Source organism: Sturnus vulgaris, chromosome W (genome assembly GCF_052056855.1).
Source record: "Sturnus vulgaris isolate bStuVul1 chromosome W, bStuVul1.hap1, whole genome shotgun sequence".
Taxonomy (NCBI): Eukaryota; Metazoa; Chordata; class Aves; order Passeriformes; family Sturnidae; genus Sturnus; species Sturnus vulgaris.
Genome location: NC_142282.1, coordinates 31946555 through 32090733, shown reverse-complemented (window position 1 = coordinate 32090733; position 144179 = coordinate 31946555).

Here is a 144179-nt window from a genome sequence, read left to right as displayed (position 1 = left end):
GTTTGATCAGAGGTATTTACAAATAACTGAAATGGTCTCTCCAAGTCTGGGACACTGAGTACAGGGGCTTGAATTAAAGCATGTTTGACCTTTTCAAAACTTTTATCATCTTCTTCTGTCCATTTTAGGCGATTAGTGGTAAGTTTTTCATATAGAAATTTTACTTTTTCACTAAATCCCTCTATCCATTGGCGACAATATCCCAGCAATCCCAAAATTTTCCTCACTTCTTTTTTGGTTTTTGGAGGATCCAGACTTAATATTCCAGAGATTCTATTAGGATCCAATTTCTTTTTCCCTTTACTTAGCCAATGTCCCAAATATTTTACTTCTGGTTCTGTGAACTGTAATTTGGCTTTGGATACCTTCAATCCCTGTTGTCCCAAAAAGTTTAAAAGTTTTATAGTCCCATTTCTAGGAGATTTCTCGTCCTTTCCTGCTATTAATAGATCATCTACATATTGTAACAATTTCACCCCGTCTGGTGACTCAAAAGACTGCATGAATTCTTCTAGGGCTTGTCCAAAGAGATTAGGGGATTCTGTAAAGCCCTGAGGCAATACTGTCCAAAGCAGTTGTTGTTTCCTGCCCTTATCAGGATCTTCCCATTCAAAGGCAAAGTAATCTCTACTACTTTCTTCTAATGGGCATGCCCAGAAGGCATCTTTTAGATCTATTACACTATACCAAGTGTAGTCAGGGGACAAATGGCTGAAGAGTGTGTAAGGGTTTGCTACTATGGGAAATTTGGTAACAGTTTGCTGATTTATAGCTCTCAAATCCTGTACCAATCTGTAATTCCCGTCTGTCTTTTTGACAGGCAGAATAGGAATATTATGTGGGGACATACATGGTTCCAAAGCCCCCTGTTGCAAAAGGTTTTCTATGAGAGGCTTAAGGCCCCGTCTCCCTTCCAGAGATATTGGATATTGACGAACTCGGATAGGCAAATCGGGATCAGTGATTTTCACTTTGATAGGTTTCATTTTTAACTTCCCTATTTCTCCAGGGGTGTACCACACCTCAGGACATATTTGCTCCTCGTCCTTTTGAGTTAAAGCAAAAATATTAAGCTGACCTTGGGATAATTCAATTTTCAAATCCAATGCTATTATTAAATCCCTCCCCAATAAATTATTTCCTGCCTCTGGCAGTAACAGCAGATCTTTTAATTCAATTTTGGTTTGGGTCTCAATTTGCACATTTTTAATAATAGGGACCCGAAATGGTTCACCTTTTGCTCCAACTACGAGTGCTGTTTCTCTACTAGGTTTACACCCTTTTGGTAGGTGTTTAATTGTGGATTTTTCGGCTCCTGTATCTACTAAAAATTCCACCTCCTCCCCCTGGGGACCAATCTTTAAATTTATCAAGGGCTCTTTGGATGGTATGGTCCCTAATACATACAGCCCCTGACACCCCTATTCATCTTCCTGGAACATTTTTTCATCCCGTATCCGTTCTTTACAATTTTTCTTTATATGACCTTTCTTGTTACAGTAAAAGCAGGTTCGCCTTGGTGAATTATTTCCTGCTTCATTTCCTTGTTTTGGTGGGGGTTTTCGTGGTTTCCCTCCCCCTTTCTACTGGGTTTCTTTCTGTGTTTCACGAACTGCAGCTATAAAGATTTTTGCTTTTGCTTTCTGCTTCTCTTAATCCCTCCTTACATAAACTTTTTGTGTTTCTCTTAGCAATTCTTGTAACCCCCGTTCTTGCCAATCATCTAACTTGTCTAATTTCTTTCTAATATCTCCCCATGATCGAGCAACAAATTGGGTTCTGAGGAGTGCCTGACCCACTTGTGTATCAGGGTCTATCCCGGAGTACATTTGAAGATCTTTCCTCAGCCACTCCAACCAGTCAGTCGGGGATTCATCCTTTTTTTGTTGTTCACTGAAGGCTTTATTAATATTTTGTCCTTTAGGAACTGATTCTCAGATACCTTTAACGAGTATCCATCTTAAGTCCATCATATTCTGGCGATGGACATCATTCTGATTATCCCAGTTAGGACTATTTAATGGCCATTTCTGGTCTCCCCTAGGTCCAATCTGATGCTCCCGGTCCCATACCCTCATTCCAGCCTGTCTGATCATTTCCCCTTCTTCCGTGGTGAATAGGATACTTAATATAGATTGTAATTCCATCCAAGTATACATACTTGGTCAGAGGAATTGATCTAGTCTCTCTGATACCCCTATAGGATCTTTTAATAGTTTTCCCATTTCTTTTTTAAAGTTTCTCACTTCCCCTGTGTTCAAGGGAACATTTACAAATCCAATTAAGCCAGCCTGTTGTCCTGCTGATGGAGCTTCCCTCAGGGGGTAAAGGCGAGCCTTTGTATTGTTATCTCCCTCCTCTCTGGTGATACTATCTCTCCTGGTATTCCTTTGACTGGAGCGAGTTCTTAGAGCTATGGGAGTACCAGGAGAAGTGGGTGCATGGGGGGGGGTCTCCTATATTTTCTGTATTATACGGAGGTGGGAGATTATCGAGGGGTTCCCAGGTAACCTTTTTTTTATCTTCATCCTCTTTTTCTTTTAAAGTATATATCAAGGATGGCTTGGACTGTTTTGCCCACAGGGCAGCATACTCACATTCCTCTCTGTTAAATGGTTCTTTATGAGCCACATATGTGTTTAATGCCCGACAAATCCAACCCTCAAATGATCCGAACATGGGCCAGTATAGGTTATCTTTAGGGATCATTTCTCTGGTCCACTCCACCATGCAATATTGAATCAATTTTTCTTTACTTTTTCCTCTGTATACCACCCCTGTGTCCCAACATTTTAATATTACTCCCAAAGGGCTGCCTGGTGGTATTTCTGGCAACCTACTTGTCTTGTCTTTATTTTCCCAGTCTCCTTGTGGACCAAATGAACTTGAACCTCTTCGTGGGTCCCTGGGACTCAGAATCTTACTCCCTCTTTTTCCCATTTTTACCTCAAGGGACTGTCTTGAGGTGTTTGTACTCCCCGATGTGTTCCGCCCGAACCCCTGCCTCTCCTTGGGTCAGGATGGACTGGAACCCACCTCTACCTGGGCTGGGATGGGAAAAGCAGCTTTTCCCTTCTCCCTCCGTGACTGGTGTGTTGCAATCTGCTTTTCTTTTCCTCCCCCTTCCCCACCCCCCCCCCCCCCCCCCGCCGCCTTCCCGGGTCCTGCCTTTGCCTGGACTAGGATGGGAAGGACCTAGCCTCTACCTAGACTAGGATGGAATGGACCTAGCCTCTACCTGGGCTAGGACAAGAAAATCAGTCTCTCCCTTTGTGCTCACTCGCTTCGTCCGGTCACCGGCCAGGTCCCTCACGGGATGCTGGAAACGCAGATAGAAGGACTCCACTCTCGCTTCGCAGCAAAGGCCACGTCTCATTCAGACAAACACACAGTCATCCCCACCAAACCAGACAGATATTCACAGTCCGATGCTCCTGTCTGGGTCTTTGTGCACAAGAATTACAGGTGATTTTGCCGCGGTCTTCCGGGGAGATTTTCCTTGCTCAGTCTATATGGTGTGGTACGTCGATGGGTCCTGAGAATCACTGACGAACCGGGGCCAGAGCAGTGGGGCGCCTCCCCGAAATCGCAGTGCCTCTCAGGGCTCCAAGGACGTCCTGGGTTTCGGCACCAAATTGTTATAAATGAGAGACAGAAGTATTGATATTCCTCAAAATTTTGGATTGCTTTATTTGATCTAGAAAGAGCAAGCAGCGCGCTGGGGAGCACGAGGGGTCACCGCCCACTCCACGCTCCACCGAACCTTGGTTTGCAGCCTCTTCTTATACTGTGGTTCCTCGTTGTAATCAATAATTTTTGGGTTTCTTTTGCTGTCATAATTTTGCCAGGTAAGCAGTGGTGGTCGAATAAACATCCTTACACAAATTCACAAAGCCTCCGGGCGATAATCAGTCACAGATAGCCATCTGGTCCTTGTAGATAACCAGCAGAGAAGTTCTGGAAGTCTGGTCCTTGAGATAAGCAGTATTGATCAAAGACAGGAAGGGCTTTTTGGGTAGTCCGATTTCGAAAGCTGGTAGCCAATACAACTTCTTTGATAAACATAGCATAATATAATTAATGTAATGTAACATAATTGTTGGGGGTTGAATTGTTCCCCTTTTCTTTCTGTGGAATTTCTCCCACTGTTATGCTAAGTAATTGTGGCTACACCTTAAAACGACAGATAATGTTCTCTCCTAGGGGGGTGGGTGGAGGGGGAGGGGGGGGAACTGGAAAAGAAAAGGTGGGATGGGGGGTCTGGAGCGAAGGACTCTCTCTCGCTTGGCTCGTGGTGTGGGAGGACAGCCCGGGGCTCCGGTCTTGCATCTCCCCTGCCATCCCAGCACAGTAAAAGCAGGTGCGTCACGGTGAATTATTTCCTGCTTCATTTCCTAGTTTTGGTGGGGGTTTTCGTGGTTTCCCTCCCCCTTTCTGCTGGGTTTCTTTCTGTGTTTCACGAACTGCAGCTATAAAGATTTTTGCTTTTGCTTTCTGCTTCTCTTCATCCCTCCTTACAACTTATTTGAAAAGCATAACATAATATAACATAATGCAATGTAACATAATACAACAGAATATAACATAAAAAGGTGATTTTAAACAGAATTATTCAATCATATAATTTCCTTTATAAAGTGTCCATGCTTCACTTCAGAGCTTAGTATTCTGGTTTATGCAAACCCCAATGCTTCTGTGATTAACATGAACCTTTTATCAATTGTCACATCTGCTTCAGGGTGTGTGGGCAACCATGAGCCCGCAGCAGCTGCCGAGGACACTGTGGATTGTGGATGAGGCTGGGCTGGCCCCCCGCCCCCCCTTGGTCTGACAGCGGCAGGAGTGGCATCGCCTGAGGGCCCCATGGGGGGCGGGGAGAGAGCTGGGAGTGACCCTGAGCGACACCGGAGGGGATATCCTTAGGGCCTGAAAGGCCAGCGGTGGCATCGAGTTTCACGGGTAGGAGGCTGCTAAGATGCTTTTAAAGCTGGAGCTCCTCTGCTCTAGGACACCCTGGGAGAGCTGTGGGTGTCCAATCTGGAGAACAGAAGGTTCCAGTGAGACATTCGAGCCCCTTGCAGTGCCTGCTGGGACTCCAAGATAGCTGGGGAGGGACTTTGGAAAAGGGTCTGGATTCGCAGGACAAGGGGAAATAGCTTCAAACTGCCAGAGGGCTGGGGTAGATGGGATATTGGAAAGGAATTCTTCCATGTGTGGGTGCTGAGGCCTGGCACATGTTGCTCAAAGAGGCTGTGTGGGAGCCCCATGGCAGGAAGTGTCCAGGGCCAGGCTGGAGCGGACATGGAGCAACCTGGACTAGTGGAAAAGTGTACCTGCCCATGTCAGGATGTGGGAAGAAGATAATCTATCATCTCTAAGGTCGCTTCCAGTCCAAACCATTCTGGGATTCCAGGATTCATGGAAGGCCCTTTTCCAAGTGAAGTGTTGTATCTCTTGGCTCCCAGCTTGTAGTTGCCAGTTCTTCTGGAAGCAGGCCTGGCCAAGCAGCTGTGATGAGCCATGGGTTCTCAATAGGACGAGTGTGATATATTTGCAGAGAGGAAGGCTGCAGACAGAATTTCAAGGCCCAGGTAAAACAAGCAAAGGATTGAATAAAAGCCAAAGGTTGGTTGTGTTAGTCAGTTTGCTGGCTGTTGAAATGGCCCCAGGTCATTTTCAACATTTCTAATTTGGATTTGTTTGAGTAAAAAATGAATGTGTTACATCCAGCGTAGGCTCTCCAATGCATCTCCATGTGCTCCCATCTCTTTGTTGTATATCAGGTTCTATTAACTGAAGACAGAATCATAACACAGTAGTAAAACATTTAGAGGTGTAGTTAGCCAGCTTCAGGAGTTTTCAACTCTGCTGTTGACTTTTCTGGTAACTGTAAGCAAGGCAACACAATCCAGTTACTCCACTTTTCCTCTCTGAGGAAAAGATGATTTTTTTTTTTCTCATTTTGAAAATAGCCTAGAATGAAGAGAGTTATGCATGTGGCATGTAGGATTCATTATTTTACCTTTCTCTTCTGCTGTCCTTTGCGTACTTGTTTTTTTAAATTTTTTTTGGTCGCTGTTCTCCATTCAGTAGGTTTGAAAGAATTTTAATTGTTGAGATGATGGTTCTTTGAAGGCTCACTTAGCCCACCTTTTGGGTGAAGGAAAGAAGAAGACAAGGTCCGCTAAGAAGACTAAAAAGCATACTTTAAAGCGACATTCAGAGATGTCTGCTGATGCCATGCAATTTCCGTGTAATCAGCAGAAATGTGTTGGAAAAACACCCATCAGTGACTTCACAAGAAAGCCACACTCAAGGCAGGTAAAGAACAGAAGCATAAAACCCCAAAGGTATGAAATGGACAGATTTTCATTGGGAATGAGCAACTCCTGAATTCTTGGTTCTAGAACTAGGGGCTTGTAATAAATAGACTGTCTCCTTGCCAAACGTAAATTTGGTGTAATGAACTGCTCACTGCCCGTTGAAGTGCAGGGCTAGTAGATTAATATTTGCCATGGCAGGCATATTGTATGGCTTTCCTGTTAAAAAGAAATTGGTTTTGCTCATAGCAACCTAGATATGTACCCAGTCTGACACCTAATTTTTAGGCTCTATTTCCAAGTAAATGGCTTCCATGATGATGCAGTAAGTTTATGTCATGAACAAGAATGAAGTGATTGCATGCATCCTTTGTTACCCTAAGCCAGCTGCTGAATAATGAGACAGAGACTCTCACTGACACCAAGGAGCGCCCAAGCTTTTGGGAAAAGCACTGGGCAAATAAAGCCTATTTCCACATTTCTTGCTAGCGTCTTCTTCAAAGTTCATGGGTTTGTTCATCTTTTAGAGCTGTTCTAGATGTCTTTGTAGTTTATATGTACTAAATGTAGCTGGTATTGCTTTCATGCCGTCCTAATAGATTTGAAGTCGGGCTCTACTGAGGCTTCAATGTCTCAGAAGTAGCAACGTTGATTGTTTGAATTCTATTCTTGAATGTGAGAATGATACATATGTAGTTAATGAATTAATTAAATCAAATTCACTTGAATGGAAAAATTGTCTTGTTCATGTAGGTTTTAACTTGGGAAATTGATATTTGAGTTCTACTTTTCATTGTTGTTGCTTTTCTGTATTCTTTGATTGCACAGATAGCAGATGTACTGACCAAGTATTCTGTGAAACTGGAGGAAATGCCCTTCCTCTTGGCAGCTGATATTCACAAGTGCATTAACGCTAAGGCCATTGTAAATGTTTTACCTCCGGCAAGATAGCAGTCTGAATATTCCTAGAATGTCTTTCTTTCCCCAAATGAAATTCATTTTTTCTGCCTATCAATCACTGAAATATAGAAGAAATTTCTACTTGGCCGGGTATTGGTTATCATATGTGTTCTTTTCTCCCCTCATTTTCTGTAGAAGAGACAAATTTTTTTTGTTTTTGCATGTCGTATGCTGCTTCTACTTCTGGTTTTATTTTTTAATACACAGAATATAAAGAGAGAACTGCTGGATAATGAGAGGGCAACTGCCAAGCTACTCCTGAATCGAATGAAATCAGAGCTTGAGAAAGAAAAATGGCATCAACTGAAATGGCAAGGGAGAGTCAAGGCCTGGAAGCTCATGCAAAAGAAGTGTGTAGTTCAGAGTTTCAGGTCAGAAATGTGGCAGTCTTCTTTTGGACAAGGAGCAACACAAAGTGGCTAGTGTTCACTTTTGGTTTCTATCAAAGTAATACTTGATCATTTTTTCTTTCTACGTGATATCACATATGATATCACATATATCATGTGGTTCCATTCTACATATCTACTTTCCATCCTGCAGAGAATTTATGGCAAGTGGAGAAATACAGAATCCCCCAACTGTGAATATGGAAATGGAAAAGTTGATAAAGGAGCAGATGGTACTCAGTGAACAGAGACTGAAGGTTTTGCAATATATCGGGTATGGCAAAAGAGGGTATAGCATAAAGGAAAACAATTGTTGCTGGAGTTAATGAAGGACTTGGCTACAAAATGCACTTTGCTTCCTGTCAGTGTGTGATTGCTAAATGCAGCAGAAAGGCAGGGTCTACATCTATTTCTGTACAGCTCTTTTGAATGGAAAAAAATGCATTCTTGATTTTCAGTGCCCCAGCTACACTTAATAGGTGGCGATCAAACTCTAAAAATGGAGGAATGCAGAAGTAAATCATGAAACATAGTAGAAATGGGCAAAGATGGGTGGAGAGCTAGAAGTTGGTGCTTTTGTCAAGGCATTTTTTCTCCATTGCATGGGATTTTATTTGCCTAATAAATTAAGAGAGGAGTCTGGATAGAAATCTAACGTTGCTGCGTTTGAATATCCATCCTGAACACAAGACACATTGGTGTGGGTGCAATGCATTACGATCTTTACAGGGAGGTTTTTTACGGTGGATGTAGGAACAAGGTAGATGACAGTTAGTTCCTAATCGGGGAGAAAACAGTTGGCCAGGAACAACAACAATCTCAGGTTTATTATCATTGACAAGATAGCTGTAAATAAAAGAAAGCCCAGTAGTATGGATATTCTGATTCATAATTTTATATTTGAAGTACTTAGTGGTTTGTATTTTAGGATACCTCACTCTTGTTTCCGAATTGGATAGCACCTTGTTGCCTCCAACACGTGCCAAATCTGATGGAAGCGAATGGTGCAGAACTCTGGAGAATTGAAAGAAAAGTCTAGGTAGGTGGGGAAATCCTAAGAACAGTCTGGAATTCAAGCAATATTTTCTTTTCTCCCGGGCAACGATGAGGCAGACAGTTGCTTTGAGAGTGCATGTTTGCTCTATTCTTTGTTCCGTGTGTTCCCACATCCCTTCTCAGTTGCTTGGAGGAGGCAGTAAGAACCAAAGAAGCTGCCTGTGGCATGGCTTTCCTTTGGCCAGTACAAACACCTGTGCATGGTGAGATCTAGCAGGAACTGGCTTGGTTAGAATGAATCTGGGGGAAATCAAAAGTTAATTTTGACATGGATCAATTCTCAATCATACAAAAATACTCCTTTTTAACTCTTGCAGAAGAAGAGGGGAAGTATGAGAAGAAGAGGGGAAGTATTGGAGATACTTCCTTTCTCTGTGTCCTGGCAGCATGCCTTCCCTTTTTGTGTCTGCCTTCTCTTGCTCCAGAGCACATCCTGTTGGGGTGTTTGTAGCCTGTATGGTAGCAAAGAAGTTGGTAGCGACTGTAAGTACCTTGCTACTTTGAAGCATAATGATAAAGAGCTGTGTATGAAAATGTCTTGATTTCTTTGGCTGGTAGCGTCTGGTGTCTGTGGGCAAAGGTCTGTAGGCACTGCTGGGATCTGTTCCGTGTGCTGAGATTCAGCACATGTCCTCTGTCATGTTTCCATGTCACACTGCACTATGAAAGATGGGAATTTTGACTGCGGTCTCTTCCCTATCATTCAGACAGCCCTAATGTGGAGTGCGTGGAGAAAATGAGCATCCAGTATGAGCTGGTCGAGGGCAAATGTCAGGAGAAAGGGCAGATGTGCAAGTTGAGTGCCACAGCTTTTGGCTGTGATAGCCGTGGTCCAATGTATCATTCGAGTAAAATGCGTCTGAGGATGCAGCAAACATGGAGATAACAAGTGGAATTCCTTTTTAACCTCCGCCTTACTCTGTTCAAAAAGTAAGCCATCCGTTTGGTTTCACAGTAGTAGTTGGTATTTGTCCTTGAAATGTGGAAAATCCGTAACAAATGTCGGTAATGAAGGGAGTGCTGTCCTACGTGAATGTGGAAGATGCAAGGAGCCTCAGCCCTTGTGCTAAATCTGTCTTATCTTGGGAAAGAAATTCCACCTCTGCCTCAATTTCTCCCTTTGTGTCCAACCAGATGGTATTGTTTACTAATCTAATATGGCATGTAGGAGGCTGAATCTATCTCTGTCCATCACAAGAAAAGAAACACTAGGTTTAGCCAGGCTATCTGAAAGCCACACAGTATTTCTTCTGTGCATGTCAATAATTTGTTCTTCTTTTCCTTCAGATGACCCTGTTGGATATGAACATTTGCACAGCAGAAGATGCTGAAGTTGTGCGCTCCAACATGCTTCAGATGACCGAGAAACTAATGTGTAGGTTTGAAGAAGAAGTGGAACACGTGGATGTACGTTTATTTTATTTGATGACATATATTTTCATCACTCCTTGTGTTTAGTCTGCTCTTCCTGCGCTCCCACCTGCAATGCCTTCTGCGTGGTAGGCTACTGATGTCACCTTAGAAAGATGTCCATAGTGTGACAAAACCCTCCAAAGAAACAGTTTGGTGTGGAAGAGTTTCATGTGCAAGTGTTCATAATTCTTGTGTTTATTATTTGTAATATAAATAGATTGTATTTTTATGATCATTTCTATCTGAAATACATATGATAGCGATGAATGACGTATGGCCCAGTCTGCTTAAGATCAGACTTTAGGAATAGCTGGAAATGATCTCCCAAATGTCTTCCAATCTTTTCTATACATAAAAAAGTCGGGCAGTTGTTTCTAAAGGGATAAATTATGGAATGTGATTTGGTGCTTTATGGTGCCAGAATAAACAGAAGTTTTGATAATCCGCATTCTTAGCAGATTACTTGGAGACTGATTTTTTTTACTCTCCAGATCGAAGATGCCATGTTGGATACCAGTCGTAAAGTTCCAGGCAGCCTTTTATCATGTTACATATCCTCTTACTCATTCATTTCACCTTCCAGCAGTTTAGAAAGAACTTGTTAACTTGAATGTTTTTCTTTGGAGTGATTTTAAGGAGACGGCTAAATGGCCATAATACAGGTAGAAACATTAAAACAAGGGTGTGCTATAAAGACAGGACTTCTTAATGCAAAGAGCCCTCTGAAATTCAAAATACCTGCTATAAAATTAAAAATGTATTCTTTGACTTTTAGATGGGAATTTCTACTCTTCAGTTTCATTTGTCAGGTGCATTTTTGCTAACTGCTTGATTCACGCCGAATGGACAGTCCTGTCTTATTCTTGGTATGGCAACAGTGATAGAGATCACTGCTGCTTTCTGTTGAAAGTGGCTGCAAGTTGCTATTGCGAGATCTTGTGCAGGTCTAGAGTCTGATTGGATGTGAGGTTCTCATTTTTTCAACAACCACCTTGGGGTGGCAGTGTCAGAGGTGTTCATTATCTAGGAATATTTTCATAGGTGATGAGTTTTGCTGAGGTAGCTTTCTCTCCTGGGTGTAGAATATATGTGCATAATTAACTTCCTTGAATCCTAAATAGTTGGGGAGATTTTAGTAGCTACGAAACCATTTTTACTCGCTTTTATATGTGGCCTTGGATGATGAAAGTGATCTGGATACAATTTCAGATAAAAGGAAAATGGTGAGCTGTGAGGGAGAGCTGAAGGAGTATTTGGAGAACACCCTTTCTTCTTGAGATCAAATTAGAACAAGGTATGAATTTTGTATCGTCAACTTAAAAGGCAGAGCATCTTTGAACATTGGTTGTACTACTTAGGCCTTGTTTTAATGCTGTTGTGTGAAGGTATGGAAAAAGAGTACTTTTCACTTCATGTAAGTATATAGAATAAAGTCTGTACTGAACAAGGTTAAGGCAAATAATGCCCACGGTTTAGGAATGGGACAAAGGAAGACTGCTATCATTCAAAAACCATAGCACATCAGTATTACTGTGCATGCCATCACATCCATGCCTTATTCAGAAAGTAAAAGGAGTAGTGCAGATTCTTGGATCACCGGAATCAGAAGTTGGTCTGCACCATCATCTCTTCACTCATAGATTTGATCTCATTCAAAGTTCTAGGAACTCAGACGTTTAAGATAGCCAAGCACTTGCAACTTTAAAAACCATCTAAAAATTGGTACAATACCGCTCCCCTTGCTGAAGATCTTAGCAGCAGTTCTGAAGCCATAGAGGAAGCAGCACTGTTCACACACCCAGTAGGAAAGAGAATGTTACCTATCTGAACACCTACATAAATTCCCCATCATTCTCTTTGTTTAGGAGACCAAGCCAATGTCCGTGTAAATGAAAACAAGTGTGAATATTGATTTTTCTTGAATCAAGACTCAGCTTTATGTCCAAGTCAAAGGCAAATAAACCAGAAAGGCTCCGCTGAGCACAGTGCAGAACTAACATGGAAGACAGTAATTTGACATCTTATGTATGCAGTGTTGGAATGGTTCCGCAACCAAAAGGGAAGATGTCAAATGCTTCTTTGGAAATATTTTAACTTCTGTGCATGTCTTTCTTTGTAATGAACTATTCTCTAACAAGCCAGGACGTGATTGTGTTCAGTAGAAACAGATCAATGGCAACATTTAGCCTAAAGGTTTTATGAGCTTGATCAGGAAGTTCGATTTTGATTTAAAGGCACTGTAGTCATATTTAATTTTATTTCTCTCCGTACTTGAGTCTCTTAAACAGGGACCTTCAATTGGACAGGAACGGGACACTGAAGCAAATTGTAATGGCTGACCTAATGGCTTACCCAGAAGCATTTTGTGGGAATTGATTTCTTCTAGGTATCCATCAGCCAGCATTTTAGTGTGAAGGAAATCTTCAAACAGGTAAAACAAAAATTCCCGTTGGTTTAAAACCTGACTGCTATATTAATTTTTCACTTTTGAGAAAATTTTCATGACCTTTAAAATTCAGACTATATCAAGTATTGTTTCTGCCATTGAAGAAAGGGCTTTTGATAGAGATAGGAGAGGAAAACCAAAACATTTCTCAGAGCCACACTTTGAACTCTGTCCTTGTTAGAAACGGCACTTGAGCAAATTCATTTGCCTTTGGAACAGAAAACGACAAGGTAACAGACTTATCATTAGGGATTTGAGTGTTCCAGGTTCTTTAGATAGTAAGTGATCTATTCAAGATGATCTCTTACTGAAATAGATCCATTTTGACAAGGGAAATGGATTTCTTAGAAGAAAGCAAATCCCTATGTTAAAATGGTGTGGTGGGTGTTTTTTGTTGTTGTTTTGCTTTTAGAACTTGCAAGGCACAATCGACTTCATAGTTCGAGATCCAAATAAGACCACGACATTCCAAAGAGGTGTTTCTTTTTGGTTGTTTTTCAATCTGTCTATCTTTGGATTGTAACCAGTAGAACTGTGCTTGAACTGGAAAGAAGTAGCGGAGGTTTCAGAAGTGGAACATAGGGTGGAACGGTAAGCTGAGAGCATTGTGCAAGGAGAGGAAAGAGGGGAAAATGATAAGAGTTTCCTGAGTCAGAAGGGACCCCTAGGGATCGTCAAAGTCCAACTCCTGGCCCTGCACAGACACTGCAACAGTCCCACCCTCTGCATCCCTGAGAGCATTGGCCAAACGCTCCTGGATCTCTGGCAGCCTTGGGGCTGTGCCCATTGCCTGGAGAACCTATTCAGTGCCTGACCAGCCTCTGAGGAAAGAAACCTTTCCCTGATAGCCAGCCTAATCGTCCCCTGACACAGCTCCTGGCATTCCCTTGGCTCCTGTCCCTGGCCGCAGAGAGCAGAGAACAAAGCTGTCCCTGTGCTGCCCTTGAGTGGAGCTGAGAGGTCCCAAGTGAGGTGTGAGCTCAGTGTCCTCTCTGCAGCTGAACCAAATGCCCTCAGCCACTCTTTGTATGGCTTCCCCTCCAGCCTCTTCACTATCTCTGTGTCCCTCCTTTGGACATTTCTCCAATAGCCTGAGGTCTTTCTGACGTTGTGGCATCCAAAATTGCCCCCAGGGCTTGAAGATAGCGCAGTCACAGCCCAGAGCAGAGCAGGACAATCACCTCTCTCGATTGAGCGGCGCCTCAAGATAGGGACAGCTGTTAAAAATCAGCTGGAGAAACAAATCTAACAGAGAAACAGGTGGTCTTGGCACAAGAAATTGAGGAAGTAGAGGAAGAAGAAGATGAAGTGTGGATTCCTTGTAAAAGTGAAGAAAATGAGCATGCAGAACAGGGACTAAGCATTATGCAGGTAAGTGAGCAAGAGAATAATTTTAAAAGTGAAGGCAGTTTCGTCCAAAAGAAGGAGGAACAGGAAGTCTTTTTGCTGAGAATGAATAGAAAGGTTTTTTCCATTTAGTTTGTATACGAAGCGCACAGGGCTCTAGATCCTTTTGTGGGAAAATGGAGTGTGTAAAGTTGCCAATCATTTTGGAGCGAATTTGTAGGTTTTTGTGGTCCAGGTGAATTTTGGGTTGCATTCTCGGGATTTGGGGGTTCCCAGGTGAATTGGGGGCGGGAAACTGGGGAGATCCAGGTGAGTTTTGAGGGGTCCCCGATTGATTTTGTGGGAGAATTTGTGGAATTTTGGGGGATCCCGGGTAGCGAGGTTTGGGGTTGTGTTGGTTTGAAAGTAAAACCAATGCGAGACTCCAAGTCGGTAATACAATTTAATAGGAGAAAAGAGAAAAAATAAAATACATGCAATAATATAAAAGAAAAAACAACAACAAAGTCAGAAATACAACCTGACACCCTGTCAGTCAGGGTGTTGGTTGCAGTCCGTATAAATGGTGGCTGCAGTCCTCCTGGTTGACAGATGTGGTTCATTTGAAGCATTGCTCCTGTAGAAGGTGCAGTTTTCCTCCGAAGATCCAGCGATGATGTGGAAAAAGGTCAGACTTTCCTCTGGGATCCAGTGGAAAGGACTGCTTTGGTGTTCCAAATCTCAGTTTTTATCTAGGTAGGAAATGTTTGGCTCCTCCCCCTGGCTGGAGCATCTCCCAATGGGATGATGTAATCTTATCAGTCACACAATAGGACTTAATGGCCCATTAACAGAATATATCTTCTGGAGGAAGGATGGGTTGTGAAAAGATAACGATGATCATCCCCCTGATCTTATCAGATTGCACATCAGCAGAGGATATCTCCCACAGAGATAACATCACCACCCCTCCCACATTTTAACAGATGGTGATAGAATACACATTTTTGCATTGTACCCCAGGACATAATCCACCCCTTATTCTATTACCATCTACATCATACCCAAACCAATACCCTGTTACAGATATATAATACAAAATGAAACCTTGCATACAGTTCTCTCTAAAAATTAGGTCTCCTTGCAGTACACAACGGGTTTCCCCATCTTTCTGCATTACCCACCAAGTGCAACCAGGTCCTTGAGCAAAAACAATCCCACGGATTGGTTTGCCTTTGCCTGTGTTGGGATTAATCCAAACAGTCTTTCCTAAAATACCTTTCATGTGTGCCACAGGGACCTTGTCCCCATCCACTGTGTGCAGGGGTTCAGAGTGGGCAGGACGGGCTCGTTTGATGGACCCTCGGGTGTTAACCATCCAGGTGGCTTTGGCCAAGTTCATTTCCCAATTTCTGAAGGTTCCACCACCTGGTGCTTTCAAAGTAGTCTTAAGGAGTCCATTAGACCGTTCAACTTTCTCGGCAGCTGGCACGTGGTAAGGAATATGATATATCCATTCAATACCATGTTCTTTGGCCCAGGTGTTGATAAGGCTGTTCTTGAAATTGGTTCCCTTGTCTGATTCAATTCTCTCAGGGGTACCATGCCTCCAAAGGACTTGTTTTTCTAGGCCCAAGATGGTGTTCTGGGCAGTGGCATGAGGCACAGGGTAGGTTTCTAACCATCCTGTAGTTGCTTCCACCATGGTCAGTACGTAGCGCTTGCCCTGGTGGGTTTGGGGAAGGGTGATGTAGTCAATTTGCCAGGCTTCCCCATACCTGTACTTTGACCATCATCCACCGTACCACAGAGGCTTCACCCGCTTGCCCTGTTTGATGCTGTCCATGGTAAGGTCCACCCCTCGGTCACGGGCCCATCGGTATGTTGCATCTCTCCCCTGATGACCATAGGCATCAGGGGCCCAATGAGCTAGGAATTATTCACCCTTCTGCTGCCATTCTAGATCTACCTGTGATACTTTCACTTTTGCAGCTCGGTCCACCTGCTCGTTGTTGTGATGTTCTTCATTAGCCCGGCTTTTGGGTACATGTGCATCCACGTGTTGAACCTTTATGGTCAATTTCTCTACTCGGGCAGCAATGTCCTGCCAAATCTCAGCTGCCCAGATGGGTTTCCCTCTGCGCTGCCAGTTGGCCTTTTTCCAGCAATCCAGCCATCCCCACAGAGCATTAGCTACCATCCATGAGTCAGTGTAGAGATAAAGCCTTGGCCACTTCTCTAGTTCAGCAATATCCAAAGCCAACTGGACGGCTTTTATCTCTGCGACCTGACTCGATCCACCTTGTCCCTTGGTAGCTTGTGCAGCTTGTCATGTGGGGCTCCATACTGCAGCTTTCCATTTCCAGTTAGTGCCCCCAATTCGGCAGGAACCATCAGTGAAGAGGGCATATAGTCTTTCGGTCTCCTGTAGCTCGTTATATGGTGGGGCTTCCTCAGCACGTGCCACTTGCTCCTCTTCTTCTTCAGAAGACAATCCAAAAGTCTCACCTTCAGGCCAGTTTGTAATTATTTCCAGAATCCCAGGGTGATTTGTATTCCCAATATGAGCGCGCTGAGTGATGAGGGAAATCCACTTGCTCCATGTGGTGTCAGTGGCGTGATGTGTGGAAGGCACCTTTCCCTTGGACATCCAACCCAGCACTGGTAGTCGGGGTGCCAGGAGGAGTTGTGTTTCTGTGCCAATCACCTCTGAGGCCGCTTGACCTACTTCATCGGCGGCCAAGATCTCCTTCTCTGTGGGAGTATAGTTGGCATCAGATCCTTTGTAGCTTCTGCTCCAGAATCCCAGTGGTCGACCCCGAGTCTCACCAGGCACCTTCTGCCAAAGGCTCCAAGGCAGACCATGGTTCCAGGCTGCAGAGTAGAGCACGTTCATCACATCTGGTCCCGTCCTGACTGGGCCAAGGGCTACTGCATGAGCAATCTCCTACTTGATCTGGGCAAAGGCTTGCTGCTGCTCAGGGCCCCAGTGGAAATCGTCCTTCTTGCGGGTGACCAAGTAGAGAGGGCTCACAATCTGACTGTACTCAGGAATGTGCATTCTCCAAAAGCCTATGGCACCTAGGAAGGCTTGTGTTTCCTTCTTGCTGGTTGGTGGAGACATAGCGGAGATATTATTAATTACCTCTGGTGAGATCTGACGACATCCATCTGGCCACTTGACTCCTAGAAACTTAATTTCCTGACCCGGTCCCTTAACTTTATTTCGCTTAATGGCAAAACCAGCTTTCAGCAGAATCTGGATAATCTTCTCTCCTCTCTCGAAGACTTCCCCTGCTGTGCTGCCCCATACAATGATGTCATCGATATACTGTAGATGTTCGGGGGCTTCACCCTTTTCCAGTGCAGCCTGGATCAGTCCATGACAGATGGTGGGACTGTACTTCCACCCCTGGGGCAGACAATTCCAGGTGTACTGCACGCCCCTCCAGGTGAAAGCAAACTGAGGCCTGCATTCTGCTGCCAGAGGAATGGAGAAAAATGCATTGGCGATGTCAATGGTGGCGTAGCACTTTGCTGCCTTTGACTCCAGCTCGTACTGGAGTTCCAGCATGTCCGGCACAGCAGCGCTCAGCAGTGGAGTCACCTCATTCAATGCACGATAGTCTACGGTCCATCTCCATTCTCCTTCAGATTTACGCACAGGCCAGATGGGGCTGTTGAAGGGTGAGTGGGTTTTACTGACCACCCCTTGACTCTCCAGCTCACGGATCATTTCATGGATGTGAATCACCGCGTCTCTGTCAGTACGGTATTGCCGACGGTGTACTGTTTTTCTGGCTATTGGTACCTGTTGCTCTTCAACTCTCAGTAGTCCCACAGCAGAGGGGTCATCTGCAAGACCAGGCAAGGTGTTCCGTTTTCTAATGTCGTCTGTGTCTACAGCAGCTATCCTAAAAGCCCAGCGATATCCTTTTGGGTCTTTGAAATATCCATTTCTAAGATAGTCTATGCCAAGGATGCATGGGGCCTCTGGGCCAGTCACGATGGGGTGTTTCTGCCACCTGTTCCCAGTTAAACTCACTTTGGCCTCCACTACAGTCAGCTGCTGGGATCCTCCTGTTACCCCAGAAATAGAGATGGATACTTCTCCTACATACTTTGATGGCATGAGAGTACATTGGGCGCCGGTGACAACCAAAGCCTTATGTTTTTGTGGGTCGGATGTGCCAGGCCATTGGGTCCACACAGTCCAATAAACCCGATTATCCCTCTCCTCTACCTGGCTGGAGGCAGGGCTCCCCTATTCCTGATCTTGGTACACATTGCTCTCTCCCTGTAAATAGGTTCTTGAGGTCCCTTCAAGAGGATCAGTCATATCATCATTCTGATACTGTCTGGAGTTCTGTACACGAGAGACTGGAGCAGCATTGACTCTAGATGAGCTTCTTGTGGTAGGTGTCCCTCTTTTCAGCTCACGTACCCGGGCTGCTAAGGAGGAGGTGGGTTTTCCATCCCACTTCCTCATGTCTTCTCCATGCTTCTGAAGGAAAAACCAGAGGTTACCTCGTGGAGTGTGTCATCTGTCCCTGCCTGAGGAACGCCGGCTCCTAATGGCAGAAACTCTTGTTGGTTCTGGAGAGATCGGGTAGTTGTTTTCCTTAAGTTCTTTTTTTGGTTTCTGATGGCCCTCTTCAATCAAGCTTCAGACTTGCTCCACCAGCCTTGTTTCCACGGATGAGACATGGGTACGAAATGGGGCTGTGACAGTGTCCTCATAAATTCTTAGTTTATTGGCCAAGACGCCTACCATGTCCTCACCTTCCCTCCACTGCAGCGTTGCCAGGTAACGGGAATACATCTCTGGTCCAAGCCTAGCAAATCTCAACCACATCTGTGACGTGCACCGGACATAGTCTGTGCTCTTAGGAAATCTCTCATCTTCTGAGAAAATGATCTCCAGCACGGCCAATTCCCTCAGGCATCGGATACCTTGTTCTATTGTGCTCCATTTTCCTTGGTGCACCTGGAGATCTTCTTTACAAAGGTATCTGTCCTTCACACTTGTCAGCAGTCGCCGCCAGAGGCTGAGAGTTTCTTGGGTTCTCCCAATCCCCTGGTCAATGACCACATCCCTGGACAGAGATCCCAGTTGCCTGGCCTCACTTCCATCCAGAATGGTGTCATTGGCTGCAGCGTCCCAGATGCGGAGCAGCCAGGTCAAGATGGACTCATTTGTCTGACGGGTGAATTCCCTCCGCAGGTCACGCAGCTCACCCAGGGATAGAGAGCGAGTGATGATTTCTGGCTCTGTCTCTTCCGCTGGGTGCGAAGGTCCTGCCACGTCCTCGTCAGTCACTATGCGGACTGATTTGCTCTTTGATTTCTTCTTCTGAACGGGGGCAACTGCTACTGGTCTAGGCTGTTCTGGTGCAGTGATGGTTTGTGTGGAGATGCTGATGGCGCTTCTGGCTTTTTTTCTCCTCTTTGGCAGTCTGCGTAGACACGGACACTGTTGCTTTGGGTTTGGTTCTTCTCCTCTTTGTGACATTGTGTGCAGATGTGGACGAAGTTGATCTTATTCTTTTTTCCTCTTCCTCAAGAATACGCAGAAATACACTATGTAGTGTTTTATTTCTAAGCATGTTGTAGGCTGTGCAGTGGAGACAAAGCAGAACTAACAACAATATTATGCTGTCCTTAGCATCCAGCGGGAACTCAGTATTTCCAAAAACTACCGAATCAGGCCGGAAAGATTGGAAAAAATCATTCTTTACCCCTCCCAACGGCTGAGTGTGATTGTCAAAACCCCGGATGCAGCAACCTAGACTAGGACAAGCAAACAAAGTCGAGTATATATTCCGAATTATGTTCATTGCCTTAGAGCTTATCATGCAGTAGACATAATAGGCCAATAGAGCAATTTTTATACCATATCCTGATCTACACAGGAGCATTACAGCTGGCAGATAGTCCCCCATGTGCGGAAAAATATAGAGAACAAGATATAAAACCCATGTAAACATGTTGAGGATCATGGTGCATACAAATTTGTAATACTGACCTTTCTCAGTACCCTCCGTGCCCCACGTTGGGCGCCAATAAATGTGTTGGTTTGAAAGCAAAACCAGAGCGAGACTCCAAGTCAGTCATACAATTTTATAGGAGAAAAGAGAAAAAATAAAATATGTGCAATAATATAGAAGAAAAAGCCGTAACAAAGTCAGAAATACAACCTGACAGCCTGTCAGCCAGGGTGTTGGTTGCAGTCCGTATAAATGGTGGCTGCAGTCCTCCTGGATGACAGATGTGGTTCAGTTGAAGCAGTGCTCCTGTAGAAGGTGCAGTTTTCCTCCAAAGATCCAGCGATGATGTGGAAAAAGGTCCGACTTTCCTCTGGGATCCACTGGAAAGGACTGCCTTGGTGTTCCAAATCTCAGTTTTTATCTAGGTAGGAAATGTTTGGCTCCTCCCCCTGTCTGGAGCATCTCCCAATGGGATGATGTAATCTTATCAGTCACACAATAGGACTTAATGGCCCATTAACAGAATATATCTTCTGGAGGAAGGATGGGTTGTGAAAAGATAACGATGATCATCCCCCTGATCTTATCAGATTGCACATCAGCAGAGGATATCTCCCACAGAGATAAGGATCACCACCCCTCCCACATTTTAACAGATGGTGATAGAATACACATTTTTGCATTGTACCCCAGTAGAGGAGTGAATTTGTAGAATGTGGGTAGTCCCCGTCGAATTTTAGGGGTTATTTGTGGAATTCTAGGGATCTCAGGGGAATTTTGGGGTGAATTTGGTGAATTTTAGGGTATACATGTGATTTTTAAGGTTCTCAGGTGAGTTTTGGGGATGCCAGTCTGATTTTGGGGTGAATTCTGTCGATTTTGGGGTAGCCAGGTGAGCATTTGGGAGTCGTGGGAGAATTTTGGGATGAATTGGGGGGGAGGCAGGTGGATTTTCCAGGGAATTTTGGTGATTTTTGAGAGTCCCAGATGGGTCTTGGAGTGAATTTGGTGGATTTGGGGGTATCTGGGTGGGTTTTGAGGGGGATTGGAGACATTTTGGGGTGAATTTGGGAGGTGTTCGAAGGACTGGGTCTTGGGGGTGATTTGAGGGATTTTGGGGGTTGCAGGTGGGATTTTGGGGTGAAGCCCTGGGATTTGGTGGTCCCCCATAAATTTTGGGGTGAATTTGTGGATTTTTTCGTAGTTGCCAGGTGAGTGCTGGGCATCCCAGGGGGTCTTCGGGGTGAATTTTGGGGATTTTGGGTTTCCCAGGTGAATTTCTGAGGTGAAAAGGTTCAAAAAGGTTATTCTTGAAAACAAGTTAAAGCCAGAAGGTTATTGAAAATTAATAGATGTGATGTAAGTAGCTAATATGCAGACAATACACAGCGAGACAAATAATGGGAAAAATACAGTGGTAACACATGAGTGTGTGAGGACGGGATCAGTATAGCTAAGTCTCAGTTGAAGCTGAATTTGGAAAAGCATGCCAAAAATAAGAATAATAAAGGCACCTACGGGTATTTCAGTGGGAAAAGGAAGATGAAAAGAAACCTATCACTCCTCCCCTATTCCCCCCCCACCCCCATAAGCCAGACAGGACTAGTGACAACAGACAAGGAGAAGGCTGAGGTACTCAACAAGTGTTGGTCTCAATTTTTACTGCCAATCACCATTTCCACATCTCTCAGGTTATTGGACTGGTGGACTTGATTCTAAGCCATAGTAGCAGGTCAGCTTTCAGACCACTTGAGGAACCTGAGCATGCAAGACCATGGGACCCACCCAGAGGCATGTCAGGGCCCTGAGAGAACTGGCAGCTGTAGTTCCTAAGGTGCTTCCTCCATCATATTTGAGAAATCAAGGCAATCGGATGAAGTCTCCAGACACTGTGTTGTATTGACTCCAATACTCTTGGTCTTTTTTGTAAATCTTAGAGCTCTGAGTCAAATTCTGCAGAGGATTCCCAATGCAGTTTCAAAAATGGAATCTTTTTTATTGGTCCTCATTTTGATCTTGGATATTTCCGTTTGCAGCACTCCTATATTTTCGAAACATTTGTAATGACTGAAAAGAAAGCTGAGAATAGGTATTATGCTCTTTCCAGGGATATCAATGGACCAGTATTCTTTTCAGACAAATATATTTTTGCTGTGTCTAAGCACATGTGCATACCTGTGTTTGATTTATGTGTCCAGGTTTTGGCAATGGGGCAGTCACAGGGCCGTCCTGTGACAACGGCCCAGGTGCTGCCCTGTCCCGCTTTCTTCCAACTGGCTCCACTTCAGGATGTCCTCCCTGCTCAGAGAAGAGGCTGGGACAGCACCTTTAGAAATGTGACTTTGTGGGGTTTTTTTGTTTTGTTTTTTTATTTTTAAAGTTAATAAAAACATTCACCCTGATTTTTTGATGTGTTGGGTTTGGAGATTTTTCAGTTTAGGGTGGGTTTTTTTGTGGGCTTTTTTGACTCTTTGGGGATTATTGGTTGGGTTTTTTGTGTGTTTCTTTGGTCTGCTTTTGTTTGTTTGTTTGATTTTTTATTGCGGTTTTGTAGATTTTTTTAAGCAAATTGATTGGAAAACTGAATAGTCCTCCACTATACTCGCCTGGATTCACCTGAGACTCTTCCTAGGCATCTCCCTGATCCTTTTTGCAATGAGTCTCACATCATTCTCCTGAAGAAATTGTCTGCTTATGGTTTGGGTGGGTGGGCTGTTTGCTGGGTGACAAACTGGGTGATGGCCAGGCCCAAATTGTGGTGGGAAATAGAGTTCATCCAGCTGGTCCCCAAGGCTCAGTCTTGGGCCCAGTCCTGTTTAATATCTTTATCAGTGATCTGGACAAGGGGATAGAGTACACGCCCAGGAAGTTCACAAATGATGCAAAGTTGGCTGGTTGTGTTTTTTTCTTCTGGAGGACAGCAGGCTCTGCTTCTTCTTCCTCCTGTTCTGAGGTCGCTGCTCCCTCTTCATCCCTCATTAAGTGTGCTGATTTTGTCACTTGGATGAGAAAACAAACAATTTTAGCAACAATACTAGTGGCAGGGTACAAGAAAGGAAGAGTTCACATGAATCCCCCCCAAACAACAGACCATACCTGATGGCTCCTCTGCCCAGCTTACTGATTACACCGGAACCCACTGTCCCCCAAAGATACTCCCTTCTCCCTGCCCCCAGCCATGATGTGAGATGGAATAGAATAACTAAGATTTAGATTCTCCCTATGTAACTCCATCATACTTCGATTCTGGGAAAAAAATAATTCTTGAATTTCTATCATTTCAGATCATTGAATTTGAATTTGCATACTAAAAAGTCTAGCCAGAAACTCATGACAATATTAATAGCCCATTCTAGAATGTCAGAGATGATATACACTTCTTTCAAGAGAATGTGATACCTCACGCGACTTCTCCAGAATTTCAATGAACAGCGGGAGTAGTCTACAAGATTATTGCTGCCATCTGGATTTCCTGGTATTTGGCTGGTCTATGTAAGCCAATCAGCTATTCAGCAGAGGGAATATTAGTGTGATACTTGATGGTATGTGAGATGGAACACAGTAGTTTATGGCTTTTTGCATAGTGATGAAGCTGTAAAGAAAGCTCCATAATGCTCAGACAAGGAGGCTGCTGGACTTCAAGCAGCAAAGGCCCAAAACCAACCAGTGAAATGATGTCATTTTAAAAAAAAAAGCCAGGTACGGAGCAAAGTGATACTTAAGGGCAGTTGACTGAAAGAGGAAATCTAGTGAAAAAAAAAAGTCCAAGAGTGAAGGAATAACAGGGAAGATGAAACTAAGGAAGGAAATCAATCTCAGCTCATCATTTCAGAAGCTAACAAGATGTCATTGCAATGATGCATAAAGTGAGAAATAATAAATATGTCTGCGCCAAAATCTGAAATATGAGCTTCATTGCCTTCTGTCTTTTACGGAATCGTACAACAGTCTGTGATTAAAGATCATCTAGTCCAACTTCCTTGCCAGGTAGATCTTACAGTAGATCAAATTGCTCAAGACTAGCCAAACTGATAAGGAGCACACTCAATGATGGGGCATCCGCAACTTCTCTGGAACACCCGTTTGAGTGTCTCACCAGCTTCATAGGTTAAAAGTTTTTCCTGTTAGCCAATTTAAACCTAGTCTCAGTTTGACAGCATGGCCCCTTGTCCTGTCTCTGCAAACCTTCCTAAAAAGTCTTTCTCCATTTGTCTTATACCCTCTTTACATATTTAAAGCCCACAATACTATCTCTCCAGAAACCTCTCTTCTCCAGTCTAAAAGATCTGGCTTTTCACAAGAACCAGGTCATAAACTGAGATGGAAGACATCTCAGGAGATCAGATCATCCAACAGCTCAGTGTAAGAATAGCTCTGAAGTCAGATCAACTAGCTTAGGGCTGTGTCTGTTTGAATTTTGAAAATTGCCAGGAATTGAAATGCTTCAAGGAAGAGAACTCTGGGTGGCTCCAGAAACAGCCTGAGAAACTCGAGCAAACTCGAAACCTCAGAAACTACCACTGCTTTCTCTCCCTCAGCCCAAGCAGTCACAAAGAAGAAGTGTTCCCAGCAGGCTGGGATAGCACACATATACACTACATATACATGACAGGCATCGCCAGCAGCCACATCCTGCTCCTTTCTGTGGCTGGCAGGAGTGAGACTGGATGTTTACATGTGGGCAAACTGGGTCCCTCCAGCAGCTGAGACACTCAGCCTGCACAGTGACCCCACTGAATTCCAGTATTTGCTGTGTCCCAAGGCCACAGCACTACTCCGCTTGTTGGCACAGACCATCACACGCCTCCTAAATCAGTCAGGACTCACCTGGTCCCACAGCCAGCACCCCACTTGCTCTCCCCCAGGCCACTGCCATTGTTCACCAACTTGTCCACTTTGATCTTTGCTGGTGCTCTCAACACTGGCACACCCAGATATTCTGCAGCTGTTGTCTCCTGGTGGAAAGGACTTGTAAAACCATGTTTCCTAACAGGACTTCCACAACCTTTCAAAGCAACCTTTCCTGGGGTATGAACAATCTCATTCAAATGTCAACATTTCTTTTCCCATATGTGAAATCAGAATTTCCTTCTTCCGGGCATGCCCAAAACAAGGCACAAACTACATTGTGCCTTCTCTTTCACATGCTGACTTGTTTGTAAACAATGCTAGGAGAATACCTGTTTTGATCCAAGCTAATCTCTGGCCCTTATAGTGCTTTCGGTAGTTAGTTTTGCTTTGCTATTTACTTGATGTCCCATTGAATTGTTGAATCATAAACAGACTATCTGTCTGTATAGCAGCACAGCAGTGATGAATAAATGCAAGTACCATCTGCTCCTTTACCAACTTTTCCATTTGCATATTCACAGTTGGGGGATTCTGTATTTCTTCACTTGCCATAAATTCTCTGCAGGATGGAAAGTAGATATGTAGAATGGAATCACATTATATATGTGATATCATATGTGATATCACGCAGAAAGAAATAATAATCAAGTATTACTTTGATAAAAAACAAAAGTGAACACTAGCCACTTTGTGTTGCTCATTGTCCAAAAGAAGACTGCCACATTTCTGACCTGAAACTATGAACTACACACTTCTTTTGCATGAGCTTCCAGTCCTTGACTCTCCCTTGCCATTTCAGTTGATGCCATTTTTCTTTCTCAAGCTCTGATTTCATTCGATTCAGGAGTAGCTTGGCAGTTGCCCTCTCATTATCCAGCAGTGCTCTCTTTATATTCTGTGTATTAAAAAATAAAACCAGAAGTAGAAGCCGCATACGACATGCAAAAACAAAAAAAAAATTGTCTCTTCTACAGAAAATGAGGGGAGAAAAGAACACAAATGATAACCAATACCCGGCCAAGTAGAAATTTCTTCTATATTTCCGTGATTGATAGGCAGAAAAAATGAATTTCATTTCGGGAAAGAAAGACATTCTAGGAATATTCAGACTGCTATCTTGCCCCAGGTAAAACATTTACCATAGCCTTTTTGTTAATGAGCTTGTGAACATCAGCTGCCAAGAGGAAGGACATTTCCTCCAGTTTCACAGAATACTTGGTCAGTACATCTGCTATCTGTGCAATCAAAGAATACAGAAAAGCAACAACAATGAAAAGTAGAACTCCAATATCAATTTCCCAAGTTAAAACCTACATGAACAAGACAATTTTTCCATTCAAGTGAATTTGATTTAATTAATTCATTAACTACATAAGTATCATTCTCACATTCAAGAATAGAATTCAAACAATCAACGTTGCTACTTCTGAGACATTGAAGCCTGAGTAGATCCCAACTTCAAATCTATTAGGACGGCATGAAAGCAATACCTGCTACATTTAGTACATGTAAACTACAAAGACATCTAGAACAGCTCTAAAAGATGAACAAACCCATGAACTTTGAAGGAGACGCTAGCAAGAAATGTGGAAATAGGCTTTATCTGCCCAGTGCTTTTCCCAAAAGCTTGGGCAGTCCTTGACGTCAGTGAGAGTCTCTGTCTCATTATTCAGCAGCTGGCTTAGGGTAACAAAGGATGCATGCAATCACTTCATTCCTGTTCATGACATAAACTTACTGCATCATCATGGAAGCCATTTACTTGGAAATATAGCCTTAAAAAGAGGTGTCAGACTGGGTACATATCTAGATTTCTATGAGCAAAACCAATTTCTTTTTAACAGGAAAGCCATACAATATGCCTGCCATGGCAAATATTAATCTACTAGCCCTGCACTTCAACGGGCAGTGAGCAGTTCATTACACCAAATTTACGTTTGGCAAGGAGACAGTCTATTTATTACAAGCCCCTAGTTCTAGAACCAAGAATTCAGGAGTTGCTCATTCCCAATGAAAATCTGTCCATTTCATTCCTTTGGGGTTTTATGCTTCTGTTCTTTACCTGCCTTGAGTGTGGCTTTCTTGTGAAGTCACTCATGGGTATTTTTCCAACACATTTCTACTGATTACATGGTAAATGCATCGCATCAGCAGACATCTCTGAATGTCGCTTTACAGTATGCTTTTTACTCTTCTTAGAGGACTTTGTCTTCTTCTTTCCTTCACCCAAAAGGTGGGCTAAGTGAGCCTTCAAAGAACCATCATCTCAACAATCAGAATTCTTTCAAACCTACTGAATGGAGAACAGCGACAAAAAAAATTTAAAAAAACAAGTACGCAAAGGACAGCAGAAGAGAAAGGTAAAATAATGAATCCTACATGCCACATGCATAACTCTCTTCATTCTAGGCTATTTTCAAAATGCGGAAAAAAAAGATCATCTTTTCCTCAGAGAGGAAAAGTGGAGTAACTGGATCGTGTTGGCTTGCTTGCATTTACCAGAAAAGTCAACAGCAGAGTTTAAAACTCCTGAAGCTGGCTAAATACACCTCTATATGTTTTACTACTGTGTTATGATTCTGTCTTCAGTTAATAGAACCTGATATACAACAAAGAGATGGGAGCACATGGACATGCATTGGAGAGCCTACGCTGGAGGTAACACATTCATTTTTTACTCAAACAATTCCAAATTAGAAATATTGAAAATGACCTGGGGCCATTTCAACAGCCAGCAAACTGACTAACACAACCAACCTTTGGCTTTTATTCAATCCTTTGCTTGTTTTACCTGGGTCTTGAAATTCTGTCTGCAGCCTTCCTCTCTGCAAATATATCACACTCGTCCTATTGAGAACCCATGGCTCATCACAGCTGCTTGGCCAGGCCTGCTTCCAGAAGAACTGGCAACTACAAGCTGGGAGCCAAGAGATACAACACTTCACCTGGAAAAGGGCCTTCCATGAATCCTAGAATCCCAGAATGGTTTGGACTGGAAGCAACCTTAGAGATGATAGATTATCTTCTTCCCACATCCTGACATGGGCAGGTACACTTTTCCACTAGTCCAGGTTGCTCCATGTCCGCTCCAGCCGGGCCCTGGACACTTCCTGCCATGGGGCTCCCACACAGCCTCTTTGAGCAACATGTGCCAGGCCTCAGCACCCATACAAGGAAGAATTCCTTTCCAATATCCCATTTACCCAAGCTCTCTGGCAGTTTGAAGCTATACCCCCTTGTCCTGCGAGTCCAGACCCTTTTCCAAAGTCCCTCCCCAGCTATCTTGGAGCCCCAGCAGGCACTGCAAGGGGCTCGAAGGTCTCCCTGGAGCCTTCTGTTCTCCAGATTGGACACCCACAGCTCTCCCAGTCTGTCCTAGAGCAGAGAAGCTCCAGCTTTAAAAGCAGCTTAGCAGCCTCCTACCCGTGAAACTCGATTCCACTGCTGGCCTTCTGGGCCCTACGGATATCGCTTCCGGTGTCGCTCGGGGTCACTCCCGGCTCTCTCCCCACCTCCCACGGGGCCCTCAGGCGATGCCGTTCAGCTGCCACTCCTGCAGCTGTCAGACCAATGGGGGTCGGGCAGCCGGCCCAGCCACATCCACAATCCACAGTGTCCTCGGCGGCAGCTGTAGGCTCATGTTGGCCCACACACATGGAAGCAGAGCTCCGGAACTGAGGATCATAGCCCCACATTTGTGTTCGTCTCTGCACAAGGCAGGCCGGACTTGCCATGCCGGGACTTTTCAGTTCAGCACGAGAATGAGAATACACCCCCACCATGGGGGAGGAATCCTCTAAAGACTCCCTCATACGTGGTCTCTCTATGTTATGCCTAGGCACTTGCCATTCCTGAGGCTTCACGAACACCTTTTTTACCTTGCGGGTAAGAAATGCCATTGTTCTGGTGTTCAGCTAAAGGTGCAGCACAGGCAGGCCTAGGCAAGACCTGGGGCAGTGCCCTTCCTCACACCTTCGCTGTGGTGGACTCCATGCAGCTAGAGCGAAGCGAGAAGGACGCGAGGAAGAAGAAGGCATTCTTAAGGTAGCCCTCTGTCAAGCAGCCCTGAAAGGGCGCATAACGCACGGCATCTTGCTGCTCTACATTCTACATACTCGCAGCTCCCTTTTCCCACTTGCAAATGTTGCTACCAGAGCAGAGGGGGGCAGATTGAAGAGGCAGTGCCTAGGTTCACCTTCTACTTACTGCATGTAAGCCCCGTCCAGCTCCTCGCTGCACTCTGTATTTCCCTTCTCCGCGGCATTTAACGTGGTGCTCTCTGCAACTCGGCGCCTAGAAATGACCGGCAGTGTTTCCACAGCAGGCTGCAAGGGAACCAAGGAGCAGCACAAGCAGCAGTGCTTCAGCTTGCTCCTTTCGACTGCTAAGGGCACTTGGGAAGGCAAGCGAGAGGCAGCCACCTTCCTCTCCTAGTAGCCTGTAATGTGGTGCACACAAGCAGGGTACTTGTGCGGCTTCGTTCACTGCCCTTCCCCACGCCTGGCGCCGCTTTCACTCCCCGGCGGCCAGAAGCGGCTGAGGCAGGGCCACACAGCGAGCAGTGTGCCAGCAGCCAAGCACTCGAGAACGCTGCTACTGCCCAAGCCCGCCTAGTGCGTGCACCTTTGTTCTCCGAGCTCCGTGCAACAGTCTGCCACTCTCACAGTTCAAATGGAAAATGAAAGCTTTTCGCCTACGCCATTCACAAAGATCTGTTGCCAGGACGAGAAGGTCTTGTGGCCGGATCTCGCCCCCACCACGAAGAAGCTGCTATTAACACTGCATTGCAGGGGCACTTCTCACTCCTTGACTACATGCTCAGCGCTCTCCGAATTCGCTGCTAGCTCCACGGTCCTTCTCAGCTGCAAGTAGCAGCGCTCACAGTACATAGAGATTCGCAAAGACCGAAGACCTGGAGGGACATATCGCACAAGAAAATGGGCCAGGACAGAGACGTGTTCTACATTGTCCCTTCTCGTCATCCAGTTTGTGCTTTTGCTGCTTCTGCTGTTAGGAATGGCTCCTTGAAAGACGAGCGAGAGCATCCTTCTGGGTGCATTGCACTGATTGACAGCTCGCTAGGGACTTTGCACGAGGATCCAAGACAACAGGGTGTGCTTGCCCCCAGAACAGAGGACAGGCTGTTGGGCAGAGCTGAAACTGACCCCAGGAGTTGAGCTCTGTCTGGACGGCAGAAGGTGAAGAACGAAGCCGCTTGCGAGCGCAGTGCAGCGAAGAGCACACGAGCAGTCAAAGAGTTCCTTCACAATCCCTTTCACTTCTCAGTGCCCTTGCTGCTTGGAAAAGTAGCTCACAGTGTTGCACGCCAGGGCAAAAGCTGGGGCTGTGCCCTTCCTCACACCTTCGCTGTGTACTCCATTGCTGGGGGTTGAATGCTTCCCTTTGCTTTCTGTGGAATTTATCCCAATTTTATGCTAATTGGCTACATCTTTAGGTAATGTTCTCTCCAAGGCAGGTGTGTAGAGGGAGGGGGGGTGAAATGGGAAAAAGGAAAGGTGGGATGGAAAACTCTCTCGTTTGGCACGTGGAGGGAGACGATGCCTCTTGCTCCTATCTGGCATCTCCCCGGCCACCCCAGCGCTGAGATCCAAGCTCCTTGCCGTTGGACATCCCTCTGCTGCTCTCCCACCTCACCCTACTACCTCCGAACACTCTGCCGAGGACCATGACCGACACCGTGAGGGGGGAGTCACTTTCCCCATCCCTCTAACCCCTGGGCTGCAGCCCTCTTCAACTGCGCGGGACCTGCCCTGCCCCCTACAGCACCGGTAACTGTACACAGGGAGACGGCCTGTGGCCAAAAGGGGCTGGAACTGAGTTACACTGTTCTGTTCTGTTGTCAATTTTTATAGCTGTTGTTGTTTTCTGCCTTGTTAGATATCAGTAGAGAACTGTTATTCTTATCCCCACATTTCCTGCCTGAAGGCCTCTGATTTGGACCTAAAATAATTAAAAGGGAGGGGGTTGCATTCTGCATCTCAGGAAGGGGGCTCTTGCCTTTCCGTAGACCATACCTGTCTTTCAAACCAAGACAGATTTTGGCGCCCGGAACGTGAGGCATTCCCTGAGGGCATTGAGAGAGGGGTAGAAAAGGGCATAACAGTTCTTGAATTACCCAAGCTTGTGGTAGGTGACACCATGCTGTCCAGGTTACCCTGGATTGGCTTCCATGTGGTCACTGCTATATCTCTCCATTTGCAAGCCCTTTTTTAAACATGAGTCTCATAACTAAGGTTACTGTGGCTATTATCCGGTTCATTTTGTGGATTGATCAGTTGAGGAATTCATGGATTTTTAATTTTCTCTGGAAGATGGCCACATGGATTCAGAGCTATCGCACTCTAAGTGTGTGTTTCTGGGGCTACTTCAATAATGGTACTAACTGTGAGGAAGTGGCAGCAGGTGAAATCTTCTCCAAGCCCATCACATAGTTTTTGAAGTTCACCCCACCAGTCTTCAAGGGGTTCAAATCCGCTTTAAATGCTAATGACATTATACTGTGGCTAGTGTTGCTTATATCCCTGTTAAACCTGTTCTATCTAACATTCAGAGATAAGGGGAGATTGACTTGGATAACGACCCTGATACCTACCGCAGGGACTAGGGATATTACTCCAGAGCCTGACCCTGTTCCAGAGACTACGGATATTAACCCAGAGTTTGACCCTGCCCCACAGCTCACCTCGGAAAGGAACCATCCATAATGGGTGGGGGTGCTAGCGAAGGAGATACATGAGATGGGCCAGATGCTGAAGGAGTACCTCTCCCCAGCTGGTGAGAAACCCTCCCCTTACCTTAAAGAGGGAGACTCTGATGGTGCAGCAGTGGGACCCACAGACGTTACATCTGTCCAGGTTCCAGCTGAACTGCAAGGGCACTCAGCAGCAGCAGTTGTCCCTGTGGAAACTAGGAAGTCTAAGATGAAAACAAGGCACCCAAATAATAAGGGTCAGGAAGGGGGCCCCTCACAACCAGCAAGGGAGCCAGAAGTTGAGATCATCACCGAGTACCTGTCATACGAGTGTCTCCGTAACCTGCAAAAAGACATTGTACGACGGGGCCGTGAGCCTTTTACAACCTGGTTACTGCGGGTCTGGGACCTTATGGGCACAGGTGTGCAACTGGATGGTACTGAGGCAAGGAATTTGGGAGCCTTGACCCAGGACTCAGGTGTGGACCAAGTATTTGTAAGGGAGACTGGTCTCCTTTCCCTCTGGGAGCGACTTTTAATGAGTGTGAGAGAGAGATTTGTCCACAGGGAACGAATGTGGGAGCACCACCAGAGAACGCCTTGGAATACCCTTGAGGAAGGGATCCAAAAGCTGAGAGAAGTGGCAGTACTGGAGGTGCTCTTTGGGAGGGATGGACAGCATGACAATGACCCTGACAAGGTCAGGTGAACAGGGCAGAGGTTGTGGAAACTGGCAAACCTGGGCCCATCTCAATATACCCCCTTTATTGCATTGATTGATGCTGATACCAACCAAGTAACAGTGGGTTCTGTTGCCAACAGGCTCAGGAATTATCAGAGTATGATGGCTGGCCCAATGCAGGCTCATGTCTCTGCTGTGGCTAAGGACCTCAGAGAGGAGTTTAAGGAGGAGATGAAGGAGATAAGGGAAGAGGTGAGGAAGATCAGTGCAGCACCAGTGCGAGTCATGGACCCCAAAAGTAGAGCCCAACGCCCCCGAGCTAGGGAGAGAGGGTACACCCCACGTGCTGACCTGTGTTTTTTTTCTACGTGACCACGGGGAAGACATGAGAAGGTGGGATGGGAAACCCACTTCTGTCCTGGCAGCACAGGTGCGCCAACTCAGGGAGGGGAACACCAACAGAGGGAACTCCACTAAAGTGAAGGTAGCCTCAGCCTCCCATGACCAAGGTGCAGGGTATTACAGAAGGGAAGATGATCTGTCAGATCCCCTTGAAGGAACCTCCACTATGTATGCCCAGGAGAGAAATAATAACCAGGGCTAGAGGGGCCCTGCCTCTAGCGAGGGAGAGGCATGGGAAAACCGGATCTTTTGGACGGTGTGGATCCCATGGCCTGGCACATCAGAGCCACAGGAACACAGTGCATTGGTTGACACTGGTTCAAAATGTACATTAATACCATCGGGACATGTCGGGAAGGAACCTGTTTCAATTGCTGGGGTTACGGGGGGATCTCAGGAATTGACTTTGCTGGAGGCTGAGGTGAGCCTGACTGGGAAAGAGTGGCAGAAACATCCAATTGTGACTGGCCCAGAGGCACCATGTATCCTAGGCATAGACTTCCTCAGGAACGGCTATTACCAAGAACCAAAGGGACTCAGGTGGGCTTTTGGAATAGCTGCTGTGGTGGCAGAGGGCATTAAGCAGTTGAACACCCTGCCTGGGCTACCAGAAAACCCATCTGCAGTGGGACTCCTCAGGGTGAAAGAGCAACAGGTACCAATTGCTACCTCAACAGTGCACCGCCGGCAGTACTGGACGAATCGAGATGCTGTGATCCCCATCCACAAGATGATCCGTGAGCTGGAGATCCAAGGGGTGGTCAGTAAAACCCACTCACCCTTCAACAGCCCCATCTGGCCTGTGCGTAAATCTGAAGGAGAATGGAGATGAACCGTGGACTATCGTGCATTGAATGAAATGACTCCACCACTGAGCACTGCTGTGCCGGACAGGCTGGAACTCCAGTACAAGCTGGAGTCAAAGGCAGCAAAGTGCTACGCCACCATTGACATCGCCAATGCATTTTTCTCCATTCCTCTGGCAGCAGAATGCAGGCCTCAGTTTGCTTTCACCTGGAGGGGTGTGCGATACACGTGGAACCGACTGCCCCAGGGGTGGAAACACAGCCCCACCATCTGTCATGGATTGATCCAGGCTACACTGGAGAGGGGCGGATCTCCAGAACATCTGCAGTACGTTGATGACATCATTGTGTGGGGGGACAGGGCAATGGAGGTATTTCTGAAAGGAGAAAAGATCACTGAGATTCTGCTGGGAGCCGGCGTCTCCATTAAGAAGAGCAAAGTCAAAGGGCCTGCCCAAGAGATCCAGTTCCTGGGAGTAAAGTGGCAAGATGGACGGCGCCAGATTCCCAGTGAGGTCATCAATAAGATCACTGCAATGTCTCCACCAACCAGCAAGAAGGAAACACAAGCCTTCGTAGGTGCCATAGGCTTTTGGAGAATGCACATTCCTGAGTACAGCCAGATTGTGAGCCCTCTTTACCTGGTCATCCGCAAGAAGAATGATTTAAACTGGGCCCCGAGCCGCAGCAAGCCTTTGCCCAGATCAAGTAGGAGATCGCTCATGCAGTAGCCCTTGGCCCAGTCAGGACGGGACCAGATGTGAAGAACGCGCTCTACTCTGCAGCCGGGAACCATGGTCGGTCCTGGAGCCTGTGGCAGAAGGTGCCTTGTGAGACCCGAGGCCATCCACGGGGATTCTGGAGCAGAAGCTACAGAGGGTCCGAGGCCAACTATACTCCAATGGAGAGGGAGATCTTGGCCGCCTATGAAGGGGTTCAAGCTGCCTCAGAGGTGGTTGGCACGGAAACACAACTCCTCCTGGCACCCCGACTGCCAGTGCTGGGGTGGATGTTTAAAGGAAAGGTTCCCTCAACCCACCATGCCACTGACACCACATGGAGCAAATGGATTGCCCTCATCACACAACGCGCCCATATTGGAAACCCGAATCGCCCTGGGATTTTGGAGATAATTGCCAACTGTCCGGAAGGGGAAGACTTTGGTCTTGCCAACGAAGAGGAACAGGAACAAGTGACCTGGGCTGAAGAAGCCCCACCGTATAACCAACTGCCAGCAGATGAAACATGCTATGCTCTTTTCACTGATGGTTCCTGCCGCGTCGTGGGGATGAACCGGAAGTGGAAAGCACCCGTATGGAGCCCCACAGGACAGGTTGCACAAGCCACCGAAGGAGAAGGTGGATCTAGTCAACTTGCTGAACTCAAAGCTGATCAGCTGGCCCTTGACATTGCTGAAAGAGAGAAGTGGCCAAACCTCTACCTTTACAGTGATTCATGGATGGTAGCCAATGCTCTGTGGGGTTGGCTGGAAAGGTGGAAAAAGGCTAACTGGCAAAGTAGGGGAAAACCAATCTGGGCTGCCGATGAATGGAAAGACATTGCCACCCGGGTAGACAAGCTGCCTGTGAAAGTCCATCCAGTAGATGCCCATGTCTGTTGTGCTATGTTGTTTAATTTTAATTTTCCTTCTGTGTTGATGGTTTATCCCAGTTTCTTTCCCCTAAGTTAAGTACATAATGGTTTTTCCCTTTACTGCCCTTGTCCTTGTCAGTCATCCTAAACCCCTCCCCTTTATCTGGAACCTTCCCTGTCCCTCACCCTAAACCCTGCCCCACGGGATGTCAATCCTTTGTAGCCTCTCCCTTTGTTCTAGAAGTTTCTGTGTCAAGCATTCCCTCTTGTATTCATGATTGGTTATATTGTATGTATCCCCACGCTCGGTTTGCCTTATTGGCTCAGTGTACCCCTTTCCCCACCTTCTGTACCTCCCCCCGTTAACTGTTATTGGCCAGAGTTTTGTGCCATCCCCTTGCTCCTCCCCTGTACTTAAGCGTGTGTAGAATGCCTTCTAACTGCCTTTTGCGGTTCCCCCTCCCAACCTCCGGACTTTTTACCTTTTCCTTCAATAAATCCCTTCCCCCAGAACCATAAAAGGTCTCTCCTGCGACTCTTTATCCCTCCCTGACGACTCGCCCAGGCGTAGCTGTTGCTACACCCCTGCTGCGGCTTCCGGAGTGGTGCCGAGGAGGGGCCACTCACCGACGTAGGCTTCCCGGAGCTAGCCGATAGCCCAGGTGAGGTGGGCAGTGGGTGGAAGAAACGTCACATGTCCCCAAGAGTCGGGCTAATGAGGAACACCGACACAATGAGCAGGTAGATCAGGCTGCACAGATAGAGGTGTCGAAGACAGATTTAGATTGGCAGCACAAGGGAGAGTTGTTCCTGGCTCGATGGGCCCATGATGCCTCAGGTCATCAGGGCAGAGATGCCACCTATAAGTGGGCACGAGACCAAGGGGTGGATCTAACCATGGACAGTATTTCTCAGGTTATCCATGACTGTGAAATGTGTGATGCCATCAAGCAGGCCAAGCGGGTGAAGGCCCTCTGGTTTGGGGGGCGATGGGCCAAATGCAAGTATGGAGAGGCCTGGCAGATTGACTACATCACACTGCCTCAAACCCGCCCGGGCATGTGCTATGTACTGACCATGGTGGAAGCCACCACTGGATGGTTAGAGACCTACCCTGTGCCTCATGCCACTGCTCGGAACACCATCTTGGGCCTGGAAAAACAAGTTCTTTGGAGGCATGGTACCCCTGAGAGAATTGAGTCGGACAATGGGACTTATTTTATGAACAGCCTTATACACACCTGGGCTAGAGAACACGGCATTGAGTGGGTGTACCATATCCCCTACCATGCACCAGCGGCAGGGAAAGTTGAAAGGTTCAATGGCCTGCTTAAAACCACCTTGAAGGCACTGGGTGGGGGAACTTTGAAGAACTATTATTAATCTACCAAACTATTATTATTATTATTATTATTATTATTATTATTATTATTATTATTATTAACAATTATTAATCTACCAAAGGCCACATGGTTAGTGAACACCCGAGGTTCCACTAACCGAGCAGACCCTGCCCAATCTGAGCCCTTGGGAATATCAGATGGAGGTAAGGTTCCAGTGGTACACATGAGAGGTACGCTGGGAAAAACTGTTTGGGTGAATCCTGCCTCCAGCAAAGACAATCCCATCCGTGGAGTTGTATTCACTCAGGGACCAGGTTGCACCTGGCGGGTGATGCAAAAGAGTGGAGAGACCCGATGCATACCCCAAGGAGACCTTGTTTTAGGGTGAAATACCTATAGTACTGTGCCTATGTCTCTAACTGCATGTATGTATATAAAATGTAACGGTTTAATTTGATATAGCATATTAGTATGGGAGAAACAAAGGGGTGGATAATGTTGGGGGTTGAATGCTTCCCTTTTCTTTCTGTGGAATTTCTCCCATTGTTGTGCTAAGTGGCTACAACTTAAGGCAATGTTCTCTCGCAGGGAGGTGGGTGGAGAGAGGGGTTCGGGAAACAGGAAAAAGGAAAGGTGGGACGGGGGTCGGGAGCCGGCTGGAAAACTCTCTCGTTTGGCTCGTGGAGGGAGAGGACGCCCCCTACTCAGATCTGCCATCTCCCCTGCCACCCCAGCGCTGAGATCCACGCTCCCTGCCTTTGGACATCGCTCTGCTGCTCTCCCACCTCACCCTACTACCTCCAGACACTCTGCCGAGCACCACGACTGACACCGTGAGGGGGGAGTCACTTTCCCCATCCCTCTAACCCCTGGGCCGCTGCCACCGTCACTCCAGCTTGCTTCAACTGCGAGGGACCTGCCCTGCCCACACAGCACCGGTAACTGAGCACAGGGAGATGGCCTGTGGCCAAAAGGGACTGGAACTTAGTTATTCTGTTCTGTTCTCAATTTTTATAGCTGTTGTTGTTTTCTGCCTTGTTAGATATCAGTAGAGAACTGTTATTCTTATCCCCACATTTCCTGCCTGAAGGCCTCTGATTTGGACCTAAAATAATTAAAAGGGAGGGGGTTGCATTCTGCATCTCAGGAAGGGGGCTCTTGCCTTTCCGTAGACCATACCTGTCTTTCAAACCAAGACAGATTTTGGCGCCCGGAACGTGAGGCATTCCCTGAGGGCATTGAGAGAGGGGTAGAAAAGGGCATAACAGTTCTTGAATTACCCAAGCTTGTGGTAGATGACACCATGCTGTCCAGGTTACCCTGGATTGGCTTCCATGTGGTCACTGCTATATCTCTCCATTTGCAAGCCCTTTTTTAAACATGAGTCTCGTAACTAAGGTTACTGTGGCTATTATCTGGCTCATTTTGTGGGTTGATCAGTTGAGGAATTCATGGATTTTTAATTTTCTCTGGAAGATGGCCACATGTATTCAGAGCTATCGCACTCTAAGTGTGTGTTTCTGGGGCTACTTCAATAATGGTACTAACTGTGAGGAAGCGGCAGCAGGTGAAATCTTCTCCAAGCCCAACACATAGTTTTTGAAGTTCACCCCACCAGTCTTCAAGGGGTTCAAATCGGCTTTAAATGGTAATGAAGGCGAAGAACAAAGCCGCAGGGCACTGGGATTGCAAGCGCATCACAGCGAAGAGCACACGAGCAGTCAACGAGTTTCTTCACAATTGCTTTCACTTCTCATCCCTCTTGCTGCTTGGAAAAGTAGCACACAGCCGTTGCACGCAAGGGCAAAAGCTGGGGCAGTGCCCTTCCTCACACCTTCGCTGTGGTGTTCTGCATGCAGCTAGAGCGAAGCGAGAAGGACGCGAGGAAGAAGAAGGCGTTCTTAAAGTAGCCCTCTGTCAAGCAGCCCTGAAAGGGTGCATAACTCACGGCGTCTCACTGCCCTCCATTCTACATACTCGCAGCTCCATTTGCCGACTTGCAAAAATGCTACCAGAGCAGAGGGGGCCAGATTGAAGAGGCAGTGCCTAGGTTCACCTTCTACTTATTGCACGTAAGCCACATCCAGCTCCTCGCTGCACTCTGTATTTCCCTTCTCCGCGGCATTTACCATGGTGCTCTCTGCAACTTGGTGCCTAGAAGTGACCGCCAATATTTCCACAGCGGGCTGCAAGGGAACCAAGGAGCAGCACAAGCAGCAGTGCTTCAGCTTTCTCCTTCCAACTGCTAAGGGCACTTGGGAAGGCAAGTGTGAGGCAGCCACCTTCCTCTCCTAGGAGCCTGTAACGTGGTGGACACAAGCACGGGACTTGTGCGGCTTCGTTCACCGCCCTCGCCCACGCCTGACGCCGCTTTCATGATCCACTATTAATACAGAGCGGGAGTCATGATGGTTCTTTTGATCTTAAAGGTGCAAACAGGCAAAGTGCAGGGGACAAAATCAGTTTATTCAACAGCAGAAAATGAGTTTATTCAACAAGAGCAATGCATTTCATCAAATGCCAACAACTCAGTTACGGTAAGGGGGAGAGGTATAGGAGACAAAGTATAGGGAGAGGGGAAGGAAAGAAAGGGATGGGGAAATAGCTACCAACAGACGAGACGGGCGTCCTCACGGGTCATCCGATAGACGAGTCTTCGTCCGTGGGGAGATCTCAGGGGTCTTCTCCAGGGGGTAGACTGGTCTTCGTCAGTGGAGAGATCTCAAAGGGTCTTTCTCAGAGGATCGCTCTTTTATAGTCCTTCTCCAAAGCGAGTGGCCTCTGGCCAAGAGGTGGGAATATTTATGGACCATTGTGTGGTGCTGCAGGAGACAGGTACGGTCAAGCAGTCCTCAGTTGGTGGTACAACACAACCTCTGGTTGGTGCCATGACAGCACAGTCCAGTGAACACAATACAACAGCACACAGTCACAGGCATCCACCTTGGCCGGGCCAGGAAACCATTGTTCAGAGTCAGCCTGGGTGGGGGTCCACGAGTTCTGCTTGCGACGGTCGGGAGGCAAAATCAAGGGGAACTTCGGACGGACCCTTACAGCCCCCACCGCGAGGAAGCTGCTATTAGCACCGCATTGCAGGGGCACTTCTCGCTCCTTGACTACGTGCTCAGCGCTCTCCGAATTCGCTGCTAGCTCCATGGTCCTTCTCAGCTGCAAGTAGCAGCGCTCACTGTACATAGAGCTTAACCACGACCGAAGACTAGGAGGGACATGTTGCATATGAAAATGTGACAGTACAGAGACATTCTACACCGAGTAGAGACAGAGACACACAGAGAATTCTACACTGCCCCTTCTTATCGGCCATCTTGCGCTCCTGCTGCCTCTGCTGTGACGAATCGTTCCTTGAATGACGAGCGAGAGCCCCTCTACAGGCAGATTGCACTGAGTGAGAGCTCCCTAGGGACTTTTGGATGTAAAACTTTTTCCACCTCCAAAAATATATGGTTGAGTCCTAAAAGTTTTGGTTTTATTAAGAATAGTTACGTCCAAGTATTGCTGTTCTAAACACCCTTGGTTTCAGTCTGAAACTAACTGCTTGTTTCTGTCTTTTTGCCGAGTGGCAATGTAATTCTAAGGTAACTAGATATGTTGGAAATCCATAAATTACATCTCAGGTTAGGTGGGATAATTGGCTGGGAAGAAAAGGGAATTGAGAATTTGGAACGACTCCAAAGTGAGCTGATGTCACCATCTGAGATTCCCTTGGGTTCCAAATCCTTTCATTTGTGTTTTTGTGGGCTTTTTTGAAGGCGGTGTACAGTTGAAGCCATGATTTAGCTGTGGTGAGACCTGCTCCACTGTAAAAGCATTATTTTCTCAGTGAGCATGGACAACAGTTAGAGTGTCGTCTTTTAAGATTCCCTGCACTCCACTTATGGTGGCAAAAGCAGTGCCTTGACTGTAATCATAAAAGTGATTACAGTTTCATTGCTTTGACATCATGTAGGATGCTTCCTCCATCTGCTGTGGTCAGCATTAAGTAACAGATTTCTCAGTTTCTAGGAAGAGTCTAGCAAACAATCACCTTGCTCCTTCTCTTGCATTTATTCATCACTGCTATGCTGCTATACAGACAGATAGTCTGTTTATGATTCAACAATTCAATGGGACATCAAGTAAATAGCAAAGCAAAACTAACTACCGAAAGCACTATAAGGGCCAGAGATTAGCTTGGATCAAAACAGGTATTCTCCTAGCATTGTTTACAAGCAAGTCAGCATGTGAAACAGAGGGCACAATGTAGTTTGTGCTTTGTTTTGGGCAAGCCCTGAAGAAGGAAATTCTGATTTCACATATGGGAAAAGAAATGTTGACATTTAAATGAGATTGTTCATACCCCAGAAAAGTTTGCTTTGAAAAGTTGTGGAAGTCCTGTTAGGAAACATGGCTTTACAAGTCCTTTCCACCAGGAGACAACAGCTGTAGAACATCTGGGTGTGCCAGTGTTGAGAGTACCAGCAAAGATCAAAGTGGAGAAGTTGGTGAACAATGGCAGTGGCATGGGGGAGAGCAAGTGGGGTGCTGGCTGTGGAAACAGGGGAGCCCTGACTGACTTAGGAGGCGTGTGATGGTCTGTGCCAGCAAGCGGAGTAGTGCTGTGGCCTTGGGACACAGCGAATACTGGAATTCAGTGGGGTCACTGTGCAGGCTGAGTGTCTCAGCTGCTGGAGGGACCCAGTTTACCCACATCTAAACATCCAGTCTCACTCTTTCCAGCCACAGAAAGGAGCAGGATGTGGCTGCTGGCGATGCCTGTCATGTATATGTAGTGTATATGTGTGCTATCCCAGCCTGCTGGGAACACTTCTTCTTTGTGACTGCTTGGGCTGAGGGAGAGAAAGCAGTGGTAGTTTCTGAGGTTTCGAGTTTGCTCGAGTTTCTCAGGCTGTTTCTGGAGCCACCCAGAGTTCTCTTCCTTGAAGCATTTCAATTCCTGGCAATTTTCAAAATTCAAACAGACACAGCCCTAAGCTAGTTGATCTGACTTCAGAGCTATTCTTACACTGAGCTGTTGGATGATCTGATCTCCTGAGATGTCTTCCATCTCAGTTTATGACCTGGTTCTTGTGAAAAGTAGGATCTTTTAGCCTGGAGAAGAGAGGTTTCTGGAGAGATAGTATTGTGGGCTTTGAATATGTAAAGAGGGTATAAGACAAATGGAGAAAGACTTTTTAGGAAGGTTTGCAGAGACAGGACAAGGGGCCATGCTTTCAAACTGAGACTAGGTTTACATTGGCTAAAATGAAAATCTTTTCTACGATGAAGCTGGTGAGACACTCAAATGGGTCTTCCAGAGAAGTTGCGGATGCCCCATCATTGAGAGTGCTCCTTATCAGTTTGGCTAGTCTAGAGCAATTTGATCTACTGTAAGATCTACCTGGCAAGGAAGTTGGACTAGATGATCTTTAATCACAGACTGTTGTATGATTCCGTGAAAGACACAATGTAATAAAATTCATATTTCGGATTTTGGCGCAGACATATGTATTATTTCTCACTTTATGCATCATTGCAATGACAACTTGTTAGCTTCTGAAATGATGAGCTGAGATTGATTTCCTTCCTTTGTTTCATTTTCCCTGTTATTCCTTCACTCTTGGACTTTTTTTTTCACTAGATTTCCTCTTTCAGTAAACTGCCCTTAACTATCACTTTGCTCCCCACCTGGCTTTTTTTTTTTTCAATGACACATTTTCACTGGTTCGTTTTGGGCCTTTGCTGCTTGAAGTCCAGCAGCCTCCTTGTCTGAGCATTATGGAGCTTTCTTTACAGCTTCATCACTATGGAAAAAGCTATAAATTACTGTGTTCCATATCACATACCATCAAGTATCACACTAATATTCCCTCTGCTGAATAGCTGATTGGCTTACATAGACCAGCCAAATACCAGGAAATCCAGATGGCAGCAATAATCTTGTAGACTACTCAAGCTGGTCATTGAAAATCTGGAGAAGTCATGTGAGGTATCACATTCTCTTGAAAGAAGTGTATATCATCTTGGACATTCTAGAATGGGCTATTGATATTGTCATGAGTTTCTGGCTAGACTTTTTAGTATGCAAATTCAAATTCAAATGATCTGAAATGATAGAACTTCAAGAAATTTTTTTTCCCAGAATCGAAGTATGATGGAGTTACATAGGGAGAATCTTAATCTTAGTTATTCTATTCCATCTCACATCATGGCTGGGGGCAGGGAGAAGAGAGTATCTTTGGGGCACAGTGGGTTCCGGTGTACTCAGTAAGCTGGGCAGAGGAGCCATCAGGTATTGTCTGTTGTTGGGGGGCAGGTTCATGTGAACTCTTCCTTTCTTGTACCTTGCCACTAGTATTGTTGCTAAAATTGTTTGTTTTCTCATCCAAGTGACAAAATCAGCACACTTAATGAGGGATGAAGAGGGAGCAGGGACCTCAGAACAGGAGGAAGAAGAAGCAGAATCTGCTGTCTTCCAGAAGAAAAAAAACACAACCAGCCAACTTTGCATCATTTGTGAACTTCCTGGGCGTGTACTCTATCCCCTTGTCCAGATCACTGATAAAGATATTAAACAGGACTGGGCCCAAGACTGAGCCTTGGGGACCAGCTGGATGAACTCTATTTCCCACCACAATTTGGGCCTGGCCATCACCCAGTTTGTCACCCAGTAAACAGCCCACCCACCAAAACCATAAGCAGACAATTTCTTCAGGAGAATGATGTGAGACTCATTGCAAAAAGGATCAGGGAGATGCCTAGGAAGAGTCTCAGGTGAATCCAGGCGAGTATAGTGGAGGACTATTCAGTTTTCCAATCAATTTGCTTTAAAAACTCTACAAAACCGTAATAAAAAGACACACAAACAAAGAAACAAACAAAATAGTAGACCAAACAAACACACAACCCCAACTAATAATCCCCAAAGAGACAAAAAACCCCACAAAAAAACCCACCCAAAACTGAAAAAAAAACCCCAAACCCAACACATCAAAAAATCAGGGTGAATGTTTTTAGTAACTTTAAAAATAACAATACAAAAGAAAACAAAAAACCCAGAAAGTCACATTTCTAAAGTTGCTGTCCCAGTCTCTTCTCTCAGCAGGGAGGACATCCTGAAGTGGAGCCAGTTGGAAGAAAGCGGGACAGGGCAGCACCTAGGCCATTGTCACAGGACGGCCCTGTGACTGCCCCATTGCCAAAACCTGGACACATAAATCAAACACAGGTATGCACATGTGCTTAGACACAGCAAAAATATATTTGTCTGAGAAGAGCACTAGTCCATTTATATCCCTGGAAAGAGCATAATACCTAATCTCAGCTTTCTTTTCAGTCATTACAAATGTTTCGAAAATATAGGAGTGCTGCAAACGGAAATATCCAAGATCAACATGAGGACCAATAAAAAATATTCCATTTTTGAAACTGCATTGGGATTCCTCTGCAGAAATTGACTCAGAGCTCTAAGATTTACAAAAAAGACCAAGAGTATTGGAATCAATACAACACAGTGTCTGGAGACTTCAGCCGATTGCCTTGATTTCTCAAATATGATGGAGGAAGCACCTTAGGAACTACAGCTGCCAGTTCTCTCAGGGCCCTGACATGCCTCTGGGTGGGTCCCATGGTCTTGCATGCTCAGGTTCCTCAAGTGGTCTGAAAGCTGACCTGCTACTATGGCTTAGAATCAAGTCCACCAGTCCAATAACCTGAGAGATGTGGAAATGGTGATTGGCAGTAAAAATTGAGACCAACACTTGTTGAGTACCTCAGCCTTCTCCTTGTCTGTTGTCACTAGTCCTGTCTGGCTTATGGGGGTGGGGGGGGAATAGGGGAGGAGTGATAGGTTTCTTTTCATCTTCCTTTTCCCACTGAAATACCCGTAGGTGCCTTTATTATTCTTATTTTTGGCATGCTTTTCCAAATTCAGCTTCAACTGAGACTTAGCTATACTGATCCCGTCCTCACACACTCATGTGTTACCACTGTATTTTTCCCATTATTTGTCTCGCTGTGTATTGTCTGCATATTAGCTACTTACATCACATCTATTAATTTTCAATAACCTTCTGGCTTTAACTTGTTTTCAAGAATAACCTTTTTGAACCTTTTCACCTCAGAAATTCACCTGGGAAACCCAAAATCCCCAAAATTCACCCCGAAGACCCCCTGGGATGCCCAGCACTCACCTGGCAACTACGAAAAAATCCACAAATTCACCCCAAAATTTATGGGGGACCACCAAATCCCAGGGCTTCACCCCAAAATCCCACCTGCAACCCCCAAAATCCCTCAAATCACCCCCAAGACCCAGTCCTTCGAACACCTCCCAAATTCACCCCAAAATGTCTCCAATCCCCCTCAAAACCCACCCAGATACCCCAAATCCACCAAATTCACTCCAAGACCCATCTGGGACTCCCAAAAATCACCGAAATTCCCTGGAAAATCCACCTGCATCCCCCCAAATTCATCCCAAAATTCTCCCATGATTCCCAAATACTCACCTGGATACCCCAAAATCGACAGAATTCACCCCAAAATCAGCCTGGCATCCCCAAAACTCACGTGAGAACCCTAAAATTCACATGTATACCCTAAAATTCACCAAATTACCCCCAAAATTCCCCTGAGATCCCTAGAATTCCACAAATTCCCACTAAAATTCATCTGAGACTCCCCACATTCTACAAATTCACCCCTGTCCTGGGGTACAATACAAAAATCTGTATTCTATCACCATCTGTTAAAATGTGGGAGGGGTGGTGATCCTTATCTCTGTGGGAGATATCCTCTGCTGATGTGCAATTTGATAAGATCAGGGGGATGATTATCGTTATCTTTTCACAACCCATCCTTCCACCAGAAGACAGATTCTGTTAATGGGCCATTAAGTCCTATTGTGTGACTGATAAGATTACATCATCCCATTGGGAGATGCTCCAGCCAGGGGGAGGAGCCAAACATTTCCTACCTAGATAAAAACTGAGATTTGGAACACCAAGGCAGTCCTTACCACTGGATCCCAGTGGAAAGTCTGACCTTTTTCCACATCATCGCTGGATCTTTGGAGGAAAACTGCACCTTCTACAGGAGCACTGCTTCAACTGAACCACATCTGTCATCCAGGAGGACTGCAGCCACCATTTATACAGACTGCAACCAACACCCTGACTGACAGGGTGTCAGGTTGTACTTCTGACTTTGTTGCTGGTTTTTCTTTTATATTATTGCATGTATTTTATTTTTTCTCTTTTCTCCTATTAAATTGTATTACCGACTTGGAGTCTCGCATTGGTTTTACTTTCAAACCAACACAACCCCAAACCTCGCTACCCGGGATCCCCCAAAATTCCACAAATTCTCCCACAAAATCAACCTGGGTCCCCTCAAAACTCACCTTGATCTCCCCAGATTCCCCACCCCCCTCCAATTCACCTGGGAAACCCCAAATCCCCAGAATTCAACCCAAAATTCACCTGGGACCCCAAAAACCTTTAAATTCGCTCCAAAATGATTGGCAACTTTACACACTCCATTTTCCCACAAAAGGATCTAGAGCCCTGGGTGCTTCATATACAAACTAAATGGAAAAAACCTTTCTATTCATTCTCAGCAAAAAGACTTCCTATTCCTCCTTCTTTTGCAGAAAACTGCCTTCTCTTTCAAACTTATTCTCTTGCTCACTTACCTGCATAATGCTTAGTCCCTGTTCTGCATGCTCATTTTCTTCACTTTTACAAGGAATCCTCTCCTTATCTTCTTCTTCCCCTAGTCCTTCCATTTCTTGTGCCTAGATCACCTGTTTCGTTGTTAGATTTGTTCCTCCAGCTGATTTTTGAGAACTGTCCCTGTCTTGTGGCACCGCTCGCTTGAGAGAGGTGATTGTCCTGCTCTGCTCTGGGCTGGGACTGCGCTCTCTTCAAGCCCTGGGGGCAATTTTGGATGCCACAACGTCAGAAAGACCTCAGGCTATTGGAGAAATGTCCAAAGGAGGGACACACAGATAGGGAAGAGGCTGGAGGGGAAGCCATACAGAGTGGCTGAGGGCATTTGGTTCAGCTGCAGAGAGGACACTGAGCTCACACCTCACATGGGACCTCTCAGCTCCTCTCAAGGGCAGCACAGGGACAGCTTTGCTCTCTGCTCTCTGCTCTCTGCGAAGAGGGACAGGAGCCAAGGGAATGCCAGGAGCTGTGTCAGGGGACGATTAGGCTGGCTATCAGGGAAAGGTTTTTTTCCTCAGAGGCTGGTCAGGCACTGAATAGGTTCTCCAGGCAATGGGCACAGCCCCAATGCTGCCAGAGATCCAGGAGCGTTTGGCCAATGCTCTCAGGGATGCAGAGGGTGGGACTGTTGGAGTGTCTGTGCAGGGCCAGGAGTTGGACTTTGACGATCCCTAGGGGTCCTTTCCGTCTCAGGAAACTCTTACTATTTTCCCCTCTTTCCTCTCCTTGCACAATGCTCTCAGCTTACTGTTCCACTATATGTTCCACTTCGGAAACCTCCGCTACTTCTTTCCAGTTCAAGCACAATTCTACTGGTTACAATCCAAAGATATACAGATTGAAAAACAACCAAAAAGAAACAGCTGTTTGGAATGTCGTGGTCTTATTTGGATCTCGAACTATGAAGTCGATTGTGCCTTGCAAGTTCTAAAAGCAAAACAACAACAAAAAACACCCACCACACCATTTTAACATAGGGATTTGCTTTCTTCTAAGAAATCCATTTCCCTTGTCAAAATGGATCTATTTCAGTAAGAGATCATCTTGAATAGATCACTTACTATCTAAAGAACCTGGAACACTCAAATCCCTAATGATAAGTCTGTTACCTTGTCGTTTTCTGTTCCAAAGGCAAATGAATTTGCTCAAGTGCCGTTTCGAACAAGGACAGAGTTCAAAGTGTGGCTCTGAGAAATGTTTTGGTTTTCCTCTCCTATCTCTATCAAAAGCCCTTTCTTCAATGGCAGAAACAATACTTGATATAGTCTGAATTTTAAAGGTCATGAAAATTTTCTCAAAAGTGAAAAATTTATATAGCAGTCAGGTTTTAAACCAACGGGAATTTTTGTTTTACCTGTTTGAAGATTTCCTTCACACTAAAATGCTGGCTGATGGATACCTAGAAGAAATCAATTCCCACAAAATGTTTCTGGGTAAGCCATTACGTCATCCATTACAATTTGCTTCAGTGTCCCGTTCCTGTCCAATTGAAGGTTCCTGTTTAAGTGACTCAAGTACAGAGAGAAATAAAATTAAATTTGACTACAGTGCCTTTAAATCTAAATCGAACTTCCTGATCAAGCTCATAAAACCTTTAGGCTAAATGTTGCCATTGATCTGTTTCTACTGAACACAATCACATCCTGGCTTGTTAGAGAATAGTTCATTACAAAGAAAGACATGCACAGAAGTTAAAATATTTCCAAAGAAGCATTTGACATCATTCCTTTTGGATGCGGAACCATTCCAACACTGCTTACATAAGAGGTCAAATTACTGTCTTCCATGTTAGTTCTGCACTGTGCTCAGCGGAGCCTTTCTGGTTTATTTGCCTTTGACTTGGACATAAATCTGAGTCTTGATTCAAGAAAAATCAATATTCACACTTGTTTTCATTTACAAGGACATTGGCTTGGTCTCCTAAACAAAGAGTATGATGGGGAATTTATGTAGGTGTTCAGATAGGTAACATTCTCTTTCTGCAACCTGGCATTGTATTTTCACTTGGTCTGTTACCTCTGGCTTTGTTTTAACGGCTCAAATTATCAGGAAGAATATCAAACCTCCAGCTCTAGCCACAGTCCCACTGCGAAGTTTGTGAAGGTATGTGCATCTGCCCCTCAGGTCCATACTGCTCTTCTAATGTGCCTCTGATCGAGGCGGTAGGAAAAAACTGTTGCATTTCCTAGATGCATTGTAAATGGTACATTCCGTGACCCCTGCTATGCCCTGTAGCTTGGTCCCTCTCCCCTCCTGGGCATACAGGGCTGGCTGGGATCCACTTTCTCCCCGCCCCCCTTTTCAGACCCTAGAAGAGATCTGTGCCCCCTGACCTCTGTCTCTTTTTCCCTCTTTTTCTCTTGCTCCCTCTTTTCCTCGCTACCCACGAGAAATAAACCCTGTAACTTCATCAGGGAAAAGATCCTCTTTTGTTATCTTATTTACGTCCGTGAGGAAAGGGCCCCGGGAGCCATCACCCTAACACCTGAGCTAGACCGGAGGAAGGGCAAAGAACCCCATTTTAGGGCAGAGTAAAGGCCTCAGTTGGCGCCCAACGTGAATGGTCTCTACAGAGCACCCCACGTTCAGCTGTGACTCCTATTTTCGGGATTCAGGATGCCTTGGAGCTGATCAACGAGCTTAAATTTCTTTAACCTGCATTTTGTGCAGTTCGAAGACTTTTAAGCACGAACCGGGAGCCTGTCAGTAGCCCAGGCAGGTCGGTTCTGGACGTAGACCCACTACAGTTACTCAGACGCCTCTGCCTGCAAGAAAAAAAAGGTGACTGGAAGCCTCCTTTCACAGTGGGTGGGTTCCTGGAGCTCCGCGTGGGGGCCTCACTGGTGGCATTTGATTGGCGTGGCGCTGCTCTCTAGGAGAGACACGGCGCAGTGGCAGGGAGGCAGCTTTGATCGGTTTCAAAGCGGTGGCACGGAGGTTTTTTGCGATTTTTTGCGGTTTTTGTGGGTTTTTGCTGCGGGGTCGGTCTCCACAGCAGCGCGGGCACCACGTGGGTTTTACCGACAGAAACAGCGAAATTAACATCGGCTCCGCATCCAGTAAAGCCTTAAAAACGTTGTGTACCTGGCACGTTTTAACAACTGTCCTGGGGTACAATGCAAAAATGTGTATTCTATCACCATCTGTTAAAATGTGGGAGGGGTGGTGATCCTTATCTCTGTGGGAGATATCCTCTGCTGATGTGCCATCTGATAAGATGGGGGGATGATCATCGTTATCTATTCACAACCCATCCTTCCTCCAGAAGATATATTCTGTTAATGGGCCATTAAGTCCTATTGTGTGACTGATAAGATTACATCACCCCATTGGGAGATGCCCCAGCCAGGGGCAAGAGCCAAGCCTTTCCTACCTAGATAAAAAACTGAGATTTTGAACACCAAGGCAGTCCTTTCCACTCGATCCCAGAGGAATGTCGGACCTTTTTCCACATCATCGCTGGATCTTCGGAGGAAAACTGCACCTTCTACAGGAGCACTGCTTCAACAGAACCACATCCGTCATCCAGGAGGACTGCAGCCACCATCTATAGGGACTGCTACCAACACCCTGACTGACAGGGTGTCAGGTTGTATTTCTGACTGTGTTGGTGGTTGTTTCTTTTATATTATTGCATGTATTTTATTTTTTCTCTTTTCTCCTATTAAATTGTATTACTGACTTGGAGTCTCGCACTGGTTTTACTTTCAAACCAACACAACAACTAACTCTCTTCCTGTGTTTTTAACTGTAGTGGGGTAGATATAGTGGCAAATTGCTAAACATCATGGGCTTACATCAATCTGCCTTACAAAAGAGTATAATAAACCAACTCAGGGAGATATTAAGTTCCGGAAATGTTTTAATATCTAAGAAAAAATTAGCCCGTTTTGCCATCTGGCTGTCTGTTGAAAAATCTGACCTTGAATTGCAAAATATAAATTCGATTTCATTTTGGGATGAAATAGGGGATTTATTCACTTTAAAAGTGGGAAATGGAGATAAAACAGCTTCTGTATTCCTCCCGAACTTTTTACAAATTCGGAAACTTTTAATTCAGACAGAAAACAACAGACAGCAGCAGCAAAACGGTTCAGACTCACCTTCCCTTTCCCCAAAACCCTATAACCCGGACCTGGAGGGGACCCACGGGTCTCCCTGGGGGGTGCAGGGCTCCCAGCACTGCTGTGACTGCTCTGAGTCCCTGGGTCCTCCCCGGTATCCCGACTCTGATAATTTTTCGAAAATTGTCAGCACTCCTTTCTTGTTCCCTTCCCCTCTGGGCAACGGCTACACCTGAAGGTGTTGGGGTTCCAGATAGCTCCGGCCATGCGATACAGCCCGTAGGGGGGGTCCCATATGGTGGCAGCCACGTGTCTCCTCCTTCATCCCGCAACCCCCTTCACCCTCCGGTCTCTGCACCTAAGCCTGTCCCCTCCCATAACCCATCCCTGCCCTCGGCTCCACTGCCCCCTCCCCCCTCCAAGACCCAGCCCTGCACGGCACCCAGCGACCCTGCCCACAGGTGTCGCGACCCTGAATCCCACCACCCCTCCCCCGCTCCGGTTTCACATTCCTTCCCTCCAAGCTGCTGCGGGGTGGGGGAGGGCAGTGGAGCCCCTGCTGAGTTCAGTGCCGGTGGGAGTGGGGGTGGGGAGGGATCAGCTCACAGCCCCTGCGGGACGGATGATGTCCCCGTGGTGGGGGGGGTGGGCAGCCCTGAAAGTCAACACCAGGGAAAAGAGTATATACCATCAGTTGCTCCTGTAGTTTATCTTGGTAAGAGGAATGGTAGAAGAAGTTATCAACCTTTGTCCTATCAAGATAAATAAGGAAATTTGTAAAGTACAGAGAGAATTTGGTAGAAATAGTGACATCTTTAAAGGCATGATGAGAGCCACCTTTAACTCAAACAAACTGGTTCCATATGATATCAAAGAGCTTTTCCGATGTCTGTTAACTGCTTCAGAATATGATCTATGGGAAAGCCTGTGGAAAAGATCTTTGAAAGTGCTTTTACTAGAGCTTTTAAAAAGCTCAGATGATGAAAAAGATGCTGAAAATAATGTCATAACATATGAACACCTATGTGGGGAAAAGGATTGGCATTGCCCCGAAAGCCAAACCAGAGTACTATCCAATTCTGTCCCGGATAAAATCTGCAATGTTGCAGAAAAGGCTTTTAATCAATTACCAACAGTAGATTCTAAAGGCAGTTATGTTAACATTAAACAGTTTGCTTCTGAGAATTTCTTACAGTTTGTGGACCGCCTTCGTACGCAAGTGGAAAGACAGGTGTCTGATCCAGGGGTACAAGCTGAATTAATTAAAGAGATGGCTCAGAGGAATGCTAATGAAACCTGCCGTAGGGTTATTCTTGGCCTTCCCCTGGAGCCAGCACCTAGCTTAGCACAGATGATAGAATCCTGCGCCAGCAAAACAGAACTGCTCAGTGGGCACGAGAGAAATCCAGGACTGGCACACCCAAAGACCATGGCAGCTGTAACACCAGAAGCCAAGAAGCAACCAATGTCACCAGAGCAGCTGCAGCACATCATCTGCTTCCAGTGCAAGCAGCCAGGACACTTTGCCAGAGACTGTCCACACAACCAGAAACAGAAGAAGACCAACAAACAAAAAAACTAGCTTTACAGCGCGTACCCGCCATTAACACCATAGCGCGCTCGGCTATAAATGCGGCGGGCTCCACACTCACAAAAGACTCTCTCTTAATAAACAAAAAGGGGGAAGGATGGGAGAGAGGGCGTGGGGATGCATGGCAATCAAAATATTACATGTTCAATTAACAATGTTTGGAAGCCACTAGGCCGTTTTAGGCTTGTGACAACCAAAGGTTTTCATTTCAGGTCACCTGATTGGACAGTCATTACAGTGGACTTACCTAACAGTACACAGGACGTGACGTTAAACCACATGAAACTGGACAGTGAGTTCTTTGTTGTCAGGGACACAGCACACACACCCCCAGAGATTGAGGTAGCTCCCATGACCATCAAGGGAAGCATAACTGGCCTCATTCTCCTGGCACGAGGTCCTCTACCACCATATTACCTGCTTGAGGGACAAATCCTCTCCCAGGCCATTCCTGTTCCAGTGGAGGTCCCAGTAGATGGAAAATCACCTGAAGTCTACTGGGCAGAAGTGGTGGGTGAGGACAAACCTTCTCTGGCATGCAACCTAACCCGTGGATCAGATCACCTGCATGTGGAGGGGGTACTGGACACAGGTGCTGATGTGACTATCATACCTGAAAGGATGTGGCCGTCACATTGGGAACTTCACCCTGTGGCAGGCAGAATGCAAGGTGTAGGAGGAGTAAAATTGGGAAAAAATATCAAAAAGCATCGTACAAATTGAGAGGCCGGTTGGAAAATTGGCTAGCATCCGTCCATTTGTTACAGACTATAAATGCCCTCTATGGGGGAGAGACACCATGTCCCAGTGGGGGGTAAAATTGATTTTTCCTAAGACTTCTCGGGATTTTTAGAGGCGACCACTGTACAGCGTCCTACCCAAAAGTTGAAATGGCTAGATGATACCCCAAAGTGGGTAGCACAGTGGCCGATGAGTAAGGAAAAGCTCAGGGCACTTGAAGAGCTTGTGGAGGAGCAATTGGCTAAAGGCCACATAGAGGAGACTAGAAGTGCGTGGAATTTCCCGGTTTTTGTGATAAAGAAACCGGGGAAGGACAAGTGGAGGCTGCTCCACGACCTCCGGGAAATAAACAAAGTAATTGAGGACATGGGGTCTCTCCAACCTGGAATGCCTTCTCCAACAATGCTTCCTAAAGATTGGCAATTGGCTGTTCTAGACATCAAGGACTGTTTCTTCCACATTCCCCTACACCCACAGGATGCCCCATGGTTCGCTTTCTCGGTTCCTACCATCAATCAAGAAGCCCCAATGAAGCGCTACCACTGGAGAGTTTTGCCCCAGGGATTAAAATGTAGTGCCTCCATCTGCCAGTGGCATGTGGCCTCATTGCTGTCCCAGGTGCTTGCCCAGAGAGGGGAGGCCATCATCCTGCATTACATGGATGATGTGCTTGTGTGTGCCCCCGATAACTCTCTACTCCAAGACACACTTGACCTAGTGGTTAAAGTTTCAACCTCTGCTGGATTTGAATTGCAGGAGGACAAAGTCCAAAGGATGCCACCTTGGAAGTACCTGGGCTTGGAAATTACTGCACGGACCATTGTTCCGCAGAAATTGGAAATTAATTGTAATCCAAAAACCTTAGCAGATCTCCATTCCCTGTGTGGGTCATTGAATTGGGTTAGGCCCTGGCTAGGCCTCACTAATGAGGAACTAGAACCTCTCTTCAATTTATTGAAGGGGGAGAGAGAGCTGCTTTCTCCCAGGGAACTGACCCCAGAGGCAAAGACTTCAATCAAAAAGGTTCAAAAGACTTTAGGAGAGAGGCAAGCTCACCGTTACCAGCCCGAGCTGCCCTTCAAATTCATTGACCTAGGAAAACTGCCACGCTTACACGGGTTAGTATTCCAATGGATCCAGGGGCAGAGAGAGTCACTCTTAATCATAGAGTGAGTCTTCCTCTCCCACCAAAGACCCAAAACTATCACTTAGCCACAGGAAATGATAGCTCAGCTGATTCAGAAAGCAAGGATGAGACTGTATGAACTAGCTGGTTGTGACTTCACATGTATTCACCTCCCTGTTAAACTGTCTGAGGAGGGAAGGAACGCTCCTGAAAGATTGACTAAAGAGATGTTTGAGCACTTGCTCCAGAGCAATGCCAGTCTGCAATTAGCCCTGGACAGCTACAGAGGACAAATATCAGTCCATGCCCCGTCTCACAAGCTGTTCAATGAGGAATTCCACCTCATTCCTTGTGAGGAGTCGGAGACCACTCAAAGCTCTCACAGTGTTCACGGATGCATCCGGGGCGTCCCACAAGTCTGTGATGACTTGGAGAAATCCTCAGACTCAGCATTGGGAAGCTGGTTTTGAGTTTGTGGAGGGGTCACCCCAGGTAGCTGAACTGGCAGCAGTCGTGATGGCCTTTGAGAAGTTCTCAGAGCAAATCAACTTGGTAACAGATTCAGCCTATGTAGCGGGGGTAGTGTCCAGGGCAGAGCAGGCAGTGCTCAGAGACATCGAGAATGAGCAGCTTTTCAGGTTGCTTTCCAAACTAATTTATTTGATTTCTCATAGAGAACACCCATTCTATGGTATGCATGTGAGATCACACACAGGTTTGCCAGGCAAAATTTCAGAAGGGAACCGTCAGGCAGACTCCCTTGCAACCCCACCAGAACAAGCAACCCCAGAAGAACAAGCACGCTTTCCTGACATCTTCCAACAGGCAAAGCTGAGCCACCAGCAGTTTCACCAAAATGCACCAGGTCTAATGCGTCAGTTCCAGCTAACACGGAGTCAGGCTCTAGCCATTGTGGCCACCTGTCCCAACTGTCAGCTGCACACCATGCCCTCAATGGGCATGGGGGTTAACCCCCGAGGTCTCGGCAGTTGTGAGGTATGGCAGACAGACATCACACACATTCCTAGTTTCGGTCGCCTCAAATATGTGCATGTTAGCATTGACATATATTCAGGCGCAGTCTATGCTTCTGCCCACGCAGGAGAAAGGGCAATGCACGCCAAACAACACCTAATGCAAGCCTTTTCAGTATTGGGGATCCCTAGGGAAATCAAAAGTGATCAGGGTGCAGCATATAAGTCAAAGGAGTTCCTGGAATTTGTCCAGCAATGGGGAGTGGAACAAAAAACTGGCACCTCCCACTCCCCCACAGGCCAAGGTGTAGTTGAGCGAGCCAATCAGATGCTCAAGCAGGTTTTGGCTAAACAGAGCAGTTCAGCTCCGTGGATGTCTCCACAGCAGAAGCTCTGCAAAGCCATGTTTACTATCAATTTCCTGAATTGTTCATTTGAGAACATGAGTCCACCTGTGGTACGTCACTTTAACAGTGGTAAACAGTTCAAGTTATCCCAACATCCTCCAGTTTTGATTAGGGACCCAGAAACCTGGGAAATCAAAGGTCCCTATGAGCTCATTACCTGGGGACGTGGCTATGCGTGCGTATCCACTCCCTCAGGCCCTCGGTGGATTCCCCAAAAGTGGGTGAAACCGTATGTCCCCAAACATCCTGCTCCAACTGAGGGGAACGAGGAGCAGGTGGCTGTGGCTTCGAAAAGAAGACGCTGCCAGAAAAAAGAAAAATAAATCCTCCTAAAGGATGACATTCTGGCAGATAGAGTCTTTTAACAGGTTTTATAATGTTTGTCTTTTCTTTTAGAGAAAAGCTTCCCTTCTCTAGGTCCTGCGAGGAACCCCATTCAAGTTGTCTTCCTGTTAACGCTGAACAGTTTAGCAGCTGCATGAATCGTCCTTCAGCCACATCAGAACATCTGGGTGACCCTGGCACACACACTCCCAAATCGTGCTGCTACAGATTTTCTCCTACTACTGCAGGGACGAGTGCCAGGAATTTGAAGGACTTTGCTGTATGGACCTAACCTCGAAAATTCCTGACATCCATGCTACCCTAATCTGAACATTGGTTCAATGGACTGTTCAAAAGCTGGGGACTCACAGGGTGATGGGCAAAATCATAATTTGAATGAAACTAATATCCTTCTTTCAACTTTGTTAAACAAAAAATGGGGAGATGTTGCATTTCCTAGATGCATTGTAAATGGTACTTGCCGTGCCCCCTGCTATGCCCTGTAGCTTGGTCCCTCTCCCCTCCTGGCCATACAGGGCTGGCTGGGATCCAATTTCTCCCCGCCCCCCTTTTCAGACCCTAGAAAAGATCTTTACCCCCTGACCTCTGTTTCTTTATCTCTTTTTCTCTTTCTCCCTATTTCCCTAGCTACCCACGAGAAATAAACCCTGCAACTTCATCAGGGAAAAGAGCCCCTTTTGTTATGTTTTTTAGGTCAATGAGGCAAGGCCCCTGGAGGCTTCATCCTAACACATGAGCTAGACCGGAGGAAGGGTGAAGAACCCTATTTTAGGGCAGAGCAAAAGCCTCAGTACACCACTGCGAAGGTGTGAGGAAGGGCACTGCCCCAACTTTTGGCCTGGCATGCCTGTGCTGCGCCTTTAGCCACACACCAGAACAATGGCATTTCTTCCCCGAATGGTAAAAAAGGTGTTAGTGTATCCTCAGGATTGGCAAGTGCCTAGGCATTAAGATGAGAGACCACATATGAGGGAGCCTTAAGAGGTTTCCTCCCACATGGCACAGGTGTATTCTCATTCTCGTGCTGAACTGAGAAGTCCGGGCATGGCAATTCTGGCCTGCCTTGTGCAGAGACGACCACAAATGTGGGGCTATGATCCTCTGTTCCGGAGCTCTGCTTCTGGTGTGTGGGGCGCCATAAGCCTGCAGCAGCCACCGAGGACACCTTGGATTATGGATGAGGCTGGACTGGCCCAGCGCCTCCCGTTGGTCTTACAGCGGCTGGAGTGGCGTCCTAGCGGCATCGCCTGAGGGCCCCATGGGGGGCAGGGAGAGAGCCGGGAGTGACCATGAGCGACACCGGAAGCGATATCCGTAGGGCCCGGAAGGCCAGCGGTGGCATCGAGTTTCACGGGTAGGAGGCTGCTATGCTGCTTTGAAAGCTGGAGCTCCTCTGCTCTAGGACAGACTGGGAGAGCTGTGGGTGTCCAATCTGGAGAACAGAAGGCTCCAGGGAGACCTTCGAGCCCCTTGCAGTGCCTGCTGGGGCTCCAAGATAGCTGGGGAGGGACTTTGGAAAAGGGTCTGGACTCGCAGGACAAGGGGGTATAGCTTCAAACTGCCAGAGAGCTTGGGTAAATGGGATATTGGAAAGGAATTCTTCCTTGTGTGGGTGCTGAGGCCTGGTACATGTTGCTCAAAGAGGCTGTGTGGGAGCCCCATGGCAGGAAGTGTCCAGGGCCAGGCTGGAGCGGATATGGAGCAACTGGACTAGTGGAAAAGTGTCCCTGCCCATGTCAGGATGTGGGAAGAAGATACTCTATCATCTCTAAGGTCGCTTCCAGTCCAAACCATTCTGGGATTCCAGGATTCATGGAAGGCCCTTTTCCAAGTGAAGTGTTGTATCTCTTAGCTCCCAGCTTGTAGTTGCCAATTCTTCTGGAAGCAGGCCTGGCCAAGCAGCTGTGATGAGCCATGGGTTCTCAATAGGACGAGTGTGATATATTTGCAGAGAGGAAGGCTGCAGACAGAATTTCAAGGCCCAGGTAAAACAAGCAAAGGATTGAATAAAAGCCAAAGGTTGGTTGTGTTAGTCAGTTTGCTGGCTGTTGAAATGGCCCCAGGTCATTTTCAACATTTCTAATTTGGATTTGTTTGAGTAAAAAATGAATGTGTTACCTCCAGCGTAGGCTCTCCAATGCATCTCCATGTGCTCCCATCTCTTTGTTGTATATCAGGTTCTATTAACTGAAGACAGAATCATAACACAGTAGTAAAACATTTAGAGGTGTAGTTAGCCAGCTTCAGGAGTTTTCGACTCTGCTGTTGACTTTTCTGGTAACTGTAAGCAAGGCAACACAATCCAGTTACTCCACTTTTCCTCTCTGAGAAAAAGATGATCTTTTTTTTTTCGCAGTTTGAAAATAGCCTCGAATGAAGAGAGTTATGCATGTGGCATGTAGGATTCATTATTTTACATTTCTCTTCTGCTGTCTTTCGCTTACTAGTTTTTTTAAATTTTTTTGTGGCTCTTCTCCATTCAGTAGGTTTGAAAGAATTCTAATTGTTGAGATTATGGTTCTTTGAAGGCTCACTTAGCCCACCTTTTGGGTGAAGGAAAGAAGAAGACAAGGTCCTCTAAGAAGAGTAAAAAGGATACTTTAAAGAGACATTCAGAGATGTCTGCTGATGCCATGCAATTTCCGTGTAATCAGCAGAAATGTGTTGGAAAAACACCCATCAGTGGCTTCACAAGAAAGCCACACTCAAGGCAGGTAAAGAACAGAAGCATAAAACCCCAAAGGTCTGAAATGGACAGATTTTCATTGGGAATGAGCAACTCCTGAATTCTTGGTTCTAGAACTAGGGGCTTGTAATAAATAGACTGTCTCCTTGCCAAACGTAAATTTGGTGTAATGAACTGCTCACTGCCCATTGAAGTGCAGGGCTAGTAGATTAATATTTGCCATGGCAGGCATATTGTATGGCTTTCCTGTTAAAAAGAAATTGGTTTTGCTCATAGCAACCTAGATATGTACCCAGTCTGACACCTATTTTTTAGGCTATATTTCCAAGTAAATGGCTTCCATGATGATGCAGTAAGTTTATGTCATGAACAGGAATGAAGTGATTGCATGCATCCTTTTTTACCCTAAGCCAGCTGCTGAATAATGAGACAGAGACTCTCACTGACACCAAGGACTGCCCAAGCTTTTGGGAAAAGCACTGGGCAGATAAAGCCTATTTCCACATTTCTTGCTAGCGTCTTCTTCAATGTTCATGGGTTTGTTCATCTTTTAGAGCTGTTCTAGATGTCTTTGTAGTTTACATGTACTAAATGTAGCAGGTATTGCTTTCATGCCGTCCTAATAGATTTGAAGTTGGCATCTACTCAGGCTTCAATGCCTCAGAAGAAGCAACGTTGATTCTTTGAATTCTATTCTTGAACGTGAGAATGATACTTATGTAGTTAATGAATTAATTAAATAGAATTCACTTGAATGGAAAAATTGTCTTGTTCATGTAGATTTTACTTGGAAAATTGATATTTGAGTTCTACTTTTCATTGTTTTTGCTTTTCTGTATTCTTTGATTGCACAGATAGCAGATGTACTGACCAAGAATTCTGTGAAACTGGAGGAAATGTCCTTCCTCTTGGCAGCTGATGTTCACAAGCTCATTAACGCTAAGGCCATTGTAAATGTTTTACCCGGGGCAAGATAGCGGTCTGAATATTCCTAGAATGTCTTTCTTTCCCGAAATGAAATTCATTTTTTCTGCCTATCAATCACTGAAATATAGAAGAAATTTCTACTTGGCCGGGTATTGGTTATCATTTGTGTTCTTTTCTCCCCTCATTTTCTGTAGAAGAGACAATTTTTTTTTGTTTTTGCATGTCGTATGCTGCTTCTACTTCTGGTTTTATTTTTTAATACACAGAATGTAAAGAGAGCACTGCTGGATAATGAGAGGGCAACTGCCAAGCTACTCCTGAATCGAATGAAATCAGAGCTTGAGAAAGAAAAATGGCATCAACTGAAATGGCAAGGGAGAGTCAAGGACTGGAAGCTCATGCAAAAGAGGTGTGTAGTTCAGAGTTTCAGGTCAGAAATGTGGCAGTCTTCTTTTGGACAATGAGCAACACAAAGTGGCTAGTGTTCACTTTTGGTATCTATCAAAGTAATACTTGATCATTTTTTCTTTCTACGTGATATCACATATGATATCTCACATATCATGTGATTCCATTCTACATATCTACATTCCATCCTGCAGAGAATTTATGGCAAGTGAAGTAATAGGGAATCCCCCAACTGTGAATACGGAAGAGTTGGTAAAGGAGCAGATGGTACTCAGTGAACAGAGACTGAAGGTTTTGCAATATATCGCGTATGGCAAAAGAGGGTATAGCATAAAGGAAAACAATTGTTGCTGGAGTTAATGAAGGACTTGGCTACAAAATCCACTTTGCTTCCTGTCAGTGTGTGATTGCTAAATGCAGCAGTAAGGCAGGGTCTACATCTATTTCTGTACAGCTCTTTTGAATGGAGAAAATGTATTCTTGATTTTCAGTGCCCCAGCTACACTTAATAGGTGGCGATCAGGCTCTAAAAATGGAGGAATGCAGAAGTAAATCTTGAAACATAGTAGAAATGGGCAAAGATGGGTGGAGAGTTAGAAGTTGGTGCTTTTGTCAAGGCATTTTTTCTCCATTGCATGGGATTTTATTTGCCTAATAAATTAAGAGAGGAGTCTGGATAGAAATCTAACGTTGCTACGTTTGAATATCCATCCGGAACACAAGACACATTGGTGTGGGTGCAATGCATTACGATCTTTACAGGGAGGTTTTTACGGTGGATGTAGGAACAAGGTAGATGACAGTTAGTTCCTAATCGGGCAGAAAACAGTTGGCCAGGAACAACAATCTCAGGTTTATTATCATTGCCAAGATGGCTGTAAATAAAAGAAAGCCCAGTAGTATGGATATTCAGATTCATAATTTTATATTTGAAGTACTGACTGGTTTGTATTTTAGGATACCTGACTCTTGTTTCCTAATTTGATAGCACCTTGTTGCCTCCAACACGTGCCAAATCTGATGGAAGCGAATGGTGCAGAACTCTGGAGAATTGAAAGAAAAGTCTAGGTAGGTGGGGAAATCCTAAGAACAGTCTGGAATTCAAGCAATATTTTCTTTTCTCCCGGGCAACGATGAGGCAGACAGTTCCTTTGAGAGTGCATGTTTGCTCTATTCTTTGTTCCGTGTGTTCCCACATACCTTCTCAGTTGCTTGGAGGTGGCAGTAAGAACCAAAGAAGCTGCCTGTGGCATGGCTTTCCTTTGGCCAGTACAAACACCTGTGCATGGTGAGATCTAGCAGGAACTGGCTTGGTTAGAATGAATCTGGGGGAAATCAAAAGTTAATTTTGACATGGATCCCTTCTCAATCATACAAAAATACTCCTTTTTAACTCTTGCAGAAGAAGAGGGGAAGTATTGGAGATACTTCCTTTCTCTGTGTCCTGGCAGCATGCCTTCCCTTTTTGTGTCTGCCTTCTCTTGCTCCAGAGCACATCCTGTTGGGGTGTTTGTAGCCTGTATGGTAGCAAAGAAGTTGGTAGCGACTGTAAGTACCTTGCTACTTTGAAGCATAATGATAAAGAGCTGTGTATGAAAATGTCTTGATTTCTTTGGCTGGTAGCGTCTGGTGTCTGTAGGCAAAGGTCTGTAGGCACTGCTGGGATCTGTTCCGTGTGCTGAGATTCAGCACATGGCCTCTGTCATGTTTCCATGTCACACTGCACTATGAAAGATGGGAATTATGACTGTGGTCTCTTCCCTATCATTCAGACAGCCCTAATGTGGAGTGCGTGGAGAAAATGAGCATCCAGTATGAGCTGGTCGAGGGCAAATGTCAGGAGAAAGGGCAGATGTGCAAGTTGAGTGCCACAGCTTTTGGCTGTGATAGCCGTGGTCCAATGTATCATTCCAGTAAAATGCGTCTGAGGATGCAGCAAACATGGAGATAACAAGTGGAATTCCTTTTTAACCTCCGCCTTACTCTGTTCAAAAAGTAAGCCATCCGTTTGGTTTCACAGTAGTAGTTGGTATTTGTCCTTGAAATGTGGAAAATCCGTAACAAATGTCGGTAATGAAGGGAGTGCTGTCCTACGTGAATGTGGAAGATGCAAGGAGCCTCAGCCCTTGTGCTAAATCTGTCTTATCTTGGGAAAGAAATTCCACCTCTGCCTCAATTTCTCCCTTTGTGTCCAACCAGATGGTATTGTTTACTAATCTAATATGGCATGTAGGAGGCCGAATCTATCTCTGTCCATCACAAGAAAAGAAACTCTAGGTTTAGCCAGGTTCTCTGAAAGCCACACAGTATTTCTTCGGTGCATGTCAGTAATTTGTTCTTCTTTTCCTTCAGATGACCCTGTTGGATATGAACATTTGCACAGCAGAAGATGCTGAAGTTGTGCGCTCCAACATGCTTCAGACGACTGAGAAACTAAAATGTAGGTTTGAAGAAGAAGTGGAGCACGTGGATGTACGTTTCTTTTATTTGATGACATATATTTTCATCACTCCTTGGGTTTAGTCTGCTCTTCCTGCGCTCCCACCTGCAATGCCTTCTGCGTGGTAGGCTACTGATGTCACCTTAGATAGATGTCCATAGTGTGACAAAACACTCCAAAGAAACAGTTTGGTGTGGAAGAGTTTCATGTGGAAGTGTTCATAATTCTTGTGTTTATTATTTGCAATATAAATAGATTGTATTTTTATGATCATTTCTATCTGAAATACATATGATAGCGATGAATGACGTATGGCCCAGTCTGCTTAAGATCAGACTTTAGGACTAGCTGGAAATGATCTCCCAAATGTCTTCCAATCTTTTCTATACATAATAAATGTCGGGCAGTTTTTTCTAAAGGGTTAAATTATAGAATGTGATTTGGTGCTTTATGGTGCCAGAATAAACAGAAGTTTTGAAAATCCGCATTCTTACCAGTTTTCTTGGAGACTGATTTTTTTTACTCTCCAGATAGAAGACGCCATGTTGGATACCAGTCATAAAATTCCAGGCAGCCTTTTATCATGTTACATATCCTCTTACTCATTCATTTCACCTTCCAGCAGTTTAGAAAGAACTTGTTCACTTTAATGTTTTTCTTTGGAGTGATTTAAAGGAGACGGCTAAATGGCCATAATACAGGTAGAAACATAAAAACAAGGGTGTGCTATAAAGACACGACTTCTTAATGCAAAGAGCCCTCTGAAATTCAAAATACCTGCTTTAAAATTAAAAATGTAATCTTTGACTTTTAGATGGGAATTTCTACTCTTCAGTTTCATTCTGTCAGGTGCATTTTTGCTAACTGCTTGATTCACGCTGAATGGACAGTCCTGTCTTGTTCTTGGTATGTCAACAGTGATAGAGATCACTGCTGCTTTCTGTAGAAAGTGGCTGCAAGTTGCTATTACGAGATCTTGTGCAGGTCTAGAGTCTGATTGGATGTGAAGTTCTCATTGTTTCAACAACCACCTTGGCGTGGCAGTGTCAGAGGTGTTCATTATCTAGGAAGATTTTCATAATCGATGAGTTTTGCTGAGGTAGTTTTCTCTTCTGGGTGTAGAATATATGTGCATAATTAACTTCCTTGAATCCTAAATAGTTGGGGAGATTTTAGTAGCTACGAAACCATTTTTACTAGCTTTTTTTATGTGGCCTTAGATGATGAAAGTGATCTGCATTCAATTTTAAGAAATAGGAAAACGGTGAGCTGTGAGGAAGAGCTGAAGGAGTATTTGGAGAACACCCTTTCTTCTTGAGATCAAATTAGAACAAGGTATGAATTTTGTATCGTCAACTTAAAAGGTAGAGCATCTTTGAACATTGGTTGTACTACGTAGGCTTTGTTTTAATGCTGTTGTGTGAAGGTATGGAAAAAGAGTGCTTTTCACTTCATGTAAGAATATAGAATAATGTCCCTACTGAACAAGGTTAAGGCAAATAATGCCCAAGGTTTAGGAATGGGACAAAAGAACACTGCTATCATTCAAAAACCATAGCACATCAGTATTACTGTGCATACCATCACATCCATGCCTTATTCAGAAGGTAAAAGTAGTAGTGCAGATTCATGGGTCACCGGAATCAGAAGTTGGTCTGCACCATCATCTCTTCATTCATAGATTTGATCTCATTCAAAGTTCTAGGAACTCAGACATTCAAGACAGCCAAGCACTTGCAACTTAAAAAACGATCTAAAAATTGGTACAATACCGCTCTCCTTCCTGAAGATCTTAGCAGCAACTCTGAAGCCATAGGGGAAGCAGCACTGTTCACACACACAGGAGGTCTTTCCTACCTGCTCGATCAGAGGCACATTAGAAGAGCACTATGGACCTGAGGGGCAGATGCACATACCTTCACACACCTCGCAGTGGGACTGTGGTTAGAGCTGGAGGTTTGATACTCTTCCTAATAATTTGAGCCGTTAAAACAAAGCCAGAGGTAACGAACCAAGTGAAAATACAATGCCAGGTTGCAGAAAGAGAATGTTACCTATCTGAACACCTACATAAATTCCCCATCATTCTCTTTGTTTAGGAGACCAAGCCAATGTCCGTGTAAATGAAAACAAGTGTGAATATTGATTTTTCCTGAATCAAGACTCAGCTTTATATCCAAGTCAATGGCCGATAAACCAGAAAGGCTCCGCTGAGCACAGTGCAGAACTAACACTGAAGACAGTAATTTGACCTCTTATGTAAGCAGTGTTGGAATGGTTCCCCATTCAAAAGGAATGATGTCAAATGCTTCTTTGGAAATATTTTAACTTCTGTGCATGCCTTTCTTTGTAATGAACTAATCTCTAACAAGCCAGGACGTGATTGTGTTCAGTAGAAACAGATCAATGGCAACATTTAGCCTAAAGGTTTTATGAGCTTGATCAGGAAGTTCGATTTAGATTTAAAGGCACTGTAGTCATATTTAATTTTATTTCTCTCCGTACTTGAGTCTCTTAAACAGGGACCTTCAATTAGGCAGGAACGGGACACTGAAGCAAATTGTAATGGATGACGTAATGGCTTACCCAGAAGCATTTTGTGGGAATTGATTTCTTCTAGGTATCCATCAGCCAGCATTTTAGTGTGAAGGAAATCTTCAAACAGGTAAAACAAAAATTCCCGTTGGTTTAAAACCTGACTGCTACATTAATTTTTCACTTTTGAGAAAATTTTCATGACCTTTAAAATTCAGACTATATCAAGTATTTTTTCAGCCATTGAAGAAAGTGCTTTTGATAGAGATAGGAGAGGGAAACCAAAACATTTATCAGAGCCACACTTTGAACTCTGTCCTTGTTACAAACGGCACTTGAGCAAATTCATTTGCCTTTGGAACAGAAAACGACAAGGTAACAGGCTTATCATTACGTATTGGAGTGTTCCAGGTTCTTTAGATAGTAAGTGATCTATTCAAGATGACCTCTTACTGAAAGAGATCCATTTTGAGAAGGGATATGGATTTCTTAGAAGAAAGCAAATCCCTATGTTAAAACGGTGTTGTGGGTGTTTTTTGTTGTTGTTTTGCTTTTAGATCTTGCAAGGCACAATCGACTTCATAGTTCGAGATCCAAATAAGACCACGACATTCCAAACAGGTGTTTCTTTTTGGTTGTTTTTCAATCGGTATATCTTTGGATTGTAACCAGTAGAACTGTGCTTGAACTGGAAAGAAGTAGCGGAGGTTTCCGAAGTGGAACATATAGTGGAACAGTAAGCTGAGAGCATTGTGCAAGGAGAGGAAAGAGGGGAAAATGGTAAGAGTTTCCTGAGTCGGAAGGGACCCCTAGGGATCGTCCAAGTCCAACTCCTGGCCCTGCACAGACACTCCAACAGTCCCACCCTCTGCATCCCTGAGAGCATTGGCCAAACGCTCCTGGATCTCTGGCAGCATTGGGGCTGTGCCCATTGCCTGGAGAACCTATTCAGTGCCTGACCAGCTTCTGAGGAAAAAAACCTTTCCCTGATAGCCAGCCTAATCGTCCCCTGACACAGCTCCTGGCATTCCCTTGGCTCCTGTCCCTGGTCGCAGAGAGCAAAGCTGTCCCTGTGCTGCCCTTGAGAGGAGCTGAGAGGTCCCAAGTGAGGTGTGAGCTCAGTGTCCTCTCTGCATCTGAACCAAATGCCCTCAGCCACTCTTTGTATGGCTTCCCCTCCAGTCCCTTCACGTTTTCTGAGTCCCTCCTTTGGACATTTCTCCAATAGCCTGAGGTCTTTCTGACGTTGTGGCATCCAAAATTGCCCCCAGGGCCTGAAGAGAGCTCAGTTCCAACCCAGAGCAGTGCAGGACAATCACCTCTCTCGAGCGAGAAGTGCCGCAAGATAGGGACAGTTGTCAAAAATCAGCTGGAGAAACAAATCTAACAGAGAAACAGGTGATCTAGGCACAGGAAATGGAAGAAGCAGAGGAAGAAGAAGAGGAGGAGAGGATTCCTTGTAAAAGTGAAGAAAATGAGCATGCAGAACAGCGACTGAGCATTATGATGGTAAGTGAGCAAGAGAATAAGTTTGAAAGTGAAGGCATTTTTGTCCAAAAGACGGAGGAATAGGAAGTCTTTTTGCTGAGAATGAATAGAATGTTTTTTTCCGTTTCGTTTGTATATGAAGCACCCAGGGCTCTGAATCATGGTTTTAAAAAGTTAAGATTTTTGCTAAGAGTAGAAGTAGTTTCCATGACCAAGATGTAAGTTAGGTAGGTAAATTGTTGGTTAATATTTATTAGATGCTTAGGCTAGAGCTACTTGGTATAATTATCTGCTATTATAAATTTACGTACAGAAGAACGTAAAATAAGTAAACTGCTAACCATGAAGCACGGAGCCTTGGATCGTGCCAGAGGGTCACTGAGACCTGATGAAGACTCTCCTGACTTCATCCTTCGAGACCACTGACCCATTTCGAGACCACTGACCCAATTCAAGAGAAGAGCTGTGCACGTGTGAAGGACTAATGGGCTCATTTTAATATGGGATGGGGATGGGAGGTGCTGGGGTTATGCATATGTATTGTATGTAAGATCTTGGGGAATAAATAGATGGAAAAGAACCTTGTTCAGGGCCGTCACGCCTTTCAGAGGTGACTCCCGTGCCGGCCGCCGGTGAATAAACATACCACTTTCTAACTTTAATTAGTTAGAGGGTCTTTGTCCGTGATTATACCGGGTTTTTTTAATGATTCATTTGCGAGCCAGGCCAGGAGGAGGCTCTGCTCAGGTGTGAGACCAGCCCGGGTAGTGGACCCCTCGGGGCGCCCCCGGGATATTCCTGGAAGAGAGGGCTCCGCCGCCCGAACTGTTCATCCAGTAGCAGACAAGGTCTGCTGACTTCCAAAACTCCAGACAAAAGGGTATGTTTAAAAATTGAAACAATTTAAGTTGTGACCTGTAAGGTGTACGCGTGGTCAGGTAAGGCCGTTGGTAAGTCGTGGGAGATGTCCCACGCACAACTTGTGCCTCTGTGTGCTTGCAAGACTTGTTTGGTATTTGGTTGTACTTGGTTGCCATCAGAGAATCTTGTTATACCTAGCCAAAAGGGCTCGGTCTGTAGTTGCTGGAAGTAGATTTTGCCATTTGTTGTGCCGTAGAGGGCTTTGTTTGCTAGCATTGTGTGGCTAGCACTTGTAAAGGAAAAATCCTGGTGTATGGTTGTTGAACTGTGTGAGTGCGTCCTGATTGTGAGAGTGGTTGAGAGAGAGCTTGTTGAGACGTGCTATTAGCACGATGTGAGTGGGAGTTTGGACCCGTGGTTCCGTTCTCAGGTGACTGAAACGGCTGGGGAAAAACGAAGCAAGTGGGGTGCATGAAATCCTTAAAAACTCCCTCCCTGCTGTGACTGTGGTGTGTGTGCTCTGGTTACCAAAGACATTATTCACTATAACTGTATTTCTGAGGCAATAGTGCCTTTTGACTTGTGCAAAAAGTTATAAGGGAAGCACAGCCTGAGTGAAAGAGTTTATTAGGAAATGAGACATGAATACTAGTGAAGTAAATGGAAGACAAAAGACAGGACCAGTTTGGGAAGGAAAAAGTCCTTGACAAGAGTTTAGTTATGATTTTAAGTACAGAGGCTGTGTTTGTAGATTGTTGAAATCAGAATAAGAGCAGTGTCAGTTTAAGGATCCAATCTAACCAGATGAATAGAAAGAATTCCTTTACCTCAGTGGTTTGGGCTTGACCCATAGCAGTTTGCGAATTCAGTAAACTAGTGGACAGATAGGAGAAATAAGAAAACATATTTTAAAAGTTTACATCGGACATCTGCTGGAGGACTTGTGGCTTTGGATTGGGAGCAACAAGCTGTGGAAAATTTAGAAAGTTAAGAAAGAGTGAATGAAATAGCTTGTATTTGTAAGAATTTTCCTGCAGTTTTTGGTGCATCTAGAGGTTGGCCTTGTGCCTGGGTGCTATTACTATCGTTCTTCTGCTAACCAGCACAGTAAATGTAAACAACAGCTCCTTGATCGAGCTGATAAGTGGAAAGTTACATTTAGTACCTGAGCTGTGGGCTGTAAGAAAAAGTCTAGGAAAGGACTGACTTTTCACTTGCTGAGTGAAAAGCAGGACAAGAAGCAATGGACAAGATAATAAGAATTAAAGCAGAGTACCAGTTTTGTTAAGGAGGGATGACGGGAACTAGCCAGAGTAAAGAGATCCCTAAAACTTGTCCTTTGAGGTGCGTTTTGGCACATTGGAAGGAGCTAGTGGGGTATGGAGACTCAGAGAACCAAAAGACCCTTGTAAAGTTTTGTACACAATGGTGGCCACTTTATAAACTTGAGGGGGGAGCCAGGTGGCCCTCAGTTGGATATTTACATTATGAAACTTTGTTACAGCTTATGTTATTTTTCAGACACAGAAATGGGAGGAGGTGACTTACTCTGACTGTTTTGGTTTTTTGAGTTTTTTTTCTCCTGAATCACCTTGAGTGGCAGAAAGATTGTGGACTCAGAGCCCCCTCTGACCCCTTGGTATTGGTCTTAGAAAAAGACAACGAGGCTAAGTTAAAATAATGTTGTAGTACATGCTCCATAAACCAACGCTGCACACACCCTGATAAGGTGTATCCAGCTAACCCTCTGGAATAAGAATTGGAGAATTTGTTTGAACCGCCCGCTAAAAGGCAGAGCGGGGTGAGAGGGGAAGCAAATTTGAGACGGTTATTAACCTCAACTCCCACTTTAACTTCTACTTCTGAAAAAAAGCCAGCTCGCGTTACTTCAGCTCCTATTCCCTCATTCCACCTCCTGAAATTTCTATGTCCCATCCCCCACTCCAGTCCCATTCCACCTCCTGAGATTTCTTCTTCTATCCAGACTCCAGCGTATGTTCCATCCCCCACTCTAGTTAAAGCAATTTCTATTTCAACTCCAGTATCCAGAAGGAAGAAAAGGTGATGATCAAAGAAGAGGAGATTGAAAAGAGGAATGGAGCAGAGGATCTTACCCTAGGAGACCCTCTGGTTATAATAAAAGTAGGGAACAAAGAAAAAAAAAATTGATAAACACAGGAGCAACATATTGGATGTTAAATAAAGCCTTAATACCAATAACAGATGATTATGTCATGGTAAAGGGGGCAACTGGCCAATCTGAAAAGGCTTATTTTTGTAGCCCATTGAAATATAAGTTTGGGAAACGATGGGGAATTCACATGTTTTTATATATGCCCAATGCTCCATTAGCACTTTTGGGTAAGAATCTATTGGAACGATTAAAAACAAAAATAATATTCAAAAATGGGGAAATTAGTTTGGAGGTAAATGATCAGCAATACGTGGAACTGTTAAATGTAATGCTAATAACCAAAGATATTGTGGCTGAAAACAAAGAAGAAATTATTAAGAAAATAATAGATCAGCTGCTCCCTGGGGTGTGGGCCTCCAATATACCAGCGAGAGCAAAGAATGCTCTACCAGTACAAATCCGGCTTAAAGAAGGAAAACAACCAGTTAAAATTAGACAATACCCCTTAAAAAAGGAAAGTAGGGAAGGGATTAGTCCAGTAATTAAGAACTTTTTGCAAATAGGACTACTAAAAAAATGTCAATCTGATTTTAATACTCCTATTTTGTCCGTAAAAAAGCCCTATGGATCATACAGGTTAGTGCAAGATTTGCGAGCTGTTACCAGCGGTAGCCAACCCCTACACCTTGTTAACTCGTTTAACATCCAAACTAACCTGGTTTACTGTTTTAGATTTAAAGGATGCTTTCTTTTGCCTTCCTCTCCATGAAACCAGCCAGAAATTTTTTGCATTTGAATGGGAAAATCCCAAAACTGGAGGTAAAACTCAGCTCACATGGTGTGTACTACCCCAGGGGTTCAAGAATTCCCCTACCATATTTGGAGAAGAGCTGGCAAAAGATCTAGAATCCTGGGAAGCTCCATCAAGAGAAGGACAGCTGTTACAGTATGTGGAGGACCTCCTGATAGCTAGTAAAACTCAAGAAGCATGTATGGAGTGGACGGTAAGCCTCCTAAATTTTTTGGGGTCTACAGGGGTATCGAGTATCCCAGAAGAAAGCCCAGATGGTGAGACGAACAGTTGTCTATCCTGGCTATGAGATTAGTGCTGGACAAAGAACCTTGGGACGGGATTGCAAGGAAACAATATGCCAGACCCCAAAACCCCAAACAGTGAAAGAACTGAGAACCTTCTTGGGCATGACAGGGTGGTGCAGACTGTGGATTTACAATTATGGGCTGTTAGTCAAACCCCTATATACCTTGATTACGGAAGGAAGCAGAGATCTCCAACGGATGAAAGAAGCAACATGAGCCTTTGACCAACTAAAGAAGGCTCTCATGTCAGCTCCAGCCCTGGGACTTCCAGATGTGAGTAAACCATTCTTTCTGTTTTCTCACAAAAAGCAGGGGATTGCTCTGGGAATACCAGCACAAGACCTGGGCCCGTACTGGAGGGCAGTCGCCTACCTCTCCAAACAGCTGGACACGGCAGCCAAGGGGTGGCCAGGGTGCCTCAGAGCTGTTGCAGCAGTAAGAGGCACACAAATTCACCCTCGCCAGAAGCTGCAGTCCTGGAGGTGAAAGGAAGACATTGGCTTTCCCCACAAAGATTTCTAAAGTACCAGGCCATACTAGTAGAACAAGATGATGTTGAAATTGTGGTAACTAACACTGTCAATCCAGCTTCTTTCCTCAGCGGGAGTATGGGAGAACCAGTGATCCATGACTGCCGGGAGACCATTGAAGCCACTTACTCCAGTCGCCTGGATCTGAAGGACACCCCTCTCGAGGACACTGCAACTTGGTTCACTGATGGGAGCATCTACATCATCAGTGGAAAAAGATATGCTGGATATGCAGTTACCACAATAGAGAGGTGATAGAGTCTGGACCATTGCCAACAAACACCTCTGCACAGAAGGCTGAAATAATCACTTTAACCCAGGCCTTAGAGCTAGCTAAAAGAAAAGAAATCAACATGTATACACCAAAAAGTGAGCTCTGAATTGGAAAAAGGAAATGAGCTGGTGGACAGAAAGGCAAAAGAAACAGCTAAAGGTAAGGTAATTATTAAAACAATTGAGGCAGCTTTAATTCTAGATGGGCAAATTTCTATGGAAGGTAAGCCAAGATACACTAAAAGGGACAAAAAGCTCATTAGAGAAGAAAACAGGAGTTATAACCAAGAGGGGTGGGCTATTACAGACAGAGGAAAAGGTAGGCTTGTGATCCCCTCTTACATGTTATGGTTATTAGTGAAAAAGGACCATGAGAAAACACATTGGGGAATTGATGCTCTGTACAATTATTTGAAAGATCAAATCATGGCCAGAAACTTGCAAGGTGCAGTAATTCAGGTGACTCGCCAATGTAGCCTTGCCTCCAAACTAATCCCAAGAATATTCCTAAACCAAAGCCTGGACAAATTGAAAAAGGCTATGGGCCTGGGCAACAATGGCAAATTGATTTTTCAGAACTACCCAGGAGAGGGGGGTAACAATACCTATTGGTATTAATAGGTACCTTTTCAGGGTGGCCAGAAACTTTCCCTACCAAAACTATCAAAGCATGAAAAGTAACCAAGGCATTGTTATTAGGAAAAGAATTTACTAACGTTGAAGAAGGAGTGGGGAATGAATCATGGTTTTAAAAAGTTAAGATTTTTGCTAAGAGTAGAAGTAGTTTCCATGACCAAGATGTAAGTTAGGTAGGTAAATTGTTGGTTAATATTTATTAGATGCTTAGGCTAGAGCTACTTGGTATAATTATCTGCTATTATAAATTTACGTACAGAAGAACGCAAAATAAGTAAAATGCTAACCATGAAGCACGGAGCCTTGGATCGTGCCAGAGGGTCACTGAGACCTGATGAAGACTCTCCTGACTTCATCCTTCGAGACCACTGACCCATTTCAAGGTTGCCGACCCAATTCAAGAGAAGAGCTGTGCACGCGTGAAGGACTAATGGGCTCATTTTAATATGGGATGGGGATGGGAGGCGCTGGGGTTATGCATATGTATTGTATGTAAGATCTTGGGGAATAAATAGATGGAAAAGAACCTTGTCCAGGGCCGTCACGCCTTCCGGAGGTGACTCCCGTGCCGCCCGTCGGTGAATAAACATACCACTTTCTAACTTTAATTAGTTAGAGGGTCTTTGTCCATGATTATACCGGGTTTTTTAATGATTCAGCTCTAGATCCTTTTGTGGGAAAACTGTGCGTGTAAAGTTGCCAATCATTTTGGAGCGAATTTGGAGGTTTTTGGGGTCCCAGGTGAATTTTGGGTTGAATTCTGGGGATTTGGGCGTTCCCAGGTGAATTGGCGGGGGGGGGGGGGGGGGATTTGGGGAGATCCAGGTGAGTTTTGAGGGGTCCCAAGTTGATTTTAGGGGAGAATTTGTGGAATTTTGGGGGATCCCGGGGAGTGAGGTTTGGGGTTGTGTTGGTTTGAAAAGAAAACCAGTGCGAGACTCCAAGTCAGTAATACAATTTAATAGGAGAAAAGAGAAAAAATAAAATACAGGCAATAATATAGAAGAAAAAACCACCAACAAAGTCAGAAATACAACCTGACACCCTGTCAGTCAGGGTGTTGGTAGCAGTCCGTATAAATGGTGGCTGCAGTACTCCTGGATGACAGATGTGGTTCAGTTGAAGCAGTGCTCCTGTAGAAGGTGCAGTTTTTCCCTGAAAATCCAGGGAGGATGTCGAAAAAGGTTCAACTTTCCTCTGGGATCCAGCGGAAAAGACTGCCTTGGTGTTCCAAATCTCAGTTTTTATCTAGGTAGGAAATGTTTGGCTCCTCCCCCTGGCTGGAGCATCTCCCAAAGGGATGATGTAATCTTATCACTCACACAATAGGACTTAATGGCCCATTAACAGAATATATCTTCTGGAGGAAGGATGGGTTGTGAAAAGATAACGATGATCATCCCCCTGATCTTATCAGATGGCACCTCAGCAGGGGATATCTCCCACAGAGATAAGGATCACCACCCCTCCCACATTTTAACAGATGGTGATAGAATACACATTTTGGCATTTTACCCCAGTAGAGGGGTGAATTTGTGGAATGTGGGTAGTCCCAGTTGAATTTTAGGGGGAATTTGTGGAATTCTAGGGATCTCAGTGGAATTTGGGGGGGGGATTTGGTGAATTTTAGGGTATACATGTGTTTTTTAGGGTACTCAGGTGATTTTTCGGGATGCCAGGTGTATTTTGGGGTGAATTCTGTCGATTTTGGGGTATCCAGGTGAGCATTAGGGAGTCATGGGAGAATTTTGGGATGAATTTGGGGGGATGCATGTGGATTTTCCAGGGAATTTTGGTGATTTTTGGGAGTCCCAGATGGGTCTTGGAGTGAATTTGGTGGATTTGGGGGTATCTGGGTGGGTTTTGAGGGGTATTGGAGACATTTTGGGGTGAATTTGGGAGGTGTTTGGGGGACTGGATCTTGGGAGTGATTTGACGGATTTTGGGGGTTGCAGGTGGGATTTTGGGATAAAGCATTGGGATTTGGGGTCCCCTGTGAATTTTGGGGTGAATTTGTGGAATTCTGGGAGTTGCCAGGTGAGTACTGGGCATCCCGGGGTGCCTTAGTGTGAATTTTGGGGATTTTGGGTTTCGCAGATGAATTTCTGAGGTGAAAAGTTTCAAAAAGGTTTTTTTTGAAAACAAGTTAAAGTCAGAAGGTTATTGAAAATTAATAGATGTGATGCAAGTAGCTAATATGCAGACAAATCATGGGAAAAATAAAGTGGTAACACATGAGTGTGTGAGGATGGGATCAGTATAGCTAAGGCTCAGCTGAAGCTGATTTTGGAAAAGCATGCCAAAAATAAGAATAATTAAGGGACCTACGGGTATTTCAGTGGGAAAAGGAAGATGGAAAGAAACCTATCACACCTCCCCTATTCCCCCCCACCCCCATTAGCCAGACAGGACTACTGACAACAGACAAGGAGATGGCTGAGGTACTCAACAAGTGTTGGTCTCAATTTTTACTGCCAGTCACTATTTCCACATCTCTCAGGTTATTGGACTGGTGGACTTGATTCTAAGCCATAATAGCAGGGCAGCTTTCAGACCACTTGAGGAACCTGAACATGCAAGACCATGGGACCCACCCAGAGGCATGTCAGGGCCCTGAGAGAACTGGCAGCTGTAGTTGCTAAGGTGCTTCCTCCATCATATTGGAAAAATCAAGGCAACCATCTGAAGTCTCCCGACACTGTGTTGTATTGACTCCAATACTCTTGGTCTTTTTTGTAAATCTTAGAGCTCTGAGTCAATTTCTGCAGAGGATTCCCAATGCAGTTTCAAAAATGGAATCTTTGTTATTGGTCCTCATGTTGATCTTGGATATTTCCATTTTCTGCACTCCTATATTTTCAAAACATTTGTAATGACTGAAAAGAAAGCTGAGAGGAGGCATTATGCTCTTTCCAGTGATATAAATGGACCCGTATTCTTTTCAGACAAATATATTTTTGCTGTGTCTAAGCACATGTGCATACCTGTGTTTGATTTATGTGTCCAGGTTTTGGCAATGGGGCAGCCACAGGGCGGTCCTGTGACAATGGCCCGGGTGCTGCCCCGTCCCGCTTTCTTCCAACTGGCTCCACTTCAGGATGTCCTCCCTGCTGAGAGAAGAGGCTGGGACAGCACCTTTAGAAATGCGACTTTCGGGGTGTTTTTTTTGTTTGTTTTGTTATTTTTAAAGTTACTAAAAACATTCACCCTGACTTTTTGATGTGTTGGGTTGGGAGTTTTTTTCAGTTTTGGGTGGGTTTTTTGGGGGGCTTTTTTGTCTCTTTGGGGATTATTGGATGGGGTTTCTTTGTGTGTTTGATTGGTCTGCGTTTTTTGTTTGAAAACAAACAATTTTAGCAACAATACTAGTCGCAGGGTACAAGAAAGGAAGAGTTCACATGAAACCCTCCCCAACAACAGACAATAACTAATGGCTCATCTGCCCAGCTTACTGACTACACCGGAACCCATTGTGCCCCAAAGATACTCCCTTTTCCCTGCCCCCAGCCATGATGTGAGATGGAATAGAATAACTAAGATTAAGATTCTCCCTATGTAACTCCATCATACTTCGATTCTGGGAAAAAAAATTTCTTGAAGTTCTATCATTTCAGATCATTTGAATTTGAATTTGCATACTAAAATGTCTAGCCAGAAACTCATGACAATATTAATAGCCCATTCTAGAATGTCTGAGATGATATACACTTCTTTCAAGAGAATGTGATACCTCACGTGACTTCTCCAGAATTTCAATGAACAGCGGTAGTAGTCTACAAGATTCTTGCTGCCATCTGGATTTCCTGGTATTTGGCTGGTCTATGTAAGCCAATCAGCTATTCAGCAGAGGCAATATTAGTGCGATACTTGATGGTATGTGAGATGGAACACAGTAATTTATGGCTTTTTGCATAGTGATGAACCTGTAAAGAAAGCTCCTTAATGCTCAGACAAGGAGGCTGCTGGACTTCAAGCAGCAAAGGCCCAAAACGAACCAGTGTAAAGATGTCATTGAAAAAAAAAAAAAAAAGCCAAGTGGGGAGCAAAGTGATAGTTAAGGGCAGTTTACTGAAAGAGGAAATCTAGTGAAAAAAAAAGTCCAAGAGTGAGGGAATAAGAGGGAAAATGAAACTAAGGAAGGAAATCAATCTCAGCTCATCATTTCAGAAGCTAACAAGTTGTCATTGCAATGATGCATAAAGTGAGAAATAATAAATATGTCTGCGCCAAAATCTGAAATATGAACTTTATTGCATTCTGTCTTTCACAGAATCATACAACAGTCTGTGATTAAAGATCATCTAGTCCTACTTCCTTGCCAGGCAGACCTTACGTAGATCAAATTGCTCTAGACTAGCCAAACTGATAATGAGCACTCTCAATGATGGGGCATCCACAACTTCTTTGGAACACCCGTTTGAGTGTCTCACCAGCTTCATTGTAGAACAGTTTTTCCTTTTAGCCAATCTAAACCTAGTCTCAGTTTGAAAGCATGGCCCCTTGTCCTGTCTCTGCAAACCTTCCTAAAAACTCTTTCTCCATTTGTCTTATACCCTCCTTAAATATCCAAAGGCCACAATACTCTCTCTCCAGAAACCTCTCTTCTCCAGGCTAAAAGATCCTACTTTTCACAAGAACCAGGTCATAAACTGAGATGGAAGACATCTCAGGAGATCAGATCATTCAACAGCTCAGTGTAAGAATAGCTCTGAAGTCAGATCAACTAGCTTAGGGCTGTGTCTGTTTGAATTTTGAAAATTACCAGGAATTGAAATGCTTCAAGGAAGAGAACTCTGGGTGGCTCCAGAAACAGCCTGAGAAACTCGAGCAAACTTGAAACCTCAGAAACTACCACTGCTTTCTCTCCCTCAGCCCAAGCAGTCACAAAGAAGTGTTCCCAGCAGGCTGGGATAGCACACATATACACTACATATACATGACAGGCATCGCCAGCAGCCACATCCTGCTCCTTTCTGTGGCTGGCAAGAGTGAGACTGGATGTTTACATGTGGGCAAACTGGGTCCCTCCAGCAGCTGAGACACTCAGCCTGCCCAGTGACCCCACTGAATTCCAGTATTCGCAGTGTCCCAAGGCCACAGCACTACTGTGCTTGCTGGCACAGACCATCACACGCCTCCTAAATCAGTCAGGACTCCCCTGGTCCCACAGCCAGCACCCCACTTGCTCTCCCCGAGGCCACTGCCATTGTTCACCAACTTCTCCACTTTGACCTTTGCTGGTGCTCTCAACACTGGCACACCCAGATGTTCTGCAGCTGTTGTCTCCTGGTGGAAAGGACTTGTAAAGCCATGTTAACAAACAGGACTTCCACAACCTTTCAAAGCAACCTTTTCTGGGGTATGAACAATCTCATTCAAATGTCAACATTTCTTTTCCCATATGTGAAATCAGAATTTCCTTCTTCCGGGCATGCCCAAAACAAGGCACAAACTACATTGTGCCTTCTGTTTCACATGCTGACTTGTTTGTAAACAATGCTACGAGAATACCTGCTTTGATCCAAGCTAATCTCTGGCCCTTATAGTGCTTTCGGTAGTTAGTTTTGCTTTGCTATTTACTTGATGTCCCATTGAATTGTTGAATCATAAACAGACTGTCTGTCTGTATAGCAGCATAGCAGTGATGAATAAATGCAAGAGAAGGAGCAAGGTGATTGTTTGCTAGACTCTTCCTAGAAACTGAGAAATCTGTTACTTAATGCTGACCACAGGAAATGGAGGAAGCATCCTACATGATGTCAAAGCAATCAAACTGTAATCACTTTTATGATTACAGTCAAGGCACTGCTTTTGCCACCATAAGTGGAGTGCAGGGCATCTTAAAAGACGACACTGTAACTGTTGTCCATGCTCACTGAGAAAATAATGCTTTTACAGCAGAGCAGGTCTAACCGCAGCTAAAAAATGGCTTCAACTGCACAGTGCCTTCAAAAAAGCCCACAAAAACATAAATGAAAGGATTTGGAACCCAAGGGAATCTCGGATTGTGACATCAGCTCACTTTGGTTTCTTTCCAAATTCTGAATTCCATTTTCTTCCGAGCCAATTATCCCACCTAATCTGCGATGCAATTTATAGGTCCCGCGCAGTTGAAGAGGGCTGGAGTGATGGCTGCAGCGGCCCAGGGGTGAGAGGGATGGGGAAAGTTACTTCCCCCTCAGGGTCTCGGTCGTGGTGCTCGCCGGAGTGTCCGGAGGTATTAGGGTGAGGCGGGAGAGCAGCAGAGCGATGTCCAACGGCAGGGAGCGTGGATCACAGCGCTGGGATGGCAGGGGAGATGCCAGATAGGAGCACCGGGCGTCCTCTCCCTCCACGAGCCAAACGAGAGAGTTTTCCAGCCCACTCCCAACCGCCGTCCCACCTTCTCTTTTTCCAGTTTCACGCCCGCCCCCCTCCTCCCTCCACCCACCTCCCTGCGAGAGAACATTACCTTAAGGTGTAGCCACTTAGCATAACAATGGGAGAAATTCCACAGAAAGAAAAGGGAAGCATTCAACCCCCAACATTATCCACCCCTTTGTTTCTCCCATACTAATATGCTATATCAAATTAAACCGTTACATTATATATACATACATGTAGTTAGAGACATAGACACAGTATTATGGATATTTCACCCTAAAACAAGGTCTCCTTGGGGTATGCATCGGGTCTCTCCACTCTTTTGCATCACCCGCCAGTTGCAACCTGGTCCCTGAGCGAATACAACTCCACGGATGGGATTGTCTTTGCTGGAGGCAGGATTCACCCAAAGAGTTTTTCCTAGCATATCTCTCATGTGTACCACTGGAACCTTATTTCCATCTGATATTCCCAAGGGCTCAGATTGGGCAGGGCCTGCTCGGTTAGTGGAACCTCGGGTGTTCACTAACCATGTGGCCTTTGGTAGATGAATCTCCCAGTTCTTCAAAGTTCCCCCACCCAGTGCCTTCAAGGTCGTTTTAAGCAGGCCATTGCACAGTTCAACTTTCCCTGCAGCTGGTGCATGGGAGGGGATATGGTACACCAGCTCAATGCCGTGTTCTCTAGCCCTGGTGTGTATAAGGCTGTTCTTGAAATGAGTCCCATTGTCTGACTCAATTCTCTCAGGGGTACCATGCCTCCAAAGAACTTGTTTTTCCAGGCCCAAGATGGTGTTCCGAGCAGTGGCATGAGGCACAGGGTAGGTCTCTAACCATCCTGTGGTGGCTTCCACCATGGTCAGTACATAGCGCTTGCCCTGGCGAGTTTGAGGCAGTTTGATGTAATCAATCTGCCAGGCCTCTCCATACTTATATTTGGCCCATCGCCCCCCATACCAGAGGGACTTCACCCGCTTGGCCTGCTTGATGGCAGCACACGTCTCACAGTTATGGATAACTTGAGAAATACTGACCATGGTTAGATCAACCCCTTGGTCTCGTGCCCACTTATAGGTGGCATCTCTGCCCTGATGACCTGAGGCATCATGGGCCCATCGAGCCAGGAACAACTCTCCCTTGTGCTGCCAATCTAAATCTATCTTCGACAGCTCTATCTGTGCAGTCTCATCTTCCTGCTCATTGTGTCGGTGTTCCTCATTAGCCCGACTCTTGGGGACATGGGCATCTACTTGATGGACTTTCACAGGCAGCTTCTCTACCCGGGTGGCAATGTCTTTCCATTCATCGGCAGCCCAGATTGGTTTTCCCCTACGTTGCCAGTTAGCCTTTTTCCACCTTTCCAGCCAACCCCACAGAGCATTGGCTACCATCCATGAATCAGTGTAAAGGTAGAGTTTTGGCCACTTCTCTCTTTCAGCAATGTCCAGGGCCAGCTGAACAGCTTTGAGTTCAGCAAGTTGACTCGATCCAACTTCTCCTTCGGTAGCTTGTGCAACTTGTCATGTGGGGCTCCATACGGCTGCTTTCCACTTCCGGTTCATCCCCACGATGTGGCAGGAACCATCAGTGAAAAGAGCATAGCATGTTTCATCTGCTGGCAGTTGGTTATACGGTGGGGCTTCTTCAGCCCGGGTCACTTGTTCCTGTTCCTCTTCGTCGGCAAGACCAAAGTCTTCCCTTTCCGGCCAGTTGGCAATTATCTCCAAAATCCCAGGGCGATTTGGGTTTCCAATATGGGCGCGTTGTGTGATAAGCGCAATCCATTTGCTCCATGTGGCGTCAGTGGCATGGTGGGTTGAGGGAACCTTTCCTTTAAACATCCACCCCAGCACTGGCAGTAGGGGTGCCAGGAGGAGTTGTGTTTCCGTGCCAACCACCTCTGAGGTGGCTTGAACCCCTTCATAGGCGGCCAAGATCTCCCTCTCCGTTTGAGTCTAGTTGGCCTCGGACCCTCTGTAGCTTCGACTCCAGATTCCCAGTGGTAGGCCTCGCCTCTCACCAGGCACCTTCTGCCACAGGCTCCAGGGCAGACCATGGTTTCCGGCTGCAGAGTAGAGCACGTTCTTCACATCTGGTTCCGTCCTGACTGGGCCAAGGGCTACTGCATGAGCGATCTCCTGCTTGATCTGGGCAAAGGCTTGCTGCTGCTTAGGGCCCCAGTGGAAATCGTTCTTCTTGCGGGCGACCAGGTAAAGAGGGCTCACAATCTGGCTGTACTCAGGAATGTGCATTCTCCAGAAGCCTATGGCACCTAGGAAAGCTTGTGTTTCCTTCTTGTTGGTAGGTGGACACATAGCGGTGATCTTATTAATTACCTCTGGTGAGATCTGACGACTTCCATCTTGCCACTTTACTCCCAGGAACTGGATCTCTTGGGCAGGCCCTTTGACTTTGCTCTTTTGAATGGCGAAGCCGGCTCCCAGCAGAATCTCAATGATCTTTTCTCCTTTCTGAAATACCTCCATTGCCGTATCCCCCCACACAATGATGTCATCAACGTACTGCAGATGTTCTGGCGATCCACCCCTCTCCAGTGTAGCCTGGATCAATCCATGACAGATGGTGGGGCTGTGTTTCCACCCCTGGGGCAGTCGGTTCCACATGTATTGCACACCCCTCCAGGTGAAAGCAAATTGAGGCCTGCACTCTACTGCCAGAGGAATGGAGAAAAATGCATTGGCGATGTCAATGGTGGCGTACCACTTTGCTGCCTTGGACTCCAGCTCGTACTGCAGTTCCAGCATGTCCGGCACAGCTGCGCTCAGTGGTGGAGTCATTTCATTCAATGCACGATAGTCCACGGTTAATCTCCATTCTCCTTCAGATTTACGCACAGGCCAGATGGGGCTGTTGAAGGGTGAGTGGGTTTTACTGACCACCCCTTGGCTCTCCAGCTCACGGATCATCTTGTGGATGGGGATCACGGCATCTCGATTCGTCCGGTACTGCCGGCGGTGCACTGTTGAGGTAGCAATTGGCACCTGTTGCTGTTTCACCCTGAGGAGTCCCACTGCAGATGGGTTTTCTCATAGCCCAGGCAGGGTGTTGAGCTGCTTAATGCCCTCTGCCACCACAGCAGCTATTCCAAAAGCCCACCTGAGTCCCTTTGGGTCTTTGTAATAGCACTCCTGAGGAAGTCTAGGCCTAGGATACATGGTGGCCCTGGGCCAGTCACAATTGGATGTTTCTGCCACTCTTTCCCAGTCAGGCTCACCTCAGCCTCCAGCAAAGTCAATTCCTGAGATCCCCCTGTAACCCCGGCAATTGAAACAGGTTCCTCCCCGACATGCCCCGATGGTTTTAATGTACACTGTGAACCAGTGTCATCCAATGCACTGTGTTCCTGTGGCTCTGATGTGCCAGGCCATCGGATCCACACCGTCCAAAAGATCCAGTTTTCCTGTGCTTCTCCCTGGCTAGAGGCAGGGCCCCTCTAGCCCTGGTTATTATTTCTCTCCTGGGCATACATAGTGGAGGTTCCTTCAAGGGGATCTGACAGATCATCTTCCCTTCTGTAATACCCTGCACCTTGGTCATGGGAGGCTGAGGCTACCTTCACTTTAGTGGAGTTCCCTCTGTTAGCGTTCCCCTCCCTGAGTTGGCGCACCCGTGCTGCCAGGACAGAAGTGGGTTTCCCATCCCACCTTCTCATGTCTTCCCCGTGGTCACGTAGAAAAAAACCCAAGGTCAGCACGTGGGGTGTACCCTCTCTCCCTAGCTGGGGGGCATTGGGCTCTACTTTTGGGGTCCATGACTCGCACTGGTGCTGCACTGATCTTCCTCACCTCTTCCCTTATCTCCTTCATCTCCTCCTTAAACTCCTCTCTGAGGTCCTTAGCCACAGCAGAGACATGAGCCTGCATTGGGCCAGCCATCATACTCTGAAAATTCCTGAGCCTGTTGGCAACAGAACCCACTGTCCCTTGGTTGGTATCAGCATTAATCCTTGCAATAAAGGGGGTATATTGAGATGGGCCCAGGTTTGCCAGATTCCACAACCTCTGTCCTGTGCACCTGACCTTGTCAGGGTCATTGTCATGCTGTCCATCCCTCCCAAAGAGCACCTCCAGTACTGCCACTTCTCTCAGCTTTTGGATCCCTTCCTCAAGGGTATTCCAAGGCGTTCTCTGGTGGTGCTCCCGCATTCTTTCCCTGTGGACAAATCTCTCTCTCACACTCATTAAAAGTCGCTCCCAGAGGGAAAGGAGACCTGTCTCCCTTACAAATACTTGGTCCACACCTGAGTCCTGGGTCAAGGTTCCCAAATTCGTTGCCTCAGTACTATCCAGTTGCACACCTGTGCCCATAAGGTCCCAGACCCGCAGTAACCAGGTTGTCAAAGGCTCACGGCCCCGTCGTACAATGTCTTTTCGCAGGTTACGGAGACTCTCGTATGACAGGGACTCGGTGATGATCTCAACTTCTGGCTCCCCTGCTGGTTGTGAGGGGCCCCCTTCCTGACCCTTATTATCTAGGTGCCTTGTTTTCATCTCAGACTTCCTAGTTTCCACAGGGGCAACTGCTGCTGCTGAGTGCCCTTGCAGTTCAGCTGGAACCTGGACAGATGTAACATCTGTGGGTCCCACTGCTGCACCATCAGAGTCTCCCTCTTTAAGGCAGGGGGAGGGTTTCTCACCAGCTGGGGAGAGGTACTCCTTCAGCATCTGGCCCATCTCATGTATCTCCTTCGCTAGCACTCCCACCCATTATAGGTGGTTCCTTTCCGAGGTGGGCTGTGGGGCAGGGTCAAACTCTGGGTTAATATCCCTAGTCTTTGGAACAGGGTCAGGCTCTGGGGTAACCTCCCTAATCTCATAAACAGGATCAGGCTCTGGGGTAACATCCCTAGTCCCTGCGGTAGGTATCAGGGTCATTATCCAAGTCAATCTCCCCTTATCTCTGAATGTTAGATAGAACAGGTTTAACAGGGATATAAGCAACACTAGCCACAGTATAATGTCATTAGCATTTAAAGCGGATTGGAAGCCCTTGAAGACTGGTGGGGTGAACTTCAAAAACTGTGTGATGGGTTGGGAGAAGATTTCACATGCTGCCACTTCTTCACAGTAAGTACCATTATTGAAGTAGCCCCAGAAACACACACTTAGAGTGCGATAGCTCTGAATCCATGTGGCCATCTTCCAGAGAAAATTAAAAATCCATGAATTCGTCAAGTGATCAACCCACAAAATGAACCGGATAATAGCCACAGTAACCTAGGTTATGACACTCATGTTTAAAAAAGGCCTTGCAAATGGGAGAGATATAGCAGTGACCACATGGAAGCCAATCCAGGGTAAGCTGGACAGCATGGTGTCACCTACCACAAGCTTGGGTAATTCAAGAACTGTTATGCCCTTTTCCACCCCTCTCTCAATGCCCACAGGGAATGCCTCACGCTCCGGGCGCCAAAATCTGTCTTGGTTTGAAAGACAGGTATGGTCTAAGGAAAGGCAAGAGCCCCTTTCCTGTGATGCAGAGTGCAACCCCCCTCCCTTTTAATTATTTTAGTTTTAAATCAGAGGCCTTCAGGCAGGAGATGTGGGGATAAGAATAACAGTTTTTACTGATATCTAACAAGGCAGAAAACAACAACAGCTATAAAAATTGACAACAGAACCGAACAGTATGACTTAGTTCCAGTCCCTTTTGGTGGCAGGCCATCTCCTTGTGCTCAGTTACCGGTGCTATGGGAGCAGGGCAGGTCCCGCGCAGTTGAAGAGGGCTGCAGCCCGGGGGTGAGAGGGATGGGGAAAGTGACACCCCCTCACGGTGTCGGTCATGGTGCTCGGCAGAGTGTCCGGAGGTAGTAGGGTGAGGTGGGAGAGCAGCAGAGCGATGTCCAAAGGCAGGGAGAGTGGATCTCAGCGCTGGGGTGGCAGGGGAGATGCCAGATAGGAGCACGGGGCGTCATCTCCCTCCACGGGCCAAACAAGAGAGTTTTCCAGCCCATGTTTCCTTTTTCCCATTTCATTCCCCCTCCCTCCACACACCTCCCTGGGAGAGAACATTACCTAAAGATGTAGCCAATTAGCATAAAAATGGGATAAATTCCACAGAAAGGAAAGGGAACCATTCAACCCCCAACAATGGAGTACACCACAGCGAAGGTGTGGGGAACGGTGTTGCGTTCCCTAGATACATTGTAAATGGTACATCCCGTGACCCCTGCTGTGCCCTGTATCTTGGTCCCTCTCCCCTCCTGGCCACACAGAGCTGGCTGGGATCCAATTTCTCCCCGCCCCCCCTTTCCAGACCCTAGAAAAGGTCAGGACCCGCTGACCTCGCTCTCTTATCCCGTTCTCTCTCTTTTCCCCCCACTCTTATCCCGTTCTCTCTTTTTTCCCCCCTCTCTTTTCCCGCATCTCCTTTTTCCCCCAGATCTCTTATCCCGCTCTTCCTTTTTCCCCCTTTTTCTCTTCCCCCGTTCTCTTTTCCCCCCCACGCTTTTACCCTGTTCTTCCCCCTTTCTTCTCTCTCTTCCCCCGCTCTTTTCCCTTTCCTTTTCACTCACTACCCACGAGAAATAAACCTGTAACTTTATCAGGGGAAAGAGCCTCTTTTGTTATCTTATCTACGTCTCTGTGGCTAGGGCCCAGAGGAATATCACCCCAACACCTGAGCTAGACCGGTGGAGGGTGAAAGACTCTGTATAGGCCGGGAAAAAGCCATTACAGTTGGCGCCCCATGTGCGTGGTTTCTTTAAAGCACCCACGTTTCGCTGTGATCCCTAATTTCGGGATTCGACCAGCATAGGAGCTGATCAACTAGCTAAAATTTCTTTAAGCTGCATTTTGTGCAGTTCGAAGACTTTTCAGCACGAACCGGCAGCCTGTCAGTCCCAGACAGGTCGGTTCACGACGTGGATCCACTACCGTTTACACAGACATGTCTGCCTACAAGAGAAAAGGTGAGTTAAGCGTCCCTTTCTGGCTGGGGGTTCCCGGAGCTCCGCGGGGGACGTCTCACCGGTGGCATTTTGCCGGCCCGGAGCCGTCCTCGGAAGGACAGGCGGCACGGGCGTGTTTGAAGCGTGCGCGCAGCTTGGAAGCCCTCGGCCACGTGGTGCGGCTGGGGGGAGGGCTGGACGCGGCCACCCCAGACGCTGCGCAGCAGGCAGGCAGCTTTGATCGGTTTCAAAGCTGCGGCACAGGGAGGTTTTTTTTACGTTTTTACGGTTTTTACGGGTGTTTGCGGCGCGGGGGCGGTCCCTACAGCGGCGCGGGCGCCACACATAGGTTTTGCTGACAAAAAAACGGCGAAATTAACATCGGTTCCGCATCTAGTAAAGCCTGAAAACCGTGGTGTACGTCTTAACAACTAACTCCTTTCCTGTGTTTTAACGGTAGTGGGGTAGATATAGTGCAAATTGCTAACACTATGGGGATACAGCAATCTGCTTTACAAAAGAGTATAACAAAACAACTCAAAGAAATACTAAGTTCAGGAAATGTTTTAATATCTAATAAAAAACTAGCTCGTTTTGCCAGCTGGCTGTCTCTTGAAATATCTGACCTTGAATTGCAAAATGTAAATTCGATTTCATTTTGGGATGAAATAGGGAATTTATTAACTTTAAAAGTAGAAAATGGAGATAAAACTGCCTCTGTATTCCTCCCGATATTCTTACAAATTCGGAAAGTTTTAATTCAGACAGAAAACAACAAACAGCAGCAGCAAAATGATTCAAGCTCACCTTCCCTTTCCAAAAATCCCTATAACCATAACCTGGAAAGCACCCCAGGGTCTCCCTTGAAAATGCAGCATGCTCAGCACGGCTGTAACTGTGCTGAAACCCCAAATCCTCCCCAGTATCCCGGTTCTGACTATTTTTCTAAAATTATCAGCTCTCCTTCCTTGTTCCCTTCCCCTCCGGGCCACGAACACGTGGCCGTATCTGGACAAGTCAGGATTGGGGTCCCAGATAGCATTGGACATGCGGTTCAGGGAGTGGGGGAGGGCCGATATGGTGACAGCCACGTGTCTCCTCCTTCATTCCGCAACCCCCTTTACCCTCTGGTCCCAGCCCCTAAGCCTGTCCCCTCCCATAACTCATCCCTGCCCTCGGCTCCACCGCCCCCTCCCCCCTCCAAGACCCTGTCCTGCCTGGTACCTGTCGACCCCGCCCACAGGTGTTGCAATCCTGGATTCCACCACCCCTCCCCCTCTCCGGTTTCACATTCCTTCCCTCCAAGCTGCTGCAGGGTGGGGGAGGGCGATGGAGCCCCTGCTGGGTTCCGTGCTGGAGGGGGTGGGGGTGGGGAGGGATCAGCCCACAGCCCCTGGGGGATGGATGGTGCTCCCGTAGTGGGGGGGGGTGGGGAGCCTCCCGGGCCCGGTGGGGGGGGGATGCCCAAACCTGAAAGTCAGCACCAGGAGAAAGAGTATGTACCATCAGTTGCTCCTGTAGTTTATCTTGGTAAGAGAAACGGAAAAAGAAGTTATCAACCTTTGTCCTACCAAGATAAAAAAGAAATTTGTAAAGTGCAAAGAGAATTTGGTAGAAATAGTGAAATCTTTAAAGGCATAATGAGAGCCACTTTTAATTCAAACGAACTGGTTCCATATGATATCAAAGAGCTTTTCCGGTGTCTGTTAACTCCTTCCGAATATGATCTATGGGAAAGCCTATGGAAAAGATCTTTAAAAGTGCTTTTACAAGAGCTTTTAAAAAGCTCAGATAATGCAAAGGATGCTGATAATAATGATATCACATATGAACACCTATGTGGGGAGAAAGATTGGCATTGCCCTGAAAACCAAACCAGAGTACTATCTAAGTCTGTCTTAGATAAGATATGCAATGTTGCAGAAAAAGCCTTTAATCAATTACCAACAGTAGATACTAAAGGCAGTTATATTAATATTAAACAGTTTACTTCTGAGAGTTTCTTACAGTTTGTGGACCGCCTTCGTATGCAAGTAGAAAGACAAGTGTCTGATCCAATATTACAAGCTGAATTAATTAAAGAAATGGCTCAGAGGAATGCTAATGAAACCTGCCGTAGGGTTATCCTTGGCCTTCCCCTGGAGCCAGCACCTAGCCTAGCACAGATGATTGAAGCTTGCGCCAGAAAAGCAGAACTGTTCAGTGGACACGAAAGAAATCCAGGACTGGCACACCCAAGAACCATGGCAGCTGTAACACCAGAAGCCAAGAAGCAACCAGTGTCACCAGAGCAACTGCAGCACATCATCTGCTTCCAGTGCAAGCAGCCAGGACACTTCGCCAGGGACTGTCCACACAACCAGAAACAGAAAAAAACCAACAAACAAAAAAACTAACTGTACAGCGCGTACCCGCCATTAACACCATAGCGCGCTCGGCTATAAATACTGCGGGCTCCACACTCGCAAAAGACTCTCTCTTCATAAACAAAAAGGGGGAGGATGGGATAGAGGGTGTGGGGATGTATGTCAATGAAAATATCAAATGTTCAATTAACAAGGTTTGGAAGCCACTAGGCCGTTTTAGGCTTGTGACTACCAGAGGTTTTCATTTCAGGTCACCTGATTGGACAGTCATAACAGTGGACTTACCTAACAGTACACAGGACGTGACGTTAAACCACATGAAACTGGACAGTGAGTACTTTGTTGTCGGTGACACAGCACACACACCCCTAGAGATTGAGGTGGTTCCCATGACCATCAAGGGAAGCATAACTAGCCTCATTCTCCTGGCACGATGTCCTCTACCACCATATTATCTGGCTGAGGGACAAATCCTTGCCCAGGCCATTCCTGTTCCACAGGAGGTCCCAGTAGATGGAAAATCACCTGAAGTCTACTGGGCAGAAGTGGTGGGTGAGGACAAGCCCTCTCTGGCATGCAACCTAACCCGTGGATCCGATCACCTCCATGTGGAGGGGGTATTGGACACGGGTGCTGATGTGACTATCATACCTGAAAGGATGTGGCCGTCACATTGGGAACTTCAGCCTGTGGCAGGCAGAATCCAGGGTGTAGGAGGAGTCAAATTGGCAAAAATATCAAAAAGCATCGTGGAGATTCAGGGTCCGGATGGAAAATTGGCTAGCATCCGTCCATTTGTTACAGATTATAAATGCCCTCTATGGGGGAGAGACACCATGTCCCAGTGGGGGGTAAAATTAATTATCCCTAAAACTCCTCGGGATTTTTAGAAGCGGCCACTGTGGGGCGCCCTACCCAAAAGTTAAAATGGCTAGATAATACCCCAAAGTGGGTAGCACAGTGGCCAATGAGTAAGGAGAAGCTCAGGGCGCTTGAGGAGCTTGTGGAGGAATAATTGGCTAAAGGCCACATAGAAGAGACCACAAGTGCATGGAATTTCCCGATTTTTGTGGTAAAGAAACTGGGGAAAGACAAGTGGAGGCTGCTCCACGACCTCCGGGAAATAAACAAAGTAATTGAAGACATGGGATCTCTCCAACCTGGAATGCCTTCTCCAACAATGCTTCCCAGAGATTGGCAATTGGCTGTTCTAGACATCAAGGATTGTTTCTTCCATATCCCCCTACACCCAGAGGATGCCCCACGGTTTGCCTTCTCGGTTCCTACCATCAATCGAGAGGCCCCAATGAAGCGTTACCACTGGAGAATTCTGCCACAGGGAATGAAATGTAGTCCCTCCATCTGCCAGTGGTATGTGGCTTCATTGCTGTCCCAGGTGCGTGCCCAGAGAGGGGAGGCCATCATCCTTCATTACATGGATGATGTGCTAGTGTGTGCACCCGATAACTCTCTACTCCAGGACACACTTGACCTAGTGGTTAAAGTTTTAACCTCTGCTGGATTTGAATTGCAGGAGGACAAAGTCCAAAGGATGCCACCTTGGAAGTACCTGGGCCTGGAAATCACTGCACGGACCATTGTTCCGCAGAAATTGGAAATTAATTGTAATCCAAAAACCTTAGCAGATCTCCATTCCCTGTGTGGGTCATTGAATTGGGTCAGGCCCTGGCTAGGCCTCACTAATGAGGACCTAGAACCTCTCTTCAATTTATTGAAAGGGGAGAGAGAGCTGCTTTCTCCCAGGGAACTGACCCCAGAGGCAAAGACCGCAATTGGAAAGGTACAAAAGACCTTAGGAGAGAGGCAAGCTCACCGTTACCAGCCCGAGCTGCCCTTCAAATTCATTGTCCTAGGAAAACTGCCACACTTACACGGGTTAATATTCCAATGGATCAAGGAGCAGAGAGAGTCACTCTTAATCATAGAGTGGGTCTTCCTTTCCTAGCAGAGATCCAAAACCGTCACTAAGCCACAAGAGTTAATATTACAGCTGATTCGGAAAGCAAGGATCAGACTGCATGAATTAGCTGGCTGTGACTTCACATGTATTCACCTCCCTGTTAAACTGTCTGAGGAGGGAAAGAACTCTCCTGAAAAATTGACTAAAGAGATGTTTGAGCATTTGCTCCAGAGCAATGCCAGTCTCCAATTAGCCCTGGACAGCTACAGAGGACAAATATCAGTCCATGCCCCGTCTCACAAGCTGTTTAATGAGGAATTCCACCTCATTCCTCGTGAGAAGAGGAGTCGGAGACCACTCAAAGCTCTCACAGTGTTCACAGATGCTTCTGGGGCATCCCACAAGTTGGTGATGACTTGGAGAGATCCTCAGACTCAGCATTGGGAAGCTGATGTTGAGTTTGTGGAAGGGTCACCCCAGGTAGCTGAACTGGCCGCAGTCGTGAGAGCCTTTGAAAAGTTCTCAGAGCCAATAAACTTGGTGACAGACTCAGCCTATGTAGCGGGGATAGTGTCCAGGGCAGAGCAGGCAGTGCTCGGAAACATCGAAAATGAGCAGCTTTTCAGGTTGCTTTCCAAACTAATTTATTTGATTTCTCATAGAGAACATCCGTTCTATGTGATGCATGTGAGATCACACAGAGATTTGCCAGGCGAAATTGCAGGAGGGAACCGTCAGGCAGACTCCCTTGCAACCCCAGCAGAACAAGCCACCCCAGCAGAACCAGCACGCCTTCCTGACATCTTCCAACAGGCAAAGCAGAGCCACCAGCAGTATCACCAGAATACACCAGGTCTAATGCGTCAGTTCCAGCTAACACGGAGTCAGGCTAGAGACATTGTGGCCACCTGTCCCAACTGTCAGATGCACACCATGCCCTCAATAGGCATGGGGGTAAACCCCCGAGGTCTTGGCAGTTGTGAGGTATGGCAAACAGACATCACACACATTCCTAGTTTTGGTCGCCTCAAATATGTTCATGTAAGCATTGACACATATTCAGGCGCAGTCTATGCCTCTGCCCATGCAGGAGAAAGGGCTATGCATGCCAAACAACACCTAGTGCAAGCCTTTTCAGTGTTGGGGATCCCTAAGGAAATCAAAACTGATCAGGGCGCAGCATATAAGTCCAAGGAGTTCCTGGAATTTGTCCAGCAGTGGGGAGTGGAACATAAAACTGGCACCTCCCACTCCCCCACAGGCCAAGGTATAGTGGAGCGAGCCAATCAGACACTCAAACAGGTTTTGGCTAAACAGAGCAGTTCAACTGTGTGGATGTCTCCACAGCAGAAGCTCTGCAAAGCCATGTTTACTATCAATTTCCTAAATTGTTCATTTGAAAATATGAGTCCACCTGTGGTACGTCACTTTAACAGTAGCAAACAATTCAAGTTATCCCAACATCCTCCAGTTTTGATTAGGGACCCAGAAACCTGGGAAATCAAAGGTCCCTATGAGCTTGTTACCTGGGGGCGTGGCTATGCGTGTGTATCCACTCCCTCAGGCCCTCGGTGGATTCCCCAAAAGTGGGTGAAACCATTTGTTCCCAAACATCCTGCTCCAACTGAGGAGAACGAGGAACAAGTAGCAGTGGCTTCAAAAAGAAGACGCCGCAGAAAAAAGGGAAAAGAAATCCTCATAGAAGGTGGCATTCCGGCAAATAGAGACTTTTAATAGGTTTTATAATGTTTGTTTTTCCTTCTAGAGAAAACCTTCTCTTCTCTCAGTCCCGTGATGAACCCCATCCAAGCTGTCTTCCTGCTAACACTGAACAGTCTAGCAGCTGCATGGATCGTCCCTCAGCCACGTCAGAACACCTGGGTGACCCTGGCACAGACGCTCCAACAAGAAAATAGATTTTCTCTTGCTACTACACGGACATGAGTGCCAGGAATTTGAAGGACTTTGCTGTATGGACCTGACCTCAAAAGCTCCTAACATCCATGCTGCCCTCCGAAACATGAACAACTTAATCGGACAAGTGAAGCAAGAATCTGAAGATTGGTTCAATGGACTGTTCAAAGGCTGGGGACTCACAGGGTGGTGGACATCTATAGTCAAAACAATTGTGTTAATTCTTGTTATTCTTTTCCTTGTAATAATGGCATTCGGGATCCTACGTCACTTGGTTTTCAAGGCTATTCATAGTCTCATTCCCTCTACCTCAGTAGTCAATCACATAGAAATGAAAGACTTGAAACAATCTAACCCTCCCGCCAGCTACAAGTGGTGGGCAAAATCGTAATTTGAATGATACCAATATCCTTCTTTCAACTTTGTTAAACAAAAAACGGGGAGATGTTGCGTTCTCTAGATACATTGTAAATGGTACATCCCGTGACCCCTGCTGTACCCTGTATCTTGGTCCCTCTCCCCTCCTGGCCACACAGAGCTGGCTGGGATCCAATTTCTCCCCGCCCCCCCTTTCCAGACCCTAGAAAAGGTTAGGACCCGCTGACCTCGCTCTCTTATCCCGTTCTCTCTCTTTTCCCCCCACTCTTATCCCGTTCTCTCTTTTTCCCCCCTCTCTTTGCCCGCATCTCCTTTTTCCCCCAGATCTCTTATCCCGCTCTTCCTTTTTCCCCCTTTTTCTCTTCCCCCGTTCTCTTTTCCCCCCCACGCTTTTACCCTGTTCTTCCCCCTCTCTTCTCTCTCTTCCCCCGCTCTTTTCCCTTCCCTTTTCACTCACTACCCTCGAGAAATAAACCTGTAACTTTATCAGGGGAAAGAGCCTCTTTTGATATCTTATCTACGTCTCTGTGGCTAAGGCCCAGAGGAATATCACCCCAACACCTGAGCTAGACCGGTGGAGGGTGAAAGACTCTGTATAGGCCGGGAAAAAGCCGTTACAGAACGGCACTGCCCCAGCTTTTGCCCTGGTGTGCAATGGCTGTGAGCTACTTTTCCAAGCAGCAACTGCAGTGAGAACTGAAAGCGATTGTGAAGGAGCTCTATGGCTGCCCAACAGCCTGTCCTCTGTTGCCTTGGCTCCTAGTGCAAAGCCCCTAGCAAGCTCTCACTCAGTGCAATGCACCCAGAAAGACACTCTCGCTCGTCTTTCAAGGAGCCATTATTAACAGCAGAAGCAGCAGAAGCACAAACTGGATGACGAGAAGGGACAATGTAGAACACGTCTCTGTCCTGGCACATTTTCGTGTGTGATATGTCCCTCCAGGTCCTAGGTCCATGCGAAGATCTATGTACTGTGAGCGCTGCTACTTGCAGCTGAGAAGGACCTTGGAGCTAGCAGCGAATTCGGAGAGGGCTGAGCACATAGTCAAGGAGCAAGAAGTGCCCCTGCAATGCGGTGCTAATAGCAGCTTCCTCGCATCGGGGGCAAGCTCCGTCCACAAGACCTTCTCGTCCTGGCAACAGATCTCGATGAAAGGCGTAGGCGAATAGCTTTCGTTTTCCATTCGAACTGCGAGAGAGGCAGACTGTGGCACGGAGCTCTGAGAACAAAGGTGCACACCCTAGGCGGGCTTGGGCAGAAGCAGCGTTCTCGAGCACTTGGCTGTTGGCACACTGCTCGCTGTGTGGCGCTGCCTCAGCGGCTTCTGGCAGCCGGGGACTGAAAGCAGCGCCAGGCGTGGGGAACGGCGATGAACCAAGCCTCACAAGTACCGTGCTTGTGTGCACCACGTTACAGGCTACTAGGAGAGGAAGGTGGCTGCCTCTCGCTTGCCTTCCCAAGCGCCCTTAGCAGTCGAAAGGTGCAAGCTGAAGCACTGCTGCTTGTGCTGCTCCTTGGTTCCCTTGCAGCCCGCTGTGGAAACATTGGCGGTCACTTCTAGGTGCCGAGTTGCAGACAGCACCACGGTAAATGCCTCGGAGAAGGGAAATACAGAGTGCAGCGAGGAGCTGGAGGGGGCTTACGTGCAATAAGTAGAAGGTGAACCTAGGCACTGCCTCTTCATTCTTGCCCTCTCTGCTCTGGTAGCATTTTTGCAAGTCGGGAAAGGGAGCTGCGAGTATGTAGAATGGAGGGCAGCGAGATGCCGTGTGTTATGCGCCATTTCAGGGCTGCTTGACAGAGGGCTACTTTAAGAATGCCTTCTTCCTCGCATACTTCTCGCTTCGCTCTAGCTGCATGGAGTGCACCACAGCGAAGGTGTGAGGAAGGGCACTGCCCCAGCTTTTGCCTAGGCCTGCCTGTGCTGCGCCTTTAGCTGCACACCAAAACAACGGCATTTCTTACCCTCAAGGTAAAAAAGGCGTTAGTGTAGCCTCAGGAATGGCAAGTGCCTAGGCATAAAATAGAGAGACCACGCATGAGGGAGTCTTTAGAGGATTCCTCCCCCATGGTGCTGGTGTATTCTCATTCTCTTGCTGAACTGAAAAGGCCGGGCATGGCAAGTCCGGCCTGCCTTGTGCAAAGACGAGCACAAATGTGGGGCTATGATCCTCTGTTCCAGAGCTCTGCTTCCGGGTGTGTGGGCCGCCATGAGCCTGCAGCAGCCGCCGAGGACACTGTGGATTGTGGATGTGGCTGGTCCGCCTGCCCGACCCCCGTTGGTCTGACAACTGCAGGAGTGGCGGCCGAATGGCATCGCCTGAGGGCCCCATGGGGGGCGGGGAGAGAGCCGGGAGTGACCCCGAGCAACACCAGAAGCGATAGCCGTAGGGCCCGGAAGGCCTGCGGTGACATCGAATTTCATAGATAGGAAGTTGCTAAGCTGCTTTGAAAGCTGTAGCTCCTCTGCTCTAGGACAGACTGGGAGAGCAGTGGGTGTCCAATCTGGAGAACAGAAGGTTCCAGGGAGACCTTTGAGCCCCTTGCAGTGCCTGCTGGGGCTCCAAGATAGCTGGGGAGAGACATTGGAAATGGGTCTGGACTCACAGGACAAGGGGGCATAGCTTCAAAGTGCCAGAGGGTGGTGGTAAATGGGATATTGCAAAGGAATTCTTCCTTGTGTGGGTGCTGAGGCCTGGCACATGTTGCTCAAAGAGGCTGTGTGGGAGCCCCATGGCAGGAAGTGTCCAGGGCCAGGCTAGAGCGGACATGGAGCAACCTGGACTACTGGAAAAGTGTCCCTGCCCATGTCAGGATGTGGGAAGAAGATAATCTATCATCTCTAAGGTCGCTTCCAGTCCAAACCATTCTGGGAGTCTAGGATTCATGGAAGGCCCTTTTCCAAGTGACGTGTTCTATCTCTTGGCTCCCAGCTTGGAGATGCTACTTCTTCTGGAAGCAGGCCTGGCCAAGCAGCTGTGATGAGCCATGGGTTCTCAATGGGACAACTGTGATATATTTGAAGAGAGGAAGGCTGCAGACAGATCTTCAAGGCCCAGGTAAAACAAGCAAAGAATTGAATAAAAGCCAAAGGTTGGTTGTGTTAGTCAGTTTGCTGGCTGTTGAAATGGCCCCAGGTAATTTTCAACATTTCTAATTTGGATTTGTTTGAGTAAATAATGAATGTGTTACCTCCAGCGTGGGCTCTCCAATGCATCTCCATGTGCTCCCATCTCTTTGTTGTATATCAGGTTCTATTAACTGAAGACAGAATCATAACACAGTAGCAAAATATTTAGAGGTGTAGTTAGTCAGCTTCAGGAGTTTTCAACTCTGCTGTTGACTTTTCTGGTAACTGTAAGCAAGGCAACACAATCCAGTTACTCTACTTTTCCTCTCTAAGGAAAAGATGATTTTTTTTTTTCTCATTTCGAAAATAGTCTTGAATTAAGAGAGTTATGCATGTGGCATGAAGGATTCATTATTTTACCTTTCTCTTCTGCTGTCTTTCGCTTACTAGGTTTTTTTTTTAATTTTTTTTTGTGGCTGTTCTCCATTCAGTAGGTTTGAAACAATTCTAATTGTTGAGATGATGCTTCTTTGAAGGCTCACTTAGCCCACCTTTTGGGTGAAGGAAAGAAGAAGACAAGGTCCTCTAAGACGAGTAAAAAGCATACTTTAAAGAGACATGCAGAGATGTCTGCTGATGCCATGCAATTACCGTGTAATCAGCAGAAATGTGTTGGAAAAACACCCATCAGTGACTTCACAAGAAAGCCACACTCAAGGCAGGTAAAGAACAGAAGCATAAAACCCCAAAGGTATGAAATGGACAGATTTTCATTGGGAATGAGCAACTCCTGAATTCTTGGTTCTAGAACTAGGGGCTTGTAATAAATAGACTGTCTCCTTGCCAAACGTAAATTTGGTGTAATGAACTGCTCACTGCCAGTTGAAGCGCAGGGCTAGTAGACTAATATTTGCCATGGCAGGCATATTGTATGGCTTTCCTGTTAAAAAGAAATTGGTTTTGCTCATAGCAATCTAGATGTGTACCCAGTCTGACGCCTGTTTTTTAAGCTATATTTCCAAGTAAATGGCTTCTGTGATGATGCAGTAAGTTTATGTCATGAACAGGAATGAAGTGATTGCATGCATCCTTTTTTTCCCCAAGCCAGCTGCTGAATAATGAGACAGAGACTCTCACTGATGTCAAGGAGTGCCCAAGCTTTTGGGAAAAGCACTGGGCAGATAAAGCCTATTTCCACATTTCTTGCTAGCGTGTCCTTCAAAGTTCATGGGTTTGTTCATCTTTTAGAGCTGTTCTAGATGTCTTTGTAGTTTACATGTACTAAATGTAGCAGGTATTGCTTTCATGAAGTCCTAATAGATTTGAAGTTGGGATCTACTCAGGCTTCAATGTCTCAGAAGAAGCAACGTTGATTCTTTGAATTCTATTCTTGAACGTGAGAATGATACTTATGTAGTTAATGAATTAATTAAATCGAATTCACTTGAATGGAAAAATTGTCTTGTTCATGTAGATTTAAACTTGGGAAATTGATATTTGAGTTCTACTTTTCATTGTTGTTGCTTTTCTGTATTCTTTGATTGCACAGATAGCAGATGTACTGACCGAGTATTGTGTGAAACTGGAGGAAATGTCCTTCCTCTTGGCAGCTGATGTTCACAAGCTCATTAACGCTAAGGCCATGGTAAATGTTTTACCTGGGGCAAGATAGCGGTCTGAATATTCCTAGAATGTCTTTCTTTCCCCAAATGAAATTCATTTTTTCTACCTATCAGTCATGGAAATATAGAAGACATTTCTACTTGGCAGGGTATTGGTTATCATTTGTGTTCTTTTCTCCCCTCATTTCCTGTAGAAGAGACAATTTTTTGTTTGTTTTTGCATGTTGTACGCTGCTTCTACTTCTGGTTTTATTTTTTAATACACAGAATGTAAAGAGAGCACTGCTGGATAATGAGAGGGCAACTGCCCAGCTACTCTTGAATCGAATGAAATCAGAGCTTGAGAAAGAAAAATGGCATCAACTGAAATGGCAAGGGAGAGTCAAGGACTGGAAGCTCATGCAAAAGAAGTGGGTAGTTCAGAGTTTCAGGTCAGAAATGTGGCAGTCCTCTTTTGGACAATGAGCAACACAAAGTGGCTAGTGTTCACTTTTGGTTTCTATCAAAGTAATACTTGATCATTTATTCTTTCTACGTGATATCACGTATGATATCACATATATAATGTGATTCCATTCTACATATCTACTTTCCATCCTGCAGAGAATTTATGGCAAGTGAAGAAATACAGAATCCCCCAACTGTGAATATGGAAATGGAAAAGTTGGTAAAGGAGCAGATGGTACTTGCATTTATTCATCACTGCTATGCTGCTATACAGTCAGATAGTCTGCTTATGGTTCAAAAATTCAATGGGACATCAAGTAAATAGCAAAGCAAAACTAACTACCGAAAGCACTATAAGGGCCAGAGATTAGCTTGCATCAAAACAGGTATTCTCCTAGCATTGTTTACAAACAAGTCAGCATGTGAAACAGAAGGCACAATGTAGTTTGTGCCTTGTTTTGGGCATGCCGGGAAGAAGGAAATTCTGATTTCACATATGGGAAAAGAAATGTTGACATTTGAATGAGATTGTTCATACCCCAGGAAAGGTTGCTTTGAAAGGTTGTGGAAGTCCTGTTAGGAAACATGGCTTTACAAGTCCTTTCCACCAGGAGACAACAGCTGCAGAACATCTGGGTGTGCCAGTGTTGAGAGCACCAGCAAAGGTCAAAGTGGAGAAGTTGGTGAACAATGGCAGTGGCCTGGGGGAGAGCAAGTGGGGTGCTGGCTGTGGGACCAGGGGAGTCCTGACTGATTTAGGAGGCGTGTGATGGTCTGTGCCAGCAAGCACAGTAGTGCTCTGGCCTTGGGACACTGCGAATACTGGAATTCAGTGGGGTCACTGGGCAGGCTGAGTGTCTCAGCTGCTGGAGGGACCCAGTTTGCCCACATGTAAACATCCAGTCTCACTCCTGCCAGCCACAGAAAGGAGCAGGATGTGGCTGCTGGTGATGCCTGTCATGTATATGTAGTGTATACGTGTGCTATCCCAGCCTGCTGGGAACACTTCTTCTTTGTGACTGCTTGGGCTGAGGGAGAGAAAGCAGTGGTAGTTTCTGAGGTTTCAAGTTTGCTCGAGTTTCTCAGGCTGTTTCTGGAGCCACCCAGAGTTCTCTTCCTTGAAGCATTTCAATTCCTGGTAATTTTCAAAATTCAAACAGACACAGCCCTAAGCTAGTTGATCTGACTTCAAAGCTATTCTTACGCTGAGCTGTTGGATGATCTGAGATGTCTTCCATCTCAGTTTATGACCTGGTTCTTGTGAAAAGTAGGATCTTTTAGCCTGGAGAAGAGAGGTTTCTGGAGATACAGTATGGTGGCCTTTGAATATGTAAAGAGGGTATAAGAAAAATGGAGAAAGACTTTTTAGGAAGGTTTGCAGAGACAGGACAAGGGGCCATGCTTTCAAACTGAGACTAGGTTTAGATTGGCTAAAAGGAAAAACTTTTCTACAATGAAGCTGGTGAGACACTAAAACGGGTGTTCCAGAGAAGCTGTGGATGCCCCATCATTGAGAGTGCTCCTTATCAGTTTGGCTAGTCTTGAGCAATTTGATCGACTGTAAGATCTACCTGGCAAGGAAGTTGGACTAGAAGATCTTTAATCACAGACTGTTGTATGATTCCATAAAAGACAGAATGCAATAAAGTTCATATTTCAGATTTTGGCGCAGACATATTTATTATTTCTCATTTTATGCATCATTGCAAGGACAACTTGTTAGCTTCTGAAATGATGTGCTGAGATTGAATTCCTTCCTTAGTTTCATTGTCCCTGTTATTCCTTTACTCTTGAACTTTTTTTTTTACTAGATTTCCTCTTTTAGTTAACTGCCCTATAGCATCACTTTGCTCCCCACCTGGCTGTTTTTTTTCAATGACACCTTTTCACTGGTTCGTTTTGGGCCTTTGCTGCTTGAAGTCCAGCAGCCTCCTTGTCTGAGCATTATGGAGCTTTCTTTACAGCTTCATGACTATGCAAAAAGCCATAAATTACTGTGTTCCATCTCACATACCATCAAGTATCACACTAATATTCCCTCTGCTGAATAGCTGGTTGGCTTACATAGACCAGCCAAATACCAGGAAATCCAGATGGCAGCAAGAATCTTGTAGACTACTACCGCTGTTCATTTAAATTCTGGAGAAGTCACGTGAGGTATCAAATGCTCTTGAAAGAATTGTATATCATCTCAGACATTCTAGAATGGGCTATTAATATTGTCATGAGTTTCTGGCTAGACTTTTTAGAATGCAAATTCAAATTCAAATGATCTGAAATGATAGAACTTCAAGAATTATTTTTCCCCAGAATCGAAGTATGATGGAGTTACATAGCGAGAACCTTAATCTTAGTCATTCTATTCCATCTCACATCATGGCTGGGGGCAGGGAGAACAGAGTATCTTTGGGGGACAGTGGGTTCCAGTGTAGTCACTAAGTTGGGCAGAGGAGCCATCAGGTATTGTCTATTTTTTTGGGGGGGGAGTATTCATGTGAACTCTTCCTTTCTTGTACCCTGCCACTAGTATTATTGCTAAAATTGCTTGTTTTCTCATCCAAGTGACAAAATCAGCACACTTAATGAGGGATGAAGAGGGAGCAGCGACCTCAGAACAGGAGGAAGAAGAAGCAGAGCCTGCTGTCCTCCAGAAGAAAAAAACACTACCAGCCAACTTTGCATCATTTGTGAACTTCCTGGGCTTGTACTCTATCCCCTTGTCCTGATCACTGATAAAGATATTAAACAGGACTGGGCCCAAGACTGAGCCTTGGGGACCAGCTGGATGAACTCTATTTCCCACCACTCTGTGGGCCGGGCCATCACCCAGTTTACCACCCAGCAAACAGCCCACCCATCCAAACCATAAGCAGACAGTTTCCTCAGGAGAATGATGTGAGACTCATTGCAAAAAGGATCAGGGAGATGCCTAGGAAGAGTCTCAGGTGAATCCAGGAGACTATAGTGGAGGACTATTCAGTTTTCCAATCAATTTGCTTAAAAAAACTCTACAAAACCGTAATAAAAAAACAAACAAACAATCAAACAAAAAAGGCAGACCAAACAAACACACAAAAAACCCCAAACAATAATCACCAAAGAGACAAAATAAACCCTGAAAAAAGCACCCAAAAAAACCCCCACAAAATTGAAAAAAAATCCCAAACCCAACACATCAAAAATCAGGGTGAAGGTTTCTAGTAACTTTAGAAATAACAAAACAAAACAAAACAAAAAAAACAGAAAGTCACATTTCTAAAGGTGCTGTCCCAGCCTCTTCTCTCAGCAGGGAGGACATCCTGAAGTGGAGCCAGTTGGAAGAAAGCGGCTCAGGGCAGCACCTGGGCCATTGTCACAGGACGGCCCTGTGGCTGCCCCATTGCCAAAACCTGGACACATAAATCAAACACAGGTATGCACATGTGCTTAGACACAGCAAAAACATGTTTGTCTGAAAAGAACACTGGTCCATTTATATCACTGGAAAGAGCATAATGCCTCGTCTCAGGTTTCTTTTCAGTCATTACAAATGTTTCGAAAATATAGGAGTGCAGAAAATGGAAATATCCAAGATCAACATGAGGACCAATAACAAAGATTCCATTTTTGAAACTGCATTCGGAATCCTCTGCAGAAATTGACTCAGAGCTCTAAGATTTACAAAAAAGACCAAGAGTATTGGAGTCAATACAACACAGTGTCTGGAGACTTCAGCTGGTTGCCTTGATTTCTCAAATATGATGGAGGAAGCACCTTAGCAACTACAGCTGCCAGTTCTCTCAGGGCCCTGACATGCCTCTGGGTGGGTCCCATGGTCTTGCATGCTCAGGTTCCTCAAGTGGTCTGAAAGCTGACCTGCTACTATGGCTTAGAATCAAGTCCACCAGTCCAATAACCTGAGAGATGTGGAAATAGTGACTGGCAGTAAAAATTGAGACCAACACTTGTTGAGTACCTCAGCCTTCGCCTTGTCTGTTGTCAGTAGTCCTGTCTGGCTAATGGGGGTGGGGGGGAATAGGGGAGGTGTGATAGGTTTCTTTCCATCTTCCTTTTCCCACTGAAATACCTGTAGGTGCCTTTATTATTCTTTTTTTTGCCATGCTTTTCCAAATTCAGCTTCAAGTGAGCCTTAGCTAAACTGATCCCATCCTCACACACTCATGTGTTGCCACTGTATTTTTCCCATGATTTGTCTCGCTGTGTATTGTCTGCATATTACCTACTTGCATCACATCTATTAATTTTCAATTACATTCAGGCTTTAACTTGTTTTCAAAAAAATAATTTTGAACCTTTTCACCTCAGAAAATCACCTGGGAAACCCAAAATCCCCAAAAATTACCCCGAAGTTCCCCATGGGATGCCCAGCACTCACCTGGCAACTCCCAGAATTCCACAAATTCACCCAAAATACACGGGGGACCTGCAAATCACAGGGCTTCACCCCAAAATCCCACCTGCAACCCCCAAAATCCCTCAAATCACCCCCAAGACCCAGTCCCCCAACACCTCCCAAATTCACCCCAAAATGTCTCCAATCACCATCAAAACCCACCCAGATACCCCCAAATCCACCAAATTCACTCCAAGACCCAGCTGTGACTCCCAAACATCACCAAAATTCCCCGGAAAATCCACCTGCATATCCCCAAATTCACCCCAAAATCTGCTTGGCATCCCCAAATCTCACCTGAGAACCCTAAAAAACACATGTATACCCTAAAATTCACCAAATCCCGCCCCCAAATTCCCCTGAGATCCCTAGAATTCCACAAATTCCCCCTAAAATTCAACTGGGACTCCCCACATTCTGCAAATTCACCCCTGTCCTGGGGTACAATGGAAAAATGTGTATTCTATCACCATCTGTTAAAATGTGGGACGGGTGGTGATCCTTATCTCTGTGGGAGATATCCTCTGCTGATGTGCCATCTGATAAGATCAGGGGGATGATCATCGTTATCATTTCACAACCCATCCTTGCTCCAGAAGATATATTCTGTTAACGGACCATTAAGTGCTATTGTGTGACTGATAAGATTACATCATCCCATTGGGAGATGCTCCAGCCAGGGGGAGGAGCCAAACATTTCCTACCTAGATAAAAACTGAGATTTGGAACACCAAGGCAGTCCTTTCCACTGGATCACAGAGGAAAGTCAGACCTTTTTCCACATCATCGCTGGATCTTTGGAGGAAAACTGCACCTTCTACAGGAGCACTGCCTCATCTGAACCACATCTGTCATCCAGGAGGACTGCAGCCACCATTTATACAGACTGCTACCAACACCCTGACTGACAGGGTGTCAGGTTGTATTTATGACTTTGTTGCTGGTTTTTCTTCTATATTATTGCACATATTTTATTTTTTCTCTTTTCTCATATAAAATTGTATTACTGACTTGGAGTCTTGCACTGGTTTTATTTTCAAACCAACACAAGCCCAAACCTCGCTACCCGGGATCCCCCAAAATTCCACAAATTCTCGCCCAAAATCAACCTGTGACCCCTCAAAACTCACCTGGATCTCCCTAAATCCCCCCCCCCCCCGCCCCCCAAATCACCTGGGAACCCGCAAATCCCCAGAATTCAACCCAAAATTCACCTGGGACCCCAAAAAACCTCCAAATTCGCTCCAAAATGATTGGCAACTTTACACACTCAATTTCCCCACAAAAGGATCTAGAGCCCTGTGCGCTTTGTATAGAAACTAAACGGAAAATACCTTTCTATTCATTCTCAGCAAAAAGACTTCCTATTCCTCCTTCTTTTGGACAAAACTGCCTTCACTTTCAAAATTATTCTCTTGCTCACTTATCTGCATAATTCTTAGTCCCTGTTCTGCATGCTCATTTTCTTCACTTTTACAAGGAATCCTCTCCTCATCTTCTTCTTCCTCTGCTTCTTCCATTTCCTGTGCCTAGATCACCTGTTTCTCTGTTAGATTTGTTTCTCCAGCTGATTTTTGACAACTGTCCCTATCTTCTGGCACCGCTCACTCGAGAGAGGTGATTGTCTTGCTCTGCTCTGGGGTGGGACTGCGCTCTCTTCAAGCCCTGGGGGCAATTTTGGATGCCACATCGTCAAAAAGACCTCAGGCTATTGGAGAAATGTCCAAAGGAGGGACACAGAGATAGTGAAGAGGCTGGAGGGGAAGCCATACAAAGAGGGGCTGAGGGCATTTGGTTCAGCTGCAGAGAGGACACTGAGCTCACACCTCACTTGGGACCTCTCAGCTCCTCTCAAGGGCAGTACAAGGACAGCTTTGCTCTCTGCTCTCTGCGACCAGGGACAGGAGCCAAGGGAATGCCAGGAGCTGTGTCAGGGGACGATTAAGCTGGCTATCAGGGAAAGGTTTTTTTCCTCAGAGGCTGGTCAGGCACTGAATAGGTTCTCCAGGCAATGGGCACAGCCCCAAGGCTGCCAGAGATCCAGGAGCGTTTGTCCAATGCTCTCAGGGATGCAGAGGGTGGGACTGTTGGAGTGTCTGTGCAGGGCCAGGAGTTGGACTTGGACGATCCCTAGGGGTCCCTTCTGACTCAGGAAACTCTTATCATTTTCCCCTCTTTCCTCTCCTTGCACAATGCTCTCAGCTTACCGTTCCACCCTATGTTCCACTTCGGAAACCTCCGCTACTTCTTTCCAGTTCAAGCACAGTTCTACTGGTTACAATCCAAAGATATACAGATTGAAAAACAACCAAAAAGAAACAGCTGTTTGGAATGTCGTGGTCTTATTTGGATCTCGAACTATGAAGTCGATTGTGCCTTGCAAGTTCTAAAAGCAAAACAACAACAAAAAACACCCACCACACCGTTTTAACATAGGGATTTGCTTTCTTCTAAGAAATCCATATCCCTTCTCAAAATGGATCTATTTCAGTAAGAGATCATCTTGAATAGATCACTTACTATCTAAAGAACCTGGAACACTCAAATCCGTAATGATAAGCCTGTTACCTTGTCGTTTTCTGTTCCAAAGGCAAATGAATTTGCTCAAGTGCCGTTTGTAAGAAGGACAGAGTTGAAAGTGTGCCTCTGAGAAATGTTTTGGTTTCACTCTCCTATCTCTATCAAAAGCACTTTCTTCAATGGCTGAAACAATACTTGATATAGTCTGAATTTTAAAGGTCATGAAAATTTTCTCAAAAGTGAAAAATTAATATAGCAGTCAGGTTTTAAACCAACGGGAATTTTTGTTTTACCTGTTTGAAGATTTCCTTCACACTAAAATGCTGGCTGATGGATACCTAGAAGGAATCAATTCCCACAAAATGCTTCCGGGTAAGCCATTACGTCATCCATTACAATTTGCTTCAGTGTCCCGTTCCTGTCCAATTGAAGGTCCCTGTTTAAGAGACTCAAGTACGGATGGAAATAAAATTAAATATGACTACAGTGCCTTTAAATCTAAATCGAACTTCCTGATCAAGCTCATAAAACCTTTAGGCTAAATGTTGCCATTCATCTGTTTCTACTGAACACAGTCACGTCCTGGCTTGTTACAGATTAGTTTATTACAAAGAAAGAAATGCACAGAAGTTAAAATATTTCCAAAGAAGCATTTGACATCCTTCCTTTTGGATGGGGAACCATTCCAACACTGCTTACATAAGAGGTCAAATTACTGTCTTCCATGTTAGTTGTGCACTGTGCTCAGCGGAGCCTTTCTGGTTTATTTGCCTTTGACTTGGACATAAAGCTGAGTCTTGATTCAAGAAAAATCAATATTCACACTTGTTTTCATTTACACGGACATTGGCTTGGTATCTGAAACAAAGAGAATGATGTGGAATTTATGTAGGTGTTCAGATAGGTAACATTCTCTTTCCGCAACCTGGCATTGTATTTTCACTTGGTCTGTTACCTCTGGCTTTGTTTTAATGGCTCAAATTATTAGGAAGTGTATCAAACCTCCAGGTCTAACCACAGTCCCACTGCGATGTCTGTGAAGGTATGTGCATCTGCCACTCAGGTCCATACTGCTCTTCTAATGTGCCCCTGATCGAGCAGGTAGGAAAGACTGTTGCATTTCCTAGATGCATTGTAAATGGTACATTCTGTGACTCCTGCTATGCCCTGTAGCTTGGTCCCTCTCCCCTCCTGGCCATACAGGGCTGGCTGGGATCCAGTTTCTCCCCGCCACCCTTTGCAGACCCTAGAAAAGATCTGTACCCCCTGACCTCTGTATCTTTTTCTCTTGCTCCCTCTTTTCCTCACTACCCAATCGAAATAAACCCTGCAACTTCATCAAGGAAAAGAGCCTCTTTTGTTATCTTATTTATGTCCATGAGGCAAGGTCCCCGGGAGCCATCACCCTAACACCTGAGCTAGACCGGGGGAAGGGTGAAGAACCCCATTTTAGGGCCAAGAAAAAGCCTCATTTGGCGCCCAACGTGAATGGTCTCTACAGATCACCCCACGTTCTGCTGTGACTCCTATTTTCGGGATTCAAGATGCCTTGGAGCTGATAAACGAGCTTAAATTTCTTTAAGCTGCATTTTGTGCAGTTCGAAGACTTTTAAGCACAAACCGGGAGCCTGTCAGAAGCCCAGGCAGGTCGGTTCTGGACGTAGACCCACTACAGTTACTCAGACGCCGCTGCCTGCAAGAAAAAAAAAGGTGAGTGGAAGCCTCCTTTCACGGCTGGTGGGTTCCTGGAGCTCCGCGTGGGGCTGTCACCAGTGGCGTTTGTCCGGCGCGGCGCCATCCTCGGGGAGAGAGACCACTCTGTTTTGTGAGCGGCGTGCGGGTGGCTCGGTGTGCCCGCAGCCACGTGGTGTGGCGTGAGGACTGGGGGCGGATGGACGCAGTCACCCAGGCGCAGCGGCAGGCAGGCAGCTTTGATCGGTTTCAAAGTAGCGGCACGGGGTTTTTTTGCGGTTTTTTGCGGGTTTTTGCGGCAGAGTCGGCCCCTACAGCAGCGCCCGTGACAAGTCGGTTTTACAGACAAGAAATGGCAAAATTAACATCGGCGCCGCAGCCAGTCAAGCCTGAAAACCGTGGTGTACCTGGCACGGTTTAACAACTAACTCTCTTCCTGTGTTTTTAACTGTAGTGGGGTAGATATAGTGGCAAATTGTTAAACATCATGGGCTTACTGCAATCTGCCTTACAAAAGAGTATAAGAAACCAACTAAGGGAAATATTAAGTTCAGGAAATGTTTTAATATCTAAGAAAAAATTAGCCCGTTTTTCCAGCTGGCTGTCTGTTGAAAAATCTGACCTTGAATTGCAAAATATAAATTCGATTTCATTATGGGATGAAATAGGGGATTTATTAACTTGAAAAGTGGAAAATGGAGATAAAACAGCTTCTGTATTCCTCCCCAAGTTTTTACAAATTCGGAAACTTTAAATTCAGACAGAAAACAACAGAGAGCAGTAGCAAAACTGTTCAGACTCACCTTCCCTTTACCGAAAACCCTATAACCCGGACCTGGAGGGGACCCACGGGTCTCCCTGGGGGGTGCAGGGCTCCCAGCACTGCTGTGGCTGCTCTGAGTTCCTGGGTCCTCCCCGGTATCCCAGTTCTGATAATTTTTCGAAAATTGTCAGCACTCCTTCCTTGTTCCCTTCCCCTCTGGGCAATGGCCACGTGGCTCCCCCTGAAGGTGTCCGGGTCCCCGATAGCTCTGGCCATGCGATACAGCTCGTAGGGGGGGGTCCCATATGGTGGCAGCCACGTGTCTCCTCCTTCATCCCGCAACCCACTTCACCCTCCGGTCCCTGCCCCTAAGCCTGTCCCCTCCCATAACCCATCCCCGCCCTTGGCTCCACTGCCCCCTCCCCCCTCCAAGACCCCGCCCTGCACAGCACCCAGCGACCCCGCCCACAGGTGTTGCAATCCTGGTCCCCACCACCCCTCCCCCGCTCCGGTTTCACATTCCTTCCCTCCAAGCTGCTGCGGGGCGGGGGAGGGCAGTGGAGCCCCTGCTGAGTTCAGTGCCGGTGGGGGTGTGGGTGGGGAGGGATCAGCTCAGAGGCCCTGCGGGACGGATGGTGTTCCCGTAGTGGGGGGGGGGGGGGGGGGGCTGGGCAGCCCCCCGGTCCAGTGGGGGGGGGAGATGCCCAGCCCTGAAAGTCAACACCAGGAAAAAGAGTATATACCATCAGTTGTTCCTGTAGTTTATCTTGATAAGAGGAATGGTAGAAGAAGTTATCAACCTTTGTTCTATCAAGATAAAAAAGGAAATTTGTTAATTACAGATAGAATTTGGTGGAAATAGTGACATCTCTAAAGGTATGATGAGAGCCACCTATACCTCAAATAAACTGGTTCCATATGATATCAAAGAGCTTTTCCGATGTCTGTTAACTCCTTCAGAATATGATCTATGGGAAAGCCTGTGGAAAAGATCTTTGAAAGTGCTTTTACTAGAGCTTTTAAAAAGCTCAGATGATGCAAAAGATGCTGATAATAATGACATAACATATGAACACCTATGTGGGGAAAAGGATTGGCATTGCCCCGAAAGCCAAACCACAGTACTATCCAAGTCTGTCCTGCATAAAATATGCAATGTTGCAGAAAAGGCTTTTAATCAATTACCAACAGTAGATACTAAAGGCAGTTATGTTAACATTAAACAGTTTGCTTCTGAGAATTTCTTACAGTTTGTGGACCGCCTTCGTGCGCAAGTGGAAAGACAGGTGTCTGATCCAGTGGTACAAGCTGAATTAATTAAAGAGATGGCTCAGAGGAATGCTAATGAAACCTGCCGTAGCGTTATTCTTGGCCTTCCCCTCGAGCCAGCACCTAGCTTAGCACAGATGATAGAAGCCTGTGCCAGGAAAGCAGAACTGCTCAGTGGACACGAGAGAAATCCAGGACTGGCACACACAAAGACCATGGCAGCTGTAAGACCAGAAGCCAAGAAGCAACCAATGTCACCAGAGCAGCTGCAGCACATCATTTGCTTCCAGTGCAAGCAGCCAGGACACTTGGCCAGAGACTGTCCACACAACCAGAAACAGAAGAAGACCAACAAACAAAAAAACTAGCTTTACAGCCCGTACCCGCCATTAACACAATAGTGCCCTCGGCTCTCAAAGGACTCTCTCTTAATAAACAAAAAGGGCGAGGATGGGGGAGAGGGTATGGGGATGCATGGCAATGAAAATATTAAATGTTCAATTAACAAGGTTTGGAAGCCACTAGGCCGTTTTAGGCTTGTGACTACCAAAGGTTTTCATTTCAGGTCACGTGATTGGACAGTCATTACAGTGGACTTACCTAACAGTACACAGGACGTGACGTTAAACCACATGAAACTGGACAGTGAGTTCTTTGTTGTCAGGGACACAGCACACACACCCCCAGAGATTGAGGTAGCTCCCATGACCATCAAGGGAAGCATAACTGGCCTCATTCTCCTGGCACGATGTCCTCTACCACCATATTAATGGTTGAGGGATAAATCCTTGCCCAGGCCATTCCTGTTCCAGAGGAGGTCCCAGTAGATGGAAAATCACCTGAAGTCTACTGGGCAGAAGTGGTGGGTGAGGACAAACCTTCTCTGGCATGCAACCTAACCCGTGGATCAGATCACCTCCATGTGGAGTGGGTACTGGACACAGGTGCTGATGTGACTATCATACCTGAAAGGATGTGGCCGTCACATTGGGAACTTCATCCTGTGGCTGGCAGAATCCAAGGTGTAGGAGGAGTAAAAGTGGCAAAAATATCAAAAAGCATCGTGTAAATTGAGGGGCCGGATCGAAAATTGGTTAGCATCCGTCCATTTGTTACAGACTATAAATGCCCTCTATAGGGGAGAGACACCATGTCCCAGTGGGGGGTAAAATTGATTATTCCTAAGACTCCTCGGGATTTTTAGACCCGGCTACTGTACAGAGCCCTACCCAAAAGTTGAAATGGCTAGATGATACCCCAAAGTGGGTAGCACAGTGGCCGATGAGTAAGGAGAAGCTCAGGGCGCTTGAGGAGCTTTTGGAAGAGCAATTGGCTAAAGGCCACATAGAGGAGACCACAAGTGCGTGGAATTTTCCGGTTTTTGTGATAAAGAAACCGGGGAAGGACAAGTGGAGGCTGCCCCACGACCTCCGGGAAATAAACAAAGTAATTGAGGACATGGGGTCTCTCCAACCTGGAATGCCTTCTCCAACAATGCTTCCTAGAGATTGGCAATTGGCTGTTCTAGACATCAAGGACTGTTTCTTCCACATTCCCCTACACCCAGAGGATGCCCCACGGTTCGCCTTCTCGGTTCCTACCATAAATCGAGAAGCTCCAATGAAGCGCTACCACTGGAAGATTTTGCCCCAGGGATTAAAATGTAGTCCCTCCATCTGCCAGTGGCATGTGGCCTCATTGCTGTCCCAGGTGCGTGCCCAGAGAGGGGAGGCCATCATCCTTCATTACATGGATGATGTGCTTGTGTGTGCCCCCGATAACTCTCTACTCCAAGACACACTTGACCTAGTGGTTAAAGTTTTAACCTCTGCTGGATTTGAATTGCAGGAGGACAAAGCCCAAAGGATGCCACCTTGGAAGTACCTGGGCTTGGAAATTACTGCACGGACCATTGTTCCGCAGAAATTGGAAATTAATTGTAATCCAAAAACCTTAGCAGATCTCCATTCCCTGTGTGGGTCATTGAATTGGGTTAGGCCCTGGCTAGGCCTCACTAATGAGGACCTAGAACCTCTCTTCAATTTATTGAAGGGGGAGAGAGAGCTGCTTTCTCCCAGGGAACTGACCCCAGAGGCAAAGACTGAAATTGAAAAGGTACAAAACACTTTAGGAGAGAGGCAAGCTCACCGTTACCAGCCCGAGCTGCCCTTCAAATTCATTGTCCTAGGAAAACTGCCACATTTACACGGGTTAATAGTCCAATGGATCAAGGAGCAGAGAGAGTCACTCTTAATCATAGAGTGGGTCTTCCTCTCCCACCAAAGATCCAAAACTATCACTAAGCCACAAGAGTTAATAGCTCAGCTGATTCGGAAAGCAAGGATGAGACTGTATGAACTAGCTGTTTGTGACTTCACATGTATTCACCTCCCAGTCAAACTGTCTGAGGAGGGAGGAACTCTCCAGAAAGATTGACTAAAGAGATGTTTGAGCACTTGCTCCAGAGCAATGCCAGTCTCCATTTAGCCCTGGACACCTACAGAGGACAAATATCAGTCCATGCCCCGTCTCACAAGCTGTTTATTGAGGAATTCCACCTCATTCCTCGTGAGAAGAGGAGTCAGAGACCACTCAAAGCTCTCACAGTGTTCACGGATGCATCCGGGGCATCCCACAAGTCAGTGATGACTTGAAAAAATCCTCAGACTCAGCATTGGGAAGCTGATGTTGAGTTTGTGGAAGGATCGCCCTAGGTAGCCGAACTGGCAGCAGTTGTAAGAGCCTTTGAGAAGTTCTCAGAGCCAATCAACTTGGTAACAGACTCAGCCTATGTAGCAGGGATAGTGTCCAGGGCGGAGCATGCAGTGCTCAGAGACATCGAGAATGAGCAGCTTTTCAGGTTGCTTTCCAAACTAATTTATTTGATTTCTCATAGAGAACACCCGTTCTATGTGATGCATGTGAGATCACACACAAATTTGCCAGGCAAAATTGCAGAAGGGAACTGTCAGGCAGACAACCTTGCAACCCCACCAGAACAAGCAACCCCAGAAGAACAAGCATGCCTTCCTGACATCTTCCAACAGGCAAAGCAGAGCCTCCAGCAGTATCACCAGAAAGCACCAGGTCTAATGCGTCAGTTCCAGCTAACACGGAGTCAGGCTCTAGCCATTGTGGCCACCTGTCCCAATTGTCAGCTGCACACCATGCCCTCCATAGGCATAGGGGTTAACCCCCGAGGTCTTGGGAGTTGTGAGGTATGGCAGACAGACATCACACACATTCCTAGTTTCGGTCGCCTCAAATATGTGCATGTTAGCATTGACACATATTCAGGCGCAGTCTATGCCTCTGCCCACACAGGAGAAAGGGCAACGCACGCCAAACAACACCTAGTGCAAGCCTTTTCAGTATTGGGGATCCCTAGGGAAATCAAAACTGATCAGGGCGGAGCGTATAAGTCCAAGGAGTTGCTGGAATTCATCCAGCAGTGGGGAGTGGAACATAAAATTGGCACCTCCCACTCCCCCACAGGCCAAGGTGTAGTTGAGCGAGCCAATCAATTATTGACATGCACAGAAGAAATACTGTGTGGCTTTCAGAGAGCCTGACTAAACTTGCTGTTTCTTTTCTTGTGGTCGACAGAGATAGATTCAGCCACGTACATGCCATATTAGATTAGTAAACAATACCATCTGGTTGGACACAAAGGGAGAAATTGAGGCAGAGGTGGAATTTCTTTCCCAAGATAAGACAGATTTAGAACAAGGGCTGAGGCTCCTTGCATCTTCCACATTCACGTAGGACAGCACTCCCTTCATTACCGGCATTTGTTACGGCTTTTCCACATTTCAAGTACAAATACCAACTACTACTGTGAAACCAAATGGATGGCTCACTTTTTGAACAGAGTAAGGCAGAGGTTAAAAAGGAATTCCACTTGTTATCTCAATGTTTGGTGCATCCTCAGACGCATTTTCCTCGAATGACACATTAGACCACTGCTATCACAGCCAAAAGATGTGGCATTCAACTTGCACATCTGCCTTTCTCCTGACATTTGCCCTCGACCAGCTCATACTGGATGCTCATTTTCACCACGGACTCCACATTAGGGCAGTCTGAATGCTATGGAACTGACCACAGTCAAAATTCCCATCTTTCATAGTGCAGTGTGACATGGAAACATGACAGAGGCCATGTGCTGAATCTCAGCACACGGAACAGATCCCAGCAGTGCCTACAGACCTTTGCCCACAGACACCAGACACTAACAGCCAAAGAAATCAAGACATTTTCATACTGAACTGTTTACCATTATGCTTCAAAGTAGCAAGGTACTTACAATCGCTACGAACTTCTTTGCTACCATACAGGCTACTAACATCACAACAGGATGTGCTCTGGAGCAAGAGAAGGCAGACACAGAGAGGGGAGGCATGCTGCAAGGACACAGAGAAAGGAAGTATCTCCAAGACACCCCTCTTCTTCTCATACTTCCCCTCTTCTTCTGCAAGAGTTAAAAAGGAGTATTTTTGTATGATTGAGAAGGGATCCATGTCAAAATTAACTTTTGATTTCCCCCAGATTCATTCTAACCGAGCCACTTCCTGCTAGATCTCACCATGCACAGTTGTTTGTACTGGCCAAAGGAAAGCCATGCCACAGGCAGCTTCTTTGGCTCTTACTGCCACCTCCAAGCAACTGAGAAGGGATGTGGGAACACACGGAACAAAGAATAGAGCAAACATGCACTCTCAGAGCAACTGTCTGCCTCATCGTTGCCCGGGAGAAAAGAAAATATTGCTTGAATTCCAGACTGTACTCAGGATTTCCCGACCTACTAAAACTTTTGTTCCAATTCTCCAGAGTTCTGCACCATTCGCTTCCATCAGATTTGGCACGTGTTGGAGGCAACAAGGTGCTATCAAAGTAGGAAACAAGAGTCAGGTATCCTAAAATACAAACCAGTCAGTACTTCAAATATAAAATTATGAATCAGAATATCCATACTACTGGGCTTTCTTTTATTTACAGCCATCTTGGCAATGAAAATAAACCTGAGATTGTTGTTGTTCAAGGCCAATTGTTTACTGCCCGATAAGGAACTAACTGTCATCTACCTTGTTCCTACATCCACCCTAAAAAACCTCCCTGTAAAGATCGTAATGCATTGCACCCACCCCAATGCGTCTTGTGTTCAGGATGGATATTCAAACGTAGCAACGTTCGATTTCTATCCAGACTCCTCTCTTAATTTATTATGCAAATGAAATCCCACGCCATGGAGAAAAAATGCCTTCACAAAAGCACCAACTTCTAGCTCTCCACCCATCTTTGCCCAATTCAACTATGTTTCAAGATTTACTTCTGCATTCCTCCATTTTTAGAGCCTGGTCGCCACCTATTAAGTGTGGCTGGGGCACTGAAAATCAAGAATGCATTTTCTCCATTCAAAAGAGCTGTACAGAAATAGATGTCGACCCTGCCTTACTGCTGCATTTAGCAATCGCACATTGACAGGAAGCAAAGTGCATTTTGTAGCCAAGTCCTTCATTAACTCCAGCAACAATTGTTTGCCTTTATGCTACACCCTCTTTTGACATACCCGATATATTGCAAAACCTTCAGCCTCTGTTCACTGAGTACCATCTGCTCCTTTATCAACCTTTCCATTTCCATATTCACAGTTGGGGGATTCTGTATTTCTTCACTTGCCATAAATTCTCTGCAGGATTGAATGTAGATATGTAGAATGGAATCACATGATATATGTGATATCATACGTGTTATCACGTTGAAAGAAAAAATGATCAAGTATTACTTTGATAGATACCAAAAGTGAACACTAGCCACTTTGTGTTGCTCATTGTCCAAAAGAAGACTGCCACATTTCTGACCTGAAACTCTGAACTACACACTTCTTTTGCATGAGCCTCCAGCCCTTGACTCTCCCTTGCCATTTCAGTTGATGCCATTTTTCTTTCTCAAGCTCTGATTTCATTCGATTCAAGAGTAGCTTGGCAGTTGCCCTCTCATTATCCAGCAGTGCTCTGTTTATACTGTGCATTAAAAAATAAAACCTGAAGTAGAAGCAGCATACGACATGCAAAAAAAACCAAAAAATTGTCTCTTCTACAGAAAATGAGGCGAGAAAAGAACACAAATGATAACCAATACCCTGCCAAGTAGAAATTTCTTCTATATTTCAGTGATTGATAGGCAGAAAAAATGAATTTCATTTGGGGAAAGACATTCTAGGAATATTCAGACTGCTATCTTCCCCCAGGTAAAACATTTACCATGGCCTTAGCGTTAATGAGCTTGTGAACATCAGCTGCCAAGAGGAAGGACATTTCCTCCAGTTTCACAGAATACTTGGTCAGTACATCTGCTATCTGTGCAAACAAAGAATACATAAAAGCAGCAACAATGAAAAGTAGAACTCAAATATCAATTTCCCAAGTTCAAATCTACATGAACAAGACAATTTTTCCATTCAAGTGAATTCGATTTAATTAATTCATTAACTACATAAGTATCATTCTCATGTTCAAGAATAGAATTCAAAGAATCAACGTTGCTTCTTCTGAGACATTGAAGCCTGAGTAGATGCCAACTTCAAATCTATTAGGACGGCATGAAAGCAATACCTGCTACATTTAGTACATGTAAACTACAAAGACATCTAGAACAGCTTTAAAAGATGAACAAACCCATGAACCTTGAAGGAGACGCTAGCAAGAAATGTGGAAATAGGCTTTATCTGCCCAGTGCTTTTCCCAAAAGCTTGGGCGCTCCTTGGCATCAGTGAGAGTCTCTGTCTCATTATTCAGCAGCTGGCTTAGGGTAAAAAAGGATGCATGCAATCACTTCATTCCTGTTCATGACATAAACTTACTGCATCATCATGGAAGCCATTTACTTGGAAATATAGCCTAAAAAATAGGTGTCAGACTGGGTACATATCTAGGTTGCAATGAGCAAAACCAATTTCTTTTTAACAGGAAAGCCATACAATATGCCTGCCATGGCAAATATTAGTCTACTAGCCCTGCACTTCAACGGGCAGTGAGCAGTTCATTACACCAAATTTACGTTTGGCAAGGAGACAGTCTGTTTATTACAAGCCCCTAGTTCTAGAACCAGGAATTCAGGAGTTGCTCATGCCCAATGGAAATCTGTCCATTTCATACCTTTGGGGTTTTATGCTTCTGTTCTTTACCTGTCTTGAGTGTGGCTTTCTTGTGAAGTCACTGATGGGTGTTTTTTCAAGACATTTCTGCTGATTACACGGTAATTGCATGGCATCACCAGGCATCTCTGAATGTCTCTTTAAAGTATGCTTTTTACTCTTCTTAGAGAACCTTGTCTTCATCTTTCTTTCACCCAAAAGGTGGGCTAAGCGAGCCTTCAAAGAACCATCATCTCAACAATTAGAATTCTTTCAAACCTACTGAATGGTGATCAGTGACAAAAAAATTTAAAAAGACTAGTACACGAAAGACAGCAGAAGCGAAAGGTCAAATAATGAATCCTACATGCCACATGCATAACCCTCTTCATTCGAGGCTATTTTTAAAATGAATGAAAAAAAATCATCTTTTCCTCAGAGAGGAAAAGTGGAGTAACTGGATTGTGTTGCCTTGCTTACAGTTACCAGAAAAGTCAACAGCAGAGTTGAAAACTCCTGAAGCTGGCTAACTACATCTCTAAATGTTTTACTACTGTGTTATGTTTCTGTCTTCACTTAATAGAACCTGATATACAACAAAGAGATGGGAGCACATGGAGATGCATTGGAGAGCCTACTCTGGAGGTAACACATCCAATTTTTACTCAAACAAATCCAAATTAGAAATGTTGAAAATGACCTGAGGCCATTTGAACAGCCAGCCAACTAACACAACCAACCTTTGGCTTTTATTCAATCCTTTGCTTGTTTTACCTGGGCCTTGAAGATCTGTCTGCAGCCTTCCTCTCTGCAAATATATCACACTCGTCCAATTGAGAACCCATGGCTCATCACAGCTGCTTGGCCAGGCCTGCTTCCAGAAGAACTGGCAACTACAAGCTGGGAGCCAAGAGATACAACACTTCACTTGGAAAAGGGCCTTCCATGAATCCTAGAATCCCAGCGTGGTTTGGACTGGAAGCGACCTTAGAGATAGATTATCTCCTTCCCACATCCTGACATGGGCAGGGACACTTTTCCACTAGTCCAGGTTGCTCCATGTCCGCTCCAGCCTGGCCCTGGACACTTCCTGCCATGGGGCTCCCACACAGCCTCTTTGAGCAACATGTGCCAGGCCTCAGCACCCACACAAGGAAGAATTCATTTCCAATATCCCATCTACCCCAGCCCTCTGGCAGTTTGAAGCTATACCCCCTTGTCCTGCGAGTCCAGACCCTTTTCCAAAGTCCCTCACCAGCTACCTTGGAGCCCCAGCAGGCACTGCAAGGAGCTCGAAGGTCTCCCTGGAGCCTTCTGTTTTCCACATTGGATACCCACTGCTCTCCCAGTCTGTCCTAGAGCAGAGGAGCTCCAGCTTTCAAATCAGCATAGCAGCCTCCTACACGTGAAACTCGACGTAACCACTGGCCTTTTGGGCCCTATGGATATCGCTTCCGGTGTCGCTCAGGGTCACTCCCAGCTCTCTCCCCGCCCCCCATGGGGCCCTCAGGGGATGCCGCTCGGACGCCACTCCTGCCGCTGTCAGTCCAACAGGGCCGGGGGTCCAGACAAGCCTCATCCACAATCCACAGTGTCCTAGGCGGCTGCTGCGGGCTCATGGTGGCCCATACACCTGGAAGCAGATGTGACAATTGATAAAAGATTCATGTTAATCACAAAAGCATTGGCGTTTGCATAAACCAGAATACTAAGCTCTGAAGTGAAGCATGGACACTTGATAAAGGAAATTATATGATTGAATAATTCTGTTTAAAATCCCCTTCTTATGTTATATTATGTTGTATTATGCTGCACTACATTATGTTATATTATGTTATGTTTATCAATTAAGTTGTATCGGCTACCAGCTTGCGAAATCGGACCACCCAAAAAGCCCTTCCTGTCTTTGTCTGATCAATACTGCTTGCTCTTTCTATATCGAGTAAAGCAATCCAAAATTTTGAGGAATATCGAGACTTTTGTCTCTCATTTATAACAATTTGGTGCCGAACCCCGGGACGTCCTTGGAGCCCTGAGAGGCACTGCGATTTCCGGAGGCACCCCACTGCTCTGGCCCCGGTTCGTCAGTGATTCTCTTGACCCATCGACGTACTGCACCATATAGACTGAGCAAGGAACATCTCCCCAGAAGACCGCGGCAAAATCACCTGTAATTCTTGTGCACGAAGACCCAGACAGGAACATAGGACTGTGAGTATCTGTTTGGTTTGGTGGGGATGACTGTGTGTTTGTCTGAATGAGACGGGGCCTTTGCTGCGAAGCGAGAGTGGAGTCCTTCTCTCTGCGTTTCAAGCATCCCGCGAGGGACCTGGCCGGTGACCGGACGAAGTGAGTGAGCACAACGGGATAGACTGATTTTCTTGTCCTAGCCCAGGTAGAGGCTAAGTCCTTCCCATCCTTGTCCCGGTAGAGGCTAGGTCCATCCCATCCTAGTCCAGGCAAAGGCAGGACCCGGGAAGGGGGGGGGGGGTGGGGGGGTGGGGAAGGGGGAGGAAAAGAAAAGCAGATTGCAACACACCAGTCACGGAGGGAGAAGGGAAAAGCTGCTTTTCCCATCCCAGCCCAGGTAGAGGCGGGTTCCAGTCCATCCGGACCCAAGGAGAGGCAGGGGTTCGGGCGGAACACATCGGGGAGTACAAACACCTCAAGACAGTCCCTTGAGGTAAAAATGGGAAAAACAGGGAGTAAGATTCTGAGTCCCAGGGACCCACGAAGAGGTTCAAGTTCATTTGGTCCACAAGGAGACTGGGAAAATAAAGACAAGACAAGTAGGTTGCCAGAAATACCACCAGGCAGCCCTTTGGGAGTAATATTAAAATGTTGGGACACAGGAGTGGTATACAGAGGAAAAAGTAAAGAAAAATTGATTCAATATTGCATGGTGGAGTGGACCAGAGAAATGATCCCTAAAGATAACCTATACTGGCCCATGTTCGGATCATTTGAGGGTTGGATTTGTCGGGCATTAAACACATATGTGGCTCATAAAGAACCATTTAACAGAGAGGAATGTGAGTATGCTGCCCTGTGGGCAAAACAGTCCAAGCCATCCTTGATATATACTTTAAAAGAAAAAGAGGATGAAGATAAAAAAAAGGTTACCTGGGAACCCCTCGATAATCTCCCACCTCCGTATAATACAGAAAATACAGGAGACCCCCCCGCCCACGCACCCATTTCTCCTCCTGGTACTCCCATAGCTCTAAGAACTCGCTCCAGTCAAAGGAATACCAGGAGAGATAGTATCACCAGAGAGGAGGGAGATAACAATATAAAGGCTCGCCTTTACCCCCTGTGGGAAGTTCCATTAGCAGGACAACAGGCTGGCTTAATTGGATTTGTAAATGTTCCCTTGAACACAGGGGAAGTGAGAAACTTTAAAAAAGAAATGGGAAAACTATTAAAAGATCCTATAGGGGTATCAGAGAGACTAGATCAATTCCTCGGACCAAGTATGTATACTTGGATACAATTACAATCTATATTAAGTATCCTATTCACCACGTAAGAACGGGAAATGATCAGACAGGCTGGAATGAGGGTATGGGACCGGGAGCATCAGATTGGACCTAGGGGAGACCAGAAATGGCCATTAAATAATCCTAACTGGGATAATCAGAATGATGTCCATCGCCAGAATATGATGGACTTAAGATGGATACTCGTTAAAGGTATCTGAGAATCAGTTCCTAAAGGAAAAGATATTAATAAAGCCTTTAGTGAACAACAAAAAAAGGATGAATCCCCGACTGACTGGTTGGAGTGGCTGAGGAAAGATCTCCAAATGTACTCCGGGATAGACCCTGATACACAAGTGGGTCAGGCACTCCTCAAAACCCAATTTGTTGCTCCATCATGGGGAGATATTAGAAAGAAATTAGACAAGTTAGATGATTGGCAAGATCGGGGATTACAAGAATTGCTAAGAGAAGCACAAAAAGTTTATGTAAGGAGGAATGAAGAGAAGCAGAAAGCAAAAGCAAAAATCTTTATAGCTGCAGTTCGTGAAACACAGAAAGAAACCCAGCAGAAAGGGGGAGGGAAACCACGAAAACCCCCACCAAAACAAGGAAATGAAGCCGGAAATAATTCACCAAGGCGAACCTGCTTTTACTGTAACAAGAAAGGTCATATAAAGAAAAATTGTAAAGAACGGATACGGGATGAAAAAATGTTCCAGGAAGATGAATAGGGGTGTCAGGGGCTGTATGTATTAGGGACCATACCATCCAAAGAGCCCTTGATAAATTTAAAGATTGGTCCCCAGGGGGAGGAGGTGGAATTTTTAGTAGATACAGGAGCCGAAAAATCCACAATTAAACACCTACCAAAAGGGTGTAAACCTAGTAGAGAAACAACACTCGTGGTTGGAGCAAAAGGTGAACCATTTCGGGTCCCTATTATTAAAAATGTGCAAATTGAGACCCAAACCAAAATTGAATTAAAAGATCTGCTGTTACTGCCAGAGGCAGAAAACAATTTATTGGGGAGGGATTTAATAATAGCATTGGATTTGAAAATTGAAGTATCCCAAGGTCAGCTTAAAATTTTTGCTTTAACTCAAAAGGACGAGGAGCAAATATGTCCTGAGGTGTGGTACACCCCTGGAGAAATAGGGAAGTTAAAAATGAAACCTATCAAAGTGAAAATCACTGATCCCGATTTGCCTATCCGAGTTCGTCAATATCCAATATCTCTGGAAGGGAGACGGGGCCTTAAGCCTCTCATAGAAAACCTTTTGCAACAGGGGGCTTTGGAACCATGTATGTCCCCACATAATACTCCTATTCTGCCTGTCAAAAAGACAGACGGGAATTACAGATTGGTACAGGATTTGAGAGCTATAAATCAGCAAACTGTTACCAAATTTCCCGTAGTAGCAAACCCTTACACACTCTTAAGCCACTTGTCCCCTGACTACACTTGGTATAGTGTAATAGATCTAAAAGATGCCTTCTGGGCATGCCCATTAGAAGAAAGTAGTAGAGATTACTTTGCCTTTGAATGGGAAGATCCTGATAAGGGCAGGAAACAACAACTGCTTTGGACAGTATTGCCTCAGGGCTTTACAGAATCCCCTAATCTCTTTGGACAAGCCCTAGAAAAATTAATGCAGTCTTTTGAGTCACCAGATGGGGTGAAATTGTTACAATATGTAGATGATCTATTAATAGCAGGAAAGGACGAGAAATCTCCTAGAAATGGGACTATAAAACTTTTAAACTTTTTGGGACAACAGGGATTGAAGGTATCCAAAGCCAAATTACAGTTCACAGAACCAGAAGTAAAATATTTGGGACATTGGCTAAGTAAAGGGAAAAAGAAATTGGATCCTAATAGAATCTCTGGAATATTAAGTCTGGATCCTCCAAAAACCAAAAAAGAAGTGAGGAAAATTTTGGGATTGCTGGGATATTGTCGCCAATGGATAGAGGGATTTAGTGAGAAAGTAAAATTTCTATATGAAAAACTTACCACTAATCGCCTAAAATGGACAGAAGAGGATGATAAAAGTTTTGAAAAGGTCAAACATGCTTTAATTCAAGCCCCTGTACTCAGTGTCCCAGACTTGGAGAGACCATTTCAGTTATTTGTAAATACCTCTGATCAAACAGCATATGGGGTACTCATCCAGGAATGGGCACGCAATCGAAAGCCAGTGGGATATTATTCTAAACTGCTCTACCCTGTCAGTCGGGGTTGGCCCACATGCCTCCAGGCCCTAGTGGCCGCAGCACTTTTAATTGAAGAAGCCCAAAAAATTACCTTTGGGGCACCCCTAGTGGTCCACACCCCTCATAACGTAAGGGGAATTCTGAATCAAAAAGCTGAGAAATGCTTAACCGATGCCCGAATATTAAAATATGAAGCTATTCTAATCACTTCCCCAGATTTGGAGCTAAAAACAACAACTGCTCAAAGTCCTGCACAATTCCTATATGGGGAACCAGGAGAAAATTTAGAACATGATTGTGTGGATGTTATAGAATTACAAACAAAAATTAGACCTGACTTGGGAGAAGTTGAATTTAAGGATGGAGTAAAATTGTTTATAGATGGATCTTCTCGAGTGGTGGAAGGAAAACGAAAATCGGGATATGCCATAGTAGGAGGAGAAGAATTGAAATTAGTAGAATCCGGACACTTAAATGCAGCATGGTCGGCTCAGGCTTGTGAACTATTTGCTCTTTATAGGGCATTATCTTATTTAGAAGGTAAAAAAGGGATGATATATATGGATTCTAAGTATGCCTATGGCATAGTCCACACATTTGGTAAAATTTGGGAAGAAAGGGGGTTAATTAACACTCAAGGACGGGGGTTGATACATCAAGAATTAATTGTTAGAATACTAGAGGCTCTTAGGGGCCCCACTGAAATTGCTGTGGTCCATATAAGAGGGCACCAAAAAGGAACAAGCTACCATACAAGGGGGAATAATCTGGCTGACAAAGAAGCAAAAAAAGCAGCATTGGAGCAAAAACCGGTTTCTGTATTAAGTACTACAGTTAAAGATCTCAGCCCCAACCAGGAATTACAGAAGCTATTTACTCCTCAGGAAAAAGAAGCGATAAAAAAATTACAGGCAGAACAGCATGAGAACGAATGGGTTTTACCAGATGGCAGGGAAATTTTACCTAAGACCCAGGCCAGACAAATTATTGAACAATTACACCAACAGACACATTGGGGAACCAGAGCGCTAGCAGACCAATTTTTAAAATTTTTTGGATGCATCGGCATTTTTGATATTGCAAAGCAGAGCGTACAGGGTTGTTTAACTTGTCAGAAAATTAATAAAAAAGGTATGCGACAAGGTCCGTCAGGAGGACGGAAAACTGCTTACAGACCCTTTGAAAGAATACAAGTAGATTTTACAGAATTACCAAAAATAGGAAGGTGGAAATACTTATTAGTGAGAGTAGACCAATTAACCCACTGGGTAGAGGCATGCCCTGCAGCTAGGGCCACATCACAAGTGGTAGCCAAAATATTGTTGGAACACATAATCCCAAGGTATGGCCTGGTTCGAGCAATAGACTCAGACCAGGGGACGCACTTTACATCAAAGGTGCTTAAGTTACTGACCTCGGCGCTGGGCATCAGCTGGGAGTATCATACACCTTGGCACCCTCAGAGTTCTGGGAGGGTTGAAAGGATGAATCAAACATTAAAACAACAGCTGTCAAAATTAATGATTGAGACTAAAATGCCATGGACAAAGTGCCTCCCACTAGCCCTGTCTAATATACAAACAATGCCAAATTCAAAAACAGGGATTTCACCATATGAAATGCTGTATGGTATGCCTTACCCTAAAGGAGTACACCTTGATCCGACCTTAGTTCAGGACCCTTCTCTTCAGAATTACATAATAACAATCAGCAAAAACTTGGAAGAATTAAGAGAGAAGGGGATTTTAGCTCAAAATGTCCCTCTAGGATTTGCCATACATAAAATTAAGCCAGGACAACATGTGTTAATGAAAGTATGGAAAGAAGAAAATCTAGCTCCAAAATGGGAAGGACCGTATTTAGTTAACGACTGAAACAGCTGTGAGGACAGCTGAAAAGGGATGGACACATGTGAGTAGAGGCAAGGGTCCTGTAACCCCTCCTACTGCAGGTTGGACAGTGACATCTGAGCCTGGAGACCTCAAAGTGCGAATTTGGAAGACTTGATGTCAATACCGGATCAATTCGTCTCAAAGGTCTCCTAATCAGGACTGAAAGTCACCTGCCCCAAACCCGGGTGTAGCCTGTTCATCAAGAAAAGGTGTCCATATTGTACTGAGTTGTTGTGGTGTTATTCCTATGGTGGGTATCCCCCATTCGCATTATGTGTCCAGTGTAGAAGAAATGAATGTAAGGAAACTATTAAAGTATTAATACCCTATCAGCACAAGGAGAAATCGAAATTGATGATCATAACTGGTGGGAGGAATAAGGAAAAAAAAGAGAGCCAGAGCAGAGGTATTGACAAGAAAGTGTCAGAAGGGTTGTGTATACTGTGCTGTTACTGCTGTACCTTGTACTGGAATGTTAAAGCTAAAAGCTGGGACAAAATTAAGAAACACTACCAAAAGAGAAAGACAATGTGGGAGACCCCAGGACATATTCCCTGCTGCCGAGAAGATTAAACAAACCTCGGCTACTGGCAGCAACCCCGTAGGCCTTGAGGGAGGCAGAGGGATGAAAATGGTCATGGGAGTCATCCTATTGCTAATGATGATAAAAGGAAATAGTGCTGATGCTTGTTCCAAGTGTTACCAGACAATTAAGTATGGCAGACGCACAGTATCCACCCTTGCCTTCCATACACATATCAATTCGGCCTGCTATAATAAACACAACTTAGAAACTTGCACTATTATGGGAAGAAGTTACTGGGTAGCCACCAATTTGGGAAAAGGAGGGTGGGCTCCATCAGCATACCAAAGTTGTCCAGTAGGAGAGATACACCTCTGCTTCACAAAAGAAGGTATGTGGGGATATTCAGATCAGGGAGGAGTGCAAGATCACTACAAGGAAGAATTGATAAAAAATATAACTAAGGTGTTCAAAGGAACAAAGACAAACCATGGGGGAAATTTTAACTTGTATGAGAAAACAAAACAACAACTCAGCGAACGGGACTTACCCACCTTGGGAAAAAAATTATTTGTAGAATTAATGAAAGAAATCACTACTGAACTGAACTGAACTCACTGTTGGATCTGTGGAGGAATGCAAATGACTGAACAATGGCCATGGAGGGGGGAGGGATTGGGCCCAGAGCAGTTGTTACAGTGGAATCAAACGGAAATATCGAGGGGAGTCAATAGACCTGAAGGGTGGGTTCTAAGTCATGAGGTAATAGGAGAGGTATGTATAACATGTCAGGGAACTAACTTTACCCAATATGTGGGGCACACCCCCTGTAAGACTATCCTGATTACAAATGCAAGCAAACAGTCTTGGTGGCCCAAAGCTCCAGAAGGATATTGGCGAAAGTTAAGTAAAGGTAATTGTATAAAGAACAATTTTACAGGACTATGCTGGTATAATAAAAACAGAGCCAACCCATATGAAGAAGTAAAAAGTGTAAGGACCTATTGGCAACAACCTGAATCAGTTAAACTAAGCTGGAAAGCCCCAGATGGAATATTTTGGATCTGTGGGAAAAAAAGCTTATAATACCCTACCAAAAAGATGGAGAGGGACATGTACTCTAGGGATTATCCAGCCTGCGTTTTTTACATTACCAAAGGAAAAGGGTAATAGAGTGTTAGGAGTTCCCTTGTATGAAACTTTGTATCGAAATAAAAGGAGCACAGACATAGGGGGAACACAAATATGGAAGGATGATGAATGGCCCCCAGAACGAATTATTGAATATTATGGACCAGCTACCTGGGCTCAAGATGGGAGCTGGGGCTATCGCACTCCAATTTATATGCTAAATAGAATTATCAGGCTACAAGCCGTGGTAGAAATTACTTCAAACTGGACAGCCCGAGCAATGGAATTGATAGCTAAACAACTTACCCAAACTAGAGCAGCAGTATATCAAAACCGACTGGCTCTAGACTATCTGTTAGCTGAAGAAGGGGGAGTGTGTGGAAAGTTTAATAATTCTGAATGCTGCTTAGAAATTGATGATAATGGTGAAGTAATTACTAAAATTGCAGAAGAAATAAAACAAATAGCCCATGTACCGGTACAAACCGGGAACTCTATGCTTAATGATAATTGACGGAATAACCTGTTGGGGGAAACTTGGTGGAAGAAATTAGGATTTATGTTAACATGTGCATTATTAGGACTACTGTTCATCCCTTGTCTTGTTCCATGCTTCATTCGACTAATCCAGTCGGTGGTTCAAGGAATGCAAGTTGCTACAATACCAATAGACCCTGAAAAGGCAACAAAATTAATGGCAGTACAAGAGGTACTGACAAAATTTGAAACCAGAACACTAATCAATGGGATAAAAAAAGAGAAGAGGGGAAATTGTGACAATAGATAAAAGATACGTGTTAATCACAAAAGCATTGGGGTTTGCATAAACCAGAATACTAAGCTCTGAAGTGAAGCATGGACACTAGATAAAGGAAATTATATGATTAAATAATTCTGTTTAAAATCACCTTGTTATATTATGTTGTATTATGCTGCACTACATTATGTTATATGATGTTATGTTTATCAAATAAGTTGTATCGGCTACCAGCTTGCGAAATCGGACCACCCAAAAAGCCCTTCCTGTCTTTGTCTGATCAATACTGCTTATCTCAAGGACCAGACTTCCAGAACTTCTCTGGTGGTTATCTACAAGGACCAGATGGCTATCTGTGACTGATTATCGCCCGGAGGCTTTGTGAATTTGTGTAAGGATGTTTATTCGATCACCACTGCTTACCTGGCAAAATTATGACAGCAAAAAACCCCAAAAATTATTGATTACAACGAGGAACCACAGAACAAGAAGAGGCTGCAAACTAAGGCTCGGTGGAGCATGGAGTGGGCGGTGACCCCTCGTGTTCCCCAGCGCGCTGCTTGCTCTTTCTATATCAAATAAAGCAATCCAAAATTTTGAGGAATATGGATACTTTTGTCTCTCATTTATAACACAGAGGTCCGGAACAGAGGATAATAGCCACACATTTGTGTTCGTCTCTGCACAAGGCGGGCCAGAATTGCCATGCCCGGACTTTTCAGTTAAGCAAGAGAATGTGAATACACCTGCGCCATGGGGGAGGAAACCGCTAAAGACTCCCTCATACGTGGTCTCTCAACTTAATGTCTAGGCACTTGCCAATCCTGAGGCTACACTAACACCTTTTATACCTTGCGGGTAAGAAATGCCATTGTTCTGGTGTGCAGCTAAAGGCGCAGCAAAGGCAGGTGAGGCCAAAAGCTGGGGCAGTGCCCTTCCTCACACCTTCGCTGTGGTGTACTCCATGCAGCTAGAGCGAAGCAAGAAGGACACGAGGAAGAAGAAGGCGTTCTTAAAGTAGCCCTCTGTCAGCAGCCCTGAAAGGGCGCATAACACACGGCGTCGCACTGCCCTTCATTCTACATACTCGCAGCTCCCTTTGCGACCTTGCAAAAGTTGCTACCAGAGTAGAGAGGGCCAGATTAAAGAGGCAGTGCCTAGGTTCACCTTCTACTTATTGCACGTAAGCCACGTCCAGCTCCTCGCTGCACTCTGTATTTCCCTTCTCCACGGCATTTACCGTGGTGCTCTCTGCAACTCGGCGCATAGAAGTGACCGCCAATGTTTCCACAGCGGGCTGCAAGGGAACCAAGGAGCAGCACAAGCAGCAGTGCTTCAGCTTGCTCCTTCCGACTGCTAAGGGCACTTGGGAAGGCAAGCGAGAGGCAGCCACCTTCCTCTCCTAGTAGCCTGTATTGTAGTGCACACAAGCAAGCTACTTGTGCGGCTTTGTTCACGGCCCTCGCCCACTCCTGGCGCCGTTTTCACTCCCCGGTGGCCAGAAGCCCCTGAAGCGGAGCCACACAGCCAGCAGTGTGCCGGCAGCCAAGAGGTCGAGAACGCTGCTTCTGCCCAAGCCTGCCTAGGGCGTGCACCTTTGTTCTCAGAGCTCCGTGCAACAGTCTGCCACTCTCGCAGTTCGAATGGAAAATGAAAGCTTTTCGCCTACGCCTTTCACAGAGATCTGTTGCCAGGACGAGAAGGTCTTGTGGCCGGAGCTTGCACCCACCACGAGGAAGCAGCTATTAGCACAGCATTGCAGGGGCACTTCTCGCTCCTTGACCACCTGCTCGCAGCTCTCCAAATTCGCTGCTAGCTCCACGGTCCTTCTCAGCTGAAAGTAGCAGTTATCACAGTACATAGAGCTTCGCAAGGACCGAAGACTTGGAGAGACATGTCGTACACGAAAATGTGCCAGGACAGAGACGTTCTACATGAGTAGTGACTGAGAAAGTCAGAGAGTTCTACACTGCCCCTTCTCGTCGGGCATCTTGTGCTCCTGCTGCCTCTGCTGTGACAAATCGTTCCTTGAAAGACGAGCTAGAGCGCCTCTCCAGGCACATTGCACTGAGTAAAAGCTCCCTAGGGACTTTTGGATGTAAAACTTTTTCCACCTCCAAAAATACTTGGCTACGACCTATAAGTTTTGTTTTTATTAAGAATAGTTACGTCCAAGTATTGCTGTTCTAAACACCCTTGGTTTCAGTCTAAAATTAACTGCTTCTGTCTATTTGCCTAGTGGCAATCTAATTCTAAGGTAACTAGATGTGTTGGAAATCCATAAATTACATCTCTGGTTAGGTGGGATAATTGGCTAGGAAGAAAATGAAATTGAGAATTTGAAAAGAATCCAAAGTGAACTGATGACACAATCCGAGATTCCCTTGGGTTCCAAATCCTTTCATTTGTCTATTTGTGGGCTTTTTTGAAGGCGGTGTACAGTTGAAGCCATGATTTAGCTGCTGTGAGACCTGCTCTGCTGTAAAAGCATTATTTTCTCAGTGAGCAGGGACAACAGTTACAGTGTCATCTTTTAAGATTCCCTGCACTCCACTTATGGTGGCAAAAGCAGTGCCTTGACTGTAATCATAAAAGTGATTACAGTTTGATTGCTTTGACATCATGTAGGATGCTTCCTCCATCTGCTGTGGTCAGCATTAAGTAACAGATTTCTCAGTTTCTAGGAAGAGTCTAGCAAACAATCACCTTGCTCCTTCTCTTGCATTTATTCATCACTGCTATGCTGCTATACAGACATATAGTCTGTTTATGATTCAACAATTCAATGGGACATCAAGTAAATAGCAAAGCAAAACTAACTACCGAAAGCACTATAAGGGCCAGAGATTAGCTTGGTTCAAAACAGGTATTCTCCTAGCATTGTTTACAAACAAGTCAGCATTTGAAACAGAAGGCGCAATGTAGTTTGTGCCTTGTTTTGGGCATGCCCGGAAGAAGGAAATTCTGATTTCACATATGGGAAAAGAAATGATGACATTTGAATGAGATTGTTCATACCCCAGAAAAGGTTGCTTTCAAAGGTTGTGGAAGTCCTGTTAGGAAACATGGCTTTACAAGTCCTTTCCACCAGGAGACAACAGCTGCAGAACATCTGGGTGTGCCAGTGTTGAGAGCACCAGCAAAGATCAAAGTGGAGAAGTTGGTGAACAATGGCAGTGGCCTGGGGGAGAGCACGTGAGATGCTGGCTGTGGGACCAGGGGAGTGCTGACTGATTTAGGAGGCGTGTGATGGTCTGTGCCAGCAAGCAGAGTAGTGCTGTGGCTTGGGCCACTGCGAATACTGGAATTCAGTGGAGTCACTGGGCAGGCTGAGTGTCTGAGCTGATGGAGGGACCCAGGTTGCCCACATGTGAACATCCAGTCTCACTCTTGCCAGCCACAGAAAGGAGCAGGATGTGGCTGCTGGCGATGCCTGTCATGTATATGTAGTGTATATGTGTGCTATCCCAGCCTGCTGGGAACACTTCTTCTTTGTGACTGCTTGGGCTGAGGGAGAGAAAGCAGTGGTAGTTTCTGAGGTTTCGAGTTTGCTCGAGTTTCTCAGGCTGTTTCTGGAGCTACCCAGAGTTCTCTTCCTTGAAGCATTTCAATTCCTGGTAATTTTCAAAATTCAAACAGACACAGCCCTAAGCTAGTTGATCTGACTTCAGAGCTATTCTTATGCTGATCTGTTGGATGATATGATATGATCTTCTGAGATGTCTTCCATCTCAGTTTATGACCTGGTTCTTGTGAAAAGTAGGATCTTTTAGCCTGGAGAAGAGAGGTTTCTGGACAGACAGTATTGTGGCCTTTGAATATGTAAAGAGGGTATAAGACAAATGGAGAAAGACTTTTTAGGAAGGTTTGCAGAGACAGGACAAGGGGCCATGCTTTCAAACTGAGACTAGGTTTAGATTGCTAAAAGGAAAAACTGTTCTACAATGAAGCTGGTGAGACACTCAAACGGGTGTTCCAGAGAAGTTGTGGATGCTTGTCTTGGTTTAATTTTGACTTTCCCGGCCATCGCACCAAATTAATGTCTTCGGTTTGAGTTGCCAATTTAAATAAACTTATTTTTTCTGTTGTGAGACAGAACCAGGAGCAAAAGAGCAAGGTAGGCCTAAAACTTGAGAGAGTATAAAAGAAAATTTATTAACTACACAAACAAAAAGAGAGGAAAAAAAATTCAAAATAAGATTTTTCAGATCACTCCTTCCCTCCTTCTCCCAATCTTCATAACAACAAAACAAACATATAACAAATACTTCGGTCAGTCCCCAATTTAGTCTTTCTCTGTTCACTTTTGGAGAGAGAAGCCTCTTCTTCTTGAAGTTGTAGGGATTTTTCCCTCAAGAAGGAAAAAGACAGGTCTCTTGTGGTTTTATCCTTCACGATTTGCATCCGCCCGGGAACCTGCAACCGTGACACTCCTCCCAACTCTACAGCCGTCCCAAAGTTGTAGATGTGGGCCATGTCTGTCTCATGGGGTATTACTTTTAAGAATGAAATGTTCGCCAGCAAAGATTCTCTCTGTCTCCTTTCTCTCTGCTCAGGCTTCATCTACAGAAAAGTGAAATCCCCTTCTTTTCTCAGGGCAGATATTCTCAACACAGGTGCTTTGTAGTCAAATCATATATTAAATGGAACATTTCCATCCCCCCATGTCTCTTTCCATGGTTTATAGGAATATTCAGTACATCAGTTCATTCCTACAATTTCACAAAAAGATTTTCAGCCATTTCAGCATCTTCTCATTCTCCTTCCATCTTAAAAACTTAGCTCTTACATCACTGACTTCAGAAATCTTCTTATTCCCTTTCATATTCAAAGGAAAGGCTGGAGGCTTTGCAAATCTTATCTGAACACTAAAGAGTTAAATTTTAACACAACTACTAAAGTTGGGCCAGGCTCAGGCCGCGCTGGGGGGGGGCGGCTGAGGTCTTAATCAGACTTTCTGGGTCTGGGCTGCAGCCCCACACTGCTCATGGCCACCCAGGCAGGCCCGGCCCGTCAGCAGCAGCAAGAATCGGCCTCCCCTCCGACGCCAGAGCCGCAGGACCGTGGAGGAGGAAGCTGTGAAGGTCTTATCACACAACTTTTTCTCCCCCCGGCCATAGGGTCCCCTTGTTGGCAAACAGGGCCCAAGCGGCCTACCGACCCTCCCCCCCCCGCAGGGGGGAGGGGGAAGCTCGGGTTGATGTTACCTGCTCAGCCACCGGAAAGACAAGGAGGCCAAGTTCCGGATTACCTCGTTCAAAACGTGTGTGCACGGAGCGAACTAACTTTCTCTAATTGGCTGTTGCAGGTATCCCAAACGCCACAGAGGACATTCCCTTAGGAAGAACCTCTTCTGAGTTTCTTCTTCCTAAGTCAACCTATCACAATGCCCCATCATTGAGAGTGCTCCTTATCAGTTTGGCTAGTCTTGAGCAATTTGATCGAATGTAAGATCTACCTGGCAAGGAAGTTGGACTAGATGATCTTTAATCACAGACTGTTGTATGATTCCATGAAAGACAGAATGCAATAAAGTTCATATTTCAGATTTTGGCGCAGACATATTTATTATTTCTCGCTTTATGCATCATTGCAAGGACAACTTGTTAGCTTCTGAAATGATGAGCTGAGATTGATTTCCTTCCTTAGTTTCATTTTCCCTGTTATTCCTTCCCTGTTGGACTTTTTTTTTCACTAGATTTCCTCTTTCAGTAAAATGCCCTTAAGTATCACTTTGCTCCCCACCTGGCTTTTTCTTCTATTTCAATGACGCCTTTTGACTGGTTTGTTTTGGGCCTTTGCTGCTTGAAGTCCAGCAGCCTCCTTGTCTGAGCATTATGGAGCTTTCTTTACAGCTTCATCACTATGCAAAGAGCCATAAATTAATGTGTTCCATCTCACATAGCATCAAGTATCACACTAATATTCCCTCTGCTGAATAGCTGGTTGGCTTACATAGACCAGCCAAATACCAGGAAACCCAGATGGCAGCAATAATCTTGTAGACTACTCAAGCTGTTCATTTAAATTCTGGAGAAGTCACGTGAGGTATCACATTCTCTTGAAAGAAGTGTATATGATCTCGGACATTCTAGAATGGGCTATTAATATTGTCATGAGTTTCTGGCTAGACTTTTTAGTATGCAAATTCAAATTCAAATGATCTGAAATGCTAGAACTTCAAGAAATTTTTTTTCCCAGAATTGAAGTATGATGGAGTTACATAGGGAGAATCTTAATCTTAGTTATTCTATTCCATCTCACATCATGGCTGGGGGCAGGGAGAAGGGAGTATCTTTGGGGGTGTTCTGGTTTTGGGCAAATTTGGGGGAAAACTTCCAGAAGGTGCCCCCAGACAGCAAACCCCACTACTCCTCCCCCCCCCCACCACAGGGTTCGGGAAGAATTTCCTCAGAGAAGAGTGGGAGAAAAAACCTCTTTATTTAACAAGCAAGACACTCCCCAGCACAGGGAAAAAAAACAACACCAGCTGACAAAAAAAAAACTCTTCCACCGTTCTGAAGGGATGACAACCTTAGTTTTTTTGGCGAGTGGTTGCTCAGTTATCAGTCTCCGGCGCAGGGGAATGACTGCTGCAGGTGACAAAGGGTAGACTCCCGGTGTTTCTTGGGGTTTCCCAGGTCCCTGTCCAGAACAGGTTCAGATGGTATCCAGGAGAGGGAGGGGACGGGGTGGAAAAGAAAACAGTCCAGGGAAAAAGTTGGACTGCCTAGCTGAACTAACTAATAAGTAAAAAGCAAGGGCAAAGCGAAGGAAAGAAAAAGAGGCAGAAGCGAGCAAGCACGCAAGCAAGCAGGCAAGCAAGCAAGCAAGCAAGCAAGCAAGCAAGGAAGTCGAGCTAAAACCTCTCCTAAACATAGACCATGGGGGAGGTGAGCCGGCTGATAACAAGACAAAACAAAGCTTCACTTTCAGAGTCAGTCCTGGAAGCACAGGACGTAATACCAAGCATAATTAGAACACACGATTGGAGATACAAACACTATAACATCACCTTAGGACATTCCACCCCTTATCTCCATATCGTGAACATACTAAATAGCATGTAAAAATTTCAGTAAGTAGAAATTTCCATTTTTTATTTACTCGGACACATTTTTTTTCATTTTACTTGCTCAAAGTTTTGACATTTACACATTTCCTTTTATTTTACTTGCTTAGACTTTTGACACTTACACATTTTTTTTTTTTCATGCTGTTTTACTTTACAATCAGATTTCCTTGAGGTACACATTGTGTTGTTCCATTTTTTTGCATTATTCACCGTGTACAATTTGGTTTTTGAGCAAGGACAATTCTACGAATGGGTTTGTCTGTACTCGGGGTAGAACTGATTTAAATTGCCTTTTTTAACAAACTTCTGATATGTGCCACTGGGATTTTGTTTCTATATACTATATTCAGGGACTCAGACTGGGCAGGGTTTGCTTGGTTGGTGGAATTTTGGGTGTTAATTAATTAGGTGGCTTTTGCTAAATGCTGCTCCCAGTTTTTGAAAGATCTCCCACCCAATGTTTTTAAGGTGCTTTTTAATAGTCCATTGTATCTTTCTACTTTCCCTGCAGCTGGTGCATGGTACGGGATATGGTACACTCACTTAATTCCGTGTTCCCTAGCCCAGGTGTTGATAAGGCTATTTTTGAAATGAGTCCCATTGTCTGACTCAATTTTCTTAGGGGTACCATGTCTTCAAAGGACTTGTTTTTTAAGGCTTAGGATGGTGTTACGGGCTGTAGCGTGAGACACAGGGTAGGTTTTTAACTATCCAGTGGTGGCTTTTATTATGGTGAGTACGTAGCGCTTGCCTTGGCGTGTCTGGGGCAGTGTGATGTAATTAATTTGCCAGGTCTTTCCATACTTGTACTTGGACCACCGCCCCCCCATACCAGAGGGGCTTTACCCGCTTGGCTTGTTTGATGGCAGTGCACATTTTACAATTATGGATAATTTGAGAAATATTGTTTATGGTTAGATTTATTCTTTGGTTTTGTGCTCACTTATAGGTGGCATTTTTATTTTGGTGGCTTGAGGCATTATGGGTCTATTGTGTTAGGAACAACTTTTCTTTGTGTTCCTAATTAAGGTCTATTTTTGACACCCTTATTTTTGCAGCTTGATCTATTTGTTGATTGTTTTGTTGCTTTTTATTAGCCTTACTTTTGGGAACATGGGTATTTACATGGCGAACCTTCATAGGTAGTTTTTTTAACCGGGTAGCGATATTTTTCTATTTTTTGGCAGCCCAAATTGGTTTTTTTTTACTTTGTCAGTTAGCTTCTTTTCATTTTTCCAACTATTTTCACAGAGCATTGGCTACTATTTATGAATTGGTATAAAGGTAAAGCTTTGGCCACTTTTTTTTTGTAATGTTTAAGGCTAGTTGAATCGCTTTGAGTTTAGCAAGTTGATTGGATTTACTTTTTTTCTTCAGTGGCTTTTGTTACTCGTTGTGTGGGGTTTTATACAGCTGCTTTCTATTTTTGATTCATTTCTACAATGCGACAGGAACTATTGGTGAATAGAGTATAGTGTGGTTTTTTTGTTGGCAGTTGGTTATATGGTGGAGCTTTTTCAGTCCGTGTCACTGGTTCTTGTTCTTCATTTGTGACACCAAAACTTTTATTTTTAGGTTAATTTGTAATTACTTTCAAAATTCCCTGGCGATTCAGTTTTTTAATCTGGGCGTGTTGTGTAATGAGGGTAATTTACTTGTTCTATGTAGCACTGCTGGCATGGTGGGTGGAGGGAACCTTTTCCTTGAACATTCACCTCAGTATCAGTAGTCGGGGTGCTAGAAGGAGTTGTGTTTTTGTGCCAACCACCTCTGAGGTTGCTTGGACTTTTTCATAGGTGGCTAAGATTTTTTTTTTTGTTGGGGTGTAGTTAGCTTCAGACTCTTTGTAGCTTTGACTTTAAAATTTTAATGGTTGGCCTCGAGTTTTACCAGGCACCTTCTGCCACAGGTTCTAGGACAGACCATGGTTTTCGGTTGTAGAGTAGAGTACGTTTTTTAAATTTGGCCCCGTCCTGACTGGGCCAAGGGCTACTGCATGAGTAATTTCTTGCTATATTTGGGCAAAAGTTTGTTGTTGCTTAGGGCTCCAATGGAAATTGGTTTTTTTGCAGGTAACCGGGTAAAGAGGGCTCACGATTTGACTGTACTCAGGAATGTGTATTTTCTAAAAACTTATGGCGTTTAAGAAAGCTTGTGTTTCTTTTTTGTTGGTTGGTGGGGACATAGTTGTGATTTTGTTGATGACATCAGTAGGAATTTGACGCTGTCCATTTTGCCACTTCACTTCCAGGAACTGGATTTTTCGAGCAGGTTTCTTAACTTTTCTTGATGGCGAAGCCGGCTTCCAGGAGGATTCGGATGATTTTCTTTCCTTTTTTGAACACTTCTGTTGCTGTGTTTTCTCACACAATGATATTATTAATATATTGTAAATGTTTTGGAGCTTTATCTTTTTTTAGTGTAGTCTGGATTAGTCCATGGTAGATGGTAGGACTGTGCTTTAACTCCTGGGGCAGTCGATTCCAGGTGTATTATACTCTTTTCTATGTGAAAGCAAATTGAGGCTTGTATTTTGTTGTCAGAGGAATGGAGAAAAATGTATTGGCAATATTGATAGTGGTGTACCACTTTGCTGCCTTGGACTCCAGCTCGTATTGCAGTTCCAGCATGTTCGGCACAGTAGCACTTAGTGGTGGAGTCACTTTATTTAATGCACGATAGTTTACGGTCAATTTTATTTTTTCTTTAGATTTATGCACAGGCCAAATGGGGTTGTTGAAGGGTGAGTGGGTTTTGTTGACTACTTTTTGGCTTTTTAGTTTATGGATTATTTTATGGATGGGAACCACAGTATTTTGAGTTGTTTTGTATTGTCAGCGATGTACTATGGAAGTGGCAATTGGTATCTTTTGTTTTTTTTCTTTTAGAAGTCTTACTGTACTTGGATTTTTAGACAGTCCAGACAAGGTGTTTAATTGTTGGATGCCTTTTGTTACTACAGCTGCTATCCCAAATGTCTACTTGAATTCTTTTGGATTTTTAAAATACCCCCTTCGGAGGTAATTTATGCCCAAAATGCATGGGGCCTCTGGGCCAGTCACAATAGGATGTTTTTTCCATTCATGTCCAGTCAAGCTCACATTAGCTTTTATTAAGGTAAAGTCCTGTGATTCACTTGTTACATTAGCAATAGAAACAGATTCTGCCCCCACATATCTTGATGGGACTAATGTGCATTGGGCACCAGTATTAACTAAAGTTTTATACTTTTGTGGTTTCGATGTGCCAGGCCAACGAATTTACACAGTTCAGAAAACACGATTTTCCCTCGCCTCTCCCTGGCTAGAGGCAGGGTCCTTCTAATCTTGTTTATCCTTCTTTCCTTGGTCGATGACAGTTTCATGTGACAGGGATCCCAAATGCCTGGCTTCAGTGCCGTCCAGAATTGTAGCCTCGCCTGCAGCATCCCAAAGACGGACCAACCAACTAATTATAGACTCATCAGGTCGTCGGGTGTAATCCTTTCTCAGGCCATGGAGGTCCTTTAGGGAAAAAGACTTAATATTGGCCTCTGATTTTGTACCAGTTGCTTTGACTCCTGGTTTTATGTCAGGAGGCATTGAGGGTCCTTCTCCTGCATCATCATCATCATCATCGTCATCCACTGGTCGATCAGTCTTGTCTGTGCACTTTCCACTTCTCGTGCTGGTAGCAACAGCCATTGGTTGAGGCTTACTGAGTGGTTTAGCTGCTGGCTTAGGCTCACTGTCTGGTGTAGTTGTTGGCCTCGAGCCTGGGGTGTTGGCTGCAGCCTGAGTGACTGGGATAGTGGCTGATTTATCTGCCTGTCCCCCTTCCTCTGTCTGCTGCCCTACAGTATCTAGCAGGGTACGGTAAACATATGCCAGGGCCCAGCTCACTACAATGATCTTCTTCTCCTTAGAATTACCATGGCACTTCTCTTTCAGGTACTTTGCCACCTCAGCTGGGTTCTGAATTTGTTCACATGGAAAATCCCAGGATGTAGGGTCAGAAAATTCCTTTAAGATTTGGCCCATATCCTCCCATTTCCCACACCACTCAGGATTCCTCACGCCTGGCTCTACTCTGGGGTCAGGGGTCTCAGCCCCTCTAGAAATCTCAGCTCTCATTCTAGAGAAACTACAAACTGTATAGAGAAAGCTTACCATATTAAATACCAGAAAGATGGTCTCTTTAACATTTAGGGGAAACTGAACATTCTCTAATAAGGATGTAACAAATTCAGAGGAGAAGAAGGAAAACAAAGGCTGAAAAGCCTCATCCCCTGCTTCTCCTCTAACAAACTGAGTACACAACCACAACCAAGAACCATACATTCCTGGAACAGACTCTAGCACCTTTATAAATCTCCTGCAGGCCAATAAAACCAAGCCCAGCCCGATGGATATTTTAGTCAATGCCCCTCTGCTACAGAAACTACGTATTACGGACAATACCGGAGCTATTTCTGGATAAGCAAATAAACCTAGGGACTACAGAGGTATTAAGACCTCAAAAAACCCTAGGGACCAAAAACCCATGCAGGCCGCCACCCCAAAAGACATGAATTCCAACAACATAGCCAATAACTGCTTTATACCAACACAAAATAATCTGAACCAAATTATTATTAGAACAGGGGTTTTTTCCCACTTTCTCAAGCCCCAAGATGGGCGCCAATATATATTTGTCCTGGTTTTGGGCAAATTTGGGGGAAAACCTCCAGAAGGAGCCCCCAGACAGCAAACCCCACTACTCCTCCCCCCCCCCACCACAGGGTTCGGGAAGAATTTCCTCAGAGAAGAGTGGGAGAAAAAACCTGTTTATTTAACAAGCAAGACACTCCCCAGCACAGGGAAAAAAAACAACACCAGCTGACAAAAAAACTCTTCCACCGTTCTGAAGGGATGACAAACTTAGTTTTTTTGGCGAGTGGTTGCTCAGTTATCAGTCTCCGGCGCAGGGGAATGACTGCTGCAGGTGACAGAATGCAGACTCCCGGTGTTTCTTGGGGTTTCAGAGGTCCCCGTGCAGAACAGGTTCAGATGGTATCCAGGAGAGGGAGGGGATGGGGTGGAAAAGAAAACAGTCCAGGGAAAAAGTTGCACTGCCTAGCTGAACTAACTAATAAGTAAAAAGCAAGGGCAAAGCGAAGGAAAGAAAAAGAGGCAGAAGCGAGCAAGCACGCAAGCAAGCAGGCAAGCAAGCAAGCAAGTAAGCAAGCAAGCCGAGCTAAAACCTCTCCTAAACATAGACAATGGGGGAGGTGAGCCGGCTGATAACAAGACAAAACAAAGCTTCACTTTCAGAGTCAGTCCTGGAAGCACAGGACATAATACCAAACATAATCAGGACACACGATTGGAGATACAAACACCATAACATCACCCTAGGACAGGGGGACAATGGGTTCCGGTGTAGTCAGTAAGCGGGGAAGAGGAGCCTTCAGGTATTGTCTGTTGTTGGGGGGGAGTCATGTGAACTCTTCCTTTCTTGTACCCTGCCACTAGTATTGTTGCTAAAATTGTTTGTTTTCTCATCCAAGTGACAAAATCAGCACACTTAATGAGGGATGAAGAGGGAGCAGCGACCTCAGAACAGGAGGAAGAAGAAGCAGAGCCTGCTGTCCTCCAGAAGAAAAAAACACTACCAGCCAACTTTGCATCATCTGTGAACTTCCTGGGCGTGTACTCTATCCCCTTGTCCAGATCACTGATAAAGATATTAAACAGGACTGGGCCCAAGACTGAGCCTTGGGGACCAGCTCGATGAACTCTATTTCCCACCACTCTGTGGGCCTGGCCATCACCCAGTTTGTCACCCAGCAAACAGCCCACCCATCCAAACTATAAGCAGACAGTTTCCTCAGGAGAATGATGTGAGACTCATTGCAAAAAGGATCAGGGAGATGCCTAGGAAGAGTCTCAGGTGAATCCAGGAGACTATAGTGGAGGACTATTCAGTTTTCCAATCAATTTGCTTAAAAAACTCGACAAAACCATAATAAAAAAACAAACAAACAAACAAACAAAAAAACAGACCAAACAAACACACAAAAAACCCCAACCAATAATTCCCAAAGAGACAAAAAAGGCCACAAAAAAAGCCTACAAAAAACCACCCATACTGGAAAAAAACACCAAACCCAACACATCAAATATGAGGGTGAAGGTTTTAGTAACTATAAAAATAACAAAACAAAACAAAACAAAAAAACCCCAGAAAGTCACATTTCTAAAGGTGCTGTCCCAACCTCTTCTCTCAGCAGGGAGGACATCCTGAAGTGGAGCCAGTTGGAAGAAAGTGGCACAGGGCAGCACCTGGGCCATTGTCACAGGACGGCCCTGTGGCTGCCCCATTGCCAAAACCTGGACACATAAATCAAACACAGGTATGCACATGTGCTCAGACACAGCAAAAATATATTTGTCTGAAAAGAATACTGGTCCATTTATATCACTGAAAAGAGCATAATGCCTCGTGTCAGCTTTCTTTTCAGTCATTACAAATGTTTCGAAAATATAGGAGTGAAGAAAATGGAAATATCCAAGATCGACATGAGGACCAATAACAAAGATTCCATTTTTGAAACTGCATTGGGAATCCTCTGCAGAAATTGACTCAGAGCTCTAAGATTTACAAAAAAGACCAAGAGTATTGGAGTCAATACAACACAGTGTCGGGAGACTTCAGATGGTTGCCTTGATTTTTCCAATATGATGAAGCACCTTAGCAACTACAGCTGCCAGTTCTCTCAGGGCCCTGACATGCCTCTGGGTGGGTCCCATGGTCTTGCATGCTCAGGTTCCTCAAGTGGTCTGAAAGCTGACCTGCTACTATGGCTTAGAATCAAGTCCACCAGTCCAATAACCTGACAGATGTGGAAATAGCGACTGGCAGTAAAAATTGAGACCAACACTTTTTGAGTGCCTCAGCCTTCTCCTTGTCTGTAGTCACTAGTCCTGTTTGGCTTATGGGGATGGGGGGGGGAATAGGGGAGGTGTGATAGGTTTCTTTTCATCTTCCTTTTCCCACTGAAATACCCGTAGGTGCCTTTGTTATTCTTATTTTTGACATGCTTTTCCAAATTCAGCTTCAGCTGAGCTTTAGCTATACTGATCCTGTCCTCACACACTCATGTGTTACCACAGTATTTTTTCCATGATTTGTCTCGCTGTGTATTGTCTGCTTATTACCTACTTGCATCACATCTATTAATTTTCAATAACTTTCTGGCTTTAACTTGTTTTCAAAAAAAAAGTTTTGAACATTTTCACCTCAGAAATTCACATGGGAAACACAAAATACCCAAAACTGACCCCGAAGTCCCCCCTGGGATGCCCAGCACTCACCTGACAACTCCCAGAATTCCACAAATTCACGCCAAAATTCACGGAGGACCACCAAATCCCAGGGCTTCACCCCAAAATCCCCTCTGCAACCCCCAAAATCCCTCAAATCCCCCCCAAGACCCAGTCCTTCGAACACCTCCCAAATTCACCCCAAAATGTCTCCAATCCCCCTCAAAACCCACACAGTTTCCCCCAAATACACCAAATTCACTCTAAGACCCAGCTGGGACTCCCAAAAATCACCAAAATTCCCCGGAATATCCACCTGCATCCCCCCAAATTCATCCCAAAACTCTCGCACGACTCCCAAATGCACACCTGGATACACCAAAATCGCCAGAATTCACACCAAAATCCGCCTGGCATCCCCAAAACTCTCCTGAGAACCCTAAAATTCACATGTATACCCTAAAATTCACCAAATTCCCCCCAAAATTCCCCTGAGATCCCTAGAATTCCTCAAATTCCCCCTAAAATTCAGCTGGGACTCCCCACATTCCACAAATTCACCCCTGTTCTGGGGTACCATGCAAAAATGTGTATACTATCACGATCTGTTAAAATGTGGGGGGGGGGGGGGGGGTTATCATTATCTCTGTGGGAGATATCCTCTGCTGATGTGCAATCTGATAAGATCAGGGGGATGATCATGGTTATCTTTTCACAACCCATCCTTCCTCCAGAAGATATATTCTGTTAATGGGCCATTAAGTCCTATTGTGTGACTGATAAGATTGCATCATCCCATTGGGAGATGCTCCAGCCAGGGGGAGGAGCCAAACATTTCCAACCTAGATAAAAACTGAGATTTGGAACACCAAAGCAGTCATTTCCACTGGATCCCAGAGGAAGTCGGACCTTTTTCCACATCATCGCTGGATCTTCAGAGGAAAACTGCACCTTCTACAGGAGCACTGCTTCAACTGAACCACATCTGTCATTCAGGAGGACTGCAGCCACCATTTATACAGACTGCTACCAACACCCTGACTGAGAGGGTGTCAGGTTGTATTTCTGACTTGTTGCTGGTTTTTCTTTTACATTATTGCATGTATTTTATTTTTTCTCTTTTCTCCTATTAAATTGTATGACTGACTTGGAGTCTCGCACTGGTTTTACTTTCAAACCAACACAACCCCATACCTCGCTACCCGGGATCCCCCAAAATTCCAAAAACTCTCCCCCAAAATCAACCTGGGACCCCTCAAAACTCACCTGAATCTCCCCAAACACCCCCGCCCCAAATTCACCTGGGAACCCCCAAATCCCCAGAATTCAACCCAAAATTCACCTGGGACCACAAAAACCTCCAAATTCGCTCCAAAATGATTGGCAACTTTACACACTCCATTTTCCCACAAAAGGATCTAGAGCCCTGTGCGCTTCGTATACAAACTAAATGGAAAAAACCTTTGTATTCATTCACTGCAAAAAGACTTCCTATTCCTCCTTCTTTTGGACGAAACTGCCTTCACTTTCAAACTTATTCTCTTGCTCACTTACGTGCATAATGCTTAGTCCCTGTTCTGCATGCTCATTTTCTTCACTTTTACAGGGAATCCTCTCCTCATCTTCTTCTTCCTCTGCTTCTTACATTTCCTGCGCCTAGATCACGTTTCTCTGTTAGATTTGTTTCTCCAGCTGATTTTTGACAACTGCCCTTATCTTGTGGCACCGCTCGCACGACAGAGGTGATTGTCCTGCTCTGCTCTGGGCTGGGACTGCGCTTTCTTCAAGCCCTGGGGGCAATTTTGGATGCCACAACGTCAGAAAGACCTCAGGCTATTGGAGAAATGTCCAAAGGAGGGACACAGAGATAGCGAAGGGGCTGGAGGGGAAGCCATACAAAGAATGGCTGAGGGCATTTGGTTCAGCTGCAGAGAGGACACTGAGCTCACACCTCACTTGGGACCTCTCAGCTCCTCTCAAGGGCAGTACAAGGACAGCTTTGCTCTCTGCTCTCTGCGACCAGGGACAGGAGCCAAGGGAATGCCTGGAGCTGTGTCAGGGGACTATTAGGCTGGCTATCAGGGAAAGGTTTTTTTCCTCAGAGGCTGGTCAGGCACTGAATAGGTTCTCCAGGCAATGGGCACAGCCCCAAGGCTGCCGGAGATCCAGGAGCGTTTGGCCAATGCTCTCAGGGATGAAGAGGGTGGGACTGTTGGAGTGTCTGTGCAGGGCCAGGAGTTGGACTTTGATGATCCCTAGCGGTCCCTTCCGACTCAGGAAACTCTCACCATTTTCCCCTCTTTCCTCTCCTTGCACAATGCTCTCAGCTTACTGTTCCACCGTATGTTCCACTTCTGAAACCTCCGCTACTTCTTTCCAGTTCAAGCACAGTTCTACTGGTTGCAATCCAAAGATATACCGATTGAAAAACAACCAAAAAGAAACACCTGTTTGGAATGTCGTGGTCTTATTTGGATCTCGAACTATGAAGTCGATTGTGCCTTGCAAGTTCTAAAAGCAAAACAACAACAAAAAACACCCACCACACCGTTTTAACATAGGGATTTGCTTTCTTCTAAGAAATCCACATCCCTTCTCAAAAGGGATCTATTTCAGTAAGAGATCATCTTGAATAGATCACTTACTATCTAAAGAACCTGGAACACTCAAATCCGTAATGATAACCCTGTTACCTTGTCGTTTTCTGTTCCAAAGGCAAATAAATTTGCTCAAGTGCTGTTTGTAACAAGGACAGAGTTGAAAGTGCGGCTCTGAGAAATGTTCTGGTTTCCCTCTCCTATCTCTATCAAAAGCACTTTCTTCAATGGTTGAAATAATACTTGATATAGTCTGAATTTTAAAGGTCATGAATATTTTCTCAAAAGTCAAAAATTAATATAGCAGTCAGGTTTTAAACCAATGGGAATTTTTGTTTTACCTATTTGAAGATTTCCTTCACAATAAATGCTGGCTGATGGATACCTAGAAGGAATCAATTCCCACAAAATGCTTCCGGGTAAGGCATTACGTCATCCATTCCAATTTGCTTCAGTGTCCCGTTCCTGTCCAATTGAAGGTCCCTGTTTAAGAGACTCAAGTACGGAGAGAAATAAAATTAAATATGACTACAGTGCCTTTAAATCTAAATCGAACTTCCTGATCAATCTCATAAAACCTTTAGGCTAAATGTTGCCATTGATCTGTTTCTAATGAACACAATCACGTCCTGGCTTGTTAGAGATTAGCTCATTACAAAGAAAGAAATGCACAGAAGTTAAAATATTTCCAAAGAAGCATTTGACATCCTTCCTTTTGAATGGGGAACCAGTCAAACACTGCTTACATAAGAGGTCAAATTACTGTCTTCCATGTTAGTTCTGCACTGTGCTCAGTGGACCCTTTCTGGTTTATTTGCCTTTGACTTGGACATAAAGCTGAGTCTTGATTCAAGAAAAATCAATATTCACACTTGTTTTCATTTACACGGACATTGGCTTGGTCTCCTAAACAAAGAGAATGATGGGGAATTTATGTGGGTGTTCAGATAGGTAACATTCTCTTTCCGCAACCTGGCATTGTATTTTCACTTGGTCTGTTACCTCTGGCTTTGTTTTAACGGCTCAAATTATTAGGAAGAGTATCAAACCTCCAGCTCTAACCACAGTCCCACTGCGAGGTGTGTGAAGGTATGTGCATCTGCCCCTCAGGTCCATACTGCTCTTCTAATGTGCCTCTGATCGAGCAGGTAGAAAAGACCTCCTGGGTGTGTGAACAGTGCTGCTTCCTCTATGGCTTCAGAGCTGCTGCTAAGATCTTCAGGAAGGAGAGCGGTATTGTACCAATTTTTAGATGGTTTTTAAAGTTGCAAGTGCTTGGCTATCTTAAACCTCTGAGTTCCTAGAACTTTGAATGAGATCAAATCTATGAGTGAAGTGATGATGGTGCAGACCAACTTCTGATTCCGGTGATCCAACAATCTGCACTACTCCTTTTACCTTCTGAATAAGGCATGGATGTGATGGTATCACAGTAATACAGATGTGCTATGGTTTTTGAATGATAGGAGTCTTCCTTTGTCCCATTCCTAAACCGTGGGCATTATTTGCCTTAACCTTGTTCAGTAGGGACATTATTCTATATTCTTACATGAAGTGGAAAGCACTCTTTTTCCATACCTTCACACAACAGCATTAAAACAAGGCCTAAGTAGGACAACCAATGTTCAAAGATGCTCTACCTTTTAATTTGTCGATAAAAAATTCATACCTTGTTCTAATTTGATCTCAAGAAGAAAGGGTGTTCTCCAAATACTCCCTCAGGTCTTCCTCACAGCTCACCGTTTTCCTTTTTTCTAAAATTGTATCCAGATCACTTTCATTATCTAAGGCCACATAAAAAAGCTAATAAAAATGGTTTCTTAGATACTAAAATCTCCCCAACTATTTAGGATTCAAGGACGTTAATTATGCACATATATCCTACACCCAGGAGAGAAAGCTACCTCAGCAAAACTCATCACCTATGAAAATATTCCTAGATAATGAACACCTCTGACACTGCCGCCCCAAGGTGGTTGTTGAAAAAATGAGAACCTCACATCCAATCAGACTCTAGACCTGCACAAGATCTCGTAATAGCAACTTGCAGCCACTTTCGACAGAAAGCAGCAGTGATCTCTATCACTGTTGCCATACCAAGAATAAGACAGGACTGTCCATTCAGCGTGAATCAAGCAGTTAGCAAAAATGCACCTGACAGAATGAAACTGAAGAGTAGAAATTCCCATCTAAAAGTCAAAGATTACATTTTTAATTTTATATTAGGTATTTGGAATTTCAGAGGGCTCTTTGCATTAACAAGTCTGGTCTTTATACCACACCCTTGATTTTATGTTTCTACCTGTATGATGGCCATTTAGCCGTCTCCTTAAAATCACTCCAAAGAAAAACATTCAAGTGAACAAGTTCTTTCTAAACTGCTGGAAGGTGAAATGAATGAGTAAGAGGATATGTAACATCATAAAAGGCTGCCTGGAATTTTACGACTGGTATCCAACATGGCGTCTTCTATCTGGAGAGTAAAAAAAATCAGTCTCTAAGTAAACTGCTAAGAATGTGGATTATCAAAACTTCTGTTTATTCTGGCACCACAAAGCACCAAATCACATTCTATAATTTATCCCTTTAGAAACAACTGCCCGACTTTTTTTATGTATCGAAAAGATTGGAAGACATTTGGGAGATCATTTCCAGCTATTCCTAAAGTCTGATCTTAAGCAGTCTGGGCCATACGTCATTCATCGCTATCATATGTATTTCAGATAGAAATGATAGTAAAAATACAATCTATTTATATTACAAATACTAAACACAAGAATTATGATCACTTCCACATGAAACTCTTCCACACCAAACTGTTTCTTTGGAGTGTTTTGTCACACTATGGACCTCTTTCTAAGGTGACATCAATAACCTACCATGCAGAAAAAAGCATTCCAGGTGGGAGCACAGGAAGAACAGACTAATCCCAAGGAGTAATGAAAAGATATGTCATCAAATAAAAGAAACGTACATCTGTTGTGTTGCGTTGTTTAATATTAATATTCCTTCTGTGTTGATGGTTGGTCCCAGTTTCGTTCCCCTAAGTACATAATGTTTTTTCCCTTTCCCACCTCTTCCCTTGTCAGTCATCCTAAACCCCTCCCCTTTATCTGGAACCTTCCCTGTCCCTCACCCTAAACCCTGCTCCACTGGATGTCAATCCTTTGTAGCCCCTCCCTTT